Below are 144,179 nucleotides of genomic sequence, written 5' to 3'. Positions count from 1 at the left end.
AAAGCTACCCAAGAGAGGACACTTTGATCTAATCTCACCACATCCATCTTAAACAGGAAAACCTTGCAAGTGTGAAATTTTGAAAGTTGTTCCTGTAAATCTTCCTCACTCCCAACAGTCACATGCAAAATCCTATGATACATCCACATTTTAACTTTGATCATGAAAAATGAAAAGCAAAATTGAAAAAAAATAATTAGTGCATCATTTCACATGCAGGAAATTTGTGGAACTAACCACTGTGTGCAGATGGGCATATGAGCCCTAATACGTCAAGTCATTTAAGGAGCCATCTATGAAAACAGCTCTGATGGCCCCATCAGAACATCTGCAGCCTTAAAGTAATTCAGGTGCTTGTTTGCGTTTTGGCACTAAGCACTGAAGAATTTTTCAGATAAAATTGAGGCCCAGACATTCCTATGCATCTGTGCCAAAGCAAAAATTTTTTTCTTGAAAACAAAATTTCTGGTAAAAACAGCATTTTGGCAGTGTGGAAAAAGATAGGGGAAGAGCCAACTGATTTAATGTCTCTTTCCCCATTATTATCAGTCTTTTAAATCTCAGGTTGGAATTTCCAATGCCAGCAATTCAGAAGGAACTGTTTGTTCAGATCACTATCCTTTTAACAAGATGGTTTGAATCAGAGTGTGAAAATGGGCCAATCCCTTTTTCCTTATCATGAGCTTGATTGTTTCATTATTTTCTTAAATTTGTTTATCTTCAGAACATCGAGAAATCCACTGGATATAGAAATGTGTGAGGAAGTGTTCCAAGAGATTGAATTATAAGAATAACTGTCACACAATTGAGATGTGTCAAAAGGAAAGATTAATCTTTTCCATGCGATCATGTTGTGCATCTAAAAAATGTGATTTAATTATGACCCAAATTCTGCTAATCTTACACACATTGAATTGTCCTTTATTTTGGAAATGATATCTCATCTGTAACTCTTGTTTCTTACCTTATACATACAAGTGTCCTATTCCAGAGCTGCTGAATGGAGCATGCATTAGAGGTATTATTGATTCTGAATACATATAAAATAAAGGGTTTGCACTTCAATAATGAAATGTCACACTCAAGAAAATAAATTAATGTTTTGCAAGTGATGTCAATGGGGTCAAAACGTCAGTCTTGTCAGTAGTTCATACAACAAAATGTGCACAGCAAATACAATTGCAAACTAGATTGCATTTGAATTATTGATTAAGCAGAACATATTTTAAGACCAAGTGGCAGGTGCATGAGAAATGTAAAGTGAAATGTGGACATATTTGCAGAGAAAATTGAAAAGGCCAAGATGTTCAAGTTGTGATAGAAACACCAGAAATTAAATTGAACATATTAACTTACCAGCAGGAAGTTCTCATTATTTCTTTTGTTTCAGTTTCTACCTGTAGGGCTGCTTGACATTCCACTTATTTTCAACACAGTTTCTTCATTGCTTTTCAGCAGTGAAGTTGAATTAGATAAAACAGGTTTGTTGGAGGATGTTTCCCCAATTCTTAATTTGACAGGAATAGCAGCAATGCCTTTGGCAGTCATCTTTATTTCTGTTGTTGTAGCAGACCTAATGTTCCCAAGAGCTTCAGACATCTGTTCTTCCCTGCTCTTTCTTTAGCATTGCCGTTGGGCACAATGAAACTTATAAGTCCTTTATTGTGCAGCTCTTAGTGTTTCAGTGTCCTTTTCTCTTATAGACAAGACTTGGATCGAGAACCCTGGCTAACAGAGGTGAACAACTAAGGAGATGTCTTCTCTTCCTCTAACTTCTCCTTTGCTTGAAAACCCAAACTTTCTGATTGCCACTTAGCTCAAATCAATCTAACAATTTGCTTAGTTAACACTGTACTTGATCTTAAATTGTAGACTAATTTAACAATTTAGTTCAAAATCTAGCAACTGATGGTTAGTTAATAATCTAATAAATTGAGGCAGATCCTTGGCTCCTGAATTCAGCTTCCTTTTCTGTCAGAACTGATTATATTTGGCATGCTGTTTTTGCCATGCATCTCTGTAGAAGTCACAGGCAACAACACTGGCATCTGTAAAACAGTTTTATCCTTCCTCTTGCTGTTTTCTTGCTGCAGGATTTAGGATGTGTTTTTCTAGGAATGTATGTTGAACTGGCCTGGCATGATGGGGAGCAAACTACCCTAAAGGCAGGATTTCACTTGAGTACTAATACCTGTGATACTTCTGCTTGTTGGGTACCCATCCACCCACCCACCCACCTTGTTCTTTAAGGGAAAGCCTTTCCAGTGAGGGCCTGGGGCAGGGAGCCAGGCTACAATCCCTGATGCTATGCTGGGGTCAGCAAGTTTCTTCATTCCTCCTCTCCCAGGAATGAGAAGTGGCAGTGGGAAATGGCGACTGGGACTAATCCTGCAGAGCCACCAGCTCTGTCACTGCTGAGACACCTTTAGGGAGGAGGAGGAAGAGGAAAAGGGAAGAGAAGAGGAGGTGAAACTGCCAAAATCAGCAAGGGAGAGGAGAGAGGAAGGGGGATGGTCACTGGTGATTTTCTTTGCTTTTTAATTATGCTCTGCCATCTCATCAGGGTTGGAGTCACACTCCTAAACCTTGCGTCGTGCACCTTTCCCCAGCTCCAGGTATTTTGTCGGTGTCCAGCTATTGCAAAAGAAACTGTAGATATGAACAGTGGTTGCTTAAGTTTTCTTTAGCTTCCTCAGGGGATTTGCCACACCTGTTGGAGCAAAAGCTCTGAGCAGGACCGTGCTGGTTTCCTATTTGGTGAGCACAAGTATGTTACCATCCATGCCAAAATGAGCTGCAGCACATCGTGGCACAGAATTCTTTGTGTAGGCACTCAACACCATAAGCCCATAAGCAAACAGAGCCATCCATAAGTGTCCACTATTCTCATGTGCTTGTGAACAAGGCCTTGGGAGACAGCCAGCATAGGGTTGAAGAATAACACAAGCTGTAGGTGTGATGCTGGATGTCAAATTTAATCCAGCATACTCAGGTACTCCAAGGTGGTGCTTGAGAAGAGGAGGCTTTGGGGGTTTCCACAATTCCCCACTCTCAATAGAGAACAAAAGTTAAGACTCATTTTTGAAACAATACATAGATACCCTCTTTTATTAGGTGTAATAAGCATAATGAAAATATTTATGATAAGTTTTTTCTCCTGAATGGATAGTATTACACAAATAATTGCAAGTCATTTTATACAATTTGTTCTCAACTGTATTTCACTTTGTTTTTCTTCCAGCTGGGAAACATTTTTTAAAATTTTTAAACCTTAGTGTCTAATTATTCCTTGTTGCATACACTCTTCCCATTGTTTATACTCTCCCCATCTCTCACTCTTATTGGTCAAAGTTAGAAGACACGCCATAAAAGTGAATGGAGTTAACTGCTCAAAAAAACACACAACCAACCAACCAACCAACCAACCAACCAACCAAAAACCTTCAAGTAACACAGGTGAAGCCCTGTGCCTTTATTAATTTTAGGTACCAAGAACTTCTAACTAAAAAATTTTCCACCTCTAATTGGTTCAAACAAAAAACACTTGGCAGGGCTTTTCATGGTACATGTAGTTACAAAATTGCAGATTTGTTACAAACCAATAAACCACAGCAGTTCAGGATTTAGATGAGACTGGGTTTCCACATCACATATCCAATTTTTTTCCACTTAAGAGAATAAATGGAATGTTATAAATTTAGGTTTAACAAGGCAGAAACCAGCAGAGTCTTGAGTTTACTTCGTTGCCTGCAGTTTATTGAGGCTAGAGGCACTGTGGAATATAGGATTCTGGAAGATGTTTTATGATGTGATTTTCTCTATGAGAGCTTTAGTATGAGATGGTAATGGGGATTTATGCATTTTACAGTTACATATGACAGTACACATTTTCCACTTTTAAAATACTTCAGAACAAAAAGGGGCCTTTTAGCAACTGTACAGTACTTACACTCACACTGCTCCAGCTCAGCTCCTGAGGTGCAGGTAAATCATATCTGACCTTTCTATACTGGATAAAAAAGCTGGACCAGTATAACAGAGCATTTTAAACTCATAGATTTTGATACAGCAGAAAAAAAATCTCAGGACACCCGAGAAGAAAGCCACACCAGAAGCTTTATCAAACCAGGTCTGCAGGTTGCAGGGTTAGCTTGAAATCTACTCTGCCTCTGCCCAGTCTGTACTGGAACCAGCAATGGCACACCAGGATTCTTAAGGCTTTACTGGTGTTCCTTGCTTACTCTTGAAATATTTAGAAATAAATACATTCCACATGAATGAGGAAAAGTCAAGATGCTAGCTCTGGTAGGAAGCTTTAATCCCTTCTTCACTCTCTCCTTATGGCTTAAGTGAATGAATGAAAAATAGAAGCAAAGCTATGAAGTGCTGGCTGACTAATTTCTACTTAGGCGGTCAGCAGGTAAATGTATTTGACTTTTTGAAAATTGTGCAAAATCTTCTGGTTAAAGATGACACATACAAAATGGCTTTTTTTTAGTTGCTTTCCTTCAGGAAGATGATATGAGTTGTTTTGTTTATTGCTAGTTTAGTGAGTTTTTCTGAATTTAATTACAATTGTGAGTGTATTTAAAATGCAATGGAATCCTCATAAACCCCATTCATGGGACTCAATGAGGAAAATCAAGGGGTTTTAATGTTTGTGCTTTATCTAACCAACGCACATCAGATATGAAGGTCCAAAATAGAGAAGATAACTTTATTGCAGATGCCAGTGCCAAAGTTTCCAGCCTTTTCTACTAACATCTGCTGACAATATTCTGAAAAACATAACTAGTCTGTCAGGTATCTCTGGAATATGAACACTTTTTTCCTGGTGCTTATGGGGAAGAGTAAAAATATGTAGGCTTGACATTACCCAAGATCTGATCTTCATAATTAGGAAGGCAGCAGAAGAAGAATCCCAAGCATATTTCCATAATGGCAGTGGTCCATCCAAAGCCATAGGCCCAGCTGAACATATTGATTCCTGTCATTTCAATTTCAGATGAGAACTTTACTGGATAAATGACCAGGCCCATGATGGAGAACACAGCTGAAGAAACAGGAGAAAACAAAAGAAGTTTACTACCCAGCACCACTGCCTTCCTCCATAATCCCTGTAGCTAAACCCATACATGTTTTGGAGGATCTGAAAATCAACCCAGTGCCATGACAGACTTTGATTTTTCAGAGCTCAATTGCACACAGGCAAAGACTCAAGTATAGAATCAGCTGAGGAAGATATCAGGTCTAGTATGGATATGCCTGCACAAGCTAAGCTTGCACGTGCTGCCTTACCAGCCACGAAGAGCAAGCCTCCGATCCCGCGGATGAAGTTGAACCGAAGCGTGTCAATGGCAAATGCTATGATGGCCAGTGCAAAGCAGATGACTAGGAGCAGAAAGCCAACCAGGTATGTGGCAGCAGCAGCTCTTCCCCAGGCTGAAATCAGACAGAGATACATTAGAAAGGAACAAAAACAAAAACAAAGGCTGGTTTTCTCTGCCTGATAATTAAAGATTAATTTAAAAACCTGTGAAAAGAGGATCATCTCCCAAGAAAGAAAGCATGGGACCTTTCTCTCCTCTTATAGGTGAACATTTCAGTTCCACAAGAAATCATGCACTAAGTGCAAAATGCCTCAAAATTCCAGCTTTGTCTTCTCATGTAGAATGAAATGGGGGTTTGGGTGTGAGCTTACTGTTTAGTTTTAACAATTAAGAATTAAGATAGAAGTGGCTTTAATGATGTAAAAGCGGGTACTGTTCTTCAATAACAAATATTACCTCAGCAGATGCCACAAAACCAGCTTCCTTTTTACACAGACAAGGAGAATTAAACTGTCCCTGGAACTAATACAAATCTTCCTTTGAAGCAAAGTGTTTATAAAAGCACTACTGCTTCACATAAAGGTATGGAAATATCCCATAAATGTCAAAATTCAGTGATTTCTGTATTTCAGCTTTAGTTTAGCTCTATGTCCTAAATGGAGCTAATGATTTGGAATCTGTTTTGTAGGGAAATTGGATCTCTGATTTTGGTCCAAATTTAGAACCATTTCAATTCAAAAAGATTATTCCAGATATTAATTCTTTCATTTTCAAATTACAAAATTTTATGTTATAACATGTTAAAGCAAAGCATATTGTATTGACATAACAACTGGGAAAATAATATTTATTTAATATTTCAAGACTTGAGGAGCAACTGATGCTCAAAGACATCAAAGTGTCTCTTCTGGATGTAAAAAAGCCACTTTGACACATTTTAAGTTGTGTAGTAAATTAAGTAAGTAAATTAAGTTGAAGTCTGCTAGGCATCTACAGACTTCATCCCCCCATCCAGCCACTGTGCCTTTGTCAAGGGTTGGCTTCTAACCAAATATATGCAACTGCAGTGCCAAAAAATTATCACTGCCCAAACAACCCTGACAATAATTACAATTCAACTTAAATGCAGTGCATGCTGCTCAGTAAAAGCTCCCTCTGAAATTGTGCAAGTAACCTATCAATTTTTTTTGCTTTAAGCATGGAAGTAATGAAATGCAAAGTGTCCTGCCTTTCCCTGGATCAGAATCAGGTAAGCATGAAAGCAACTGTCCTGTCCCTAGTGAGTGACAACTTGGTGTTCAACCTGTCTTTCCCCAGGGCCCACACCACCACTACTATTAGGCAAGAAAAATGGATCAAGATTTTCCAGCTATCCTCTTCTACCCCTCACTTCATCAAAACTAATTTCCCTTCTGTTTGCTTTTCAACATTCTCCCTGCTTTATGATTCCTGCTCCATTCTATCTATCACACTGTATCTTCAGTTTTAAGCCACATTCATTCTCTTTTTTTATTCTGCAAAGTTTCTGTCTGCTTACAGGGCTTTTCAACTGGATTGTTTTCCCATAAACAGTAAGCTGCTTGAGGAGGCTGAAAGGGACAGCAAAAGTGTTCTTACATCTCATTTTCTAGCCCAGTGTTTTAGGTCTATCTCTTCTCTCTAGGAGTTTACAGGGGGCTCAGAGGTAGAGTTTGCAGTGTGGAGACACAGCAAGAAGGGACAGCACCTCAGAGTATCAGAAGAAACAGTCAAGAAGAGGAATTTCTTATACTGCTCAATATACACCACTGAAGAAGTCCCTATTCCCAGTATCTCTGTTTAGCCCTTTAAAACAGCAAGAAAAGCAGCCATCAGAGAAGTTTGTCAGCCATGGTGACCTCACTGCTCTTGGATACAAGAGTTCTGGATACATCTGGCGAAAGAGTGAAATGACAAGAACATCTAGAGGTGGTTTTTTCTTAGGTGCACAACTGCTCGTTGTTAGATACAAAACTCCCAGGCTAAGGAGCAGAGTCAGAGCAGAGCTGCCTGCCCAGCAAGTTCAGAGACACCAGGAGTCCTGGGGATCCCACCACCCCCGCTGCCAAATCTCAGCCTTGCTTCCAAGAGCAGCTGATGATGGAGCACCAAGCCCTGGGGTGGGAGCAGCACCTGGGCTGGGGGCTCGGGGAGCCATGCCTGGCACCTTGCCCGTGCCAGCACTCCCTCCTGTGCCAGCTCACACAGGTGTTTTTCCTGAAGTGGTGTTCCAAATGCTGGGACTGCATGGATGCGGATTGGGAGCACGCCCAGCCTGCCAGGCACTGGCTATGGGCAAGAAGAGACATGCTTGCTGCAGGATGCTTGCACCATTTGGAGGCATTGCTCAATCACCTAACTGCCAATTTTGTGTCTCTCAGTTCTACAAAAGAGAAAAAAATGCCCTCAGTGTTTGAAGAAAAACAATAAACAGCTCCAAGGCAGTAGAGCTGTATAGAAGAGTGAGTCTTTACAGGGCTTTTTTGAAGAAAAATATTCTGACTTCATCTGTCCTTTACAAAAAGCAGCAGCTTTCAGCAGTGCAAGACCACAGTGTGTAAACAACTTTCTAGAGTAAAAGGTAACAAAGGCTTTGTGCAATAATAATTGCAACTGTTTCTATATTTGAGGTGCTTATTTTATCTTGTGCCAGCCAGGAGTACTAGAGTAGCTTAGCTCTTTGTGAATACAACTATGATAGAATTCCTTAAAAATGTTAGAATTCGAAGAATTAAATTGATCAAAAAAAACACTGACAAGCAAGTGGCTAATTTGGTTCCAAACATTTTCTTATCTTCCAATGTTGTGGGGGTTTTTGTCTTTAACATTTAGTAAAAATATGAATAAATTATTTTATCTGCAAAGCTTTGAACCCCAGGCCAAAGAATCCTCACAAGTACAACATCAATTCAGTGTATTCTTGACTGTAAAATGAGGGCAGTTAAAAACTGAAAGGGGTCAGTCCACCTGTCACCAAATCAAAAATTGAAGTAGATGGAGCAGCAGGTTAAAGGATATCAAACTGGGTTTATAAAAATAATCGGGAGTTTTTGAGATCTGTTTTCTCAGGCCCAAAAGTGGTGGTGGTATTTTGGCTGTTTGAGAGTTAAAATGTGCTTTATAAAAAAAGAAAAGAAACATGTTTTTACAAAAGTGTCCTTGAATACCAGCAGCATCCTGTAATGCTTTGGTGCCAGTCCCATTTCTCCCTTTTTCAGCCCCTCCATCAGCTGAAAGAGCACCAGTGAACACTATGGAAGGGCTTGTGGGCAGCTACACACCAGCCACTCTTCAAAACTCCTTCTAACTGACAATTTTCTGAGCAATTTGATCTTAAACAGGACACTGCTATCCCAAACAGGCAAGAGGATCCCATGTTTTCACACCTGTCTCAAGCAGAGCGAGGACAGTGCTTCTGATAACAGTTTTGTAAGTCAACCAGCAATGATTTGTGAGAGTCTGGGCTATCTAAAATGACTACAGCAATATGTGACTACTCGAAAATGAAAATCAGTGCCTGACTTCTATAACTCCCTGCTGTGTGAGGAGACCCCTGAGCTAATTTAGAGACTAGAAAGAGCTCTCCATGCTAGGACAGAGCTCATATCTTATGAGCTAAACTATTGCCTGAGACAGAATTCAATAGTAACACAGATTTATTACTCTGCTATTAAAGCTAATTCAGTTTGGAGGCAGCATGACTACTTCCTATATTGCACCATATAAACACATTCTGATTATCCTATATCTGGCTGCAGCCATAGGGAAGCTGGTGGACATAACTAGACATCCAGGACTAAGAATATCTCCAGTTTCCTGCCTTCCTGATTTTACTCCTCACACATTTTACAGTTTATGAAAGTGGAAACACTGTCTGTACTTCACACAAAAAGAAACAAACTTTCTTGTTCAGAAGTAAGTTCAGCCAAAACTTTGAACCACCAAACCTAGTATTTCCTTAGCTTGACATCTTTCATGCTTCAAATGGTGCCTTCAAAAAAAGAGCTGCTGTGTCTTGAAAATAGCATATGATCTCTATTTCCTCCATGACAAATACAAATGTCCACGTTCCTGGTGCATGTGTTTCAAAACATGGGAACATATTCACTAAAACCTTCTCATGTTTTTCCTTGATCTGGTACTCCCACACCACATAAACTGCTTAGTCTTTCCTTAGTTGACATTTTCTGAAAGCTTCCCCAGAGAGTTCAGAAGTACTGCTTCTTGTATAATCAATAAGAACATACTTCTCCAAATTTTCCTCTTGGCTTGAAGCTAAATACACAACTATCATTGGAAAGAAAAACAAAAATATTTATTGCCAGCTCAAAGACACCAACAATTATCTAGAGGCTCTTGCTGACTGATCATTTTCACACTGCAGTGAATTGTACAGTGATTTGAGGAAGGGTAGCTTTAATTCACAAGAACCAGGGAGGGATGAAAGAAAATGCAACAGACTAATATTTTGCTCTGTTATCCTCCATACCACCTAGGGAAAGAAACATAAACCCTGCAGTTTTAGCTGCAGAAAGAGATTCTTAGGAGAACCGAAATCTGCAGTGGTAGCAATTCATCTCTGTGTTGTACGTAATGAGAATGTTTTTAGGCTGAGCTTGCAGAGCTCAACCTGTTTAACATCTCCCTGATTAAAGGGAAAGAGTATTATTTTGGAAACAAAGCTGAACTCACTGGAGTTTCTCAACCTGGCGTTCTTTGTCAGGGTGTGGCGAACACTGCAGAGCACATGTTCACTTTGAAAAGGAACTGCTTTGGCCAGGTTTTATCCATTTCCCTTTGGTTTGCTCTCCTCAAGAGAGTTTCTGTGTGAAAGTGCACACGTTTGCAGCAGAACTCGTGTTCCCTTAGCATGACTCTTAAGGTGGTCCATCAGACCCATCAGCCCACATCTCTACCAGCCGAGGGGTTACAAGCTGCTGGTCATGCACCCCACTGTCACCAGGACTCTGGATTTCCTGTGTTACCTCTGCAGCATTACACAGTGCAAAACCCTGTCCTCTGGAAATACTGACTCTGCAACATGCCAACCATGGGGAATTTCTGTGCTCTTTCTGGAAACAAATGCACACTGCAATCTCTGTAATTGTTTGCTGACCACGTGAGCTGGCATTGAAATACCAGTATACACGTTTGCATACAGGCAACATAAATCAGAAACTATCAAAAGCAGCTTCTTATGAATGAACTGCATGCACAGACTGAAAGCCATTGACTGAAAATATTTCAAAGTTTGTACAAATGAGAAAAAATCACATATTAGTCATGGATAATTTATGAACAGAATAAAACAAGGAAAATAATATCAAAGGTATGATTGGATATGTACTGTTTTCTGAGTTTCTTCATTGCATCCGGATCATTCTCAAAAGAACCTCATTCTCTGTATGTCTTTCATATGAGTAGTCAATACTGGAGGTTTCTCTTTGGATTTTTTTGTGTGAATTTATATCTTTTGCAGCGGAATACAGAATTTTTAGTCTTTCTATATGGCATCTTCCTTGATAACTGTGTTATTTTACCCCTAGCATTACTTTTTTAGAGTTCACTGGCTGTTAATATTGATTTCTTGTTTAATAACAGAGTATTATCTCATAAAAGTAATTTTTGTGTGAGCCAGAACCAGCTTTTAGCTTGCCACTATTTAGAAGACAAGAATGGAAGCAGAGAATGACCTATTTGGGTTCACACTAGGATAAAGTCATTGCCAGAGCTTTTCAATGATTAGTAACACGTCCCATATAAATGAGAAAGGATTAGGATTTAAGGACAATTACCCCATAATAATGATTTTAAATTACAACTTTAAGGAAAATAGGCTCTATGAGTAGTTTTCTATCAATAAAACTCTGCATATATTAGAAGAAGGCAGTGTTTTGTCCATAGCTGCATGCTAAAGTGATAGATCAGTGTGGCTTGGTGGGCTTCAACTCCTTTAAAAGAAAAACATATTAATTCCTCCCCACTGACTTCACCCACAAACAAACATAGGCAAAACCTTTATGTAATCTGCAACCCTCCTTTCTTACTGAGGCAAGCAATTAAACTTAGAAGCTATTCTGACTTGAATTTGAGGGGAGGAGCAGTTACGTCTTGAGGGAGTGGTTCAAATTCATCTCATCATAAGCTCAGGCATGTACAAGCTTGATTTAGAAGCTGGCTTCTGCAAATCTTGGATTAATGAGGGCTGCTCCCCGATGCTTACTTAATGCTGGGAAGGCAGAAGGGGGAGAGGGTGTAGAGCCATCATCAAAGGGAGCACCAAGGGAGTAAGTTAGCTATTAAATATAATGCACACACAGTGCCTCAAAATTAAAGGTTTGCTCATGAGAGAGTCAGGGAGTACCCCTATCTCACATTATCTTCAGAAGCAGTTGCACACACTGAGAAAATCTCAGGATTAAAGCTCAACTTCATACACTTTAATGCTATAAAATTTTTTCCTTCTATTTTTTTCCTATTTATTTTAAATTAAAGGAGGATTACTTATACTTGGATGTGGACGTTTGGGAGGGTCAGGTAAATAAAACAGGTAAAGTATTGATTAATCAGTTCATTTACATAAGCTCAGTTAATAAGAATAGCAAGATGTACCAGCTCCCTAATTACCCCTGAGTGGGTTGAAATACTTAATGTGAATTAAACAGCATCAATTTCCATCATAACACAAGCTATGAACTAGGACTTTTAATCAAAACAGTAGAGTGGAACCTTTTCAAAAAAGTTCTTTTCATGTTTTATATTCCCAGAGCCTTTTGGGACTGATGAACACTGAATTTACATGTTATTTTCATGTGCGCCAAGAATTGTTGTCACTCTTGATCTGCAGTTTTCATGCTGTGAGCAAACTTTGTTCTTAAACCTTGATGAAAATCACCTTTTGCACAAGGGAATTTCCCACTAACAGACAGCAGCTGTGAACCTGGATCTGGTTTTCTGGTAGAAGCAAAATTTTGCTATTTGCAAAATAAAACCCCCATCATATAAGCAGAAGTTGTGCTTTGTGCTCATAAAAATACATTGAATTTATTTACTCTTCTTGTTAATGAAACAGCTTTTACAATGCATCTTGAAATCTGAAATCAAGAAATTGTCCCTTGCTGCTTACTGCTGATGAGGTTGTTAAATGAACTGCACAGAGACTTCCTATTTTTTGGGGCCTGATTTGGGCACAGCATGCATATGTCAGCACAGTAGGTGACATTAGATGTATTCAATTTCAGATTAGTAATTCAGCAGGACTGAAGTGAAGGGCAATTTAGTACTAGTAGAAGGAAGCCAGATACCTCTGGAACACAGAGTAGTGTCAGCACTTCACAAGCTACTTTAAGTTCCTGGGAATTTCTGAGCAATGAGTTGTTTTGTAGTGGTACTTAACAAAGAAGAAATATGGCATTATAATGCTCGCTGAGTCAGTATGTTTGAGGTGTCTCAGAACAGCACAAGCTGCCAGTGAGAAGTGATACAGAAATATGAAAGAATGTTCTGAGAGTTTTGTTTCTTTTGCTGTGTAACACCTTCCCACTTAAATAATCTGTCTAAACATACAGTGGAATTTGAAATGCATCTTGCAGCCCTTATCACTCTTCAGACTATGGAGATGTTATTATATGTTACTTGTATATATACAATATGGAAATGTTATAGCCATGCTGAATCAGATTACCTCAATAAACTAGAGGAACAGATGAGGTGAAGAGGATTGAGAGTTTGGCCACAAGTTTCCACATTCTGTCAGCAGAGATGCCTCCTGTGTAAGTGAAAGGAATCCTCTCTCCAATACTTCAGGACCTGAAAATGCAAAGTGTTGAGGATCTTCTCAAAATCCTCAGCACCAGCAGTTCATGTCTCCTGCTGAGCAGATGAGAATGTTCCACATGACTGCTATTTTTCCACATAATCTAACCATAATTATTAAGGGAAGGCTGGATAATAAACAGTGGGATTACATGTACAATTGCTCTCTGGAGATTTAATTGCTCAAGAGCATTGCTATTATTTAGAAAAGAATCTGATTAAATACATCTGCCACTGAAACTATGTAAGTACAAACTCTTAAAGTAAAAGGGAAAGCACACTAGCAATTCCAGATAAGGAACAAAAATTGCCATGGTAATTAAATGCTCTGGCCTTGATTCTTTTCTCTTATATCTGTTTAGAAACAATGGAGTGCCTCCTACAAGCTGGGGAAAATCAAATTTTTTCTTTCCTTCTTGCATCATTCCTTACAAACACTGTTGTGATGTTTTCATTAGCTATATGTTTGAGATGTATTTTTTTCTCATTCTAAGCCTTGAATAATTATTGAGTATTCTACATTATTCAGTAACTAATCTTGTAATCTCATTTCTCACTGGTTAGTCCCAGGTAACATTACACTTTAAGGAGAATGATGTCTTAGGAAATTATATGCTTCTCTACACACTGTCATTAAAACTACAGACAATCACTTTATATAAACATAACCATTTTATGCTACAGTACAGCAGGAATAGCAGCAGCCTTTCGTTTTCAGTTCGCCCTGTGTCAGAGGTTTGCCTTTAATCCAGGCCATGCACAGAGCAGAGCTGGGCTCCACCTTGGGCTCTCCCACGGGCTTCCTTGAACTTGTCAGAAACCTCCCCAGCCTCTTCCCCAGCTGGAAAGACACTTCTGCAAATCTACTTGGATTTTACCAAATTCTGAAAGCTGTTAAGTGCAGAACCTTGACTTCAGGAAAAATCTGCAGTAAAGTCCCGGTGACTTGAGCTGGTCCCTTCTTCAAAAGCACAGTTACTTGTTCACTTCATTTCTATTTTGATGTACAGACACCCTCAGATGCCAGAGAGCCACTGGAACATCTTGTTTGTGCTCCATCTGCTGCATCCCATCCTGTCCCTCTGGAAATACCCCTGTGTCATCATGCTCAGGGTGCTTGCTTTATCTCGGGGCAAGTAAAGGCTTCCCCATGCTGGAATTTGGTGCTTGCTGTCAGATGTGATGGGAATGTGGGGAAAGGAAAAAGAGTTTTACATAGGGAGTGTGGCAATGGCAAAATTTGGTCTGTCCTGTGCCCCAGTGTGATGAGTCACTGCTCTGATGGAGAAGGTAATTTTCCACAGGTAGAGTTTTGTGGACAGCAGTGCAAGGCCAGTGGTAGGTGTAGTACCCAGAGAGGGATTTTGGAAACTGGTCCCAACCACACCATGTAACCTTGATGTATCCTTACTTGGGGTTTTTTAGTAAGTGATTTCCATTTTGTTCTTCCTCCAGGATCATAAATGGTGTTTCACTGTAGCAAAAGTTTCCCCAGAAACAAAAACCCTGGAACAGGTAGAACAGGGGGGAAAAATCTACTCATCAACGGGGATGCAGAATATTTATTTTCTCAAAAGGATATTATTTTTGCAACATTTCCTTCTTTTACTTATCTTGTAGCCATACTTACTTGCTGTCATATTTGAAGTAGTTTTTTGTTCATTATAATCATACTATACTAGCCTTCTTATCTTGTAGTGTTGCATTCATATTCATAGGCCAAAATAAAACAGGATACCTAGAACCTAGTTGCCCATTATTTGCCTGGAAGACAACCTGCACAAAGGTGTCCTTTTGAGATAGCAAAATCATTCATCCCTCCACTAATCTCCACAGCCACAAGCCTCTCCACACAGCCCAGGAAAAAGCTATGATAGAATATTACAGTGTGAAAATAACTGAAGATGTGAGTTTCACTTGCCATATGGAAATGACTTTTCCTGATTTTTTCCCCCCAAGATCTCTCTTTGCACTATGCAAATGAGATGATCTCTTCAACATACATTTAGAGCTTTAAAAATTCAGTTGTTTTGATGGCAGAAGCTGCAAATGGAAGAACTGCAAATCTAGGTGGAAGATAAGACAGGACCAGTGTAGTCACTAGTTTTTCACCCTTTGTGCACCACATTCAGACTAATAAAATCAGTTATTTCCCCCCACATTATTCATGTTTATTATGTATTTACCTACACATGCTTAAACATCTTCAAAGCCTGCAGTGGAATAAATTACATACTGAAGAAGTGTCTCAGGTCTGCAAGACACACCTTGTTCAAGACAGGTAATATAGCCAAAGAACAAGAAAAACAAAGGAGTGCTGTGCCAGCGTCATGATGGGGTTTAACCTGTGCATTTTCTTTGTAAGCTCAGCCATGTCTCACAGAGATACATTCGATATTGTTCATTATCTATCAAAAAAGTTTTAATCTCTTTTTGTATGTGTTCAAGCATGTCATGAGATCTAGCCCTTTGTTTCTTCAAGTGCAAGAACAATGAGAAGCAAGAGCAGTGAATCTCACAGTCCCGCATCCCAAATTTCATACATTTTGAGTATGTTCCCTAATGCACTGGATACTTTCTCCTAGAAAGTTCTATTTATTTGAGATAAATATGCTTGAAAAGCAACAGTCTTTGACAAAGTCTACATGAGTGTCATATGTTTAAAGTAGATGATCTGAAGTCTTGGAGAAGATAACAGAGTGTATAAACTCTTCATATTCTCACTTTCCACAGAGCTCATAAACTTTGCAAAAGACCACAGGTGAGCAGATGCTTTCACAGAAGATAAGTGCACCAGTGGAGCTACTCCACCCCCTTTTCAAAGAAAAAAAAAAAGGAAAAAGAAAAATAATATCAAAACCTCCAAACTCCACTGATGCAGTCAATTAAGTATTCAATCTTCTTCCTTTCCAATGTAATCAACCTCAGTGAGTTGGGTTTCTGCTTTCCAACTGTATAAACATATCTTAAGTCAAACAGCCGAGATTCAAGGGGAATTATAAACAATGCACGTGCAGAATTTGATTTGAATTTGCACATTATAATTAACAACTTGCAAGGATGTTGCAATTATATCTAATTATGATAGGATAAAGATGACTGTAGTGGATTAAGATAACTACACTGTCCAAGTCATGTTGACAATATTTGCTGGCAGCTGCTGGGATACACATATGTAGTATGTCTATCAGTGAAACCACCCCTGCAGGAGGGCCAAATTTCAGAACCTTCCCAGCCAGCACGAGATTAGACAGGGAAGCTGAGAGTAAAGGTCAAAAGAAACAAGATGGAAACTGTGAAACAGAGGGGGGAGAAGAGATCTCAGGGAGTCTGTAAAACATTTCTGTCCTTTACGCTTACATCACATCTTTGTCTCTGTGCTCAGGAAGGCGTGTAATTACACTTTGTTTAACCAGTTGTTTAACCAGCACTGTGTTTAGCTTGGCACAGAGTTAAACATCCCACAGAACATGATGCTGAATGCTTGTTTTCCACGACCTTTCTGGAGCACAGTAGGTAAATGTAATCTCAGAATTACTAAAACTCTCTGTTTCATCACTAAGGCAGGTACAATCAGGCTCAACACAGGACCTGGATGCTCACAAGTGAGATGCTCTCATGGGCTGGTCTTTTGGGTGGAGTCCAAGAGTAGCATCATCTGCCTCTGCCCTGCATGAGAAAAGGTGGGAGTCACAAAAGAAAAATCCCAATCCCACATCACTGAGCAAGGAAAAATGGAGAACAGGATTGGATCTGAGAGCATCCCACCTCCAGAGAAAAGGGGTCTGAGTGAAAGGTCTAGAAAGGATCAGGGCAGTGACATGAGTTTGCAGCCACAGCAGTCAGGTCTACAGTCCTCTCCTGGGTCTTCTGGGATAATTCACCCCCCTCCATGAAGGGGAAGATCTGCATTGTAATGGCATAACCTGGCAAAGGCAGAAACCTGGCAGCATAGCCCACTCTTACCTGGCCTTTGCATACCTTATTTACATACAGCCTTCACATATTCTCCCACTGGCTAGGTGACTCCATTGTGCCAGACATACCCAGGAAATTTTATCCAGGAGGATTCTGAGGATTTGCTTAGGCTTCCTGGGTATTTAATCACCTTGAAGAGTTCAAATGATAGATGCACACCTATTGAGGGCATAATGCAGGCATGCAGCTCACGAACTGCCTTTCTAATGCTTTCAGAAGTATCAGTGGACTCCCCAATGTCACTGCTGGATAATGCTCTCCATGTGAGTACCAAGTCCACAATGTTTGTGTTAAAAGTGCTGGACTTATTGTGGATGTGATTCATGATAACCTCAGACATTGCAGTACAGTCCACACAGAGGATGGCCTCTCTGGTTTGTCTGCACATGCTGTCAAGTTTCCAGGGAAACTGTGCATACAGCTGCAGAATTTAAAGAATGAGGCAGGATAAGGAAGGAAGTGAAATGCCAAACACCTATGTAGGTCCCAGAAGTAAGGAGAAATTTCTCTTGTATTATCAAGAGAAGCAAGGTGAAACATGTGGGTGTTTTCTGTCCAGTTAAAGCTGGCTTTCATGGCATTCTCCAGGACCTAACCTGGAGATCATGAGGAGGGCTGGCTTTTCAGGAAACTTAGGAGGAAACTCAGGACTGAGAAGCCCTCTACTAAGCACCATGTTCTTTCTCCTTCTCTCAAGTGCCATGTAGCAGAGGCCAATTTGCTGGCATGATTTACGTCCAGCCACAGAGCTGGTGCTGGAGCCCTGAGAGCAGGACTGGATGTGATGCTCAGTGGAGCTGGTCATGCCTGGAGCCCTACATTCACAGAACCTGCTGCAATTAACTCATTACAGCTGAATTTTGTGCATAGAAGGTAGAGTTTCATGACATACAATAAACCTTCAGGAACAATTTTGAAGTGCTGTAACAAATGATCCCTAAGATTGCTTCAGCAAGTGCTTTTACTCCTATTTTTAACAAGAAGAGCTGAGATTCTGAGCCCTAGAGAAAAGGTTCTTCCTTGTAATTTGAATGAGCATAAATTGTAAGAACTCTTAAACATCCTTTCCAGCTCAAGCTAACAGCCCTTCATTCAGAGTTACTTGTTTCAAACCATGGCCAATAGCAAATACACATAAAATAAAAAAGAAATCAGAAATATAAATAAACAGAAAAATAAAAAATAAGCAGAGCAGAGTGACCCTTCTCTTGGGCTATTCTCCCACACTTGTGGTTTATGTCTTTTTGAGGTGAAGATTGCACCTGGGTCAACACTTTTAATAGCATACTTCACCAAAACTTAGTGAAGAACAAGAAATCCTTTCAACTTGTAAAGCTTTCTTTCATAATCACAAGGAGACTCTTTCACACGACCCACCTACCGGAGCAGTTTCAGGGCAGCATTCTGCAGCCTGACACTCCCTGGGAATATCTTGCTACCATCTTACATTTTTACCTCCCTTTTTCTGGCACTCAGACCTGCTTGTCACACTGATGCCAGGCTTACCCACACAACATTTGGATGTTTGGTCACTGGTAGCTGCTAAGTTTTGAAAAGTAGTGATTAGTGAGAAGATGTTACCAGCTTTTCTGAGAGAGGGAGAAAATCCCATGTTATTTTCTGCACCAGTACAACACCATGCATGGGTTTTCATGTATTGTGTAATCGTCTAGGTTCTATTCTGCACAGGGATGTGAGGGCATTTTATTTCTTCACCCGGTTAGTCAAAAGCCTTGGTGTATTTAGTGGCAGTCGCTATTGCCCGTGGCCTCATACAGAGGTGCCAAGTGTTGAGTGATGCAGTCAGGACACCTCTGAGAAGGTGTCCTGAGGGATGTGACCCTCATGAAGATGTCCTGGGCATGTGACCCTGGGAAGGTGTCCCGAGGGATGTGACCCTCATGAAGATGTCCTGGGGGATGTGACTCTCGGGTGTCCTGAGGGATGTGACCCTCGGGAAGGTGTCCTGAGGGATGTGACCCTGGGAAGGTGTCCTGAGGGATGTGACCCTGGGAAGGTGTCCCGGGGGATGTGTCCCCCGCTCCCGAGCCTGCTCCCCCCAGCCCTAGGCGCTTACCGTAGCCCATGAGGGACTCGCAGCTCCATTCCCCGCCCTGGTCCAGCCTCCGGCAGTTCTGCCACAGCGACGCTTGCTGCACGTAGGGCAAGGTCTGCGACTCCAGCCAGCCCCTGCCCGCCAGGGCGATGATCCCGAAGATGACTCCGATGCCCAGGAGCAGGGGCAGGATCCACCTGCAGCGGGTGTAGTCGAGGCCGTACTTCACCATGGCTCGGGGCAGCGCTCGCAGGACAGGCCTCTGGGCTGGGACGGAGCGATGGAGCCTCTGCAGCTCCCCGAAAGGCCGTGCCGGACCCGCGAACGCCTGGGCAGTGTTGGAGAAAAGCTTTTCAGCCGGGACAGACACAGCAGGGAGGGAGGGAGGGATGGAGGGAGGGAGGGAGGGAAGGAGCTCCACCTAGATTGGGATGAGTAAGAGCTGCGCTGAGCAATAACCAGTTGAGCTGGGAAGAAGCTTCGAGGCTGGGTTTATCTGTGAGATCTTCTCTGCCCTGCTGACTAGGTAACAAATCGGGAGATGTTTACCCTCAGCATTTAACACTTTCCTCCCTGGCATCCCCACCAGCAGCTGTGCCTACACCTTCCTATCCTCCAAGGGATTTGCATTATGGCAGGAGAAAGCAGAGACGAGAGGGAACTGTTTGCATGACATGCTGGATGCTTCTGCAACTTGCCATCTGGAGGCTGTAAGCTGCCTTTCTAGGACTCCACTTAAAAACAAAATCATTCCTTATTTTTCACAATTCAAGAAACTTCCATAACTGTTTTAAAGCTAAGGCAATGAAGAATGTCACTGTCCGCTCTTCCCCGTCTGGAGCACAGGTACAGAGGAGAAGAAAAATGCAGTATGATCTGGATACAGCCTTGTTGGGAGAAAAAACCCGAGTTCTGCTTTGACTGAGCCTCACAAGCACTCCCTGAGTGTGGATCTGGCTGTACAGGCACTGCCTGGGGCCTGTCAGAGCCTGTCTGTAAAGAGTGCAAGGCAGAGACAAGCCATCACCTCTCCATGCCCGGGAGGACACCCAGCCCAGTGCAGGCAGAGTTTGCTGTGCTCCCTGCACTCTCCCTTTGAGCTGACACGTGCTACAACCTGGTATTTTGGTAGGGACCAATTGCATTTACATCTGGAAGCAGCTGCAGCCCTTGATCAGAGCCGGTTTGTGTGAAACACAGTTAAGCCCAGAGGATGCAAAGTATCCTTTGCTCCCATGGTGGATTTTGTCAGGTGGGGCTGCATCCAAGTACTGACCTCACTTACTCAAAGAAATTTGTTTTTGTATTGCAGCTCTCATGGTGCAATTTGACAGCTATGAACTGTTTGTGATCTGCAAACTCCACAGCATTTTTCTGAATTAATATTCATAAATCAGTGATGGCTTAAATCAAAGAAATTAATAATTTACATTGCACTGATGCGCTGTGCCTGAAGAGGCATTGAGCTCACAGAGAACCAAACAGGACCATCCACAGCAATGAACTGCAGTGCAGTGAATAAGTAGAAACTCCACAAAAAATTTGATTTGAAGAAGTAGACACCATGCTTTATCTCTCATCAGATACCTTATTTGCCTGCCGGTAGATTAGCAGTGGTGTGGCTGTGTTATCTCTCATTCTGGCCAGCTGAAGCATCCTGCCAGCAGCTGCCCTGTGACACACACAGTCCAATATTGCTGTGGCTGTGAGAGGTCCTTCAGGGATATCCAACAGGCCTCTGTGGGAGCAGGACGCATTTCTACTGTTTTGGCCATTGAATTTGAACATTGCTGAAAACTACAGCCAACTGTGAAGACACCTCAACTGCCATTTTGAGTTGGAAATAAGGGACAACCTCACTTTCTTTTTTCTTTTCTTTTTTTTTTTTTTTTTTTTTTTTTTTTTTTTTTTTTTTTTTTTTTGTAAGGTGAGCTTTACAAAATAATCATTTTGTTAGAATAGAATGTATCTTCCATTGTAGTCCCCATTTGTGGCATTCACAAATTCAGTTATCATTAACCTAATGTTTAAAATATCATTTACCTGTTCTAAAACACTGCAATATGTGATTTTTTTATGCATGATTTAAAGAAATATTTACATAAAAGACAGTATCATTTGAAGCCCAACCTTAGCATGCTATGCTGTTAGCTGCAAGTTGTCCAAATCTGTATATGCATGTTCTTCCTGTTACCACAGCTGAGGCAGAAGTGGACACAATAGAATCCAAAAGTTTGAGAGAACACAGGTTTGGATATGAAATGGATTTTAAAAGATAGCTTCAGAAATACTCATGAATGTGGCAGTAGAGGGTAGACAAGCCTTCACTCAGCTGTCTGTATCTAGTCTCTTGCCAAGTTTCAACCTTTCACGAAATTACAGCTTTATAGGGATGTAGGCAAATCAAATTAAAGCAATTTTGTACCTGAAATCTAGTAGGAAGACAGGTACCATCATGCATTTGAGAGCCAATGTCTGTTGAGGACTAAAATGGTCCTCTCTGAATTTAGAATGCTCAGCTCAGTTTCAGGTATGTGCTTACTGAAGGATTTGTCATCAGTTTCTACTACAGCTCATTTGTGGATGAATGCATACTGTCACAAATGTTAGCATTTGCAAGTGATACCACAGAGAACATTATCATGTTGTGAAAGAAAGGTGAGTAGCATTCAGTCATCACAAATGTTTCTGCGTCTTTCCCACCTTTGTCATCCCTAAGTAACTTAGACCTACAAGCAGTCTTCACATTCAGTAAAAGGGTAATTTGAGGTATCTTGAGAAGCAGGGAGTGAGATACATCCAAAGGTAACAAAATGATGTCTCATGTAATTCTGGTACTCCTATGGCAAACAGGGAAAAATGATTGGGAAGTTTAAATGAAGTGATGACTTACCTTCACCGTGCTTTGTCTTTTACAATGTATGAGCTGGGTGTTTACATGAAAGCAAATGCTCATTCTCCTCCAATATCTGTGGATAGACCCTCCTGGCTAACACCAGCATCATCTGTTGAAAATGAAGATGTATTATCAATGTTAAAATTGTTAGACTGTGGTGCACTTTCTGCATCTAAAAATATTGCTAATGAATCTTTATTATTACTTGAGGTAAACAAGTATGCGGGAGGATATTGATAAAACAAACAACTCAACAGCATTAGAGTTAGAAATGAAAATATGCCCTTTTCAGCCAAGACACAAATGGTTTTCTTAAGGGGGGAAGAAGCTAACAAATCACTGGCAGCATGTTTTCATTCACCTTTAGTCTCTGGCTAGTCAGCTAAGCTGTATAACTGACTGGATTGTCATAAGCTGACCAGCTGTGGTGCATGTTCATTATTTTTGCAGCAAGCACATCTTCATTCTCTGATATTCACACTGCTTATAAACAAGAAGTCCCCAGAGTGTGGATTTTAAAAGCTTTTCTAAGATTGTTTTATGATCTGCTGTCTTGTGTGCTACCTTACATCTAACAAGTCACTCTGAGCATAAATTTAGTAACAGTTACTACTATGTTTATTGATCTATTTACAACCATAAGTCCTTGTCTTTTGCTGGTAATGCCAATCTACTGTTTCCCTTTGCAAAGGGCAGCACTGCAGTTATTGTTACAACCACAGCCCAAGCAGTGATGCAGCTCAGTCAGCCAAATTGTACCTTGTGGTCACTCCCTGTACCGTGCATCCCTTGGGCAGTAAGGCAATACTGTTCTCATGTGACTAATATTTCATCCACAGCAAGCATATGTTAGAAAAAGACCTTCAGACACCATTGTAGAAATCATGACATAGAAATACATACTGAACAAGACCTGACTTTACCTCTTTGCAAAATAAAAACACCTTCCTACAAAAATGCACAGAGTTGAGATCTTGTAGTTTTGCTCACACCAACCATTTCTGAGGAACTCTCCTGTGGTGGCCAAGCACTGTGACTTCTCAATGGTGGGTGCTCAGTCCTGCCACAGTGCATTTGGGAAAGCTTTCCTCTCTCTGTCCCATATAGCACAGGAAAGCTCTGCAGATGTTGGATGCTTCCTCTGCAGACTGCTAGTCTTTAAGGAAAATTCTCAAAGGGTTTTGTTAAGGGTTTTAGCAAGAATCATCCAGGACCAGCTTGCTGCCAGGCCTCCAAAACCTCCCCCACATGCAGCACTGTCTGGCTCTTGCCAGTAAACTTGGCTTGCCTTGACAAGACCAAGGCTTAGACTTAAAAGCCTTCCTCTCCTTACCAAGGCTACATGTGCAAACCAGCAAGTTTTAACACCCATGGGGCAGCATCCAGGATTGTCATTTATGTAAGAAATTCAAGACTGTATTGGGAAAACAGAAATAAGGAAAACACAAGATTAGGAAAGTACAAAGACTCTGTGTGCCTGAGCATGGATTTAACTGTCAGCTAGTTTTTGCTTAAGGACTTAATAAGCTCTAAGGTTTCCTACAGAGGCTAGGAGTTTAATCAGTTCAGCCAACTCCCACTTCAGCAAAAGGCTGAAATCAAGGATGTCTTGTAAACCAGCTACTCAGTTAGGAGTGAGATGGCCTCTGGATACTTGTAACCATTGTGAGTGTCTGGGTTTTTTTTCCTTGCATGGCTCTCAGGAGCGCAAACTCTCTGGTGAGCATGCAGAAATCTTAAAACGAAAGAATCACAGCATGTTGTGTACAGGGATTTTATGAACCTGTGGGCAAGCAGTTAGAGTGGAACAGCACAGTCCTGCTCTACATATGGGATAATTTTGCTTAAGCTACTTGCTTTGGGCTCCAGAACTTCTTTGTGGCATAGGTAAACTAACGAAATACTTGTCCTGTTGTAGTGGATCATAACAGTAACTCCTTGTAAAGCATAAAGCTCAGTTGCCTTAGGAGAGTAATAAAATCAGCTTCACTTAGGTAATTCCCAGGTGCCACAGCCTTGCTACTTACAGTCCTCTGTCAAAGAAATGGCTTTTATCTGCTCTGCCTGATGGGTCAGTTGGGAATAGCTACTTGTGTAAACACTCAGATATTTACAGATATGACATGCACACTAAGCATGTCTTATGGGGCTTCAGCCAGAAATTTTCACTTAGAGATTCTCCAGCCAAAAGAAGGATTTTGCTGAAAGTAATGTGTTACATGGAAATGATGGCTTCAGTTTTAAATGTTTGATGTGAAATTGGTTTGACAAGAGGCTAAAATTAAAACAAGTCTCCTAGCAACATTTTCAACTTATTGTCTTATTACCAAATGCCAATTATGATTTTCCCAAGTTTTGTTTTGCAAGTTGTTTTGTCCTCCTATTTCAAGTCAGAAGTTAATTTTCATGTATAACAATTTGCCTAAATTATTTTTTTCATTATAAGTTCAGCTTATTTCCTGTTGTAAGGGATTGCTAACACAAAGAGAGCTTAAAAATAGGCTATTTCCTGAAAAGGGATTGTAATGGTTGCAGGTCAGCTCCTGCCCCAATCATATGGCTCCATGCATATTCAGGACCATCAAACCAGCCTACTTCAACCCGTGATTATTTCCCAGGGCAGCACATTGTAGGACAGGACTTGCCTGGCTTTTATGTTCAGTTTCATCTGAGTGCTCACTCCAAACCTTTCTGGGCCCTCTCAAACTCAGTGAACACTGATTTCCAATGTATCACCTTGAGTCTTAGAAAACTTTGATGCTTATAAAATATTCCATATTCACAAAGAACTCTGTGAAAATTAACATGTGTTGTCTCTATTCTCATGAATAAATAAAAAGCAGCAGCCATACCAACTCTTCTCATGTTATTCAATCCTGCAAAGATGAACCTGTGAGGAATATAATTAATTTCTATTTATTAATTATATTATATAATGCATAGCTTTTATCACAAATTATTGTTTATCTTGTTTATAGCCGTAATATTTATATTATAAAGCCCCAGGCATGTCTGTATGTGTTCTTCTACAGTTTTTATTATAAAAACAGCCTTATTAAATTAATACATTCAAAAGTCCTAATGGAAAAATCCTTTGGATTATTTTAACAATTCTCAAGTAATTTAAATGTAATTTTACATAGGCATAATTTGAGGGCATTGGATTTTTGCCTGGAATTTCTAGATATCAAGCTTCATAGCTGGTGCAGCTTTGCCCACACCTTAGGACATCAGGAAATCCTAGACAAAAGGCTGCTTACTGTACCAGTGCAGACCTACATCATGGAGTCATTGGAATTATCTCATAAATACACAGCACACATGCAGGAGATGGGATCTACACATACAAACTGCTGCACCTGTGCAGTAACACTGGCTTTTACCGGGTTCTGTGAACCCACTGCACATGGATTTTGCTACTCCTGTACCGATGCCCATTTACAGGAATCAAATTTAGAAACTCAGCATCCCTATTTTTGACAAATGCATTCTCTAGATTTGATTGAACTTCATTCCAGTTGTGAGTATCATCTCCCAAGTCCATTTAAAAACCTGTGCAACTTCACCTACTGGCAGAGAGTAACCTGTTTTCTCAGGGTGCTGTTCCATATTGCCAGTAACCCCCACTGCTCTGAGTTGCGGAACCAGTACCTCAACTCTCAGATGTTGTGCATGTCCTGAAGCATTTTGGTTTCCATAGATATGTGTGCTTGGTTCGTCATTAGTTAGTAAGTGCTCAATGATCTCAGCAACTCTCTTTGTGTGTGTGTGTGTGTGTGTGCAACATTTTCTCTTAGCACACGGCTTTTGTTTCTGGAGTGCTTATCACCATAACAATCCTCCCCCCTCCCGAATGATCTGTTACTATGCTCCGTTGATTTATGTATGTATTCTACATCCAAAAGCCCTTGTATGCAGGATGTAAAGGTCAGGTGAATAATCTTTTAGAGTTCTATCTTGTCAATGAATTGTCTAAAAAATTAGTCACTTATTACGTCAACTGAAAATACTAAAACCCAGTGGGGTGTGGCAGCTGTTTCCCATATTCATGAGATTTAAGCATTAATCATCCCATTCAGGTCAATTAGTCTTCCCAAGCACTCAGTCATGCACATTTTTGATTGCTCATAACTCCTCCTGAGACAAAGGCCAAGTGTGCTCAGATTTTCTTGAACTGCTCTCTCTTCTCACGAGCTGGAGTAGAAGAAGCAACCCTGCAGCCTGAAGCTCACTGGAGATATTCAGGTGATTTTAGTGAGCACAGATTTAGGTTGCAGCTTAATACAGACTTGTAATACAAATTTTCTTCCCGTCGAAAGAAGGGCATTATAGAAATCCTGCAATTATCTTGAAAGCATTTAGGAAAATATAAAAGGAACTAAAATATTTTTCTATTTGTTTATTTAAAATTAGAAGTAATTAAAAAGGGGGAGACGTGGAACCAAAACCCAAAAAGAAACACATGCAAGGCACTGGAATCCAGGGTAATAAATTAATTTTAAAATTAAGACATTTAGGGTAGAGCACAGATTAAAAAAAAAAAAAAATAGACAGGAGAATGAACCTGTCTTTCCAGAAATCAGAAGCCACAGGCTTGTGTAAGACAGCAGTGACTGATTTGCTGTCTTTAATAACACCACTAGGACAGGGCTATAATATGGGCCATGCATAAACTGAGGTCAGAAGTGGGAAGCTTTCTAATCATGGGAGAAGTGCATCCTTCCCCTGAAAACAGCAGGCAAGTACATCATCTTTTTTTCACTATTTAAATGTCTTGAGCATTGGAGGAAAGGCACTTGCAACAGTTTTGATAAAGAGCAGACTTCCCACATTCAAGACCTCCTGTAGACTGTTGTGTATTTAAAATGTTTAGAGTTCCCTCTTAAGCTGTGATGCACTTAAGAGGTTTTGGCTTAGAAAAGAACATTCTATGCCTGGCACTTCAATGAAAGTGCACAGACATGTTTTGCAGTGTATACTGAAGCTTATTTGACTGGAAAATGAAGTTGCTGCCTCCTAGACATGAAGCTTTTAACTTCATTTTATTAACCTGACACTTTATGAATATTGATATTCAAGCTAAGAGAAGAAAAGAATGGCTTATTTGTTTGATTTTACAAAATTAATCCATGAACCACAAACACCACCAGGTTTCTACAACCGTCAGTTAAAACATTTTTAATTAAGCCACCACATTTGAAACGAGTGTCACTTACATTAATATCATTTGAAAGTCATTAATAACTATTTGCAATAGCTTTCTCTGGAACATCTTAGTTGTGTAACATGCGGGTTATGCTTCTACCCCTCCCAGTACATTCAGAGGCAAGTTTATTTTACATTAGTGCTCTTTTGACAAGTTATGCCAATGCTCATAAAAAAGCATACAAAAGATTAAATTATGCTAAACCTGATTACCATATTACCATACCATCCTCCCTGTCATTAGAAAGGTGTCCATTTTCTTACACATTTTTCTCCTTTTCAGCTTGTGCTTTTTGTGTTGTGCAAGGATTTTCATGACTTGAGATTCTTTGCTGTATTCACTGAATTCACTAGAAGTAGGTACCATCATTACTTATGATAAAGTAAGTCTACACAGTATTCCCCACCAGCCAGTACAGTACAGAAAAGGGGAAAAATTTAAAAGGACACATTTGTCACAGAACTCTCTTATTCAGCAAGAATCATAAATACAGTAGATTGTATATGTCACAACTGAGCTCATAACATTTCTGAAGTCTGCAGACATTTATGCTCTGTGAAGTTATAAAATACAGGCCTAGAAGGGACCTTCAGGAATCACCTGGCCTCTCTAAAACATGATCACATGTAATACATAGCATTATCAAATTGAAAAAGGTGTTACAAAATGGAAAGCTATACAATATATAATACAAGAAATATAGGGTATTGCAAAAGATTAGTTGCAAATTACTTTAGCTTTACAGTCTGCTGGTTAATGTTTTCTGAGTTCTATTTAGTACATGTGCATGAATACACATACCCACACACTTACCCTCTCCTAAGTACCAGGTTCATGAGAGTAAGAAATAACACAGAGAAACATGCAGCATTTGCTTTCCACCCCACCTGTATCCTCCCTCCTCAGTCTGTCTTTGCTAAAGCTACTTCTCCCATAACTGGAAGAGGAGTTTGAAGAATGAACTTCTTCCTACTTTCCCAGCTGAACAAAGCCCTGACAAAGATTATAGACCACAATTAGATCTGCTGTAAGGTGCTGCAGGTCCATGACAGACATGCCTATGCCTTGCTGGAATATTTACTTGGAATTGCTGGCTGCAGAAACACAAATGAGGAGCCATTTCTATGCCTTTCTATTTCTACCTGTTACCCCTACTCATTCACAAAGCAGCACCAAGTTCACTAAACTCCGAGGTACCTACAGTGTTAGAAACTTTTGGAGGTTTTTAAACACCTTATGCTGTTCCCCTCCAAAGCACACTGATTATTAAAACACTGCAACTTTACAAAGGTAGAGAAATAGAATAGTTTATGTTTCTGCTCAAAGATAATTTCTAAATCAGCATCCCTCATATACCATGTAAAAATGAATGTAGTTTAACATCTGAATCCATGACAACATGTATGTGATTCCATCACAAGTCTGCCACAAATGCACCAATGTTACATTAGCCACTGTTAATGTTATACACACCAGCTCGGTGCTTTGGTAGAGACCCTGTCCAACAGCACCAATTGGCAGAAAATAAATTTTAATTTTATTTCCCCCTTAATTCAAATAGCTAAAAGTCAACAACAGTCCAGTAACAGGAATGGGAAAAGATTTTTAGGCAGCAGGTGACTGTGATAGCATCACAGAAGTTTCTTCTTTGGGACTGACTTTGACAGAAGAAAAAGCATTCCTTGGAAGACTGTGTTTTTTCCTAGCTCCATTTAAAGCAATTTTGTCAGAGGTGAAAAAAACCAACCCACCTCACAGGACCCAATAACAGGTTGTTTAAAATCTGTCTTTTTCCTTTCTACACTTGAAACAGTATCATCGATATTCATAAGAAAATATTTGAATAAAATAAGGATGACTCAATTAATTGGGAGGGGAAGGAGCAAGTAAACCACCCAAACTGAATTGACATGAGAATATGTAAATAATACTTTAGGTAAAAGTTATTTGTTTTAAGATGCCAATGTTTTTCCTAATTTATTGACATGCACACTGGCAAAATAAGGTGAGTTTTTCAGCCTCCCATAATGACACCAAATGTGCATCAGAGGTGCTCCTCTGTTTTGGCAGTTGACTGTACTTGGACTTAATCTTTCAATTTAAGTATGGTGCTCTCTCTGGGGAGGAGTAGTAATAGGTAGGCTTGATGTTTCCCAGGACTTCATCTTCCCAGTTGGGGAGGCAGCAGAAGAAGAAAGCACAACCTATTACAACAACAGTGCTGGCCCAGCCAAAGCCATAGGCCCAGCTGAACATGTTATCTCCAGTCAGTGGAATGTCTTCTGTGAATTTCACTGGGTAAATGACCAAGCCAATGATCTGGAATGCAGCTAGAGAGAGAAAAGAAAGAAAACCAGGAGTAAGTCACAGTGAACATATTACGGTTCCCATTAAGAAAAGGTACGTGGAGATAAGTGCATACTTTAGATATGTAAGGATTAACTTCAGACCTGCAATCAAATGTGCATTGTTACAGAGGTATGTGACTTCTGTTCCAGGCACATCCCCACACCTATGTGGCTGGGGCATCTCAGCTGCCACTGCCAGGCTGCTAAGGCACACACCTGCATGCTGTGACCAGCCCTGTCCCACAGCCAGCACCAGGAACCCTGCCGAGCCTGTTACCTCCAGAGCCCTGTTCCTCCTCCTCCCATTAGAAACGTGGGAAGCACCCAGTCCTCTCAGCTCTTAAGTCTTAGCAGGTGACATGCAGGGTCAAAGGTGTTGGGTGGCCCCACATAGTGCTTTTGGGAAAGTGAGAACTGACAAAAGCCACTGGAGCTTCCCTACCCATTATGCTTTCAGAGTGCAACCCAACCTTCCCTTGCTCCTCATGAAAATGAGTCATAAACCAGACAAAGACAGCTAATTTTGTAAGGGAGGCACCATCTAGCATGTTTTTCTGCTGATGCCTGTTTCACATCTAAAATAACTTTGTGCCTAGCCTTACCAACAACAAAGAGCAGTCCTCCAATTCCTCGCACAAAGTTGAAGCGGAGGATCTCGATCGAGAACGCGATGACTGCAAGGGCGAAACAGATGACCAGGATCACAAAGCCAACAAGGTATGTGGCAGCTGCTGCTCTCCCCCACCCTTGAAAAAGAAAAAAGAAAGGTATCACACACAGCAGCACCCTCCTTTAGGTCATTGCAGCTCCTCGGTTTTTAATTTTTTTACTGAAACTCTTCACTGTAAGAAGCATATCCTTATGTCAAAGCAATACTGAATGCCTGCAAAAGCACACAGCTGCAGAGTAGGGGGGCAGGACTCCCTGCCAGCTAACTTGTCTTGCTGAAAAGGGGGATAGAGTACAGCACAGAAGAGAGATAATACCTTCAAACTCCGTGTCTGTAAGACACTCACAGACATCTGAGCAGATAAGGCACACAACTGCTGATAGTGCCCTCTGTCATTAGAGCTCCTGTTCGATATGCAAGTTTACAAAGCCATTTCCATGCAAAGGGAAGTGTGAAAGCAGACAAGAGTGTACCACCACAGGGGATAACTTCTGGGAAATAACAGTGCTATCTGCATAAAACTTCTTTTTGTTTATGGCAAGAATGGAGAATGTGGAACAAAATAAGCACGACCAAAAAGAAATAAACCTTCTATAGGTGAAAAGATGACAAAAAGAAAGTTTTTGAAAATAAGTATCTATTCACAGCTAAAATGTAGCAGGTGGGGAAGAAACAACAAAATCTGAGGTAGAAGTTGATGAGTCCCCTTTGAATCATGACTTTGACATCTGCTGGAACAGGGTGTATCAAGCTACTTAGTATCGAGCTACTGCATGCTGGAGAGGCTCAGGCATGAAGCAAGAGGCTGTATTCCAACAGAGCAGGGACAGCATCCAGCACTCACCCGCCACAGCCCAGGGCCACAGCAACAATGGCAGGAAAACCTCCTAGAAAAACAGCCAGCCATTCTACTTTGGCAGCAACACCGCCTTGTGAAAAGGCCCTCACACACCTTGTCCTCCTCAGAAACCAAATAATTTAGGTGAGCCCAGTGCAAACAACTACAAGCAAAGGTGTTCCGGCCCTGGAGGCAGGATACCTGCCCACAAGGGCTAAACCATACTGGCTAGTGCTTTGTTTTCCAGCCAGCTGTCATCACAGTTCAATTCCCACATCTACACATTGTGGGTTTCTACTTTCACACACCTAGACAGAGGTAGGGCTGGGTCCTGAGTTCCCTCTAATGTAGCAATAAAGAGGCCAGTGAGATCTAGGTCACAACATTTTAAAAAAAAATTCTCTTTCATCATAGATGCTCATTCCAACACAGTTGAAGTGCCTTTGGAGATATCCTGCTTTCAATGTAGTCTCCATTCTTTTTCTGCAATTTGCTATCTGAAAGCAAAGCATTGTTTTACAACTATTTTAATTAGCTTTGTTTGAACTTGTTTCTTTCTTCTCTAATCCAACAGCAAAAATAAAATACAGCAGATATCCATCAGACAAATCTCTGACAAAACTCCCAACCACCACTACTGCCACCTGAAGACAATAAAACTGACACAGAAAAGATAAGGAAAAATTTTTCTTTCCCTTCTCCCTTCCTGGAGCTACCCAAGACAGTAAAAACTTCTCAAATTTCTTCTTCAGCTGGCTATTCATGTCTCATACCCCTTCCCCGAGGGAATGCTGAGGGGAAGAAGTGGGGAGGAGACGGGTGAGTGTCTGGAGATTACAGCTACATCAGTGGTTTGTTAAAATCTTTTCATACAAAATATTCTCTGTCATACCTAAGGCAGGTATTGAGTATTGTCTCCACAATAGGTTTTATTTCGTGATAACTAATATGAAGGGATATGTAACCATTACACACAGCCAGCCCAGAAAACCCATTCAGACTAGATGATTTAGGCAAAGTTTTAATCAATATTTCCCCATTAAAAAAAAAAAAAAAAAAAAAAAAAAGTACAAGAAGAAGGAATTCTTAGTTACCATAGCATATTCCCTTTCAGATGCATTATTTATGCTGACAAGGTGTAGGAAGACAAATCTGGCATCTGTTTGATAAAATTTAGGTTGTAAACTCAAATACATCTGCCCATTAGACACCTTGAGGTTTAGTGCAATACAAACACAACTGGAGGAGTACAAGACAGAATGCTCACAGTGCTCTCTTTGCCATTTTCATATCATCTGTACTGTCTTTACAAGCATAATAAGCTTTCGGATGCAGGTCAGCCCTAGCTCTGCTCATAGTGATTTATTTTCTTGTCTCTGGCAATAAGAAAATGACAACACTTATAGCTGCAGGAGATATCTTGTCAGGAAGATTAATATCAAGCTCAGCTTTGCTTCAGGTCTTCAGAAACAAGGCAGCAGCAGGTACCATCATTATGAAACTCTGAGTTTTGTGCTCCTGTGTGACAGAGCTCAGTGCTGGTGACCCAGTACCTTCCACTCTTTCTTCAGCTGGATTATCTTTTCCAACAGCACTTAGCAGCAGGTTAATGTTGACAAGACTTGATAAGACTGAGTCACAGTTGCTGCCCACAGCACTAGATGGGTGTGCTCTGGGCTGGACCAGTGTAGTCAGCCACAGAACTATCAGCCAGACATTTGATCCCCTGTGGGAATCACAGGAAGAGCAGCAAAAGCGTCTGGATTTATGGTTTATTTTTGAAATTTCTCTTACATTGTGTGTATATATAAGTCTTTTCATAAGTGACTGATGGGAGAGATTGGGGTGGGAGGGTGCACCTTGCCTGAGCACAGGGTGCAGCCCTGGGATGTTCCTTATCCACATGACCTGATGTCACCCTCACTGACAGGGAGTTTTCAGCAGAGGGGCTGCTGCAGAGCTAAAACTGAAATTGTTGTTTCTTCATGTTCTCCTCATTCCCACACATATCAAGTCAGGCTTTCCCAGCTTCTTTCCTCCTAAAGGCTTCTGAGAGCTGATCAACCCCCACAGCACCCAGCTCTCCTTTCTTTCTGAAAGATCCTCCCTCCACAGCTCCCAGCTTCCAGGAGGGGAGAGGTACAGGTTTATCCTCTCACTGTTTGCTGCCATAAGAGCTGGAGAGACCTGCTCACAGTCAGAAAATAACAAAAAATGCTCAAGAGTACCTTGTAATCATAAGGTATTTAGCCAGAACTTAGGCTTTCCCATAAAAATAGTAAATTCTCAGATCCATTTATTTGGCAGAGAGAGTATTTCTTGTGCAAAATAAACGTAAGTATGATGTGTGTTTGTGAAATCAACCAAGAACACCACAGTCATTTGAAGCTGCATAAATAAGAAGGCAGACTAATAGGAGAGCAGAAAAGCAGAGAAATATTTGGGGGTATTAGTGTTTCCAGATCAGCTTGGTCTCAAAGAACAGTCAAGTTCTTTTCATCTAATCAGCAGAAAAGTATTTATCAATTATGGTGGTGTTGAAAGAACATTTTAAAAACAACTGTTCAGAAGCTGAAGGTCTATAATTATTAGGAAGGATTAAGAGTTTTATTACATAGCATTACATTACACGAATGATTACTATGGAAAGGAACTAAGCTGCAAATGTTATCATGCAAATAACTAGGAGGGGTCACGATTACTTAAGTTTAATGATGAGCACCAGTAGTATGATGAAATTAAAAGAAAGCAAGCAATAGTGCCTTAGTGTTAAGTGTATTTCCTGATTTCATTTGTCCATGCCTCAACCTCACCAGGGAGGAGGTGGAATCTCCATAGGCTGAGATATTTAAATCTAGATTTCCCTTTAGAAATCAATAAAAGAGGTGTGAAAATAGTCCAGCAGGAAGATGAACTGCTGCAGGATTTGAAGTAGCAAGACTGTCGTTCATTCTCATTGTTCATTCACTACCAGAAGCCGCAGCTAATTTGTTAGCTCATGAGTAAATGGAAGTTTTTATCATGACCTCCAGAGACTGGGCACATTTTTGCAATGTAGCTGTAATATTCTTGTGTATATAAATGACAGCAGCAATCCTTGTTTGGCTTCAAGAGCCCATTACACAAAACATTCAAAATATCTCCCTTTTTTGATGCAATAAAGAGTAGTGAACTGCGAGCAAAAGAGCAGCTTCAGCACTACTTTCTTGCTCAGATAATCTGCAAACTTCCATGGTAGCATGGCTGGTGAGAGGAAGCTATGTGCATACCCACCACGAGCACAGAGGAGCCCAGAACTGAAGGTTTGCTGGGAGGGCAGGTTGGAAATAACTACTGGGAATCACAATCTGTTTTGGCTTTAGGGGTGCAGGAAAAGCAATTGCTAAACTACCAAATTAGCAAATACAAGCCTTCTAGTACCAAGTTGGCTTCAGTTGGGAGCTGAGGAGAGACATAGTCCTACACATCTCCAACTTTCAGTCTCTGGATTGTCAGCAGAAGAAGTGTGCCTGCTCAGGAGCCAGCAAAGTGCACTGGCAGAGACACTAGCCTCACATTTCACTGGGATCTTTTACCAGGAAGTTGCCGTGAGTGTTTTCTGGGTGTAGGCAGGGACACCAACTGCTACACCTTTGCCATTAGCATTTCCCGAGTGCCTGCACTTGCCTAACACCATAAACGATGTTAGTTTGTCTTGAATGCATCCTGGCATTTGTAAATCAGACAAAAGCATGCCTGAAAAGAGCCGCAGTGAAAAGGTAAGCATACACCTAGCATTCCTCCTTTATTTACCTGGCCCCTCAGTGAAGCCTGCACATGCACTCAGTTTCACCAATCATCTGTGTTATCAGTCTGTGCCTCTAGGGACATAGGTACAGTGGCACAGCTGCAGTGAAACATGATCCACAAAGGCTGGGCTCCTACTTCTAGGTTCCACCTTCTTTTATTCCTTCCCCGCCCCCCCCACCCCCCCTCCCCCTTTTTTTTTTTTTTTTTTCATTTTTGGCACTTACTAAGGATCCAGAAGAATGCTTCCCTTTTTTTTTGTTGTCTGGTATGTACTTAAGTGAATACCAACTGGCTGTTATGAATATAAGAAAGAGTTAACCTAATGGGGTTACCTTTACTGCACATGTACACACCCATCTTTTACAGTGTTAATTCAAAGCAAAGTCACTGGGACCAATCATTCAGAACCAGGAGGGCACAGCCACCCATAAATATTGCTCCTAAACTCACAATCTCATCACTATAAAGACAATCATCCTTTCCAAGTTACACAGTGCAAATAATCTTTGTCATAGCTGATGGCTTGCTGATATGTTTTAAACACACAGTCAACAGTTAAATCCTGCAATGGTCTAGACTTAGTCATCTTGAGTCACATTCTAGTGCACTACAGCACTTTTGCATTGCAACATTTTGATAATACACAGATGCTGCCAGCCGGGGCACTTCCCAGACACAAACCAGTACAGAACTCTAAACAAAATCCCTTCCCTGCCTCTCTACCACATGACATCCTACTCTTCTTTTTCCCTTTCACCTCTTCTCTCTCATGTGGTATTTGCAAATGCGCATTAAGGAGCTATGCAGTTTAGGAGATGCTCCTATATGCAAAACTTTGTTTGTCTTTTGCAGCCCCTTTCCCCGCATTTAAAATAAGTGACTCGCCCGCTTTTTTCTTCCTCTTCCTCCTATACATGCCACAGCTCAATTAAGAATTTGTCTAATGGAACATTCTGTTAATGGAGATCCACTCCAAAATCTTCATTTCGTCAGGAGAGGTGCACAGCAATTATCATATGCAAAACACAAGTTATGCATCTCAATTAGTTAACCTTTATTTTCCTGCAGCAGTGCTGTAAATGCCTGCTAGGCGTTTTTTCCTTTGCAAATGCCCTCACCTATTTTGACAGTAATTACATTAGCATAGAAGAAAAGAAAAAAAAAAAAAAACAAAAACAAATCAAACCAGAACTCATGTATTACATCCTGTCTCTAGATGTAAATACTATCTGAGTAGATAGTGGCATTGATGTTACAAAAATTTGAGAACAGGAAAATTCATATAAATAAGCCAAGGATTTAAACAAGCTTTGGTTTAAATAAGCCAAAGCTTAAAGAAGTGTAGTCAAGGATACTGTTCTTCTGTTTGAGCCTGTTAACTAGAGAAACCGCAGAAAATTACTTTTGTCCCACAATGCTGAGAGCTGACGCAAAGCACACACCCATCAGTACTCAGGGACGTGTGAAGCAGTGTCACTATAGAAGAAAAAAATTCCAGCAGCTGTACTGTATTAGCACTTTTTCCCTGTGCAATGCAAATTTCAGCAACTTTGCACTAGCTTTTCTTCTCTGTCTAATGGAAGAGATGGATATTTTCATCTCCCTAGCCAGATTTCTTCCACCTGCAGTGAAGCCCGAAGCGATCACCCGGCTGAGAAACAAAGCCACTTCTCCTACAGTATATTCAGGATTTAGCTTGTGCACGAGTGTTGCAATGAAAAGCTTCTGGAAGTGAATCTGCCGTGCTCGGGCGGCAAGGGATCTGCGCAGGGAAACAGTCCCAGCTCTCCCAGCTGAAACACACCCTTCCAGCCCCCCAGTCCCTAAAGAGCCCTCATCCAGGATCTTAAGGCGGGTCTGCTTATTTGTCCAAAAATATTTTGTTTGAGGGAAAAGCAGATGTAATCAGACCCACGTGTTCTAGCAATAAAATAAAAAGTCCCCCAGAAGACCTAGAAACTGAGAGTGTGCAGTAAGAATGTTACAGTGGAGATGCCAGATACAGAAGCAGCTAAGCAAGTTAAAACAGAGGCGCACTTATCCCTGATTTCAGGCCCCAGTGCAACAGAGAGGTACAAACGAAAGAGCACTTTTTTCTGCCTGCGAACCCACATCAGACCATTTTAAACCGCAGATCAGGAGGCATTTTAATAGCTGCACTCCCTTGGCCAGGAGGGTTAAATTAAGGTGCTCTCTTCCCCCAAGGGTCGGAGAAATACCATTTTACTCCTGTCCAGGCGTGGTTCTGCCGAGGACACCCTGCATGGAGGTTTCCACTCGCCGTCCGAGCGGGGAAGCCAGCGGCACAGGGAGGAGCTGCCCGGTGCCAGGTAAGGCTGCGGCACTGCGGCTCAGCAGAGTCCAGGGGAAGCAGACAGACCTGGAGCCAGTTGCTATCTTACTTGTGATGTAAAATAACCTCAGAAAAATCCAAAATATAAACACCCCGGCTTCTCAGTGTTGTACTGATAGAAAAAGATCGCTCGGGAGCAGCCCGGTCCTGTGTTTCGGTGCTGGTTTAAGCCCCGAAACAGCATGGATACTGGTTCTGGAGGGGAACTCCATTCCAGAGAGCAGCTTTAGGGGAGTTAGGGAGGTCAGTACCTTGGCACCCACTGCCCCGGGTCCCTCGGAGGGACTTCTCAGCTCTCACTCACCGTAGTCCATGAGGGACTCGCAGCTCCAGTTGAGATCCTCCTCGCCCCGCGTGCAGCTCTCCCACAGCGACGCTTGCTGCACGTAGGGCTCCGACTCGGACTCCAGCCAGCCGCGGCCCGCCAGGGCGATGATGCCCATGATGATGGCCAGGCCCAGCAGCAGGGGCAGGAGCCACCGGCACCTCCAGCAGGCGAGGCCGCACACCACCATCGTGCCGGGCCGGCGGCGCGCCCAGCGAGCCCGGGCGTCGCGGCTGCGGAGCGGCGGGGGCGCTCGGCGGGACGGGGCACTGCGAGCGTGCCGGGCCGAGCGGCGTTTTAAGGCGCCGCCGAGGAGGGAGTCCCACCCACATTCCTGTGACTAAGCCTGCCGCCGCCGGCGGCCCCGACCGGTGCGGCCGGCGGAGAGCGCGGAGGGAGCGGGCCCGGCCCGCTTGGCCCGGCCCGGCTCGGCTCGGCTCGGCCCGGCCGGCCCCCGCCAGGGCTCACCCTCGCCCTTCTCCCCTCGCTGTCCGCCACCCTCCCGCACCCGCTCCCTCTCCGCCGTCAGACAGACACCGCAAAAACGCAACCGCGGCCAAAAAGCTTGAGGCTGTCGGGGTTCCTCGAGCCCTGCCTTCCTCGTGGGGGCTGGACATCATCATCCTCCTCTCTGATCACTGGGTAGACCGACCAGCATTGCCCAACACTGTCAGTACTGGTGGTGTCAGCCACTTCAGGCACCAATAGCTTGCACAAAGCTGCTTTTGCAGTTGACAGAAAGACACTAAAGAAAGGTGTCATATGAGGATGGGAATATGACATTATTAACAAGGAAACCATCACTTGTTTCACATCACACTCAGCATTAAACAAATGTATGTTTCCTAATGGCCATCTAATGAGTGTCTCATTGCAATTGTGCTCTGGCTTCCAAGCAGGCTGTTCTGGGCACTGGACAAAGCCCAGCAGTAGTACTCAGGTCACATCCACCCCGAACCTTTTCCATTCCATGCCCGGAAGCGCACACCAAGATGCCAGATGACCAAAACAAATTCTTCCCCATCACCTGGCATGAATAGGCACCCAAAATTTTTGTCATGGGACAAGCACTTCTCCACAATAAGATCTCTGCATATCCCATTGTGTCACCCCATTGCCCAGCACCAAAGCAAACTCACTGTCTGAGCAGACACGTGCCCATGACAAGACTAGAGGAGGGTGTGTCTTGGGCACAGAACTAACACATGTTTGAGTCTTGGAGCAGCTTCTAGGCTTCACCAAAGAGGATATTAGGAAGACAAATTTCTGAGATCTGAAGGACTGAAAATAATAGCGGGTGAGGTGGATTACATGTGCTTCATGGAGAATGGGAGCATATGAGTTCTTACTGGACTGCATGAAATGGATTTTGTCACAGCTATGTCACATATAATCAATCTGTGCCCAATGCAAATTCCTCAAAAGATATTCATGGGAGGTGTCCTGTGAGGAGGGATGGTCAACCTCATCTGAGCACTGATTGCTGGCAAATATTAGGGAATGGATGTGGTGCTAAAATCAGAACAATATTGAAGTCACAAAAAGCTCAGGCAGGATACTTCAAATCATGTGGAGTTTCACCACTTCTGTCAACATGCTTTTGATGTTCATTCCCACTGTTCAGATTTTATTCCAAATTCATAATAAAGTAGAGCTGTAAATAAAATTTGCCAGAACTACTTGAAAGCCTATGTCATCAGCACACAGGTTTTGCATAGCAGAGAAGTAATAGCAGAACTGGGCACTATGATCCTCTCTTTCTGTGACTACAACAGAACTTCATTTGTGCAGTGCTGAGCAGTGATTTTCCAGCAGTCTCACTATCAGCACTCAAGTCACCTCAGATGCAGAAAGTATTTTCTTCAGCACAGAGATTTAGAGATGTTGGAAGAGAAGTGGGAGTAAATTTCACCCATCTTTCAAGAGAAAGAGTAGAAACGCACCACTCAGGAAAGTGCTGTCTTCGTTATAAGGTGAAAAGTAAGAGAGTTCCCCCAGTTCAGACAGGAGTACAGAGCTGGCTCCAATTTTTAGTAACTGCATTATTTGGTTTCCCAAGGCTGTCCTACACCTGGAGTGCCTCAGTGCCCAGATGCTGGAATAGTGTGATGACAAGTTCTGAGGGCAGCCTCCAAGCCCACCTCTGACATTAGTGGCTTGTGTTGCCTATGGCCTGTCCTCCTTCTCCCAGTGACACCATGAAGACCAAAATGTATCTTCTCTTTTCTTTTTAAATTTGTGGCTTTTTTAACAACTAGGAAATCCAGGTGAATTTAAAAAATAATACACTGTTCTATATGAGTGAGGGCCTATAACACAGTCTATGAAGCTGTCTGCCTTCAGACTCAATGATACTTGGATTTATTAGCAAAGAGATCTAGTTTACTAGTAAACCAGTGCCTCCTGCAGCAAAACAGGCAGCTCCAGCAACATATGCAGCTTTTCTCACCTCTGGGCTCTATAACCCACATCTTCCAGAGACCAGATGGTAGGAGTCAGCTCTGTGGGGCTGCAGTGATACACACATGAAAAACAAATAGTGCTTTGATTATGAGGAAAAGATGCCCTAATACATAACAAAACAAACAGGACGTTTGCTTTCCTAAACACCAAACCTGCCTGAATGAAGCTGGGCATTCTGGATCAAGCTGCACTGCCAAACATACATTATCTTCAGGTGTGAACACAGCTACGTGTTCTGTAGTTATGAAAATAAAAACACTTTCCCCAGTTTTATCTTTGGCCATGTTAAAAAGAATCATAAGCTTCTTTCACCACCACTACCCTTACCTTTATTTGTTTATTATGCAAATAATATATTAATTTCATAATCTCTGTGGCCCCATAGAAATATTTTTTTCTCTGGAGTGTAACAAGGGATATGCCTCTCTCGCAGGCAGTGCACTACATCGAGTAAATCATTTACTGGTGCTGGCAATCATTCACCCCAGCTATCAGAGAAAACCAAGCAGCACTGAGAGAAGGTCAGGGATCAGCTCCAGCCCAGACAGGTATGGCTGGGCTCTCATGGGCTTTGAAATACGCCAGCAGGAATCTGCAGGCTGGTTGCCAGGAGAGCATTTGGGGTGAGGGGAGGGGAGTGGGACGCATAGTGGGTAGCACCATGCCAAGGGCATCCTTCTGCCCTGCAGAGTCCCCTCAGGGATGAGGTACCTTTCCTTTATCCATTTTACCTGGCTGGTTTTTCCAGCCTGTTTACCTCTCAGATTAAAAAAAAAAATAAATAAAAAAAAATTGTCCACAGAGAGTGTCTGTTGTAAATACAATTCTTTTGTAGTTCATGGGTGTTGTCCTTCAGCAGCGTCTTATGCTCACTTTCCTCCATGTTCAAGTGCCCCAATTCTACTTAATCTCTCTTCAGGCATCACAGCCACCTAATTAACATCACCTAAACAGGGTAGTCATTCAAACCATAAAATAGGGCAGGCATGGCATGTACTCCGTATAACCCACAACAACCACTCCATCAGTGTTTCCAGATCTAGCTTCAATTTCCTCACGTGTGCTCAAAAGCTGCCATTATGTGAATTCATAAGAAATCCATTTTTCTGACCAGTTCTTGTCAGAAGCCCTTAATTGAACTCAATTTACATTGCAGACTCCTCTGGACTGGCATAGATGAATTAAGCTGGCTCTCTGCAATTGATGTGCTGTGGAGCCTACTTCAAAAGCCTTTTGGAAATACTAAGGCAACAGTTTGGCCTGCAGAGGTGTGACTAACCCTTTCTCATTCCTGCAAGGGACAACTTGTGTGACTCCATCAGCCTGAGATGACCTAAAATCTTTGAAATAAAAGGGTAATAAATAATTCTCCTTCTGTGCATGTGTTGCCTATGGCTGCCATACAGTCATAAATGTGCACCTGTGCTTGCTAACCCCAGTTTTCTACACTTAGGTTGTGCAAAGGTCTCTCTTTTGTCCTGAAGTTGTGCTGGGTGAAATTCCACTTCTAGTAAAGGAAATGGCAGAATCCCAGGTGGCAGGATTTTATCCCAAAGCTCTCTAAAGGCCTCAGGCTCACTTAGATACACTTAGATCTTAAATAATGAGGGTCTTCAGACAACTAAGTTCTATGACTTGTTGCTGCAACTTTTCCTCCTTTGCCTTATTCTCCCATTTGCATTTCCAAAATTCAAGAAAAGAAAGCATCAAATAAAGAACTGTGTAATCCTTGACCTCCTTATTGATTTCGATTTTGTTCATAAGCCCTTTTCCAAGAATACAAACTGGTCATCCTCATGTGTGATGTTACATAATCCTAGCGATTGCCTGACTAACACTGGAACTATTCCTGTAGGAATAGGAGCTTGGTGCAGTGTGTGAACAATTTCTCCTAAAGTTGTTATTACTTGAACAACCCCTCCAAGAAAACCCAAGGTACAGTGTGTACTTATGCTTTAGGGGCCAAACAGTTTCACTGGTTTTTAACTTTGATTTCTTTTAAGATAAACTTTGGTTTATTCAAGAACGGGAAAGATTTATTAATTCTAGCAGAGCAGTATGCTTGTGTTTATTCTGACTATTTATTCACATCTGATCAATCAAAAGAAGATGTGTCATGGAAAATATCACAGTTGTGCAATATCAGATGCAAAGTTGGAAGTCTTTTTTCACTTAAACTCCCCTTGAGACCTGAGCTTCCTCCTGCGCTGGCACAGTTTTATTTAAACACGGCGCCGCGGGAGTCGGGGACAGCGGGGCGGGGCCGGGGCCTCTGCCACCAGGGGGCAGGAGACACCTGGGGAAACTGGGATAGGGAATGGGATCCTGGGGCAGAGACACCTGGGGAAACTGGGATAGGGAATGGGATCCTGGGGCAGACACCTGGGGAAACTGGGACAGGGAATGGGATCCCGGGGCAGAGACACCTGGGGAAACTGGGATAGGGAATGGGATCCTGGGGCAGAGACACCTGGGGAAACTGGGATAGGGAATGGGATCCTGGGGCAGAGACACCTGGGGAAACTGGGACAGGGAATGGGATCCCGGGGCAGAGACACCTGGGGAAACTGGGACAGGGAATGGGATCCTGGGGCAGAGACACCTGCGGAAACTGGGACAGGGAATGGGATCCTGGGGCAGAGACACCTGGGGAAACTGGGATAGGGATGCAATACAGGAGACAGCCTCCTGCCAAAATCCCTTGCCCACAGACAGGCTTATTGTGTCCTGGGACCCTCCTCCTGGAGTCTCCTGAGCAGCTTGGCCACGCTCAGCAGAGTCTTTCAGCCATCCTTATTTCTGCTCCTCTGAAGACAGGTGGGCAAGAAGGCAAATGGCATCCTGGCTGCATCAGGAATAATGTGGCCAGAAGGACCAGGGCAGGGACTGTCCCCTTGTACTTAGTGCTGGTGAGGCCACACCTCAAATCCTGTGTTGATTTCTGGGACCCTCATTACAAGAAGGACACTGAGGTGCTGGAGTGACTTCAGAGAAGGGCAGTGATGTTGGTGAAGGGTCTGGAGCACAAGTCCTATGAGGAGCAGCTGAGGGAGCTGGGATTGTTTAGTCTGGAGAAAAGGAGGCTCAGGGATTACCTTATTACTCTTCAAAAGTTCCTGTAAGAAGAGTGTAGCCAGGTGGGGTCAGCCTCTTCTCCCAGGTATCAAGTGACCAGACAAGAGGATAAGCCCTCAAGTTGCATCAGAGGAGGTTTAGATTGGATATTAGGAAAAAATTCTTAATGGGAAGGGTTGTCAATCATTAGAAAACGATGCCCAGGAAAGTGGTTGGGTCACCAACCCTGGAGGTATTTAAAAGAAATGTAGATATGGCACTTGGGGAAATGGTTTATTGGTGGATTTGGCAGTGTTGGGTTAATGGCTGGACTTAATGTTCATACACCTCTTTTCCATTCTAAATTATTCTATGACTTTCTGGAATTTAGGTGCTCATGTCCCTTGAAACTGCAGGCCAAGGACCTAAAGTGGAATTCCTCTCACTCAGATGTTTTAGACTGGAGAGAAGTGTCTGATTGTCTCACCACTGATGATGGAGGATCACCCAGGCTATTGAGTTAACTTCCATCCAGACACCTGCACCACAGGTGTGTGCAAGGAACAGCCCAGCCCCTGTATGCCTTCCAGTGGGAGTGTAGCACTGCCTTCCATCCATGGGCTTGAGTTCATTTCAGGGAACAGAAGCCCCTGTACTGCTGTCCATTCTTAGCACTGAGATTACGTATATGTATATGTATATGTATATGTATATGTATATGTATATGTATATGTATATGTATATGTATATGTGTATTTAACTCAATATTTCCAAGATTTCTTTATTCCAAAATCTCATGGAAAAACTGGTGTGATAGATAGAGAGTTTTTCTTTCTGTCAATATGTGCATTTGCTTGCATCAATCTGTATTTCTTGTCTCCATTCTTCTCTGTAAAAGCCACATGCATCTCAGAGCTGCCCACACAGCATTGTAGAATCACTGCTTTTGTGCTTTCCAGCCTCAGCATGGTTAGCTCTTATGAAACAGCATCTTGGTTCCCAGGAGTGACATCAGGAGCTTTTGGGATAAACGTAATCATCACCTGCACATCCAGAAGAAGATAGAGTATGTTTGATTGCACAGCTCTGCATTAAAATCTCTGTTTAGCTTTTGTAAATGACTCACCCAATAGCTCAGTTCACTGAGGCCTGATTTCTGAGAGACAGTCTGGTCTTTAAGTGCACACTCAGATGAGGGATCACAGCTCCAAATTAGCAGGACATGTGGACATGCTGCTGGATTAACACAGCATGCATGAACGTCAATACTTTGAGTCATTATTTTCAGGGGTGCTGCTTCTGACGCAATCTCTCCCAAGCCTTGTTCCACCAAGAGCTGCTTCTCTGTTTCTCCCTGGCAATGACCCACTTTATTCTATTATGAAGAAAAGCAATAGTTTAAATAATTATAATTCAGAGTTTTCTCTCCCATTGTGCTGGACAGGGATTTCTATTTTTCCTGCTGCAGAAAACTCACCTTCTTCACACCAGTTTGATCACATTTGTGGGGTTTAGCTTCCCCTTGCAGAAACCATGCTGTACCTCTAATTTTAAAAGCATCTCTTGCTTGAGCTCCTTGCTGTGACAGACAGAGTTGAGTGCAGGAAGATGAAATTGTGCAGGATTGTGCAGAACATGATGTTGCCTAAAAATATGGGAGAAGAAGTAATTTTAAATTTTAAAACTACACACAGAGTTAACACATACATGACCAAGAGTAAGTATTGAGAGCAGTAAGAAAGAAATGGGAGACAAAAGAGAGAGAACAGGGGGAGAGAAAGAGAGAACTGCTTGGGGGGGAGAAGTTTCTATTTTGGGGAGGGCTGCAGGGAAATGTTTTAGCTCATGAAATGTGGCAGTATCTACCTGTTTCCCTCAAGTGTTGGCGAGCTTTTTTTGTATATACTTTTGTGCTTTGTAGTAGCAAACACTGAGGCACAAGCACTGGATCCATGTAGAAGAGTGGAGATGAGGGATTTAGTTTAAATGCTGTCATTGATAAAAGCAAGCACTGAAGATAATGTGCTTGCACAGAAAGAGAGGAATGGTAGGCAGGGGAAAAATACCCTCATCTTTTTGCTCCTCTCTCTCTCGTTTACACATCATACAATAGATAGCAATTACATTGAAATATAGTCTGTGGTATAGTGTGATCAGTTGCAAAAGTGAGACCACAAGAGACTTTAATTGATCACTTAATAACAGATGGGGTAATAAAACCTGGGACAATAAGGAATATTTGCAGAACAAATGAAAGATCAATTCCCCTTCTGTTGTAGAAGCAAGAAAACAGACAAGTGTTAAAGAACAATCTAAAAGGCAAAATGATGAGGAAAAGAACATATGGCAAAGATGGAAACTGCTAAATACACACAGAGGAAAATGTATGTTTTTTAACTCTCTTTACAGCATGCCTGTTTCTAGTCTTTGCATGCTTTTTTTTGCTACCATTTGTGAAGAAATAATTCCTTGGATATCAGTAGTACAAAGCATGATGAAACTAGGTACAAAATATAGGTTCAGTAAAAGTTTAAAGCACAATAGGCAGAGGAAAAATAAAAGGAGTCTTTATTGCAGGTGAACAAAAATTTTTTTTCCCCACACATATTATTGTAAAGGAGATTATGCCATGTTTAAATAGTGAATGTCATTAGAACTGGGACAGAAATCAGCTCTGTGTAGTGACAGACACTACTTTTTAGTGTAGTATCTAAACAGCAATACCCAGTGTATCCTGTATTCCATTCTCCTGGGAATAGTAGCACATAAAACATGGGAAGCATTGATAAACTACCCAAATACTGGAATCTCTTACAACTACTCAGAGTCTGTTTGTACAGTCTGATGAATGCCAGGAGGAGGCCAGCATGTGAAATTCGGTGCAGAAATTCAGCCTCAGAGGGCAGCTCCAAGGACAGCCAGAGCTTACTTGCTCTCTGTGGGACATGCAGGGCTGCATGTGGTTGGCACTTCAGCAGCCCCAAATGGTCTGGGTGAAACAGATGTGAGGAGCAGAGGTACCCAGATCAGTGCTTGCTGCCATCCCCAGCTTGGCACATTCAGAGCATCCTGGTTGTGTGCAGTCCTGCACATGCAGCAGTGACCACTCCAGGGACACTCTGTAAGAAGTTCATTCCAGACTCAGCACTGAGCAGCCTGCCTCCCACTGTCAGCAGGAGGCTGCCGTTAAACCTGTCTGGAACTGCAGATTTCAGGAAGAACACCAGGCCTTCTTGTTCCTTCAGCCTGTGCCCAGCTCTTTGCTGGGAAGGTCCTCACTCTAGGACAGTCCTATATTTAAAAGAAAGACCTGCCAGCTAGCTGCCAGTTGCAGGGGTGACAAGGCTGTGGCTCCTAATGGGCACTGCCCACTCACACTGTGGGATATGCAGCAGAGATGTATAAACCCTCTCTGGACCCATAGCGTTGTGCAACACTCTGCAAGGTCAAAAGTTCAGCAGAACAGAAGTGAGGTCAAAAATCTTGGATTTAGAAGTAACACCTTTTATTTTTATGTTTCTATGTTTGTTCTAAACAAGCATTTCTTTTGCCTTGTGCTAGATTTCCTTTTTCTCGTGTTAGTGTGGAAAAGAAGAAAATGGAGACATTGCTATCTGTCCCTACAGCTCCATTTGAATACATCACAGTGAATATTAGACTACATCACAGTGAATATTATCATTCATGGTAATATGAGACTGACAACATGGAGAGAACAGCAACACTGATGCTTATCACCTGGGCTACACTGCAGAAGAGTATGAGCTGTATTCTCAGCAGAGCTTTTTCTGGGTTATGACTCATGCAGAGCCCTGTTTTTCTGCTGCTCTCCCACCTACTGAGACAAACAAGAGAGCTGCAGCAAATAAATAAATAAATAAATAAATAAATAAATAAATAAATAAATAAATAAATAAATAACCAGGTATTATTATCAACCAGAATTTAATAAAGAAATGTAATATACTGGTGCACATCCTGCATGCAGGCACACCAGGATCCCGAATCCAACATCACACTTGTGCAATGACCTGTGCCTTGCCCTCTCCCACTCTGAAGCTTCAGTTGAAGCTCTCTTATTTCAGGCCTTTTTCTCATTTGCAGTAATTTACCTGTAAGAGCAGGCCAGCAAAGAAGAGAGGTTTTTGAGGACTCTACAGCCAAGGAAGAGTAGGTGGAGAGCTCGGAAGGAAGAGATGAAAAGGCCACAGGACATAAGCAGTAGAGTAATGCAGAAGCAAGTCTGGGCAGTGGGTGAGAGTTTGCTGACAGCAGCTTTATCACCCTGTTAAAGACCTTTCCAATGATGTAGGTAGGGATTGTGATTGTAAGGGTTTCAGTTTTCTCTCTTTTAAGGATGGTTATGTTCCTGTGCCAGATAGAAGTTACAAGAGTGAACCAGCATCTATCCAAGTTTTGTTTAGAGCCCTCTTCTTCATACCCACCACAGTAAAGTTGAGCCTGAGATGTTTCAGAAGCTGAACTTGGGGTACCAGCAATCTTTTAACATCTAGTGACCTTTGATGAAGTGAATTAACATAGGAGGCATCTGCATACCTGGATGGGAGGGAACATGTGCTTTATGAGCCTGCTTTGTGTATGTTACATTTCATCTTTTTGCTGGCTTAAAGAAGGGACAAAATCTTGATATAATTGTAGACTCTTGACTACTTGGAGTAGGAACTGTCTTTATAAGGTTCACCAAAATAAAGGACATCAGCATTTGTTTCAGATAGCTGTGCACAACCAGACTTGAAAAAGTAATAATAATATAAGTGCTCAAGTATGACACATTTGGATAAAATCAAGATGCACAGCCAAGTAAATTAGTTAATCTTCTACAAAGCTGCTTTTATTTGGAACCCTTTAAAGAGATGCAATAAATTAATTCTTTTGGCTGAACTGCTATAAGCACCTTAAAACATGGCAACAGTTTTCTATTTTCTTGAGTGTTAGGTTTTGGGGATCATTTTTTTGAAATACTTAGCAGTTTCCTCCCATCCAGTCATTTTGTGTTATTTTCTTTTTTTTTTTTCTTTTTTTTTTTTTTTTTTTTTTTTTTGTGGGAGGAAGTTTTTTTGGTGTGCTAATACTGCAACAGTGAAGCTCTTCCCTCAGGCTGGTTTTATTTTGTGGACATTAGAAACATTTGGGATCAGATTACATACTGGCAAGTAGGACAATGGCATTGCTGTAATGAGCTGGAGGCTAATTTATAGGCTTTGCAGATGTGAATGCATTACCATGCAAATCATGAGCAGCTCCTGCCTATAAATAAAATAACGTACCTTGCCAAGGATGGCTGTCCCAAAAATATAATGAGTATTATAAATTATAAGCAGGTGTCAGATTTCCACTTCCTTTGTATTCTAGTTTGTGCTTCTCTAAGGAAGCATTTAAAGATAAAATGTACAATACCGTGTATGGCACAGGCAGTTACAATCTTTGCTGCCCAGTGCCATTATCACCTTTTGCCAACTGCCACTCCTTCATTTGTTAGAAAAACAGCTAGTCAGACTTGTCAGCAGCTTTGAATAGTATGCTGCTACGTGCTAGTCCTCTGAAAAGGAAGGATGAACTGTGATGAATGCACTGAGCACGGTGAATGCAGTAAACTGTGGCTCAGAAGTTTGCTGCTCACAGCTCTTCCTCCGACCTGGCGTGTGGCCTTTGGCAAATCTTTTAAGCAGTCCATTTCATAATTTCTTTAGCTAAGAAATAAGCAACATTAAAGTCTGTTTTACCTGTGTTTCCCATTCAAATATTGTTTTGGGTAAATCCTGTCTTTGCTGTCTATCTGGGCAAGGTTGTCTGGGTTGGCACACACTGGGCACACCTGGCAGCAGAAATAACAGCAGAAATAACTTCTGGAGTTACTGCTTCAGAAGATATTTAGGAATTATCTCAAATCAAATGGGTGCAAAAATCTAAAGTGTTGTTTTGGTTTTTTTTTTTAATTTGAAGAGAACTTAATGAGACTGCACTTAACCATGTGACTTGCTTAATCATGTCATGAACTCATGCAGGACTGATGTCTATGATTTTGCCAGCTTCCTGCCACTCCCTACTTCCTCAAAACACCTTAAAAAAAAAACCAGCAAAACAGAAGCATTTCTACGAGTTTCACTGGTAATTACTGCCTTGTGGAGGAAAGAATCCCAAAGTAATTGCCTTCCTCCCCTAAAGGAGAAGTTCCACAATGAACTTAGAGAGAACCTCAGAACTGTTAATTTTTGCTCCTAGTAGAGCTACTTGATCCTTCTTAAAATCATATTTTTGAGGTTGATTTCAATGAGAGAAAAATCTTTTTCAAAGTGGAATAGGCCTGCTGGAGACAAAGATCACTGACAGCTTTGTTTATTTTATGGACATATTACACCAACCTAAGCCTTTGCCATCTGCTCTGCCACCAATTGTAAAATGGAAAAATCCCACACCAACCAAACAAAAAGAACAAATTGCAAGAACATCAAGGAGATAAAAGAGATTTAACTGCCTGTATATGCTCCACCAACAAAGCAGCTTGTACTGAATATGTTCCTTCTTATGATTCCAACACAAATCATGAGGAAAATAGCTCACACACAGCACAGTAACTTTTCTGCTGAGCTGGAATTTTCTTGAACTAGACCTGACTCCACTACATTTTTCAAATGTATTTGTATGAAATTATGTGAACTTTATATAGTGCCCTTAATAACTTTTTATATTGCTGGTATCTCAAGCAGTAAGATATAATGGGGTGTGCTCACAGCCTTGCAAATACTACAGTGGTTAACTGCAATTTACAGCAAGAGCCTTTTAAAGAAGCAAGGAAAGAAGGAAAAGAATACAGGAATTGCTGCTGCCCCCCTCATAAAGTTGAGTGTATGTACAAACCTGAAGCATTTAATAGCTGCATGGAATATGTAAGGTATGTTAACTTGTGTATTGGGAAGGGTCATGGTAGCTACAAGATTTGCTTCCAGTTCTGAAGGTTTTCCCTTCAGAACTACCTACTATAGTGCTGGTAGGAAGATGTGTCTTCATTCCATGGCAAATAACAGTAAATTAGCTTAAAATATCTTGCACAAGGCTGAATGGAAACAAATGGAACTTCAGCATTTAATTTTTTAAAAATTATTTCTATTTCATATACATTGTACTTACAAACCATGGCTAAAGCAACATGACTAAATCCTCTTATTCAGATATAAAGAAATTATTCAAAGTAGACCTTTGGTATTTAAGAAAATAGTGTTTTCAACTTCCACAAAAGTAAAAAAAAGGCACAGTAAATGAAATGAACTATTTTCGCATTACTAATTACATGTAACTACATAAAATCAATATTGTATCTGTAATACATACATCATTTATTAAGTTGGCTGGCATTATAGGTGGCACTGCCTCAAGGTTACCTGGCAACTGCCACAGCACAATCTCATTCTCACTCACTTTATCAAATACTAACTAGGGCTGAAATCTTCCATCTGGATACGGGCAGGGGTGATTGCTTTGCATTTCAATCAGGTTAGTTTCACCATTTCTAGACAAAAGACAGCAGATAATATTTTGCCAATTTTAATACAATCCTATAACCTTTATTTGAGATGATGTCCCTGTTTGTTGTCACGAAGAATTAAAACAAAATGTAAGATTGGCTTATGTATCTGGGTTATGCTTTTTGCTGCATGTCAAAAACTTGTCCAAATGCGTACAAATTTCAGCAGATCAGCTTACACATGTTCAGTAAGGTTTTATCAGTTTAAGTTTTATCAGATCTTACAAATTAAATATGAGAGAGCACATTGCAAAAGTAAAGGGCTTTGGTAGAAAAGCTGCTCTCTCTTCATATCAGCAAGACCCAAAATCACACAGTTCTGCTGGTTGCAATTGTTTCAATAAAACATGAGGGAAAAGAGTTGCACAGGACCAATCATGTACTAATGAAATCAGTGAGACTTACAGGATACAGAAAGCAAGAAAACTGGTAGGCATATTTAAGCTCAAACCATCAAAATCCATTTGTATTTTAAAAATAGTCTTTGTTCTTTAAAGGACCATAATTTTAATAATCTCAAAACATTTTTAATCTTTCTTTCTTTTTTTTTTTCTTCTTGTCCTATAATACACTGAAGATACCGAGCAGTCCAGTTTGACTGCTAGAAACCAGATGAACCTGTAGCCTTGGTTAGTAGATCTGTTTTCCCCCAAGGTCTTTCATTTATAGACTGAATATATTTTGTCTGGAAGCTACTGAAATGTAAAAACATAACTCTGGAATGCCATTCCTTGAAATATCTTTTTCAAAATACATGTTGGGAAACACTGTATTTCTGCTTGATTTTTCATTTAATGCAAGAGAAGTTTTCAAAAATTATACATGTGGATAATGGTGCTCTCCCTCAGGTCCACAAGGCTGGGTGCTTGTGATTATTGCTGTAATAAGAGCTTTTGTGTGGTTCAATATCACTTAGCATTGGATTTTCAGATCATGACTTAGAGGCAATTACTGCCTACTCCCAGCAAGGTGGAAGCTGAATGCTCTATTCCCTCTGATTATATCTCTAGAAAGTGCATGCCAATAACAATCTTAGCATTGATTTCATGTTGATTAATACTAATAGTGAAATATAAAAGGACATCACTCAACATACAAGTTCATCAGTCAGTTCATAGAAAACTGGTCTCTTGAAGAACATTCCAAGAAAACTTCCCAGCGTGTGACTATACCACAGGTCTACTTACAGGCCAGCTTTACTGCTAAGGTGCAATTTAAGTGTCAAATTCAGAAAACTGGTCCTGTGTCCAGTCAGATGACAGAGGGAGATGTGTAAGTAATTGTTAGTCTTTTCCAATCTAATTGATTCCGCGATTCTGTGATATTTTTGAGATGAAAACTAGTGTCTGCATGGATAAGAGCAAAAGAGGTGTAAATGATCCTTACACACTTTGGAAGAGCTTTTGGAAACTGGGACTTAACTTCCCTTGAAAGAAGTTCCCACTTATAATTATGAGGAAAAGGGATAATAAATAGGAACTAAACTATGATCTGAAATTAACTATCTCTTAATTCAGAACATTTTATTTTAGGATCTTTTAAGTTGGTCTTTAAAGCTGGGAAAAATAAGAACCATTGACTAACAGAGTCAAACTATATCTCAGAGCTTTTGGGAGCAGCATGGAGAAGGAGGTTTTTTTATGTGTTTATATTGGGTATTATATGACTGCATAAAAAGAAGGGTCTGAATTGAATTTTGCTACTATTGCATTGTAAACCGGAGAGCATTGCCCTGAAACCAGGGAATTAATTTCAGATTGTTCTATCTGTGGCAGAACAGAATCTACATATTAACACTATTAAAGATTTATTTAACCTGTCCCTTTGTGTTTTTCTTTACTTTGCACCATATTTAAATTCAGGGATTTGTCAGGGAATGGTACCTTAAAATTTATAACAGTGGTGAGAAAATCTATTTATCTATTTAAAGAAGAGCATAGTAGGTTGAAAACTTGTATAATATCTGGCTTTTCTAGGAGAATTTCTAGTACTTCAACTCATGTATCTATATGCTTAACACTAAACAGGCAGTGCAAATCACAATCCATTTCCTGGCCAATAGAGATGTATTCAGTTAGACCTTGCTGACCTTTCTTGACTTTGTAACACAAGCCTCTGACAGCTGCATATGCAATGATGTCCTTGTTTCCTCATTATAAGGAAAGGCCACAACAGATTTCAAAGCAGGTTATGGACACAAATATGTATAATGCATTTGTAACTTGCAGTGACCTACATTTCATACAGCTATGTGACAAGTTACCAGCTCAGTCACTTTTCAGAGACAGCTTCAGAGAGTTTGGGTTTGTCCATTTTGCATATCCCAAATATATGATGGCCAAATGATACAATCCTTTTGTATTCAGCTTAAGTGCACTTTTAAGCTTTCTTTCTACAGATTAATACTTGGGCAATCCTCTGGATTAGGGGAGAAAAGTGGGACACAAGGAGTCCTCTGAAGTTTCGTTTTCTGGCTGACTTGAAAATCTTGAAATATTAAGGTTAACTCCACAGTTACTTGTAATTCTCTTGCCTCTTGAAGCCTTTTCAGTGGAGTCTGATGTAAATGAGAGCTTTTATAGTTCAAATTTTCACACCGCCTTTTCCCATGTACTCACTTTTCTTCACAGAACTCTTGTATTTCAGGGTGGAAAAGAGCTAGAATTAATATAGAGAAGTGCAGCCAGAATGGCCAAAGATCATTTAAGGAGAAAAATTAAATAGAATAGTCCACTGTCAACTGGAATAAAAACAGCTGAGGGAGAACCTGTTCAATGCATAAAGAATCATGAATGATGAGGAGAAAATGCGGGATGCTTATGCAGTGCTTCTCAAGGCACAAAAGGTAGGAGCTTCAAAGACCTAAGCAAAAAGAAGATAAAACTGGTTAAAAAAGAATTTTCTTTTGTTTGCACACAACTTGGTTGTGAAACTCACTGCCAGAAGGTGGTTGTGCAGGTCAAAAGCATAAAAATGTTTCAAAAGGAATTCGGTACATTCCCAGAAGAAAAATCTGTCAGGTATTATTTATGAAGATAAAACCACTGTCTCAGGAAGTGCCCAGTCTGCAATTTAACAGAAACTGGGAGAGTTTAGCATAGTGAAGGGCACTGTATTTTTTTTGCTCTTTCTTTAAGAATGACCAGCTAACTTCTGTCACAAATACAACCACTAGGTAAAAACGACCTTGATGTGGCCCAGAATAACTGTTCTGTGTTCCTGATGCCTTCTTCAACTGCCTTGGCAACTCTGCAGGGATGAAAAGATTATAGCAAATTGAAGACAGTTATGGTGATTTTGTTTTTTGTCTGTATTTGCAGAAAATATATCTTCAATGAAGTCAGAAAGTCTTGTCTCATATTTCTACCCTGGCATGGATCTGAAGATTTTACATCTGTTTCAACTGTTCTTCACAGAATAAATGCTGTGAGGCTGAACTGAAAAGACATTTCTGAATATATGCTGGCTTTATTTACAGCTGCAGCTCCAGAGGCTTTTTCTCCAATAATTCTGTAATCCTGCATGGAACAGCACTGGTGCTTAATGTGCTTTGCCATGCTCAGAAAGGTCTTACTTTGAAGATGCAGAAAGCAGCAGCAGCTCAGGAAGGACTTCACTGAGGCCTCAGCTCTAGCCTCTGGTAACTCACTGTGTAATCAGGCAAACAGTGACAGATGCCACCCCACCATCAGTGGTGTGCTTACAGTATAGACAACCAAAACTGAAATCCTGACAAGGGTCTTGCTTGTCTTAGTCTTAATGCCCCCTGAGAGAGAGAAGAAAGGGTACCTCCATCTGCTATGAGGTGTCACAAAGGTAATGATGAGCCCATGGTCCAGCTACAGCTCCATTCACTTCAAATTTTTTCAGCAGTTTAACCTTCATGAGGGAGTCACATGTACAGATTTTTCCTGAGCAAAACAGAGCCCAAGCTTCTGACTGTTGGTCAGTCCAGTTATAGGGGTGCTTCTGGGAAGAGTAAGTTTGAAAAATCTGGCTAGGCATAATTTTTGAACCATGGAACCAAGTGGTTTTCCTGTCATTAGAAGGAATTTCTTAGCATTTTGTAATTAAATTTGTAACAAGTTCTCAGGGACACAGCCCATTTCTTTGGTCCACACTTTCCAGCATCTGCGATATACAATGAGATCATAACCAAGAATATTGCTAAAATGGCCAAAGCACAGGTAATACGAGTGATAATGACTAATATGGGAAAAGATATGTGATTATCTTGCAGTCTAACATGCCTTTGTCTCACACTTTTCCACTGTACTTTTTAATTCTTTCTTATGTCCCCAAAGACTAGAATTACAGGGCAGATGTGTGCATGGACAGTATGGCTTATGCTACCAGAACAGATTAAGAATAGGACCACATTGACCTCCTTGGCTACTAGAAGGCACAGAGACATAGTAGCATGGAGATCTTTGAAGTCAAGCAAATGCTGCTTACTGGCCTGGACAGAGAATTGAACTAACACAGCCCTATTACTCCAGGTATCCTGAGTAGTTTGGCTTACACACTTCTTGGCTGTACTCAGAGCTGTGAATGTATCCTGGGATATAATCAGTATTGACATAATGTAAAAGATCAGTACTGGCACTGCCAGGTGAGAGGTACAAAAGCACACTGCACATCTGCCACTGCATCTCAGTGATATACGACCAGTGCATCGTGCACATACGAGATCTGCACAGGAGCCTTCTGACTTCCAGTTGGACCACACTTCAGCTGTGCAGGGGATTCAGAGCACAGACTTCTAAGCAGCCTCTACTGCTGCAGAAGGCTGCTTTGAAGGACAAAGCAAGGAGCATTTATGAGCTGTAAGGATGACCACAGGAAGCTTAATTTTCTCTTCACAGCAGAAGAGAGCAGCCTTCATCACCATCATCCCTACTCTGTAGCTGGACTTTCAGATATTGTGACATTTTAGGACACTTGCCTTGAAACGGCATCCAGAGCACACGATTAAATATGCTTAAGCAAAATTTATTGATGGAGTGACTTCCAGCAGGACAGGACTACCCTGTATTTATGTGAGTATATAGATAACAGACTCAAGGACTGATGGACTCCTGTCCATATGGAAATGGAGAGCCTCAAGTGACAAGTTTCAGCAAGCTGACTCATGGTGTTCTGACATACACGCTCGGGAAGAGTCATCACGGCTTACTTGTTTCTCCTTCTGCATAATCTTACTGGCAGGCCTTAAGATGCTCTAAGGAACCTGAACATGGCCTTTGTTTATCACAAGCTGATGACATTACTACTGAGATAAAGTGTTTAGCAACACAGAATACATTTTGCTTGAACACGTTGGACAGCAAGTGAAACACAAAAGAATACAAATCTTGGTTCGGCAACACTGAGCATCTAGGAAAAACACTGTATCTCTGGTGAAGATGCCAGCTGCAAAGGCCTTCCCGTAGAGACTACAGAGAAATTAATCAGTAAGTTCGTGATGCATATAGCTAGAAATAATCTGAAATTAAAAATTAATTCAGTTTCATCAGTGGTTTCATGAAAATAAGCAATTAATAATTTACTACTTATAGATACAAATTTATTTTTTTAGTGTTCTGGAGGTCTAAATGAACTCCAGTATGTAATTTCTACATTGAAAATACCTATATCACCATCAGAGTTCTTTTTGTTGTTTCTCCCCCAGGAAAAACAAAAACAAAGTCTCAGAAAGCCAGAAACTGACCCTCATGCTCGTTTTCCCTAAGTACAACACAGAACACAAGAGGATGCACATGGGTGGGAAACAATTCATCATCACTTCAACTTGAGCCTTGACTAATTGCACGATAATGCCCTGGCAATCCCAGCCACTATCAGCAGATTTTTCATTCTAAGAAAGGTGGCAGAGCACAGTCAGAGATAAGAAACTTTGGGAAACTATTTTCAGTTTTTTAAATGTTGGTTTGTTGCCTGAAATTGGAAGATAAATAATATTTCTGTTAAAGGGTGGGGTTTTTCGTTAGGGTTTTTTTGTTGTTGTTGTTGTTGTATGTTGGTTGTTGTTGTTGGGCTTTTTGTTTGTTTGGTTGTTTTTTTAAATTCTTAGTATTGTAGCAATAGGCTACACCTCTTCACCTCCAGGAACAATCTATGCACCTCTAGACCTTTCTGGCATTATTCTAAATCCTTTTCTTTTCTGACAAGACTTTCACATTCTGGCCTTAAAAAGCAACTATGGATTATGCATTCATTATACGCCTGAACACAGGATGAGCCCTTGTAAGTATTTGGATAAGGGACAGCCTTTGAAAGCCCAGTATCCTATGGGAAATGCTATGGCTGATTCACCAGGTGCCAATATCCTGCCTGGTAATTCACTATTGGTACTCTTCCAATTAGCAGTAGGAGACATAACCGCTAATACTGCCAGCTGCTACCTGAAATGCCTTTCTTATCTGCTGTCTTTTCCTTTTCATTGTCTGCTTGTCTTCTTGTCTCTTTTAAGAGAGATTCCGCAAGAGGACGAGGATGTTGTAACACTCAATTAAGCGATGCAGTCACAAAAAGGGCAAGTAGCCTATCAACTAGAGATAAGGCAGGGAAACAGCAAACCGAAGAAGGTAGGAGGTTTGGTGGGTAGGAAGCGTTCCGGGTGCGAGGAGGAAGGTCTGAGCTAGTGGAGTGGCTGCTCTTTCTCCCGGAGGCTGGCTTGGTGGGGACATTAATGTGAGCGTGCCTGTGAAGGCACAGACAGGTAGCTGAAGTCGTGACCTTCTGCACTTGCCAGCTAAGGAGAAAAGCACAGATCTCACAGCCCCTCATGGGACCCCTCTGGTTTAGGGTATGCCCAGCGCCGGTGCGCTGGCCTGGCTCCCAGCGTGCGGCCCGCTGCGGGACAGGGGGGCTGCGCTGCGGCAGCGCCGCCGGGAGCGGACGGAGCGCCGGGCACGGGAACCAGCCCCGCGGGCCCGGGCTGCGCCCAGTGACAGCAGCAGCGGCCCGGCCGGAGCCGCGGGGCCCAGCGCACATCCAGCGCCGCCTCCCGCTGCCCGGGGCGGGCAGGCCGGGCTGTCCTCAGCAGCAGCGGCCGGAGCCGCGGGTCCCAGCGCGCACCCAGCGCCGCCTCCCGCCGCCCGGGGCGGGCAGGCCGGGCTGCCGGCGCCCCCCGCCTGCCGGTCGCCATGGCGACCCGCCCGCCCGCCTCCCGCGGGGCTGCTGCCGCCGCAGGCTCCGGCTCCGCTCCGCCAGCCCCAGCGCCGGGAAAGGGTCCCTGCGCCGCCGCGGGCAGGGCCAGGCCCGCCCCAGCCCCGCTGCGCCAGCGGGGCCTGCCCGCGGTGGGAGCGGAGGAGGAGGAGGAGGAGGAGGAGGGACTCCGCAGCGGCAACAACTGACGTGTCCCCGCCATGGAGCTCGGCGTGATTCATCAGCGGCAGCGGGGCGGCAGCGGGGTGCCGCGCTCCGCTCCCGCGTAGGCACTGCCGCGGCGGGGACACCCCGGCACCGCTCTGCCCTCCTCCTCTTCCTCGCCGCCTCTCCGCTTCCCCCGCGGCTAGGCGAGGATCCCGGGGGAGGCAACATGGAAGAAATCCTGCGAAAGCTGCAGAAGGAGGCGTCGGGGAGCAAGCACAAGGCCATCAAAGAGAGCTGCACCTGGGCCATCGGTAAGGGGCGCCGAGCGGAGCGGGGCAGGAGCCGCGATGGATGGAGAGGTTTTGTAACGGAGGGGGCAGGGACACCTCAACAAACTTGTTCTGAGCCCGCCGCTGAGCTCCAGCGGCTGGGGAGGGAGCGGAGCACCCGAGCCATGTAAAGTGCCCGGGAGCTCCGCGCTGCTGGAGGGGCCGCGGCACCTGCTGCCGGTCCCGGGGAGCATCCGCGCCCCCGCCTTCCCCGCCTTCCCCGCCGCCTGGGTCCGCAGCCTGGCTCTGGCGAGGCAGATACACGGAGATCAGTAGCTGTCAGTTTCCGTGTATGTTTCGGAGGTGCTGTCTTTGCCTTTAAAGGCCCCCTCCCTCACTTAAATCGTCGTAAAAAAAAACATGCAGTACAGATTTTACGCTGGTTTAGGATAGGTAATCTTTTTTAAAAGCTAGAAGTTTTGTTTTATTGGATTACATGAGCTCTTTTATCCTTGCAATATAATGATCAGTATAACGAGTTAATCTTACAAGCTTAAGTACATTTCAGTATCCACCCATTTTCAGAGATTGTTTATGGCTTGAAATGTTTTTTGACACTAACAACCTAGAACACTGATCATCAAGACCTTTAACTTAAATCAGCATAAGTGGGATACTTTCAATTGCTTTAAATTTTTGTTTTTCATTCGTGCATAGCTACAACATTCTGTGGTAGATCAGACCTGTTGCTGTCTCATTACTGGCCTTTCATGTTGATGTTGCATGGATTGCTTCATTAACTGGGTGTTAGTCTTGCACAGCAGCCATGCAAGTATCCTCTATGTTGTTCCAGTTTTAGTGGATGTGCTGCCGATAAGTGAAAGGGAGAAGATGGTACTCGATGCCTTCTCATTGGGCTTGCAATGTCCTGACAGATTTATGCAAAGTTTTGGCAGCTCAGAGCAGCAGTGGTTGTTGTTCTGTCAGGTGTAAGTTTTGGGATCATTGGCTTGGAGACTGTAGCCAGGTGTATTAACTGTGGTTGAACTCAGAAGTTTCTTTTAAAAGCCCTGTTGTTTCCTCTGATTATACAGAAACCTTGGATTCTCCTGATGCTGCTATCAAGATACCTCCATATCAGCTAAGGTAAGAACATTGAACTTGAGTTCTACAGAGCTTGTGAGCATTTGTAAAATTGAAACAAAAATTTTGAATTAAATGTGAGATAGAGGAGCGGGCTGCATCTATGTGATTTTTAGAGTTTGTAGATATGCATATCTAGGCTGGTAGTAGTAGGTAGTTTTCTGATGAGCCCTTGGCCTTTGGCCCTTAATGAAATGTAAGGAAATGTGTTAGAATGGGCATGAGTATGTATAGAGGTGACATAGGTTAGAAAGGAGGATTCGCTAATGGTCTAAAGAGTTTCCCTGCTAAATTCCATCTTTCTGTGTAAGCAATGATGCTTCTTAGTTCTAAGTGTGTTTGTGTTCTTTTAAATCTAAATCAGGATTTGTTACTGAAAATAAATATTCTAGAAACTGAAAAGTTGTATCATCATATAGCTAGAACACTGACTAGAAATTAAAATTCTATGCCTACCTCTTCTTTTAGCCTGCTAGATTGTCTTGAATGAGCCTTCTTTCCATTTCCATTTGTTACACATATAAAATGGGAGAGGTGGCATGGCCCTAATTTGTCTAGTTATTTAAAATCTCGTTTTGGAAATTATCACTGTTATGGAGTAGGTAAATAGGCAAAATTATTCACTGTCCTGTCTGACAGAACTATTAGGAATCATCACAAGAAACTAGCAAGTACACTGTTTAAAACAGAAGCATGTTCTTTCACACAGCTTAACTATTAAGACTGAAATGCTTAGGCTTGCCTTATTAGGAATGTAATGGATGCTGAAAGGTTGTATGCATGCAAAAACCACCTCAGCAAATCCATGGAAGAAATTGATTGAAATCTATCAGATGCACAGGGACCATTCTTACTCAGAAGTACTTTAATCAGAGGTGATCAAGTTCATAAAGGAGTACGTTGGAATGTTGCTGTATGTTTGGTCTGTCCTGTGGTCCTCTTAGATATCCACTGTGAGCTGCTGACAGAGGGGACATTTTTTTTTTCTGCAGTATTACTCTCCTGGGGGTGTTTTTATCATCTCATTTTTCCTTGCTGCTCCTTTCATATATGCTTTGCAAGGAAAGTTAGGGATTGAAGAGCTTGTTATTCCAGAGCAGTCACCAAACAAGGAAAGAATAGTTCTTTTGCCACTCTAAAATCCTGTCAGCTGCAGCCCACAAGAGGCCTCAAATCAAATGGGGGATGGATGTAGCACAGGTCTGACATGACCAGTGCCAGACACAATGCATTTCCAGCACAGGATGGAAACAGCTGGATGACTAATTCTCAATAGCTCCATTAGAATTATGTTTCCTTGACACTGGCTGGAGAAAACTTGGCTCTTCACCTTCCCATTTATCAGACTCTATCTTTAATATGGTGTGTGGTCTCTGCCTTGAGGTGCTATTGTCATTTCCTATGAATTAGTTAGCTAGCTATACCACATTTCTTCCTTTTTCACTTGCCTGCTACCTCTTTACAGAGAGGCCTTTTTCTCTTCTTCCCCCAGTGTTCTTAATGATGTATTTGTTTAGTTGGGGTGCTTTTTCCACTGTAAATCCAAATATTTTGAAATAAAGCTAATACCTTTTCAGGTGTAGCTATGATTAAATAAGCTCTTAATGTTGGACTTGTCAGTAGCAATGCACTCATTATTACTGGGTGTTTTGGAAAACGAAAGGAACACAAGAGGATTTGGACAAAAGCTTTTGTTGTGGAGTCCTTGGTAAGGCTCAGCCACACAGCATTAGATAGTGTGGGAGATGTTGCTAAACTTACACTTCACTCTCTGATAACAAGCTACTTGCCAGGCTTCAGATCAGCACACTGGTCCACGTCTTGGGCTGGAGTTTGCCTGCACGACATGTGAATTGGATAAAAGTTCATTGCTTGGTATTTGTTAAGAAGCAGCACTGTGATGGCTCAGTTCCTGGAAAAGAATAGCCTTGAAAGTAGAGCAGTGGCTGTGACCAGACATACATCTAGGATACAGGATGGAGATGTCCTGGCCATGCCTCTTTTCTGCTTTCATCTTACATCGGGTGCAGGTTGTATCAGCTGCTGTAACACAGATCAGCCTCTGGCTGCTCATCCAGCTGGAACTTAATCTTTACTTCACACTTAGGTTCTTTCTTTCTAGAACTGAAGAATAAGGGCTACTCACAAGAATGAGAATGTGTAAGCTGTGTACTCCTTCTTTACTTATAAAACTAAAAGCCATTTTTGACACCCCAGTTCTAGATGAGTAGAGGTTCTTTGTAAAGTTGTCTTTTGTAAAACTGTGGTCCTAGTGTGAGAATTGTGAGGACAAGGTATCTCTGCTTTTCCTCAGACTATGACAATTTGAGTTCCAGGGGGTTTTGGCATGTATTATATCACCTGTGTACTTACCTCCACTGTAATATTGGGGTAGATGACTTCTGTGTTCTCTCTTGTTCCTGCCCCATCCATAGTTTCATCTTGTGTTGGGCTTTTGTTACTGAACATGAGGCAGACCACAATACAGTTCCCTGATGTCCATGCAATTAACTGGGGGCTTCAGCTGTAGCATTTGCATGGGAGCTGTTTCCAGCAGTTGTCTGGTAGCAGTTTAGATAGCACATGCCTGCTATGTTTGGGGGAACCTTTTGTCCCGAGGGAGTCCCAGTGACTGACCATCCAGGCTGGAATGTAATTCTTTAATTAGTTTGATAGAGATCAGTTTGGTATATCTTCAGGGAGCTAGATGAGACTATTTTGTTCAACTTCCTTTGATGTTAATTGGACTCATGAATCCAAATCCCCGTTAATGACCTTGCATATTGGTTCTAGTGAGGGGCATTAATTTAATGTCTCACTTCCAAAAGAAATACAAATCTCCAACAAATACAGAGTTTCCCACTGAGTCTTGTCAGCTCTGCCTTGAGATAGAAATATGTCTGTGATTATTCAGTGATTTTAACTGAATCAGAGTAATAGGCAAGGGTGTGAGATAGTAACAAAGATTAAAGTGGATCAGGTGGAAGTGGCCTTAAGTCAGTTCAAGGCTTTGGTGTAGATGTTCCATGAAATCTTGAGAAGGGATAGCCACATAACCCGTTGGTAACTGGTCTCTTGTTATCTGTCTAGTAGGATGATATTTGTCTCTGAATATGAGTTGTGAAGGTTGGATATACACTAAGTGCTTAAGGAGGCTGGGTGGCTAACTTATAAATAATGAATTAGATAAGAGAAATTGATGTGCTTGTGTTTTAATTGGTGAATTGATCACATAGAAAATAGCTTAAGAGTCCTTAATGTTGTCCACCAGCAAACAGTTGTTTGCTACTCAGCTGGGCTATATTCACTTCAGTATTTTCAGGATGGCAAATTCTCCCCTAAGGCCAGGACTATACACTGAACGAGGCTCTCTTCTTGGCTTGCTGTGATTTTAAAGGCTGAAATATGAGCTATAAAAGGTAACTGAACAGACACAAGAAAATGAGCTTTGAAAAAGAATGTTTGATTGGAGCAGTTTAATACTCAAGAGGATTATCTACATATCAGAGAATAAAATAAGAGGCTAGATAGCAGTTGCCAGTCACATACTGCTTTGAAAAAGCTTGGGATTGCCAGAGTTTCTTGGAATGCATTATGTCATTAAGTCATGCCTTATAGCTATGTAAAACTCAGTGGCTTGCTATCAGCACAGACTTTGCTGGAAAGAAGGGGTTGGTTGGGACTTCTGAAGGGGCTTTCTTTTTGGAAGAAATGTCAATTGGGTTTGTGTGGCCAGGTTTTGGTAGTAGGAGTGACTTCTGTGAGAAGCTGCCAGAAGCTTCCCCCATGTCCAGCAGAGCCAATGCCAGCTGGCTTCAAGACAGAAGTGCCCCTGGCCAACTCTGGGCCAGCCAGAAGTGGTGGCAACCCCTCTGTGATTAAAAGTTTAGGAAGAAGAAAAAGGGTTGTTTGGCAAATGTAGTTGCTTTTAGAGAAGAGTGTGGTGAGAATATGTGAGAGGAGCGACAATGCAGACACCAAGGCCAGTGAAGAAGGAGAAGGAGGTGATGTTCCAGGTACCTGAGCTCAGATTCCCCTTCAGCTCGTGGTGCAGCCCGTGGAGAAGCAGCTGTGCCTCTGCAGCCCATGGAGATCCATAGTGGAGCAGACATCCACCTGCAGCCCATGGAGGAGACTCACACTGGAGCAGGTGGATGCCTGGGGCGAGGCTGTGAGCCTGTGGGAGGCCTGTGTCGGAGCAGGTTTCCTGGTAGGACTTGCGTCCTTGTGGAGGACTGATGTTGAAGCAGGCCATGACTCCTTTCCCTAAGCAGTGGCAGGAGCAGCGTGTGATGAACTGACCACAACCCACATTCCCTGCCTCCCTGTGTCACTGGGCAGGAGGAGGGAGGGCGGGGGGAAGGTGTTTAGCTCTTATTTTAGTTCTCATTATCCTGCTCTGGTTTTGGTAATAATAAATTGAATTAGTATCTCTAATTTGAGTCAGTTTTTCCTGTGGCAATATCTGGAGAGTGATCTCTCTCTATCCAGATCTCAAACCTTGAACCCTTCATTATATTTTCTCTCCCCTGTCCAGTTGTGGAGGGGAGTGACAGAGTGGCTTTGGTGGGAGCCTGGCATCCAGTCAGGGTCAACACACTAAATTCCCTCTTATATTTGGCCTTTTAAAAGTGATCAGTATTTCTGGAGATTACAGTTGGAAAGTCAGAAGTCAGTGAGGAGCAGGGTTCTGTGTAATAACCAGTTCATGTCCAGTTCTGTCTCTTCCTCCTTGTGTTCCAGTACTAATCATGTTGGTGCTAGCTTTTGAGGGCAATTTGTGAACTTCTTCTATACTTGTGGACATTTGGGGAGCGGGACATTTGGGGATGAAAGTGATCTTACTCATTTTACCTTACACGTGATTAACAAATAATAAAAGCAGTAATTGTGGTGTGATCATCACAAACTAAAAATGCTGTAGAGACTTTCAATCCTCTTAGTTTGCAGGTCCACTTACATAGTCTTGAGTCTTGGGATGCACTTTACCATCTTTATTGTGAAGAAATGTTTGTGATTTCATCATTTTTGTCTTCTCCCATCTCTTAATTTTGTTTATGTTTTCTGTTAGTTTCTTTGTACTGGGAGAGAGTGGCTAGGAAAGCTGATGCATACATAGCAGATCCCCTGAACAGAAGTAAGGAGTGGGGAGGGAGGAATCATTGTCTCTAAGGCTTTTTTCTGGGAGATGGTTTTAGCAGCTCTCTCTGTTTTACTCTTTCTCTTTTGTAAAAACAATTTGTTTCCTGCTCTTGCTGCCACAACCACCTGGCATTAGGTGCTCCTGTGCTTTCTTCCTGGATGTGACAGCTGGATGTGACTCATGCTGCTCAACCATTACATGGTCACTATCTGCCATTCAGTGAGTGAATTATGAGTTCCCTGTCAGGCAGCTGGCAAGAAGAGATTTGAGTGCCAGTGTGGATTACTGACCTGCATCTCCCATGTTGGCAGTTTACAGCCTGGATCCAGACTTTTGGGGGCACTTATGTAGTCCATTTGGTATTTTGGATGATGTATATGCACTGGTCTTGATTTAAAATTTTGCATTCTCATTTCTAATGTTGAGGAGTAGATGAGGGAAGGAAATGAGTGTTTAGAAGGGCAATGTGCCACTAATACAGTATTTGGATCAATATGCATGTTTAATCTAGGATATGTAAGTGGCCCTATTTCTTGTCTAATGGGCAGGTATTTTTATCTCAGCAAAACTTTGCATCTGTTCTGGGACCCCAAAAGACAGAAGTGTTGGAGAGGAAAGGGAAGGGGATATGTAGGGTCAGCCTCAGGAGTCCTTGAAAACGTGTTAGCTGGAGTTGTGACTTTTGAATGTATGGAGCAAAGTTTAGCATTGTTATGAATAAAAGATACATGGTTTCTGTTACTTTTACTTGTGAGTTTGAGTGAGGTTTTTTCTTTGCTTTTAGTGGTGTTTTTTTAAAGAGCAGTGCTTGCTCTTTCTGAAGCTAACTTTCTGCCTTTCCTGATGTTCTTTGTATTAGTGAGCCATAATAATCACCACTGCCTTGGGTCTTTGTTCTTTTTATAGACTTTTCCAAAATTCATTCTACTTTTGTGACAAAAGCCCACAGTGAAGTAGTCTTGGCTGGGCTGAAGTTAATTTTCTTCATGGGAGCTGGTAGAATGGCAGATGAGGAGATGAGTGGGGCTGAGGATGAGAGCAGCCAGGGCTTTAACTGTTTGTCTAACTTCTAACAACAAATGCAACTGAAATACTGACCTAAGGGTCTAAGGATGATAATGGGACAGAAGTGCGTGTGTTTGTTTTAAACATTTGATCATTTTCAGTGGTTGAAGAAGAAAAGAAAATGGGAACATCATGAGGCTTTTGGTAATTGTCAGTTAAGAGAATGAAATATGGTTGGGGGCGGGAAGAGGAGTGGCACTGAAACTGAGAGGGCTGTTTTCCTGCTAAATGGTGCTTTGCTCTGGTCTCTGTGTGATGCTGTGCAAGTCATGACTTTTCTTTGTTTTGAAAATGAAGGGGTGAGTGGGAATAATGACAGTCTTTTCTCATATTTCCTTTATTTACATTCCATGAAAAGTAACAAAGCTGCAGGAAATTCACTACCTTTCATTTCCTTGAATGTTTGTTTGGTTAAGAAACTGAATATGCTGAAGTGTAGTGAGTATAAAATTACGTAATGCATTGCAAACATGAGGATATTTTTAGCAACCATCCCTTAGGTCTATGGAGATTTAGCACTGAACTGCTGTGAAAGTTGAATGGTATTGCAGATTACAGCACTGACCTTCAAAGTGTAACTAGTAATGACCAGAAATATACTTCATTCTCCCATTTCTTCATCTGATTTCTGTAACTCACAGCTGCGGTGGAGAAAATAAGGTAATTTGTAGGATGTCTGTGTGATAGTCCCTCTGTGTCTCTTTTTCCATTCTCTCAGCCCTACCTTCTCTCAGCATTGTAAGACTTCTCCCTCATGGAAGTTTAACTCTCATAAAACACTTGATTTGTTATTTTGTGCTTAAAATCTAAAACAAAAATGCTTTCACTAGACAAATCTTTAGCTTCACTTCCAGACGTACCAAATATAGGGAAGAGAGATTTCATGGAATAGCTTTCAGAACTGTAGGCTGAGCAAGTCCAGCTTGTCACCTCATCTTCATGCTCTAGTTCAAATCATAATCAACAAAATCACCTAAAGGCTACAGATTGCTTTGTGATTAAGACCTGGTGAGGTTTACATGTGTCACCAAGGTCCTTAAGAGCAGGGCTTATAAGTGACTATGATACCTTGTGCATAAAGGGCAAATATCTGTGGGGGTGGGTGTTCTAGGGAGAGCAATGATAACATATCAGAGAGAGATTACACTAGGGCTTTGGAGGCTGGAAGCATCTGATTATTATTTTGGCCTTGTCCACCTTATATTAATATTGTGTAGAATCTTTTGCTGTCTCTCTTCCTCTCCTCTTGAAGTAAGGTACGCCTTGTGCTTTTGGGTTTTTTTGTTCTGTTTTGTTTTCATCTTGACAACAAGTTCTTATCTAGGAACTTTGTGTTTCTGTTAAAATCAAGATGTTATTAGCTAGTGTAGCAAGGAGGCAAATGACCTCAGAAGTGCTCTCCAGCTGAGTGACTGTGCTGAGCTACTTAATTACGATTGTATGAATTCTGTGGTCTTGGCTGCACTGGGTTGGCTGGAAGATTAAATTGCTCACGTTTGCCTTTCCCATGAGTAGAGCTGTGCTGCTTCTGTAGTGCCAAATTCATTTATCTGAGAAAGGATGTAAATAAAAAAGATTATAAATACCATTATGTCACTTCTTTAATACCAAGCAGTTTTAAATTGTGATCTCATTCAAGATTCCAGGTTGAAAAAAGAATTATTAAAGTTCTAGCTAGCAGACTGTGTGAAATTACATTTAGGCATTGTTCTGCACTTTTTTTCCCCTGTGTCATTAAACATCCTCTGATAAGCAGCTCATATTTCCCTGCAAAGGCAGTCTTATTTAACTGTTGGATGAAGACTTTGTGTCTGGGTTTGAAAAGCAAAAGGATGGAAGGGAAGAGGGAATACATGAAAAAAAGAGGAAGGAAAAATTAAATACTGAGTTGGATGGAACTCTGAGAGAGAGCTGATATCAGCAGCTGAGGTGAGAAAATTGGATATGGAAAGAAAAGGAGCATTAACCTTAAGTCAAAGGAGAGCAAGCCTTTCCATTGTAACTAGATAAAAGCAAAGAGTTTTGTGCTCTGTAGGAAGGGAAAGAATTAGATTTAAAAAAAAATAAGATGCAAGTGGTGAGAAAAAAAGTGAAAAGTCCTTCAGCCAGAAACTGCAATTGCTTTAGTTATTAGTAAAGGTTGAAACTCACCTGATATATGCAAATATATGAGGCAAATCTTATGATATGGGAAACATGCCCACAAGTGTGTCTATGCTTGTGAGTAGCTGGAGTAAAATCCTGTCCCTGTTGATGCAAGCCAGCATTTAGATCTACATAGTTTGGCAACAGTCTCCCAACTGTTTTTTTCTAGGACCTGTAAATTGCAGCACTGAGTGCTTGTTCATTCTTATGTAGCATGGTAGCACCAAAGTTCTCTAATCATCATGCCTATTTTATGGCACAGTGCCATAAAGATAATTTGTTGGTTTATTTTTTCTTGAAAAGGAGGATTCTAGCTGGAAGGCTTCAGATTTTATCTTTTATCTTATTGCTCTACTATGTCTCTAAGTACTATTGGCAAACTTGTACGTAGAGGTGCAAATTTTAGTGCTGGAGGGGTCTATTGTAATCATCTGGTTTGACTTCCTGCATTGTGGAGGTGGGAGAATGTGCCCTGTATTTATATACCATGGATTCCAAACCTCTTTCCAACCTGAGCTTGACTGTAATTCTCTTTGTAAGTGGGATGATCATATTTCTGCACTAATAATTTCTCTAGAATGTGAGCAAGAACTTAAAGCTTCCTTCTTCTTGAGGAGCTGTTATTTGAAAAATGATGCATTTATTCCGTGTTCCTTGTCCAGGTTTTAAATACTTCCATTACACCTAAACTTGTTGGTGGAATCTTTTATAAATGTTCAAGTACAGGAAAAAAATTTATGTTTCTATTTTTATGTGTACACGTGTTCATGTATACAACACTAGAATTTGTTTTATGTAAATTAAATCATTCCTTTTTGTGCAAGAACAGTGTTTGCTTCTGTTTGGTTTACTTAAGGGTAGCAGCTGTGGGTACTTGCAGAATTCTGAGAATTCATCTCTACCAATTATTTTCTCATCATGGGCCAACTCTTCTGCTTGAATAAGTGATGCTAATAATACTACACTATGCTACTCTGTTCTTTTTAAGCAGCCAAAACAGAGAAAATATTTTCAATCATTGGTTACTCTGACTAAAAAATGTCGGACTTTCGCCATGACTGTTATTCTGTCTAATAAACAGTGTATCAGAACATGGCAACAGTGGTGAATCAAATTCTTATCTGTTCTTTGACGGGGCTGTGAATTATTCTGTGGAATGCAAACTGCATGCTGATAAGGCCTTGAGGTTCTAAATTTTGCTTCTCCTATGTAATTTTCAGCAGGAAGATAATGTAGAGACCTGTCTTATTTTTAATCTTTAATTTTCAGAAATGGGATTAAAAATAATGTGATTATCACCATTTGCATGGAGCATTTTTCATGCCCCATTCCCTAAGTCAGGGAGGGGAAGGTAGACTGTGAGACTGTGTTTCAGGCACCAACAACAAGGAGTTAAGATTAGGCAATTTCTTCATTACAGTTTGTATCCTGAGAGTGAATTAGTGAGCCATTATTCGTTTCTCACTAAAGGCTTTTTTGTCATTACAATGAGAATAGAAAGATTTTTATGATCTCTCTACTTGCAATAGTAATTTGTCTTGCTCTGACCTTTCTAGCAGTCTGTTTTGACTGACCTGCTATAGCATCCCCTATTCCAGACCTGCAGGGAGACAGATATGTTGTTAGGTTGACGAGCCACAGAAAGCTTGGACAACTGGAAAGGTCATTGTAACCTAGTGTGCTGAATATAAAGGCTGTGTGTGTTCTCATCACTCATTCTACAGTTAGCAAAGCTGACAGCCATGGAGTGGGGTTGCTCAAGGGGGACAACCTGTGCTCTGGGAGGTACTGGCCCTGCATTATGCACTCTGTCGCTGAGCTGTTTTGCTTGCCCTGGCAGGTGGCTTACTCTCTTCCAAGTCAAGGGTGTTCCCTTCCTTTCATTCTCCCTCTGTGTTGTAATTGATGTGTTTCAATCAGAGTTAGGTTGGTATTTGTGCCTCAAACTGTATGTGTAGATATGGCCACAACAGCATATAACAGTATAGATGCGTGTGAAACTACTTTCTGTACATTGCGTAAAGGGAGACTATTCTTAAACATGTTTTGAAGTATACTGTTGTGCATCAGCTTATTCTGAGAACTTCACTTGTGTAAAATGTCTTGCATGTGTAGTACTGCAAAACCTGCTGGAATTGTCACTGAACCATACAGAACTGCAGACAGTGTAGTAAGCAATGAAATCCTGTGATGGGAGACTGCTCCAAACAGAGTGGAATTATGAAAGGGCTGCAAGGTATGAGAGGAAACCTCATTCTCTTACTTCACTGCACTGAAATCAGTTGAGGTAATTCCAATTTGCATTCCCTATTTTGCAGCCTTATTGAATTGAATTCTTAAGGCGTTAGAAGGAGCTGTGTTAATTTACATCATTCTCCTGTTCTGCTTGAGGATTATCTGTTATGTCCTTCATGTTCTCATGCTATCAGATGATGCATTTAAATGGCAGGTTGAGCTGAAGTGTGAAAGGTGCTCAAGCTAATCAAACATTGTAAGATATCTCTGCAGGTGTTTCATAGCTGTAGCATGGAAATGCTAAAGGCTTAATTGACTGAGTGTGTAACAAGAACAGGAAATGACATAATGGCAATTCATTTTCTCCAAGAATACAGTGGGAATACAGTCTGCAGCAACCTTAATTAGATTTTCAGTTAAACATTTTTAGCAAGGATGGGAAGTTCAGCTAATTGAATCTGTTCTAATTTCCATCCTCCTGTTTGTCATTTTTTGCTCTTCTTTTTGGGACATGTATCAAAGCTCTCATTGTTCTGAGCTCATTGCAGTATGTGATGACAGATGGCAGGCAACATGCTGATGTGCGGGGTAGCTACACATAAGCCATAGGAGCTCCCACCTGTCTTCATTGTCATGAAACTGAACTGGATCCACTCCAGTGGCTTATGACTTTCTCCATTTTCCCCCTTCTCCCAGTCTTCATCCACTTTAATGTGAGAATAAATTCATTTTATATTAATAATGCCCAAAATGTTTATATGCAGTTGCAAAAATCTGTAGAAAGTCTAAAAATTTTTGGTGTTCTGTCCTGAAGAGATGCAGGTCCAAATAACCATCAGTTTCTGGTATCCTTCAGTTAGTTCTATACACTGTAGTGATTTTTTTTCCTTCTTTTTTTCCTGTCTGTGTCTGGCTGATGGAGTACCAGTTAATGCACAGGTTACTTGTTTTGGCACCTGTTGATCTGCTCATTACAAATGCGAGTTCACCTCACTTTAACAGAGAAGTATAACAAAGTCACAGTGTAAAAGTATTTAAAGGTGCTTTCCAGATTAGAGATGTGTGAAGTGTTGAAGAAATATGCCAGCTTTCTTTAGAGGGTAAAAGTGCTTCACAGAATTGTGAAATTCTCTTTGGTTGCTGTATGTAAGCATGATCTTCCTGAAAGTGATACAAGCCATCTGATATATTGCTTGAATACCAATTTTAGTTGCATTTTTCCCCTCTCACTTTTTAAAACATTTTTCCTAGGGAGAAGTGTCTCCTTCCTCTTCAACTGGCTCTGGAATCGAAGAGCATGAAGCTGGCCCAACAGGCTCTAGCAGGGATGCAGGTATGACTTTAGAGTGGGAATGTGTTGGCAGGCAGTGGATGTCAAAAAAATCTAGGCTTTTCTTTTGAAAAATACTACAGAAAAATCGTCTGTCCTCGGGTGAACCTAACAATAATGGTCATGTTTCTGTTCAGAAGTTAGGATGCAAGTAAAGACTGGTGATTTTGTAGAAGCTAAAAATATTTTGCAGATAGGTGGGAGGTCCTGGATTTTAACATTGAAATGTAGATGTGTTCTTCGTTGTGGACCCTGTGCTACTTCCAGAAAAATGTGCCACTGCTAAGCATCTTAGAAATTAGGCTGAAATTTGCTGTTTTCTTTGATTAGAAAAGAGGAGAGCAGTGCTTGGAAGATGGAGAGGTTAACAGAGGATCTGGTGGCTGTGTTCTTTTTGTGTGAGCATTTTTTTGGGTTTTTTGTACACTGAAAACTGTAGAAACAACATCTGATTTGGAAGTCTATGAAATTGCAAGAGAAATCAACAGTGCAGCACAAGCACTGTTCCTGGATTCGACAGTATAAAAACTAAAATAGTTTACTGTTCTTTTAATTGGACAAATGAGTACAAGTCAGTAAATACTTATCAGTAGGGGATGCTGGTTGTGGAAAAGGCTGGGGCAAAAAATCCATTTTCCAAAAATAATTTTTTCCCTTGGAGGGCCAGAATGAAGTTATTCTGGGATGTAAGCGGATCGTTCAAATTGACTTAATCCAGCATATGAGGTGTCAGACACTTGGTTAGAGAGTTCCCCATATTGGGGCACGGTGTGGTTCTAGAAGGGAAGGGCTGCTAAGATAGCAAAGGGACTGGAGCATCTCCCCTATGAGGAAGGGCTGACAGCTGGGACTGTTTAGACTGGAAAAGAGGTGCCTCCAGGGCTGGAGATACCACAGCCTCTCTGGACAACCTGTGCTTGATCACCCTTACAGTTAATTTTTTCCTGATATTCAGAGGAAACCTTCTGTATTTCAGTTTGTGCCCAGAGCTTCTTGTCCTGCCACTGGGCATCACTAGAGAGTTCTTGCCTGTTCTCTTTGCAAACACTCTTCACATATTTATATGTGGTGGTGAGATCCTCCCTGAGCCTTCTCTTCTCCAGTCTAAACAGTCCCAGCTCTTAGCCTTGCCCCATAAGAGAGATGCTCCTGTCCCTTTGTCATCTTAGCAGACCTTCCATGGACTCTCTTCAACAGTTCCATATCTCCCATCCTGAACTAAACATTCTTTTTTATATAGAAACCCCCATTATTCTCATTGCAGATTGAGTTAAATCTCCTCAGGCTGTTCAGTGCTAAAACACTTGATATTCTGGTATGTGGGAAATGCTTTAAAACATTGTGAGTTAAACCGTAGCTGGCAGTTCAGCTTTGCCCACTCACTCCTTCCCTCTCAGAGGTATGGAAGAGAGAATCAAAAGGGTAAAAGTGAGGAAAACTGTGGGCTAAGACAAAGTTTAATAGCAAAATCAAAGCTGCATATGCAACTAAAAGAATATCTGAAATTATTCACCACTTCCCATGGAGCAGCAAGTGTTCAGCCATCTCTAGGAAAACAGGGCTCCATCATGTATAACAGTTATGTTGGAAGACAAATGGCTTAACTCTGGATGTCTGTGTACCCTCCACTTCTTCCTTCTTTGCCCAGCTGTTGTTGCTGAGCACAGTGTCATATAGTTTGGAATATCCCATTGGTCACATTAGGGTCTGCTGTCTCAGCTGTGTCCCCTGCCAAACTCTTCTGCACCCCCAGCCTGCTTGCTGGAGAACCAGTCTGAGAAACAGGCAGCCTTGATGCTGCCTAAGCTCTGATCAGCAATAGCAAAATGTGGGGGTGTGTTATCAGTACTGTTTTGGTCACATATCCAAAACACAGCACTCTTTGAGCTCCTATGAAGAAAATTACCACTATCCCAGCCAAAACCAGTACAAGCATAGAAAATAAGAAGTAGGAGTGAACGGATGAAATGTGCTGCAAGGTTGAAGCTGAGGAGGAGCATCAGTACAAAAGTGATGCAGAATGTAGAGAGGGAAGTGGGCTGCTCAAAGTCTCTGCTAGGACAGAGCATGATTGTGTTCCTGGGATCTAAGACTAGCTAGTTTTGTTTTGTTGTGGGGTCTTCTGAGAAGATAGGAGCTGGGAAAAGACTTGTGTGGTTACACCTCTTGCAGGATGCCTGCCACTAATAAGGTACACACATGAAGATGGTTACAGACTATGTGGAAGAGGATTTCTAGTAGACCTACAAGGAAATAGTTGACAATGTCAGGAGATAGTATCTGAGATACTGGGCAAAGTAAACCTGATCAGTCTAAAGTATTCAGTCTGAAGTTCAGTCAGTCTGTATTGAATTCAGTTCAACCAGCCCAATGTCAGGACAAGGAATTTTGGTATCACTACAGCTTGGGTTGGTTTCTATGTGTGCTTGTGTTAGTCACTTGTTAACTTCACTTTTCATCTGAGGACTTGATTGTATCCATTAATGGTCAACTTCTGTATGACACAAAACGCGTCTTTCCAGGGATCAGAAGTGCCACCTCGGCAGCGTTTGTGCTTTGTACACTATTGGAGTAATTGGGACAGTAGGTGATTGTCTCCTGTTGGGCAGGAGATCTGATAGCACTAGTTTAATGCCAGGATACTAGCCTGAGTGTTTTTTGTTGTTGTTTTTTTTTTTTTTAATTTAATTTAATTAAATTTATAAAAAAATTTTTGTTGTTGTTTTGACAGTCTGGGTGGTGGGGGGGGGGGGCTGCAAAGGTTCCAGTCTCTCAGCTTCTTAAATACTGAGAGGTTTTGCTGAGGACATTATTTGAAGTGATTTATCAGTTACTCATGTCTGCTTTCTTCTAGGCACTGGGGAAGTGGGATGGGCAAAGATGATACTGGAATGGCAGCTGATATGACACAGATCTCCCAGTTTTGCTGTTTGTCTTATATTTTATATTATTGGATTAAAATTTTATACACAAAGCCTAACTAAGCACCCTTGTGCCAAGTGCTGATAGGTTTAGGTGCAGTACTTTGCAGAGGTGTTTTTTGTCTCAACATGTGCATTGCCATTTTCTCTCTGCAGAAGCTGCTGTCTGATGAGAGGTTTGTATCCGTGGAAACAGACTCAGATGAGAAACAGTTGCTTAATCAGATGCTGAATGCTGTCAAAGTGACTCCTTCGCTCAACGAAGACCTGCAAGTTGAAGTGATGAAGGTTAGTGTTTCACACACGTAGGTGCTTGCAACAGAGGCTGCATGACTGAATGCTGGAGCTAGCAAAAAAATTAGCTGTTGCCTTGAAAACCTTCATTTTAGGACAGTATTTGATTCTCTTTTCCTGCTGGCAGATGTCAGTTGTTTTCACTTCTTATTTTGTGTTTCCTTGGATTAAATAGGAGAGAATTTACATTAAGCCTCAGAATACTGGTGGTTCCAGTTTTAGAAAACTTAACCAGGACAATCAATTTCCTCCATGGGAGGGCACAGCTAAACAACTTGTAGATCTTGAAGTTTGTTATTGGGCTTTAGTGCTCATGAGGTGGGCTGTGCACACTTGCAATTTTGTATCATGTGTGCATAGGTGCTGTTTGGTAGTTGTATTTTCTCTTTGTAAAATGCTAATAATGAGACATGATTTGTTTAGGCATCAAAACGTCCCTGGACCAGGACATAAGGGAAATTATTGTTTTGTGTGCTCTGTCAGAACTTGCATTTCTAGGAATAGCCTGGCATTCTCCTGTATGCATGCTAGGAAGCTCAGCTGCCAGGAGGTACTGTTTTGGCAGGGAGGCAATACCAAAATTCCTTGCCCTGTGATCGTGCTGATTGTATGACTTAGAAGTCACTTTTCTATATCAGTATTGGCAATACTTGCATTATTTGTACAAAGCAAGGTGATGTGGAGTTTTCAGATGTTTGGGTGTAAACTTCCTGCTGCAGGGTTTGTTGTGCTATAGCTGATCATTGGCTGAAACCATTTTGGAACAAACCTGGTGGTCCTTTTGCATGCTCATTATACCTGAAAGTGATTGATATATTTGGCTCTATTCCTTGACTGTCCTTTATTTCTAAGTGCATAGATTAATTATTTTGTTTCTTGTATGTGACATCTTGGGTCTAGTGAATAGTTATCCACTCTGAAGCTGCTCTGTAGGAGCTGTACTCCTTAGCACTGGAGGTGGAATATGCACACGGTGTCAGAACATGCAGAGGGGTGAACCTAGCAACAAAAGAAGGGAGTGGTATTTGTGTGGACTGTTACCTGTTTTATGGCAGCAGGCTTCTGCCTCAGGCTCAGCCCTGATCTGCATTCCTAACCCAGCACGCCTCCTTCCTGCCTATTTTGTTCCCACAGAGGGAAAGGGGCTTTCTGTTTTTCAGTACTTGCAGTGCTGAACCAACAGGTCCCTCTTGGAATGCAGTCATTTTTTGCAAGTTACTTTTTTTACATTCCTGAGTGTTTTAGATTCAGAATCTGCATGCACAGTTTCTTTGAAAGCGTTAATGTACATCTGCGAGGCAAAGCCCCCACACTGAGAAGAATGTGAACACTGTATTTTGCTACAGTTCTGAGTAAATATCTTCTCAAATTGTCTTGACATGTGAGAAGCAAAAATAATCTCAAAACATCAAACCACAGAAAACCCAACCCAAAACCTTGTATTTATGTATGCTTTTTTTTTTTTTTTTTTTTTTTTTTTTTTTTTTTTTTATTAGAAAAACAAGTTCAGTTCCAGTTTAAGTGCAAACGAGAGAAGAAAGTGTCTTAATTTCACTGAGTGAAATTTTGATGTGCAACTCCCTTTCTGAGCAAAATGTGTGTATGGTAAAAATCAGGCTGCAACTCCAACTTTACATGCTGAGAACAAAGCAAAATTCTATTTTGATTTAAGTATTTCAAGAGACCAGAGGGCCAAAACATGTTGTAATCAAGCAGACATCTCTTCAGATTGTAACCTGAAGGTTACAGGTGCCATTGCAACTCTTGAAAATGTTGTTAGCTAACCCAGGCCTGATGAGTGGCTAGAGCCTTTGGTGGGGAAGGAGGGAGGTTTCTAACAGCTGGTCTCAGCAATGTATTTATGTCCCTGGAGCTGCTAAAATGTGTCCTCAAGACAGCTTATGGTTGTACATTAGACTATGTTATTCCATCTGGAGGAGGTAAAATATGTCTTTATCTAGTGCAGATAGATATTAGACACTCCTGAGTGTGAGTAGGCTTTTCTGAAACTGTGTCAGGTGTGGTGCCAGCCTGGTTCTTTGTGACTCTCTACACAGTTGCACCAGTCTTGCAGGTATTAAGAATGCAACCATTAAAGATTACACAAAATCTTTTAGTCATGCAAAATCAGGGTGAAAGTAGACATGCAGGAGTACAGAATTCACTGTCCGTTGCTGGTGTGTAAGCTCCTAAATCACTCAAATGTGTTTTTTTTTTTTTTTTTTTTTTTTTAAATCCTATCCAAAATATCTCCAGCTGTTCCCAGTAAGAGTATACTAGAAATTCACACTTCACATACTAAAAACAAACAAACAAACAAAAAAAAAAAAGTCTTGGATATTTATGGTAATGGTTTATTGTGACCCACCTGTATTATAGATGGAAGTGTGAAGGGATCTGATTAGCTGAGGAGAGCATTCTGTAAAGATGCTTTTTACATTCAGATGACTGCATGTTGGAATTGGCAGTGAAAGGAAGAACACAGGAAAGAAGTGCACTGGCAGTTAGTGGCCTTTTGTAGCATGTCGAGTATTGTGAAGAGCCATCCTTAGACAGGACTGGTAGCTGTAATGAGTAGCTGTAATGGTTGCTGTAAAAGAATGGAGAGGAGTGCTAGCTGGATCTCTTCTGAATCATACAGTACCTTGCTGATGATTTTGTTATACATCAATAACTTCAGTTTCAAATGGAATAATTAAATATTTATGCTTTCATATTTTCTTTAGAATGTTCATATAGGAAGGAAGAGATATCTTGATGTCTAATCAAATGTAATGGTTTATTGGTGAGATACCACAGTGACTCACTGCTCTACTTCTACAGATGCAGAGAAAAAATCAGGGGCACAGTAATTTAGCACTTTCCTTGGATGAACACGATCATGCAGTGGGGCTGGCTCAGAAGTGGGAAGAATTTTGTTGTGTGATGTAATGCCATGTTATAATTGAATGAAATGCAAGGGTGTATCTCACATTGAGGGATGGGAACATTTTGTTGAGGTTATGCACTAGACTAACAAGCTATAGACAGTCTGCAGCAGAAAGGGGACATGTTCTAGACTGAAGATTAATACTCGCTTTTGAGTTCAGTTGTGGAGTCAGGGGATCCTGATTTTTTTCCCCCCCGGCTTGATATTTTTAAGTTCTGGCTTCAGATGTTTTTAAAATGGATCAAGTACTTCTGCTTTGTGCAATTAGACCTTTGCTTGGAGGAATACATGTAGTATTGACAAAAGCACTGTCAAATATTGTCAGATCAGCAGTGGAAAAGGAAACTGGGAATCTAATCTCTAGCTGAACCTCTGGATTGCAGTCCCTTCAAACCTCAGCAATTCTGTGATTTACTTTCTCTCTTTGAGTTTTTAGTAATTTTTCATTACTAGTCCCAACCCTAAAACACTATCCCTCCAAAGGGATCCTGGAAGAACTAGAATTAGGCTTTGAATGTAACTGTGGCACCCAAGCAGCTGAAACCAAACATTGAGGAGGTTGGAAGTATGGAAGACATCCTGAATAGCAAAGACACTTGGATTTTTTTTCTTGTTTTTTTCTTTTTCCTTCATTCTCATGCATGTTATAGTCACTTTCATTTATAAGTTGACCACCTTCTTAATAATGCAGTAATTCTGTCTAACTGTGATAACATTCTCAGATAACAACAAAAAATATTTTATGAAGAATTGCAGATTACTAGATGAGTTCTTACATAGAAACAAGTCCTCCAGGTAAACCATATCCACTGTAATATAATGGCCACTGAAGTAAGAAAGTTGCTCTTAGAACAAAGATGTGATCAGGTAAAATTTCCCTTCCTACTGCATCCCTTTGTTTTCTTCATTGACAAAGACAGCCTTGTCATAAAGTTCAGTGCATTTCAGCTCAGTCTGTGTCCAGATTTCCCAGGAAATTTAGAGCTTGAAGGACAGAAATTTTCAAGCAAGAAAGAGAATAATGATCCCCTGTGAAAGAAACTCAGTTTTTGGATTTGATGTTTTTCCAAATACTGGTGCTTTATTTCACTGTTCTAATCAATGGTGATATGCTGGATATGTTATGAATATATACTGTGTTTTTGTCAGTGAAAATTCCAAGCTTTGTTTCTTATTATATCTGAGAAAACTTTGCACAGTTGAGTTGCAGGTGCCTTGCTTGTGGAGGTTTTTGAATAAACTTTTGGATAAACTGCTTTGAAACCAAAAAATAAACTTCCAAAGTGGCTTTAGAGGGAAGACTCTTCCAGTTCCCATTGTTTACCTATTATTTATGGCAAACAGCAGTTTCATTTAGGAAAGATTTGTTTATTCCTAGTGACTCCAATTGCATTTGTTTGTGGATTAGGTGTATTTCTTGGTGATGGGCAAATTTTTTATGATTTTTCTTCTGTAGGCTTTCAGTGAGGACTCAGCCAGAAGTCTTTTTCATCTGTAAATGAGGTTTAATGAGCCCTTGCTAAATCTGCTGTGTCAAGGCAATCTTTTCTCTTTGTCTTTTCACTGATCCATTAACACAGCATTTGGGAGCTCTCCAGTAATAATAGTAGACAGCTCTTTTTGTGATTTCAGTTTTCCTTTTGGATATATTTGGAACTGAAATCTGACTTAAGAGTTCTGTGGTCAAACTTAGTTTGTGTAAGGACAGACTGTCTGTAGGTTGGGTATTAGCAACTGTTCTTTCCAAGATTGCTACCATAATGCTTTAAACGTGCAAAGTGATTCTTTGAGTGCTAAGAGTCATCTCTTAGTTTTTATTAATTTATATTCTGTAGTAACTAATTAAATTGATAGTTATTGTGTCAAATTAGTCACTTGAGAAGGTCACTCTTGAAAGTCCACAGGGAGTTAGAGAAAGTTTAATGACTTTTTTTTTTTTGGTCTTAGTTTTTGTAACAATTATAGTTGACCTGTTTTAGGGTCTGTACAACCATGTTATTACAGGCTCAGGGAGGTAGTTGTGATCTGGTGCAAATATTGAATGAAGCTGGACTGTGCTTGACCAACCAAGCAAAACTTATGGCTAATTATTTCAGAAAACTTGTCAGGAGCGTTGTTGCTGCTGAGCAGGTCTTTGGCCCTCCAAGACAGAAAACAGCTTATGTATTTGAAAAGTGACTCCAAAGTGTTTGATCCAAAATGTTGGCTTAACACAACTGTATAATCCCTGTCTCTGTGAATGATTATTTTTCCACGTACAAAGTACCATGTACAAGCTCTGGTGCATTCATAATGCTGAGCAGCATTTATGGATTTACTAATTCATAGCAGACACACTCTCCTCTCTCTCCATAATTGCGCTGGGGTTATGCTTAGTAGAATATAATTTACAACTGTTCTGTTTTGTCTTGAAGTGTAGAATCAAATGGAGGACTAAAAGAACTTGGATTTAAAGGTATATTTGAACTATGTTATTCCCTGCCTCTTTGAAGCACAGAAAATGTCATAGTTTTAAATAGAAATAAAGACTGTGATTTCAGTGCCTATTAAAAAGAAGAATTCATGGGTGCAACAGTAAAAATACAGCTCAGTGGTGATGGAGAGAAGATACTTGCTGTTTATCTATGCATTTTAATTAATACAGAATTTGGGAACAGAGACTGTTTTTTCCTCTGAGTATATTTTATGTGTTGTATTGTTGCAAACATTTTCAATATCCCTTGCAATATAAATTGCAGTCCAGTCATCTTCTGAGCAGAGATAGACTATGCTTTGGATAAGGTAAAAATAAAAACAATTACTCAACTTCAGTTGCATGTTTTAATTCAGAACTGGATTAAAATGTATATTAAGAAGAAAAAAAATTTAAATGCTGAAAATTTGTAGAAAAAAGTTTTGCCTGAATGTGCATTAGTTCTTGTAATAGTGGTGCCTGGTATGAGTTCTCATAAGCAACAATTCACTTTTTTCCAATCCATAATTCAGAGGTGTGTTAGCATCTGCTCTGTTAAAGAGAGGATTCTGTAAATACTTGCACAGTCTTTAAAGACTTGCACATCTATTTGCAGTATCATGCAAATAAGGTTTTTTTTCTAAGATCAGTCCTGCTGAGAAATGCTATATAGAGTTCTTAGTGCTTAGCCTTTTCATAAGTTAAATTTTTGTAATGTAGGCCAGCCAAAAAATCCAGACCCTCTTGGGTTTGCTTGTCTCATTTTACCTCTTTCTTGTTATTTTTAAAAGTCATTTTATTAATGTGCTTAGTTATAAGTAACCAGGTTAATTCCAGTGGATTGAATGACCTACCTTGTGTGCTTCAAGATAAGCTTATCCTTTCCTGAGTTAATTAGAACTATAGTAAATGCCTGGTACTGTGATTAAAGAGCTCCTCTGGTTCTTAAGTGCCTGGTGATTGTAGCCAAAACCAGTCTTGAATTAAATAGCAGAGCTTTCTCCTTAAGGATTCCAAAAAGAATGACAGTGGTAATGGCCTGAGTGTGACCAAATGAATGCTGGATGATAACTGTCTAAACCAGTCAGTAGTGAATGCAGTATCTCTATAATGAAACATCTTTCCAAGATCCATGGCTATTCCTTACTTTCTGTGCTTGAATTCTATCCCTGAACAACCTCAGTGGGTTTGGTCAGATGTGTAATTCCAAAAATCTAAGCAGATGGTTGGTCAGCTTAAAAGATCTGCAGAATAGAAAAGTAGGCTTAGTTTCTTGCCTGAAGAAATTCTAGTGCAAAAATTATAGCCATCTCAGAGCTGTGTGGTTATGAAGGTGTTTTCAGATAGAGAACATGCTCATTCTGTCACACTGAAACTGTCACATTTGGTGTGGCATAATCATAATCATTGGCATCAGCCAAAAAATAGCAAGTCTTTAGCTCTATAAAGTGCTATTTACCACCCATCCAATGTAGAAGTACAGGTTCTTACAAGCTTTTTTGGTCTGACATGCATACCAAGAACCTGGAGTTCACTTAGCCAATAAGAAAATGAATTGCAAAGACCTTATATGATCAGAACCCCAAATATGGAAACCCTTTAACTTTCATTTATGGCCTTTCAGCCTTTTGCCTGCTGCCAGACATTAATGGTCACTGATGGTGACAGTGTCAAGTTTTGCCATTCAAAGTGGCCACATAACAGTGGCATGAAAGGGTCACTTGCCATAACTTTTTGCATGCAATTATACCCATCCTGCAGCTGTGCCACAGCTTAGATACACCCAGTTTGGACCTCCTCTGCTTGTGAGCATCCCATGATTAGGGCCACTGCTACCACAGCTGATAGCACCATCTGGTCCTGGGGGCAGCTGAGTAGAGAATTTGTGTCCCAATAAGCTGTTCTGACACTACCAACCAGCTCTTTGGATCATCTAGCGTGGAGCTACTCACATCTCTTGTAAGAGAGGAAAAAGATACACAAACTGTATGTGACATGGTGGTTGGTGATGCAACCACAAAACCAGTTTAGTTGGATTTTAAGTATCATTTTCCTGGATGCAGGTCAGGTTTTGGTCTGGGATAGGGTAAAATCCTCTGGCAGGCCAGACAGCCTGTGGGCTACCACTTCTTAGGCTGTCTTCAGGCTAACTTCTTACCAATTATTAGTGATTTGAAACAGCAATTTAAAATCAGCTGTTTTAAAGTACATTGCCACTCACACAGAACATTTTCCTGTTACAGTTTTGCATTATCTGAGAGCAAGGGAGTTATCTTCCCTGCCCAAAAAAATCTCTTGTTGTCAAGAATAACTGTCAGAATTTTCCACCCAGGGGAGACACCAATTCTTTTTTTCCTTGACAGCTCTGGCTCTACTTATATCCATGTGTTGACATCCTTTTGAATCATTTTGGAAATTGATGCATGAAACTTCATTTTGATTTGAAAACTCTTTAAACTCTTTGTTGGTGTTTTCCAGTTTGGTATTTGCCCTTTTTCACTTTCATTTTACTCAGTTTTATATATTATAATTTGTAACGTAATGCAGTATACATAAATAGGATGTAACCTGTAAAGGGGAAAATGTCATCCTAGTACTGCTATTCAGCCTTTTTCTTTCCCTGCCTTTAATTAAAGTTCTAAAGATAAAACCTTCTGTCAGAGTGTTGACAAAAACTGTTAAATATCTATTAAGCTTTGAATAATTTCTTTCCCTTCTACAACTCTACTACATAAGCAGAAGTTTCACTTGGTTTCATACACCATAAATAGTGTTCAGCAGCAGTTCTGTTTTAATCCAGTGAACTAAATGGGCATTGTCTTCTCGGAGCACTCAGCGTGTCATTACTGATGATGTGTGAGGTTCTCCTGTACCAGATACAGTCCTTATGTCTGAAGCTCTGGGGCATTCATAATGCTGAGCAGCATTTGTGTGTTTACTAATTCATAGCAGACACACTCTCCTTTCTCTCCATAATTAAAATCTGTTGTTTGGTACAGTGGCACATGGTGACACAGTGTACATGACTTCATTAATGCTCTTTGTTCCTCTCGCCCTTGTTTTCCTTCAAGGCCAAAGAGTGCGACATGAGCAGGTTACCAGTAATTCTGACAAATAGGAGTACACCTCCTGTCCAAAGTATTTTGCAGACATACTGGATGACTTTAAATGTGAAGCTACTGAATGAGGCAAAGGGCTGTCCTTCCTGTCAGGGTTTTCCTCCAAGGGGCAGGATATGAGAATCATCCGACACACATTGCATCCAAGTTTACAAACCTGCAAGTGAAGTAAGTCAGGAAAGGCTTTTTCACAAATCCCACAGAAGGATTAGAGGTGGTTGCAAAATAGTTTTCTTTGTCAATTGTAAAGTTTTGAACCTTTTCTCTCTTCTGTGGAGATACTGCTTGCTTTCTTACACACTGTTTATTTCATGTGCCTCCACCATAAGCTCTTCAATATGAGATTTGCTTTGTATTACAGACACATACTAAGCACTTAAGGAACTTGGCTAGCAATGCTAGGCAGCCTTACAATCCAAAAGCGTTCCCTCTTTTTTCCTCTTCAAGAGGTCACAAGAGTGGTTGACAAGGACTTTAAAGTTCATCTAGTTCCAATGCCCCTGCCATGGACAGGGACACCTTCCACTAGACCAGGTTGTTCAAAGCTCCATCCAACCTGGCCTTGAATCCTCTCTCTTAAAGTGTGGAATCACACAGAATCAAAGAATGGGTAAGGTTGTAAGGGACCACAGTGGTCATCTGGTCCAATCTCCCTGCTCAAGCAGTGTCACCCTAGAGCATATGGCACAGGACGGATAGGCATCATGATGTCACTTTAATTACATTGCACTTCAAATCCTGTACATTTTGTTTCAATTGACCTTCATTGTGGCATCAGAAGCAGGGTTTTTTGGTTTTATTTCTACTTATTGTGAAAACTACCATGTGCATGCTCTTATACTACATTTGGGATTGTATCCTGGGACTCCAGGGACTAGGAATTATATTTCTTGTTCCATGACAGTCAGAGCTTCAAGAGAAATTAAAATAAATGCTTTCATTATGAATAAACAGTTTATGGAAATGTGATTTCATTGGGCATTTGCAAGATAGTGTGAGTTAAAACATCCTGGAAGTTGTGTGGCTTAAACTATCTCTACAGTCCTATAAGTTCCTTCTTTAAAAAAAAGGAAAAAAAAAGTGTTTTAGAGTCAATACCAATCAGTAAAAGCTGATTTTCAATTTTGTCTTTTGCTGGAATTGCTTTCTAGTTATTAGGAGCTGCTTTGTAGTTTTTTTTTTTGCCTTCCATACCAGTAGCTGCAAAAAACAGCGTGTTATTGCCCAAGAAAGGCTCTATCTTTCTTTTCTTTAATTTTTTAAAATACAGATTGTTAGAATTAGTGTCATGAGTAGTTAGGCAGTCTATGGGGATATCCTGTCTGGAGACTCAGTGTTTTCAGTGGATCTGAATGATTAAGTTTGGTTTTGTTTGGTTGATTTTAGTCACATTTTTCATCCAGTAATTTAAAAGAGGAGCCTGCTGTCTTCCTGTTTGTTCCACATAAATGGGAAAACATGCAAGTTAAGTGTTTGGATTTCTGCCAAGACTGTAAATGAGCCCTGCAGCAGCACTGATGGAAATCATAGCTGAGGGCAGTCTTGTGTATTGGTCAGAGACGGTGGTTCAGAGCTTACAAATGATTTATGAGGGAAAGCAGTAGCAGTGGAGCAAGCCAAGAATATACTGGCTGGTAACTTTGCTTCTGTCATTTGATTGCTTCAGATCGTATGCCCTTTCTCTAGCTAGGGGATTCTGAGGTCTTATTTTTTATAAAGAGTAGCAGTCAAAACTTAGCAGTCTTTTTGCTGAAGTTCTCTTTTGCTTCATAGCAAAGTTTTGATCATCACTTCCTTACTGAGCTTGATCTCTGATGTTTCTGTCATTCAGATGTTACATGCAGGTTTTTGAAATTTGTGGCAGAAAGGAATATATATGTGTGTGTGTGTGTGTATATATATATATGTACTAACTTTTCACAGTTCAGTGCTATGAAAGGTGGATTTTTTTTTTTTTTTATAAAGGAGGGAAGAAAGAGATTTTGAAGAGCAAAGGCTTAAAAGAATTCCTGAACTGGTGTGTCCATCCATGAATTGTAGTGTATTGGCATCCAGGTTTTGATCTGTGGAAAGCATTAGATAGTAACACATCCTACAAAGTCAAGATGGGACAACAGAGCAGAAAATCACATGAAGTAAATAAGGTTTTACAAGCAGGGAAAATAAGGACACACAAACCACTGAATAGGATTAGTCATGGATGTCCATCGCAGTTCTTAATGTGATAAGAACAGATTTGTCAGTGGGAGGTAACAGTTGTCTGTCTCTGGATTTAGGAATTGTGTTCTACACCTGTGTTTTACACAGCAGTGTCTGGAGGGTAGAAATCAGTTTTTCCTTAAGTACTGAATATACATTTTTAGCCAGCTGCTGAGCTCTCACAGCTGTTAGAAATGTCAATAAAATTTCAGGGTAATTAATGGTTGAGAAAGTGAGGCCCCACAGCTGACCATGAGGCTGGCCAGTAGTTAAGAATCCAGTTAGTACTAAACAAAATTGTTTGGCTTCAAAGTTCAAAATTTTGCACATATGGACTGAACAGCAGATGGAAATAACAGGCCTTATAACTTATGTATTTATTAGCCAAATGAGATTATTGAGAGTTTTTTAAATTGACTATTTACTTTTCTGTTGTTCTATAGAATTTGCTCTAGGGACAGGAAAAGAGGTACCACAGTTCCTTTTCACTGGCACTTGTGCATGTAACAGTAAATGTTGTGAATTGCAGAGAAATTTGTGGAGTTCCTATCAAGAAATACAAAGTACAGCATTATTAATTGTTTGTGGTTAGAATTAGATTACTTTCTCTGCCAAGTTCTCTGTAGCTTGTACCTCTCCTTGTAATATTGAGGTGGGCTGTATAACACTCCTAAGAAAATCCATTTTGTCCATTTCAAAGAAAAGAGAAACCATGAAGAAGGAACTTGGCTCAGAAACTTTGCTTTGCTCCAAAGATAAATGCTAAATATCTAAAAAAGAGTTTCTAGTGCAGGACTACTGTAATTCGTAAGAGTAGCATGCCCTTTTTTGTTATCACTACCTCTAGTAATTATCTACATTATTCAGCTTCTGTTCATGAAGGACCGAGAGTAAAGTCAAGGTAACATATACAGATAACTGTAAAATTGCAGTTACACAGTGCTTTACTTGGAGCACTTTTTGTAGTAAAATCATCTTCTGTAAGAACAGGATCAAGCTCCTTATTGGTGTTTTATTTCCAAAACAAAAGTGTAAACAAACAAACAAAAAACCCTACAACCCTGGAGTAAGGTGTGACATCCTGTAGTGAAATACAAGTTTTCTGCTAAGAAAATAATTTGTAAAGGTGCAGTGCATTTCAGTGTATAGAAACTTTACAGTTTGACTCTCAAAATGCAAAACAGTTTATTTATGTCCTCCTTCAGGAAAATGTCACAATCACCTGTGGATAGACTCTTCTGTACTTTGCTTCTAGTTAACAGCCAATAATGTTGACTTATCTGAGGCCCCAAACTTCCTTGCAAAGCAGAGAACAGTAGTTCTGTGTAGGGCTGAGAAGTTGTAGGGACCAATACATTGGTTTTAATGTGATTGATGTTTGCTGGTACACTTATCCCAAGAAACTCACTGTTTCAGACCAAGCCAAACATAAATTCTGGTACTGAAGGTATTTTTGCTTTGAAGGAGAGAGAACAGTAGCTGAGACTCTGTCTTCTGTGAGGCAGAAGAGATTGGAAAGGAAGACAGGAGGGAGGGAGGACAACTCCAGATGCAAAAGGCATCACACCACATTGCCTCACTCACCCATTTACCCTAGTGGTTCACATCACATTCTCACTCCCCTTCTCTTCAAAGTAAGATGTTGAATTATTCCTCCTGCTGAATTCAGGACAGAACAAGCCTCCCTTCATGAACTGGGGCTTATGGATTGTTTTTTAGCTACTCATTACCAAGTGATTATAATACACTTACTAAAAATAAACTGTGCTGGGAAATCCTCAGGCAGTAATTAATGGCTTGTTTATATATCTGTGCCACTTAAGTAATAACGTGATTGTATGCATTTTTCCTTCCTCTTTCGTTATATTGATAGAAATGAATGGAAGGGTGGATTATAAATCATGCAAAGCTTGTGGTTAAAATATGAATAGGGGTCTGAGGCCAGAGTTGATCACTGGGTTGTCTTCCTTTTGGTGGCCATGTGTAGGAGACAGCAATAAGTAATCCTCTGTAGTGCCTCTGGGGCCAACAGATGCAGCTTCTCATGAGGATCTCCTCTCTCCCAGTAACACATGGTGCTAAGAAGCTTCTGGTGCTATTCCCAAAATTGGAAGGAGTTGTGGATAGAAGCACATGGGTGAAAAAGTGAGTCAATAATTGATGAAACCTAATTTTTTTCATTTCCTGTCTTTTGATGCAAGGTCTTGCTCTGTATAACATATACCTCCACCTTTGAACTGAATGGGAGTTCAGTGTTGAAGATTGCCGAGGTAAGTGCCTCTGTTTTACCACAGCTTGTGTCACTTAACCTATCCCCACTACCTAGAGTATGTCTTCCATATGTAACCTGAAACTGAGCCAGTCTAATACACGTCTGCCATCTTTAGGACTGGTATTACCTTATGTCTAGTGTGAAGAAATAGTTGCAAGTTGGGGCAGGTTTGGGCTTGCATGGGAAGGCAGTCTTGCACATATACTACTACTCAAATTTACTTTATTTTGCTTTTTGCAATAGAAAAAATTTCTTGAGTTCTTCATAAACCAGCACGGTGCTGATTTCTTACTGGCTGCAACTCTAACACTAATGAAGTTTCCTCAAGAGAAGTGTATAAGCCATACTGTGCCAGGTTAGGACAAATGCCTCAATATTCCTTGTGTGTATCTCTTTCCAGACACATCCAAGAAAAACACTATAATGCCTCTAGATCCATTGTTAATCACTCTACTCCCTTTATTCCATTAGATTTTAGTCTGAATTAGATTGTAAAAAAACTTTGGTTGTAGAAAAACATACCTGCAGGCATATTAAGTGGGCCTTTGTAGATGGGTGATATTTTTAGTACAGTGTGTTGCAAGCCATGGGATGTTTGTTCAGCTTAGAGAAAATGCACAGGAACACTTAATCCTCCTGTGTAGAATTTATTATAAAATTACATTGTTAACATGGTATGGGCAGAGCTAGTGTTCATGGAGGAATGTAAATGTTACTTACATGTCCTACACTCTCAAGTGTCTGTAGACATTTAGAGACATTTTCCTTCTCAGTTTTTGGTAATACCATATAAAAATAGCTTACTTTAGCTGCAAGTTACAGTATTTTCTGAGTTTAAGAATAAAACTGACCTTGCCTTATCTTATTGGAATTTGAGAAAGGTGTTGTAGGGATAACAGGGAACCAAAGAAAATTACTTCCATTTTGTAAAAGCAAAAAGAGCTTTAAAAGGCAAGTAAACAACATAAATAGTTCTTGTATATAACATATACCAGGTTTTTAAAAAAGATAGTAATCTTTCTAGATTAGCATAGCTTAGATTTTCATTTCTCTTGTGCTAGGTGAGACCATAAGGTGTGGTTATTTTTGGAGGTCTTTGTAAGCCCCATCTGTAGATGCTGCAGCAGGGATGAGCTGAATTGCACTTAAAGCAAGCCCCAGTTTTTTAATTTCTACTAAACCCTCTTTATGTCAGTGTCACACACTGAAAAAAAATACAGATAATTTCTCCTACTGCAGTTTTTCTCACATTTCTCACAGATTTCATAATACTCAAGGCAAAAGCTGATGAATTCAGCTTAGTGCATCTCTTTGCTGTCAGTAAAGAGCTTGAGATTAAACAAAGTGCTTGCTTGCAAAAGCATTTAATGACTCTGAACCCTTCAGCTTTCAGTCTTTAAAAGCATTACCTGATACTGGGTGGAAATGGTCAATCAGTCGTAGTCTGTGTACTATAAACTGTAGAAATAATGAGAAATAATATTTTCTCTGTACCTTCTCTTTAAACAACAGGATTCTTATTCATCAAAAGCATTCTGAAAATTGACAGTTGTCTTTCACAGACTGATGTGAAACTGATGGTTTTGGTAGTTACACTTCACTTTTATTCTCAGAAGGCCAACCTGGTTGTTAAAATGCTTTGCTAGTATACTGATACAAATGAGGACAATGCAAGTTCTTTTATGGCGAACAAGACTCTAATGCATGATAAGATGTGCCAGCAAAGCAAGCAAAACTCATTTCCTTCAATGAATTGGAACAAGCAGTAATGCAGCATGTGCTTGCTTCTATTTGGAGTGTTTGGGGGTACAGTTATTTTCTTCACACTTCTTGAGAAAATGCTGCCTCAGGTTTTTCTAAATAGCCTAGGTCTTTCTAAATAGCAAATGTTACCAGGTGCATACATGCTTCCCCCAGTTCCTCCTGCCCAGGCTTTAGGTAAGGCAAAGACTTTAACAGGTGGCATCACTATGCCTTTGTATCTGAGTTTTCCAGTGTATAAGCAGTAAGAAACAGAAAATCGTTTCTTAGTTCAGCATTTGCTTAACTTCTGACTTGCTCTAAGGGGAAGGTGGAAGAGAGGAGCCCACGTTCCAGTGCCCATGCTGTTTATTTGTTTTAAAGTCAGTCCCTTAGTTTTCCTAGCCTGCACACTGTAGCAAGTAGAGCCACTGCAGGATTTGAAAGGTGCTGCTTTCATTACTGGTGCAACTCCCTGAGGACTGTCTCTGGCAAACAAAGCTCCACTCTGGCCATTTTGCACTGCCTGATCGTTTGCAGTTCATGTGTACAAAACAGTGGCACTTGAAATCTTTCTGAACCATATCAGCTTCAAATTAAGGAAGCATCCAACATGAAGAATACTATAATTTGTGCCCTAAGTATTAACAGCATTGAAAATAGATTAGTAGTATGAAAAACAGATTAAATCTTGCCCTGTGCACCTTTCCATGCTTGCCTAGACACCTGCAAGAAAATTTAGTTGATGCTGTTGCTTGTTTTTATGTGTGTTTGTTCCTCCTGTGTGCCTTCTAGAGGTTTGTTTTGTGTAACTGTTGTGTTTCATTAGCTAACCATTCTGTGTTTTGCTCTTAGTTGTGTTTTGCATGCCATAGAGCTGGAAGTCCCCGAGTGCATGAAATGATCAAAATGTCCATTGCACAGCTCTTTGGAGCCCTGAGCTCTCGCATTTTTACTGCTGCTTCTTCATCAGTGGCTTTTCAAAAGGTACCTTGCCCAGCCATTTAGAACACAGGCCTTCTGTAAGATTGCAGCTGTAGTGGACAGTATTGTTTGCTTATTAGTTTCATGAGTAGGGGAGAGAAGCAGGAGATATCAACCATGCTCTTTCCAGAAAGTCAGCCTACCTCTAAGAATGGTATTTCATTAATTAATTTAGTTATTCTAGAAAAAGGCTTACAGCTCAAAAAGAATGATCTCAACAGCACTGGAATGGTCTGGCCTCTGTGAAGGGCTTTATGTAGTTAACAGGCTTTTAGGGTTATTTTGTCCACTGGGGTTCAAGTGGTAGCTTAATGATGGGCAGATTGGTCCAGGCCAACTTGTAAAAACATCTTCATCACTGACCTATTGACAGCTTGGCTTCATTTCAATAGGCATTAGAAATAATCAAGAGTCTTGTTTGTGTGCCTATGTCAATACCGATCAGACTATGTAATCAGATCACTTTAATTTTTCCCCTCTTAAAAACTCATCCTCATTAGGGAGCTATAAAAATGATTTTACATCATATAATATCTTTCTCATTCAAAAATGTACACCAGGTGCATTTATGTATACTCCTTATGCACATAATTTATACTGCATATTTATATTTTTAATAATTGATAATTTTAATAATTTTTCACAGCTAGTTTAATTTATAATTAACAGTTCTTACTTGTTATATATCTAAACAATGGCAGAATAAAACCGCTAAAACTGAAAAGTATGAAAGTATGTGAACAGTCATTTACTTTTTTTTAAATTTGGTTGCTTGGATTTTAGGGATTCTTGCAGTCATTGTGAATGATAAAGCTTAGTATAGGACAAAGGACCAAAACTGCTTCTTTAAGACGACTGTGTTGTACAGTTCTGTCACAAACCTGCTCAGCTCCATCAAGACTTTTGTCTGCTTAGTAGTTACTGGGCAGTGTGCTTACACTGCTTGCTCCAGTTGCAGCAGGTCTTACAGAGACCCAGCACCTCCCACAGATTACCTGATGTAGGATGGAAACTGCACTTTGCAGTGTGCTGTCCCCAGGATCCCAGCTGTGTAACACTTTGGCAGCCTTTTGTGCAACTCCACCTGGGGCAAAAGTCAAGCATGACTCTGGGCACAGCATATTGTCAGAAAGCTGCCAGCAGCTGGGCATGGAGTTAGGAGCTGGATGATCCATCAGTGTTCTTCTGTTGCTACCTTGGCTCCCATGGGATCTCTGAGCAGAGGAGCGCTTTGCTGGATTGCCAGTTATTAAAAGGCAATTGTTTGTTATTTATGGTAAAGTGCTATTGTATTTTCTGTGTTAAGAAAGGCTTTAAAGGCTTTCAGATGTGTCACAGTATGTAATAATTATCACAGAATAAGTGGAAAATACAGAAGCAACCAGCTTGAAGAATTGGAGGGTATTTACATTGCTGACATAAATTTACAGAGAGTTACAAATAACAATATCAAGAGATGAACGATCAAAGCAGCATTCAATGAGTTCTGTACAAAGTGAGACAAATGCCAAAATCACTTGGGTTTGACAGGAGACTATGCCAGTTTAGCCCTACCATTCCTGCAGCTGTGAGACTGATGAATTGCAGGCTGCTTCTAGATGCTACTTACTTGATTTTCCAACCAAGACTGCTAAAAACTTCTAATGTGCTAATAAAGCAATAAGAAATAGTAAGGAAGGCTGACTATCTGCATGCGAGAGACCTTGGTATCCTCCTGAGATGTGTTCCTGATAAGTGGGAGTTGATCTCTTTGTGCTGCTGTCTTGTTTCCTCATCAGGTTTGCATTGAGACATATGTATCTAGCTGTCACCAGCGGAGCATTAACACCGCTGTGCGGGCAACCCTCAGCCAAATGTTGAGTGACTTGACTTTACAGTTACGACAAAAGCAGGAGAACATGGTGAGCCTTCTGGCGTCAACAAATGGTTCCATGTCCATGGCTGCATCGTGTTTTGTTCATCTGAATGCCTTGTGGCTTTTATTTGACACTTCCTCAATTAATCCTGTTAGAAAGCTTTTTTGGGCTCTGACTATGCCTGTCTCAGAGCTCTCATATTGTCAACTCTAGTTGGCTGGTTTGGTTTTTTTTTCCTTCCATTAAACAAAAAAGACTTTGTTCTGATGTCAGGCTGCCTCAGCCTTTTCCATTCTTTTATTTTGTTTGCTTGGTTTTTTTTTTAAGGTTTATTGAAATCCTTCTGCCAAAACTTTTTGCATGACATATTTATGTAAATTTAAATATTTATGTAATGAAAACAGATTCTCAACTAAGGAAAGTGTAATTGAGGTTTTTCTCCTATTTTTTATAGAAGATAATTTTAAGTTATTGATTTTTTTTTTCCTTGTTGGCAAAAATAAATATAATTTTATTTATTTTATTATTAAAATCCATGAGAGCTGTTTGACTGAAATTCCAGCACATTTTCAACTGTAAATGTTCTGGGTACATGTGGAGTTCCATTGGCTTCTTACATTTGCTTGTACTGTTTTGTATAATACCATATTGTCAAAGAAGTACTATTTGTAAAAATTGGTTTCTATTTATTAGGAAATTTCAAGGACTGTAGTTGTACAGATTGTTTTCCTTATATCTGTTTTGGGTTAAGATGATCACTTCTTTTTCAGATTAGTAGACTAGATTGCTTTTATCCTGCTGAGAAACTACAAAAAGAATTAATCAGTTTAAGTAAACTTGTCTTCTGTTGGTGCTAAGTAGGTTAATTTTACTAGCCAAAGCATTTACCAAAAAAAAAAACCCTACAAACAAACAGAAGCATTTTGGGTCTGCAAATTCAATTTTGTTAGTTCTTTTCTTAGCTGAGGAGTAGGTAAAAGCATCTGAGAACTGCATTTAGTTCCTGGCAGTTTGTTATTGATGCTTGTGAGAATTTGGCTTGACCCTGTTGTGCACAATAGGAAGAATCCTATACCGCAGCTGAACCAAGCGATGTAAGAGGTCATTTCCATTTCCTGACTGCCATTAATTCTGTTGGTACTGTAACATTAACATTGTCAATGTTATAAACTCTCTAATGCTCAATTTATTTTGGTTTCTAAGTAGTTTATGGAGTCTCAACTATGCTTTTCTCTCACTTCTTTTAAATGCAATTTACATGCCTAATTATTACTGAGTTGTTTTAGGTGTAGGTAATCCCTTAAGGATTAAAAAAGCTTTCACCTAAATGAGACACAAATTTCTTAAATTTAAATGACTGTTAAAACAAATCTTAAGGAATTTAAAAAAATGTTTTGCAAAAGGTTCACTTAAAAACCCTAATACAAAACCCAAAACAGATAGAGGACAGGAATTTAAGAAAGTTCTGCTGTTAAAGTATTGCTTCTGTAACATTCCTCTGCCCATTGCACCAATTACACCACCTTTGTTTTTCCTCAACAGATAGTTGAAAACCCTGACACCTTGCAGAAATTCAAGAGTCAAGGTATTTGTAATACTTCTTTAGTGACTCCTTCCAATCCAGCTTTTTTATTCTTAGCTTTCCTTTTATCATCACAGTGCTGTTTGATGTCATGGGAGTTGCACCCACAGGATTTCATAACTTCTCTGTAGTTTGGTGCTCTCTTGGTTACCTGTGGTAAAAACTGAGACAGCCGTTTCAGCTCCTGATATTTCCAGTTCGTCTTCATTTGGACCATGACAACATTGCACTCAACATAGCAATAAATTATTGTTTCAAGGTGCTAACTTCTGTAATTTAGGAGTTTCACTGGTCTGGAAAAAAATTCAGTAAGTCTTTAGTTCCTGAAATGAAATAGATTCCCAGAGTAGGATGTGGAATCTGAAAACGACTGTTACTGTATTTCAGGCCAAAGACATTGTTTATATAATGACTACTTTCCAGGTGATTATTTTACAGGAGTTTTTCTGTTCCCATTGTGGCTTAACTTTCAATCTTCTAGGAGGAAAAAGTAGTCCCTGGTTCTGACCTTCACACAGGATTTCTTAGAAGAACTTGTCTGAATAGACAGTAAAATCTTTGAAGAGCACAAGCATTCTTTTATAAGATCAAAACTTGGTCAGACATCAGAAAATGTGTAAGAGAGAGAAACTGCAGGGAGAGATACAGAAATCAGCTGCCATGTAGAAATACTGGAGCCAGTCTTTTTTATTATTTAATTGTATACTTATTTTATTATCTGAATTTGATTTCAGCTAACCTTCTGTAAATGCATGTAAGCAATTAGTGCTCCCTCCGGATTTAATACTGCTGCTTTTGCATTTTGTGGCAATCACTTTCCAATCTAGGACTTTTCCTACTGCATCTTGTCTATGAATTTTGGTAGTCCTGCTCCTTGTTTAGAAGCTCTGACCAGCTCTGAAAGCCCATGCAGTTAAATGATGTTGTAATCCAGCTGCTCACATGTAATGCCTCTGATCTTTGTCCTTTTTGGAGGTACTTCAGCTGAGTCTCTTTGTGATGATGTTGTATCTGTCCTCACTGTGCTCTGTGAGAAGCTCCAGGCTGTCATAAAGTGAGTTATTTAAGTTTATAATTTCAATCTATTACCTGGAGGTTGAGAGTTTCACTGATGCCTGTGATGGTACTGTTGTAGTTCTGGAATTATGGAGCAAAATTAAGTGTTTACTACAGTATTGTTCATGATGCATTAATTTAATCCTTGCTTGAAATGAGGAGCTAATTTACCTTCCTTGTGCACTGTTCAGCTTTAAAGAGTTTCCAGTAAATCTAATCTGTAGATAATGTCCATACATCAAAATACTAACCCAAGGAGAAGTTCTTTTTTCTGGCTGGAAGAACCATCATAGAGAATAACAATTACAAGAGCCATGGAAAGACCTAACAGATACCATATTCAGAATGAATAAACCTGTCCTTCTTAGGTAGCATTTATCCAATTGAAGAACATTATCTAATTGAACTATCAAAGAATTCCTCCAATTTAGGAATATCATACACTCTACCTCCTTGAAAATGCATGATCTTATCTTTTAAAACGGGTTTTTATGGACAGTGTGTTATGTGCTGTGCAGATTTCAGAAACTACCAGAGGCAAAGATAGCACAGATATCTATGTGCAGTTCTTCTGCAGACTTTCTTCCCATGAGTGCCTCTAATAACAGCAGGATTTCAGAGGAGTGCCTTAGCATTATTTAATCAGTGTTGGCATCTGGGAAAATAAAATCAAGTGTGCAGGGATGCCCTGTGCATGCCCATGCAAGTGTCAACTGCAAGGTGATGATTATCTGCATTAAGACACAGTGTAAGAAAAGCTGTTGGGAAAGAAGGCTTCTGTGCCTGGAATGCATGTATCTTTCCAGACAGGTGTGGACCATTGTGAGGAAAAACCTTTAAAATATTTAAGAAGCCAGCAGTTTTTAACCCTCCATAGCACAGAGTTAGAAATCTAGCCTTGAGCCTCAGGTTTCAGTGTTTTCTGCATGGCATGTGAAGCAGGTATTGTTGTACTTGGATGCAAATTCATATATGTGAACAAAAGAAACTCAGGCAGTGACAGAAAAACAGATAGTTCTCAGTCCTTAATTTCAATTCAGATAAATCCACTCTTTATGCTTCCTTGATGTACAATCATTTATCAGGAAGTGCATTCCTCCAGCTCTCATCTCTGACCAAAAGAGAGTTATTAAATCCCGGTTTTCTTAGGAGTGAAAACCATACTGTGGGTGCACTTGCCATGGAGTGCTCCTTTCCTAAGGCAGACCTCAGCCTTGCATGTCCCCTGGATCCTGCAGTTAACATTAAGAGTAGGCACAGGCACAGTGCATGTCACAAGTGTATCAGTTCTAGGTGTCCACAGGTTCTTTCATATTCTTTCTGATGAGTTTATGGTTCTGACAGAGTAACTGGTAAGGCCCTGAAAGGTAGCCCTGTTATTGTGTGACTTTCTGCCTATAGGCATTGACTTTTGACCATTGGCCATCACCAAGAAAAAAAAAGAACAAACCAGAAGAGAGTAGCCTAAACATGCTTCAGATTGCCTGAAGAAACTATCCAATAATTCAAAATCTTCTGTTGTCTTTTTTCCTGTGTTTAAGGCTTCCTTCATAAGATATTAGATTGAATTTGAGTAATTATTTGGGTTTTATTCTTACTCTTTCTTCACTTATTTTTTTTAAATAGTAGATCACTGCATGTGGTCAGTACAAAATAAATGGGGTGATGCAGGTGATCACACCTTTGTAAATTGGTAGAAAGAAGCAAAATAAATCGCTGCTGCAAATTATGGCATCATTCTAAAGTGAACTAATGTGGTTATTTTAGAAAATTAAGTAATCTTTGTTTTAATATTATGTGAATGGCATCTTTTCTTTGCCAGTGACAATCGTCAGCTGCAGCTTCTTTACTTGGAGTGTATCCTCTCCATGCTAAACAGCTCCTCCCCAAGCATGCACCAGCACAAAGGATTCACTGATCTCATATGGTGAGTATATCTGAAGCTAATGCAAATACTCAGTTTGTAAATATTAAAGGACCTGCTCCCCCCAGCCTTGCAAAAAAGCCTGTAAAAAGTCTCCAGGTGTGAGCAGAGCTGGCTGTTAACCTACTATCAGTTCTTCCTGTGCCTGGTATAAAATTGGTTATGCTTTCTGCAGTAGTTTGGATTTGTGTGTGGCATTAAACACAGAGATGCTCTGCTTATAGGAGGGTACTGTTGGGATTCTTAGTGTTCTGATACAGTAATACAGGAAGATAAGCAAAATCAATATCAAATGTGTGCTGGTCACCAGAAATGCTTATTGTGACCTGCATTGTTGTCTAAGGTTTGAGGCTAAATAGTCTTAATGGTGCTTCTATTTTATCAAGAATTTCTTCTTTGTAATACACTTCACCAGGAAGGCTTGATATCTTTGGTGTTCATATCTACCTCTAAATTGTTTGATACCATCACCAGCACCTGAAATAATCCTTCTTTCCTTATGATGGAAATAATGGGGTTTTTATAGCCTATGGATAATTGAGTCATAGTAATAAAGCAAGAATGTAACTAATATGCAGTTCTTTGCAGCCTGTGCCCATCTTCTGACCTTGTCAAGTGATTGTATTAAGGAAAGATATATGTGACTTTTAACGGCAAATGTGTTTCTTGTGCTTTTACCCTGTGATTGGAAGTGTTTGACTTGGGCCCAGTTCTAAGGATGGAACATGTAGAGGCACCCACAACTCCCCCTGCTGTCCCAGGAACATCTGTGGCTGCAAGACTGGGAGGTTGACTGGTAACACTAGGCAGGGTTTCACAAGGACCTGGTGCTTGGAGATCTAACATACGAGACGAACTCCTTCTCTCATGGCAGATTCACTTCAGAAGTTTCTGCCTTTGAATTTCACACAACTCTTTGTTTATGCCTATGTGACAGACTGTGGGGCCATCCTATGTGCAAGGTCACTGAAATGATTTCAGTTGAAAGAAAACACTTCCTGTTCTATTTTCAATTTACATCCTTTTGACAATCCAGTTTATGCTGCAAGTCTACGGGTGTTTGTATGTGTAACTGTGCACCGTGAGGGCAAGCCACCAGGGGTGGGACTTCTTAACCTGCACTGCTGCCAAGGAATGAACATGCATGCTTCAGCTACCTGCTTGAGTGGGGGAAAATACCCCAGAACACTAGGAAGATAAGAAACAGTTTAAACTGCAAACATAATTTTGAACATTTTGTGCACACTAATACATTACCTGTCTGAGGCTGTGATCTAAACTGGTAGTTGTCATTTTTCTTTAAGGAGCTGTTGCCTACGTGCACACAGCTTTCACTCTGACAGGCACTTTGTAGTCAATTCCCAAAGAAGATAAAGAAGGGAGCAGACAGAGAAGATTTAGCTCTGTGTGCTGACAGCATTCTCCATAGTTTGATATAGAAACACTTTGATAGGATTAAGATATGTGGGGAATAAATTGTTGCTGCAACCCATGATTATGCATGCTTTGAGACAGGCATGTTTCTTAAGCAGTGAATTGTTGTGTTTTGAAATGCACTTGATTGGAGGAATAAATGGAGTAAGCATATTCAGAGTCATTATCTGATGTCCTATTAGAAGCTAGTTTTCTTTCTGTGACTTGGGGAAGCTGAGCTGTTTCAGAAATCTTACTAAGCAAACCAGTGAAAATTCTGGACTGCATAAAACCTTGAGAAAAAATAAAATGTAGTTACCTATGAGGATGTATTTTTTGAATTGTTACTTGTAATTGGGGGTTTGCTGTAGGTACTTGCTTGAACCTCTGAGACGTGGGTGAAAACCAGATTTGGGATTCATTCTCAAGCAGCACTTGGCTTCTTAAATTAAGGTCTTGCAGACTGAAGTAAAATGTCAAGTGCATGAGAGCAAAGCTGAAATAGCAGCTAATGGAGCAAAGTGCTGAGCTGGCTTTGGTTTCACAGAAGAGTAATCAGCTGGTGTTGAATCACTTAAAATGAGTGTTAGACAGTTGAAGGAAGGATGGGTACTTATTGGATAGTGGCGTATGAGTAGTATAGTGCACACTTTGAGTTATTGTTGAGGGATTTCATTGTGTTCTCAAAAGACAGCCAAACAGAGGCTCACAACTAAGGATGCTTAATAAAATAATGCATGCACAGTTCAGTGATGGAACATTCAGCCTTCTAGTTAACATAGATCAGTTCTTGTTTAGTCAGGTTTTTTAAATCTCCCAAGGTGAACTGAAAAAGAGTCACTGAGCAGTGGAAGCCTAGAATTTCTACCTTTTTCTAGGCTGCAGCCAGTGAAAGAGGCAGGCATGCTATCCTGTAAAGGGACAGCACTGTGCAGCAACATGAACTTGCAAAATCAGTACCATGTTTCTACAGCACACAGAGGTATTTCCATATGGACTACCATGCTGATGCTTGGGAGATGAAAAAAGCCTGGCATAATTTGTTTTTCTATCTAACCACTGCTGTTTGACTGATCATTAAAACAAGAGTGTGTTTCTCATTTAACCATGGGCTATTTTCAATCTGTTCTTGTAAGAGTATTTTTTTTTCCAGTTACCATCTGCTGCTTTTCTCGTTTCCAGGAAGCAACTGTGTCCAGCCCTAATAGTAATCCTGGGAAATCCAATCCATGATAAAACTATCACCTCTGCCCACAGCAGCATCTGCCTTGAGACTGATTCCCCTTCTTCAGGGATCTCTGACCATGGCCGGGGTTCAGGTTGTTCTTCCACAGCCCCTGCCCTTAGTGGGCCCGTTGCACGGACCATATATTATATTGCAGCAGAACTGGTTCGACTGGTGGGGTCGGTGGAATCCATGAAGCCTGTGCTGCAGTCTCTGTATCACCGGATATTGCTTTACCCACCACCTCAACATCGAGTAGAAGCCATCAAAATTATGAAAGAGGTAGGGTGATCACATGTGCTAATCCAGGCAAATAAAACAAAATGTTTATTTAACAGTGAGCATTGCTGATATGTGCATACCAATGCATTTCAACCTTCCCACCTAGGGATGTTGAAATTGTCCTTTCTGAACACAGCTGGTACATCAGCACCACTCTGACAAATAGTTTGATGCAGTTGTACTAGCTGTATTTGTCTCCATAATGCAAGCTACTGTGGCAACTCTGCTGGTGCTCATGCTGTGGTGCTGCATGGAGCAGATCCTATCACTGAGTCACAACTGCTCTTTTGGGTGAGATAGAGCATAACGATCCAGTTTGCAACTTCTTTGGCATCCTTCCCCAGACACATCCTCACAGTGTGGTTTCCAGGCATTAAGGTGAATATATGCTTTGATTACATGCCAGGTTTTTGAAAGTTTCTTGGAATTTTTTCTTTTTTTTTTTTTTTTTTTTTTTTTTTTTTTTTTTTTTTTTATGATAGATGCAAGAAAGCTGTCAATGGCTTAAGAAGCCATTTCAAGACTAGTCCATTCTGGCCTCTTGCCCAGTGCCTCTGAGAGCAGTAGGAGACTTCTTTGAGCATTAGCTGAAATCATGGACTTTTCCATTCCACATGGGCACCTTTCTTCTCATGTTATGGAACACAAGGAAATTTATGTAATTTGTAGGAACAGTGGTATCTCCTAGAGAATTTCTTATCTAACTTGTGCATATCTAGGCTGTTCTATTTCTGAAAAATCTCAACACCACAAGCCACCCATTTGGTTCCTGTCTAAACTAGGAGTCATACTGTCATTGTCTTTCTCTAATTTGAAATGATAGCAAGATGATAACTGAAGTTTTAGGAAAAGCTTAGTCTAATGTTGTTTTGTGCAGGACATACCTGTTGCTTCTTTGGGCTGATTAATACATGCTTGTTTGTATTTCCTGGTGGCACAAGGTGCCACCCTAGCAGGTTGAGTCTAAAGGAATCACTTTGCCTATCTTTGCATGATTCCATAATTTTGTGATGAGGTGGTTGAGGACAGAGGCTTCCTTTGGTATAACTATAATAAAAAAATACTTATGTAGGCATAAAATTTGTCTTATGTGCAGTATCAGATGAAAAAAATAAGTCAAAAATGTAAAGCACTGGATGACATTCTAAATGTGATTCTTGCTAAATATTCTCCTTTACTTGCTTTTCTGCCTCTAAAAAGAGGAAAGGTAGTTTTAATAAGTTGAACATCACTGTGCTGTTTTCCATTGCTGTGAGAAATTACAGTAGTGCTACCTTGGGTTCCAGGGCTTGATAGAATTATGACTTATTTATTGTATTTAAATAATGCTTAGATAATATTCTACTTACTGCTGTTTCCTTTCCTTTCAGATACTTGGCAGTCCTCGGCAGCTTTGTGATTTGGCAGGGCCCTGCTTTTCTGAGTCAGAATCCAAGAAGAGGTCTATTTCTAAAAGAAAGTCCCATCTGGATCTTCTCAAGCTGTACGCTTTGTTTCCTCCTTTAGCTTCTTCTGTCTTAAACCTGTGCACACAGAACACTTAAGCAGTTCAGGAGCATACCCAGTATGAGCCAGGGTATCTGCCTGGACAAATAAGTTCTTGCTTGGTTTGTCATCAGTCTGGCCTGTCTGTAAAGACCTACATAACCACCTTGTTGAGTTTGCCCAAATTCCCAAATACACCAAATATGTTGATTTACAGATTAAAATTTTTGGGTATGGGTCCTTAAACTTGCAGTAAAATAAATGTGTTCCTTTAGAGGTATAATTTCAAGATAAAGTCTAAAGAGGTCATAGAAAATTTAAACATTGTCATATTCAGCAAGAAGGGTTCTCAGTTCTCATAAAGATCATATCTTGTAGATAAGATCATTTTCAGGACACAGATGGCCTTTAAATTTAGTTCAGCTGGGTGTTGAGATTTTTTTTTTTTTTAGTTTAAGTGCTTGTCTGTAAGAGAGAACATACTGTGCATGCTGGTATAAATGCATGGCAACTTCCCCTTATTGGCACTCCCGTTACAGAATGGCCATGTTTGCATGGGAGACTTAATAATATGTTCTTACACTAATTGTCTTTCTCAAGAATAGTCTTACAGGATAAGTTCACTTCTATTTTTCCTGGTTATGTAAAGATGGTGTTGAATGACGGGGATATGCTCACCATACCTGTTGCATCACTTAAATAAACTCTGTGTTGATTGTAGTATCATGGATGGGATGACGGAAGCGTGCATCAAAGGTGGTATTGAAGCGTGTTATGCTTCAGTGTCCTGTGTCTTTGCCCTGCTTGGAGCGTTAGATGAGCTGAGCCAAGGGAGGGGTCTCAGTGAAGAGCAGGTCCAGCTGCTGCTCCAGCGCTTAGAAGAATTGAAGGATGGGACCGAGACAAGCAGGGACTCCATGGAGATCAATGATGCTGACTTCAGGTGGCAGAGACGCATCCTGTCCTCAGAAAACCCTGCCTGGGAATCAGGAAATGAGAAGAGTCCTGATATTAGCATCAGTGTTACCACAGACACTGGGCAGACTACTTTGGAAGGGGATGTGGGACAAACAACTCCAGAGGACAATACAGAAAATCAAAAAAACTCCCTGCCATCTCCAGCTGGACATGAAAGCAAAGAGATTCATTACAGAGAACCAGAGTCAGAAACCATTGACCAGCCAGATGTTGTTCAAAGAAGCCACACCATAGTCTATCCAGATATAACTAACTTTTTATCGGTTGACTGCAAGACCCGATCCTATGGATCCAGATACAGTGAGAGTAACTTCAGTGTAGATGAGCAGGACCTTTCTAGGACTGAGTTTGATTCGTGTGATCAGTATTCCATGGCAGCAGAAAAGGATTCGGGCAGGTCAGATGTGTCAGACATCGGCTCTGACAATTGTTCCCTGGCCGATGAGGAGCAGACGCCGCGGGATTGCCCAGGCCACAGGTCCTTACGCACTGCTGCTCTCTCTCTGAAATTGCTCAAGAGCCAAGAAGCAGACCAGCACAGTGCACGGCTCTTTATCCAGTCACTTGAAGCGCTTCTTCCCAGGCTTATAGCTCTTCCCAGCATAGAAGAAGTGGATGGAGCACTGCAGAGCTTCTCTTCAACATTCTGCTCAGGTTTGCAAGCAAATATTTACTGTCTAACCAGCATGCACACTCTGACAGCACTGTACGCAGATTCCCTTGTAGGATTTCATCTTCAGAGAACATACCCAGCATGAGGAGGTTTGGGCTTTACATCATACATTCCTCCACAGGAACACACTTCACTTAGGGCATAGCAAATTGAATATGCAGGCACTGATTCAAAGGGAGGCAAATCCATTGACTCTTAACAGGCTCTGAATTATGTTCTGAATCAATAAAGAAATGGAATTTGCTGTAGCAAGATACCTCTTTGCAGGTGTGTGAAGATCTGTTGAGAAGTGTGCACACGTTGTCATTAAAAAGAGGTCAGGATTGCCCCTTAGCATGAGAAGGGTGTGGGAAGTACCAACAACTGTTCATAATGAGATATAAGTCGCAGTACATCACTGCACTGTTTTTAGTAATGCCAGCCTCACAAAGAAGATAGTAACAATTCCACAGCAGTAAGCTCTAGAAAGGATAAGGAAAGAGGAGAGTTTGTCTTCACTCTTCTGTTTTTCTTAATGCTGCTATCTAATATGACAGGAAATTCAAAGCCCGGGCCAAGTGAAAAACTAAAATCTTGCCTTCTAAGAGATTAAATATCTTCAGTTCTTTCATGATTACAGCATTTGGGATCTTGACCTGTCAAACAAAAAAAGGCATGCAAAGGCTATTTTGTCCTGTTGGTAGCATATTTAAAATGTGTGTAAGTATATATTTTAGAAGGGTTTTGCTTTTCTGACAGTGGCCAAAATGAAAATATTTGTTGAAATATGTCTCTGTTTCTTTAAGCTACTTTACTGCAATTGCCTTTCCTATTGTTCATCTCCTAATCATTGCTTCATTCATTTGTGCTCTCTCACACACATTAAATTCATACAGAGTAAGAAGGGGCAACTTTTCCCATCATCATACGGTATAATTTGGGTATGAAGCTGTGTGAATAAGATGATATTCCTGATATCCTGTTTAAATGCTACCCAAATAAACCCTAACTCAGGAAGATGATAAATGGTATTCTTAAGAAACATTGGCCATTTTATATCACAGAAAGGAAATACCTTAAAAGAGACATTAGTTAATATTAACTATTTTCCTAACTGAGGGACTCAAAAGCACCCTTTCTGTCACAGAAGCTTTTTTTTTTTTTTTGTGACAGAAAAAAAAGCTGTCACTTTTTTCTTGAAAAAAGGTGATCTTGAGGTTATGCTGAAAGACCAGTGCTACTAGACCCCTAGCTCAAACCATTGTGCAACTGTTCCCTTGTGCATGAATGAGAATGCCACTTCTTTTCCCATTTGTCTGTAATCTTTATAAAGTGCTTTAAAGCTTTGGAAGACGTGGACCTCGGAGAATTCTAGATTTTAAGGCTAAACATAGCTTTTCTTGACATTCAGTATGAGTAATACAGTGAGAAAAATGGAAGAATATAACTCAATTTCTGCATTAAATACATTATTTGTGGTTTGCATATCTTAAAAAGATACCTAGTCTTGGGCTTAGATTGTTGAGAGAGACCTTTCACTTTTCAAAGAAAGCCACCCCTGTGGCTAAAAGACACCATTCAGTAAGGAATCCTGGAAAAGTGGAGCGGCAAGTCACTGTATTAAGACAGCCTGGAAGAGATATCCTGGAGTTTTCATGGCTGTTGCAGGGTTGTATTTTTTCACTTTTGTAAGATCTGGACGGCTCCTGTTTCAGTTGGACACCTAGAATGAGACTCAGTCCAACTGAAACAGTCCTTTAACTTGTACCTCAGATCTTAAGCAAATGTCCATCAGTCCTCCTGGGGTGAGAACTTGTGCTCCTGTGTAGGTGAGAGAGCCATGAGTTTGAAGACCTTTAGAGAGAGAGAGAGAGACGTGTGAAAGTTGAAGCAAATGTCAGTGGCAAGAACTCCCCCTGGGGAGGTTCTGAGACACCAGTTTGATCTGGTATAAGCAACGTGTAGGTCCTTACTTTAGGAGTCCTTCATTAGCACCAGCTGCTTAAGGCACAAGTTAGGTGATGAAGTTAGAGTGATTGATCCCATTCATTGTATATACAACATTTATTCATGTATAATTCTTGAAGAATACATTGTGAAATTTGGGAGTCGGTTAGAGATTCGAGTTGAGAAAAGACATAGACGCAGTTCTGAGACCAGTCAGTAAGAAGTATTTTTGTGTTTCTGGGAGACCTTATTTAACTGCTTTAATTTTTCAATTTTTCCTACACATTGGAAGAATAATACAATTTAGTACTTTTTCCTACAAGCATTGCAAAATTAGGATGTTCTCATAGCATTGAAAGGCAATGAATGGAGGTAGGAATTTAAGGCAGTGCTGAGATAAGCATGGAAAAGGTGAAGTCAGAGTTATAGTGAAATTAAAATTTGCAAGTAAGTTGGTTAACTCTGAAGTTAGGAGTAAGTTAGCTGATCTTCCATTTTTATTCCACGCTTGTTAGAGGGAAGGTTTTTATGCTGGTAAGTATCATCTTCTGTTTCTGTGATCTCAGCATCTCGCAAATGCAGTTGTTTGTTTTCCCATATTTTAGAGGAAGTTAAGGAACATATTTTTTCCCAACACTTTTTTTGATGCTCAAATACATGCTCTCAATGGAGTATCCACTTTTCTGTGCACTTCTACACCTTCCTTCTTAATTGTAATCTTTTATAGGAGGTTGCACATTTTTAAAACATTTTTATGCAAAATAAATTGGGCTTTTTGTTTGATTATTTTTTTTATTTTTTCACTTTTGCATACATCTCTGCCTTGAGCTTTTTATTATTCTAGCAGGCTCTAGTCCCTGAGGTACATATTTAAGAGAGATAAGACAAAAAGCCAGTGGGAGATGAGATATCTACATCAATATCATGATCCTCCATCTGACAGTGTTAAGGTGCATCTTTGTTTTCAGTGATGAAGAAATCACTAGAACTGCTCACAGGCTACTTTCAAGCACATGGTGCAGTTTTGGTACTAGGTAAAGGTTCTCTGTTAACATTCACCATGAGAAATCTACCCTAAGCAATGCCAGCCTGTGTGGGTGTGGTTTGTGGCCAACCCTATCACCCTTCTTCCACAAAGGTTGCTCCCTTGAACAGATACTCATTTTTCCGACCCACCCTGGAACAGTTACTCTCTTTCTAAATCCACCCTCAAACAGTTACTCACCTTATCCACGCCCCCAAAGTGACGACAGTGGAAAGTCCGAGAAGGCAGCAGCACAGAGCTTTCAAACCCTCACGAGGCAAGAAAAACATTTGCTTCTTTTCTGTGTGTGGATTTTTTTTTTTTAATGTTAATGGTTTGTTGTATTTTGTCTAAAAAGAGGTATGAGTTTTATGGTGGGAGGAATATATTGGCAGTAAACCACTGCAGCAGTTAACAAATGACACAGCTTTGCTTCATCACGTAACTAACCTTGGAAGCTGGTTTTTGTTCCATTTCAGACATTCCTTTAGGATAAAACTGATTTCTTAATCTTCCCTAATTGACATTATATGAAAGGATTTCACAGTTAATGTGAAAACCATGAAACGTTGTGAGTCGTGAGTTGCCTATTTCTGGAGTTGTTTCATGGTTCAAACTGCAGAACATGGGGGTTCATGCTCATGATTGATGTTTTTCTACCAGTAGGTCAGCTATTTGTCATCTATGGAAAGAAGGGATTGTGCTACTGAGCATGGTCGTAGGCTTCATACAAATAGTGTTTTCAGGACTAGTGAGTACTTTACAGGTGGTTTCTGGGTCTGACAGAAGTGCAAGTGCTGAGCTATTTAGAAAGTAGGCCTTGTGTGAAATAAATAGGGCTTGGAGTTGTAACTTCCAGCCAGCTTGTCCCCAGATATTTGTCCACATACCTCTACGCCATGGACAGAATGATGATTACAGACTGTCTTGCAAGGTGTGGAGTGCTCCAGTCCCCATCCAGCAACTGACTTTGCCAGAACAGGTTTACTGGGATTAAAAAACTGTTAACCTCATTAGCATCATTTGGTGCAGTGTGTTCTCAGTTGAGTACACAGGGTCTGGGTCTGCTCCTTTCCACCTCACTTTTCCAGTTAGCATTGCGGATGTATCCTGCCCTTTATATGTGACAGTCATCCCAATGAATGCTGGTGCTCCTTGTTTATTTCAAATTTAGCATGTTGCTTTGCTGGACTGTGACTGGAGTGTTCAATTTGACTTGCATTCTAGATGAACTACTTATTTTTCTATTCCCTATTCTAGTATGTTTAGTAGAGTAATTTCTACTGATGATTCATTAACTATTCTAGCAATCTGTTGCTGCCAAAATGCTAGGGATATTTGCTGATATTTTTTCCAGGAAAAATCTGTGTAAAATATGAGAGCTCACATGGTGTTTTTGTTAGGTATGATGCACTCACCAGGATTTGAGGGAAATTTCAACTTCCAGACTCTGATGAATGCAGACAGTCTCTACGTGGTATCACATTACACTTTGCTGCTCAACCTAAAATTGGCAAACTCAGATTACTACAGGAAGAAGCCTGCCCAAGCCCCTGTGTTGTTGGTGAGTTGGGGAATATGGGATAATTGTTTTTAAAAAATGAAAATTTATTTTGCTTCCTTTCACATAAACCAACCCACACATAATTCCTTCAGGCTGCTTACTAAGTGGAGAAATAGTAATTGCAAATCAAGCGTTCTCCAAGCTGCTTATGAATCTTGCATGATAAATGTCGTGCATCTGAATTGCACTGTGATTTGGTGGGAAGGAGTGCTGCTAACTGATTGTCATTAAGGTTACAGTCATTTTGATGGCTAAATCATGTGATATAGCAAGTATTGTCTCTTGATAATGTGCATGAACATACTTTCCTTCATCTTGCAACTGGTTTTTTTTGCCTAATACTCAATTTGAATTTCTGTAGATGAAGACATGAGAAGTTAAAGTGAAAAATAAGTAGATCTTAGTAATGTGAAATTATGATTTTTGTTAAACTTGGAATTCCTCAGCTTCTTGAGCTTTTTAAAAATAGTTTTGAAAACTGTGAGCTATAAAGCATGAATCCATATTTTTCAATTTAGTTGCCCAAGAGACATTGTTTCAGAGTTTTCTGAAAAACCAAAAAAAAAAAGGATATATGGAAAAAATAAAAAAGGTGTCAAAATGTATAATTATTGCTGAACTTCTAGTGTAAGAGAATTTATAGTCTAGATCATCTGAAAGCAAATGGAGTTTAACATCATCCTTAGTTCTGGTGTGTTCTGCGACAGATCAAATGCAGATCTGTGACTCAGGATATCCTCTAAAAGATGCAGTGTGCACAACAGGCCTGAGCATGACCAAAGTCAAGCTCCAAGTCATTCTTAGAGATCATTCTGATAAATAATTGGAGACCAGTTCATCTGTGATGACTGTTCAAGGCAGAAAGGCCCAGTTGTTTGGCACGCCACGTTAGGTGCCGCAACTTCTTTTAATTGGATTTGAGATCCTACTCCTAGCTTGTGAAAATAGCGAGAGATCAGCGTGTTCCATTGTCACTGTGCAAGAACGGTCATTCTGATTTGCATCTTTCATTAACTGCAGTAGGAGAAGGGTGAGCTGTTCATGTTCATGTCATTCTCCACTGCAGTGACAGACACAGAAGGATCTGGACAGGCTGGGTTGATGGGGCATGGCCAATTGTGTGAGGTTCAATGAGGTAAAGTGTCAGATCCAGCTCTTGGGTCACAAGAACCCTGTGTGGCAATGCAGGCTGGGGCAGAGTGGCTGGAAAGCTGCCTGGGAGAAAAAGACCTGAGAGTGCTGATGAGCCAACTGAACAATGTATGCTCAGATGGCCAAGAAGGCTAATGGCATCCTGGGCCTGTATCAGCAATAGTGTGGCCAGCAGGACCAGGGCAGGGATTGTCCCTCTACTGATGAGGCTGCACCTCAAATCCTTTGTTCAATCTTGGAATTCCAGTACAAGAAGGACATTGAGGTTCTGGAGAGACTCCAGAGGAGGGCAATAAAGCTGGTCAAGGGTCTAGACCCAAGTCCTATGAGGAGTGGCTAAGGGACCTGGCATTGTTTAGCCTGGAGGAAAAGAGGCTTGGGGAAGAACTTCTCATTGTCTACAACTCCCTGAAAGGAGGATGAGGGTAGGCCTCTTCTCCCAGGTAATAAGTGACAAAACCAGAGGAAATTATCCCAAGTTGTGCCAGGGGAGGTTTAGATTAGATAATAGGAAATTTCTTTTCATGGAAAGGGTTGTAAGGAAAAGAAACAGACTGCCCATGGAAGCATTCAGAGAACATGGATATGGCACTTCAGGACATGGTTTAATGGTGAACGTAATGATAGAGTTGTGCTGACAGTTGGACTTCATCTTAAAGATATTTTCCAACCTTAACAATTCTAAGATTGCAATCCTCCATTCATTCTTTTCATAACTTAATTTCTACTTCTGCCATCCCTTACTCAGAAGTAGATCTGTGGGCTGATGCTGTAGAGCTTACACTGTTGTCTTACATTTGGCTTTTATGATTCTCTACAGAAGGAGTTCATGAAGCAGGTCCAGTCCAGTGGAGTGTTGATGGTATTTTCCCAGGCATGGGTTGAAGAACTGTACCACCAGGTACTAGAAAGGAACATGCTAGGGGAAGCTGGATACTGGGGAAGCCCTGAGGAACACAGCCTTCCACTTATCAGCATGCTGACAGGTCAGTACCATATTATGGTGGCAAGGCTAACTTCCAAACGTGTCTAAAACAAGCTACAATAACATGCTGCTTTATTGTGTTACATACAGAACAGCATGTCATCATGCAATATGTGGTGTCTTGAGGAATTATCAGTAGAGAAGGAACCAGACCTAGCTGTGGCAGGTACTTAAGTGTTTGTTTTGGGTCATCAAAGTGGTCTTGAAGCATAAGATAAAAAAAAAAAATCAGAACTGTCCCTGGGAGACATGGAGAGTAGTTTTGTTCACTGAACCAAAACATTCCTTAATTCTGTCAGCTTCATTTCTGGTAGAGTTGATACTTGTTAATGATAAACAGTAAGGCTGCTGTTTTCTTGATGCCATAGCAAAGCCATTTCAGTGTGCCTGCAGTGCAGTACAAATATAAATAGTGGCATCTGATCCTGGAAGCCTTCCACAGATTGGACTCCCCTTGGTTCAGACTTGAGCTATGCCAGGGATATGCCAAATGGCACTAGAGAGATGCTGAAAACCTGGAGCACAAGTGCTTAAAAGCAATCCTTAGCTTCATTTGAGGGGATGAAAATCAAATTGTATCAGCTGAAAGACAGCAGGATGGCTATGATACTGTATTGATATAAAATGCACTGTCTGCTTTAATGTGTATGTAATTAAAATAGTGTATGCAGGGACAACACTTGCTTCAGCTGAGCCATTAAGTGGTGATCAAAGGGCACTGCTTTGAAAGCTTTTTGCTGATTGTATTGAGCTCAGTGTTACTTTTAGCTGCTGAGCTGGGAAGATGAAAGAAACACTTGGAAAAAACAATACCTGGATGTGAAGATGGGACTTGTTAGAAAGAAAATCAACCTGGTGTCCCTAACATTAAACTCTCTGTGAGAAACTGGCCTTTTGTTGTGTTAGATAAAGAGTTGTATTTCTTTTGTTGAGGTTGAGCATTCATAGATCTACTAAAAATCGCATTTAGGGCATAGGATCCCAATGCATCTTGAGGACTCAGGCTGAGGCCTGGAAACACGTAAATACAGGATTTAGCAAGATTTGAAATATTGTACTAAGAAATGCAGAGACTTAAGTGTGTGGTAAGTTCTGAATACCTTGAAATCTCTACTGGAAGTTCTGTTCACTGTGTAACTTGAAGAGGGGGAGAGCAGATTTTGGGAGTGGGATGTCTCTCTTGTTCAACAAAACATTGGTTAAACTGGGCAAAGCCTAAGATGCCACAGCTCACGTTTATACCAAGGCTTTAGAAGGTTGCCAGAAGGAGTAACAAAAAGCACACCTGAGAAGGCAGGAATATGAGTACTTAGCTGAACACAGAACCAGTAAGACATGCTTTCCTTATACCCTCTGTGTATGGAATAGTAATCTGATGTTTTTTAATGTTCTGGCAGACATTGACGGCTTGGGCAGCAGTGCAATTGGTGGCCAATTGATGGCATCTGCTTCAGCTCAATCTCCTCTTTCCCAAAACCGGAAGACAGATGATTCTGTTGTTGCAGGTACTAAGACTGTATTATAAGTACAAGTGTGCCTAGCAGTGGCTTGCAATGTGCCAAAAGCATATGCAGATAAATTGTGTAGAATAACAATTTAAAAAGAAAGTGTATCTGTACATCGTACATGTGAAGTGGTAGTTCAGTGTGCAGAGAACAGATGTGACTTGGCTTTTTACCACTAATGATAAAGCTTCTGTTGTGTCATTTTCTAGTAGTAATAGTATTAATGTTTTTCCACTCTAGGAATTGCTTTTGCCCGATACATTTTAATTGGCTGTTGGAAGAACTTGATTGACACTTTGTCCACCCCACTGACTGGCCGCATGGCAGGCAGCTCCAAGGGGCTGGCCTTCATCTTGGGAGCAGAAGGAGCCAAAGAGCAGAACCAGAAGGAGAAGGACTCCATCTGCGTGAGCCTGGATGGACTGAGGAGGGCAGCCCGGCTGAGCTGTGCTCTAGGTAATGCTGCGTGGGGGAAGTCATGGCAGACTCATAAAATAGGATGGTAACTTTCCTTGAAGGAGTTTGGGAGAAGGAAATGAAGCATCCTGCCCCAGTTTTGCATAGGAATGTGGATGGTGGGAATACACATAGAGTGCCCTACAGCATAAGCATATCTTGCCAACTTTCTTTGACCCTACCTCTTGTTGAGGTTGTATGGATTGGAGAAGAAATGTTGGTGATACAATAACTCCTGTTGTTGCTTTACAGGAGTTGCTGCTAACTGTGCATCTGCTCTTGCCCAAATGTCTGCGGCCTCCTGTGTCCAAGAAGAGAAAGAGGAAAAAGAAATCCAAGAACCCAGTGATGCTATAGCTCAAGGTAACTACATGATTTAATTATCTACCTCATCTTATATTGCCTGCAAAGCTGCAACCAGAAAGCACTTTTCCACACACAGTGGCATTTCCCTTTGTTGTTCTGCTGTGCACCACTTGCTTGTAGGCACATGGGATGTGTGTCTTCAGTACATGTCCTGCTGTCCTGGGTTCTTAACATTATGTCCCACTAATTATATTCTATATGAAACTGAAGTCAGTGGAGCAATGCGTAAGCCAACACCTTATGCACATTCAACCTGTGCTTTTTAAACCTTGTGATACTAGTACAACCAGAGAGCATCAGAGAAACAGCTTATTTGGGGATTTTTGTGTGTTGGGTGGTAATGTAAGCTGAGTTTGCATCTCTCTCCCTGTCTGGTTTATATATCCTTGATTATCTTTTGTCATCATCATCATTATTACATATTTAAAACTGTTTCTGAATCATTCTAAATTAAAATGCAATAAAAAATTGTGCCTTTTTAGCATATAAAAGGTTCTGCATCTCTATTCCACCACTTCAAACTCAGTGGAAGTCGAAGTCAATTGTTGTCTCCAGTGGCTATTTGAAGAAGTACACAAAATTCTCTGGTTATGTCTGATTTTTAATGGCAAGAAGTCAATAATAAAACACAGTGTTGCACAAATGACCCTGTTTGGTACTTAAATTTGGTGTCTTGGTAGAGAAAACAAAACTGAAAAAGCCTGAGCTTACACAAGCTTTTGGCTACTCTGCTGTATATGACTGAAGTGAATTAGCCAGACTATGCTGAAGCAGAGAGAAGGCAGCAGCAGTGGCCAGAGGCCAACAGATCTGTTCTGTGAAAGCTTGCAAAGCTTCAAAACTTGTTTCCATTCCAATGCAGCATGAAAGCAAAGTTTTTCAGGGATTTAAAAAAAAAATAAATAGATACAAATGATTGTAGCTCACATCAAGATTAGTTTTGCTTTGACAAGAGCTCTTTGGTGAAACTTTTTGTATGGAAATACAAATTTTGTATGTGAAATCCACAAATGCTATTTTTTTTCCGTAGAAAAGGAGATTTTGGTAAAAAAAAAAATCCAGTCGGCCATCTCTGAAGAGAAATATCACTGGCAATCTGCAACTGTTCTGTGGGCAGCAGGATGTGAATTTGGAGGTGGAGGGTGTCAATCTAGCAGTGATTTTTTTCATGAATATAGGATCATTAAAAAAGGATTTTACCTTATGTTTATTAGGAAGAAATAGGTTTCTCTGATTTGTTTGGGTTTTTTTTGTCTAAAATTCATGTTCTTTTATAGATTTCAGATTGCAATCCTTTGCTGTTACCCTGTATATAAACTAGTGTTTGTTTAAAAGCTGAAGAAACTAATTTTATTTAATATTTTTTTTATGCTGCAGTGAAACAGAAAGTGGAGCAGAAACTGGAGCAGATGGGAAAAGTGCAGGGAGTCTGCCTGCACACTGCTCATGTTTTGTGTATGGATGCAGTCCTTAATGTGGGTCTGGAGATGGGAAGCCATAATCAGGACTGTTGGCCTCATGTATTCAGGTACTCACCAGCTTTCCCAAAATAGCCAGAATTCATGCCATGTTGCCTGAAAGTAAGGGACTGAAAAAAGTGCTTTGCAGACTCTGTGAATGTTCTGTATAAACAGTGTCAGAGTGAATTAACTGCCAGTATCTCTAAAAGAGAAAATGGGGCTGTTTTCCACCAGTACTTGGGAACAAAAATCAATGCTTAGGAGCTTCAAAGTTACCAGAAGACTGTGGCAGACTCAGGAGCCTAAATGGGCTTTTCAGGCACCTCCACAAAACTGTTTGCTGTCTAGGCACATGGGAGGCCACAGGGTCCAAGAAGAAAGGTTATCTATGCTTAGCTTGAGAGTTAGAAATCATCTGTTTGTGGTTTGAGGACAATGTCCTGTGATTAGTGCAGGGAGGAGTTGCTTTGGGGTGTTTATTAATTTTTCACTGCTCCTGTGTGTTCTCAGGGTGTGTGAGTACATCAGCACGCTGGAGCACACGCACTTCAGTGATGGTGCTGCCCAGCCCTCCCTCACCATCACCCAGTCACAGCAAGCACCCGGGGGGCTGCACCCAGACTCCGAACCTGGGGAGGCTCCTCAGGCACTGACCCCCGAGCAAGAGACCACCCTCAGCAGCCACCCTGTCATTCAGCCGGTTTCTATCCAGGATCTCATCAAGGACAGCAGTAAGGGCAGAGCCTTTGACTTCCGTGGAGGCAGTCTGCTGTGCGGTACCAGTGCTGCCAAGGCTGTTCTCACGCTCTCCACGCAGGCTGACAGGTAAAGCACTGCTGTCAGGAGCCAGAATCCTTGTTCCCAAAGCAGTACCAAAATGGCCCTTTTTGTGCTACAGTGGGTCTAATCTTTGTTTGTTGCAGCCACTTGCTTCAGTTGAATTTCATAGGAGAGCTGCATGTTTGTCACAACCAGCAGTTTCTAAAAGGCCTGGGGTTTTTTCATCTCTGCGAGTACTGAACTGAGTATGTCTGTGCCAAGCAAATCAAATGCATCCTGAGAGTGGTGGATTTATTTCTTGCATGTAAATTGATATGTTGTATTTAGTTAAGAAAAGTAAAGGGGTGTCTTGTTCTGACAGGAAGGGACTGATTGACAAGACCGGTGTCACTCAGAAAGGAGCTGCTTCTCTCAGGGCTGTGTAGACAGTTCATCAGGCTCTTCCAGTGTGTCCAGAGGAGAAAGGGAACCAAGTATGGTCACAGAATGGCTGCCTTAAATGTTCTTTCATCATGGTCTGTCAACTGATATTATTTCTGCTGTTTTTTAAGCAGCCCAGGCTACAGTTGAAAAATTCCTGGGTTTGCATCCTTGCAATTATTTTTTTGATCCAAATTAAATTCTTCGTCTTGCTCTCTGCCCACAGGAAGGCATTATGTGTAGATTCAGAGCCAAAAGTAATGCATAAAGTGCTTGTAGAAATTTGACTCTGGGCATAAAAATACCTTTTATTTAGGAAGCTTATAATATAGTTTGGTTCTGAGGATTGGAGAACAGCAATACTGTAATTTTAATGATGCTGGTTTCATTTCTTTTATTTAAGGGCATATGTTTATTAGGACTTAATCCATTGTTTCTTAGGACTATAGAAAGTTCTGCATGAAAAGCAAGAACAGAAAATAATATTTTTGTCAATCTTGGCTTCACCATGTGAAATTGCACTGTAATCTCTGTGAAGCTCCCCTCCAGTCCACACTTACTGGTTTATGTGTACAGATTCTAACTGTTAAATCCTAGGAGCCCATTGCAGCTGGAAATAACAACTCTTGCTTGTATTTGTCATTGTTTAACCAAAACATAGTCCCATATCAGCCACTGTTAAAAAATTTATTAACTCTACCCCAGCCAAAGCCAGCAAAATATTCCAAAATGGCAATTCAGGTATTGTAACATTAGGTTTAAGACTTGAATTAATTTATTTTTCAAGTTAGGGTCGGTAACTTCAGATGGACCTAACTGGTGTAACTCTAAAGTCAGTGAAGCTATGATGATCTGTGTTGTGAGGACTGGGCATGTTTCAGCTGGATTTTTCATTACTGATACATGAATGGCTTATAGCATTAAGGTAACTTGAAAAAGTGACTTTTCTGTTTTAGCATTATAGTTGAATCTTGAAAGGGTTCTGGTTGATCCCATAGCAACCTACTTTCCACCTCCAATTAATAAAGCTTCTGGATCAAAGTCTTGCAGAAGCACTGTGTAAATGAAAGAGCCCTCAATAACCCAATGTGTTCATGAAAGGAAATGCATAGAATCCACAGACAGATAGGAGTTTTCCTCTTACATCCACATTTAAGTCTGCATCTCATGAATTTTTCAGTTAGATTCTGTTCTTTACCTACAGGCTTTTTGAAGATGCTGCTGACAAGTTAAACTTGACGGCATTGGCAGGCTTCCTTTACCAGCTCAAGAAGGCTTCTCAGGCCCAGCTTTTCCATTCAGTCACAGATACAGTTGATTACTCATTAGCAATGCCAGGTAAATCACTGGAAGATCATGTACAGAATGTTTATATACAATTGTACTGCTTACAGGACTTACTTTGTATTCCTGCAATTTTTTTTTCCAATTGAAATGTCAAGGTATAAATAAAACACAGTATATAGTGGAATAAAATCTTATTAGAATAGTGGGAACAATTTTTTGTCTTTATAAATGATTGAGCACTTTTTCAGGGACCATATCCACGCCTGCATTGAAACACTTCACAAGACATTCATTTGATTCTTGGACTTCAGAGGTGCTAGTTGCCTGCCAATATATAATCACAGCTCTGTTTTTGAACCCAGGCCAGTATGGAAACTTGGGTCAATCTAGACTTAAGACAGTGGATTTAGGTTTGACATTTGACAGTAGGGTAACCTCAGAAGTGTTCAGGGAATGGGCGGTAGAGAACAAAGCACACAAATGAAGAATGTTGAACAAAGCAGTGGGATTTGTCCTGCTTGATTTTCCCCAACAGTAGAGCATGTACCTCACAGTACAAAGCCTGTAAATTGTTGTTTCCATCACTGTCTCAAATAGAGCAGAAGAATTGGACACACAGGAAGATAACTTCACTTAAATTTATACTGTGCCTGTAGAAACTACATTAGTCATACAGGTTTTGTTCTGTCCGGTGGAAGACACAGTTTATATCTTTTAGAATTGGTTTCCTCTCTCCCTGATGGCTACTTGTTATTTTCTCAGTATGACACAAGTTTTTGGTTTTTTTGTTCTTACTTGTCTCCAGACCTCAACATTCATAACTCTGGTTTTAATAAATAGACTTCCTCTTTTCATGTTATGTAGTGGTCAATCAACAGTAGTTTTAATACTGAAATTAAAATTAGGATAGAGGAATCAAGTGCTATTTCTTATTTTAAAAGTGATATGTCCCTTGAATACATCTTTTGTTAGAGATAAAAGATGTATTTGAAATGAGACTGTGAACTGCCTTTCCAAATATTGTAAGAGCAATGGAAGATTAATCCCTTTCAACAGGAAAAAATAAGTATTAGTGACTGGGGAACAGAAAAGCATTTTCTCAGATTCTGTTCTTTGTATCCTTTGCTTAATAAGAAATACAAAATTAAATACCCAAGCTAAATAATTTGCAGTTTATAGTCTTTCCTGTAGATGTCACCAAAACCTTTCATAACTACTGTTTTGGGTCTTAATATCAATTATTTAACTCCTTGCTTAACTTTTCTGCACAACTTTTCCAAGCCTTTGTCTTTCATAGGTTCACCAAAAAAATGATAACTTACAATATGCTTAGTAACCTTTAAACTTGGGTCCATATCCTGTCCTTTAACCTACACAGGCATTGACTGTGTTTTACATCAGTTTTGGGGCTTTTTTTTTTCTATTTTCTTACCCCCACTAAAGTTTATCTATAATCAATCACTTAATCAATAATTTATAATTCCACTTAGGAGTGGAGAAGTAGCTGATGCTTAGCTTCCATTTATTCTTTTGCTTTCTTGTAGGTGAAGTAAAATCTACACAGGACAGGAGAAGTGCACTTCACTTATTCCGACTTGGTGATGCCATGCTCAGAATTGTAAGGAGTAAATCCCGCCCATTGCTCCACCTCATGCGCTGCTGGAGCCTGGTGGCACCTCACCTTGTAGAGGTAGGAATGGGGACAAAAATGGGAATGTGTGGATGAAGCAACAAAGCTGGAAAAGATGGAGAAGGCTTGATAGCTCTTAAAATGTATAAAAACCTTCAACATTGTTAAATCTGCTCTGTGTTGTATTCACTGTGTCATATACTACGATACTTCCACCAAGGAGTGTGCTTGTAAGTGACTGAAGTGGGCAGAGACAGGGTGTTGGACTTCTGCAATATGATGCAAATTGTATCTGGTGAAAAAATTGGAACCACCCCAAGGGGGTCTGAGTGATTCCTCCATCTGCCTATATTTCTAGTCAAGGTCTGCATCCTTGTAATTCTTGCCCTAAAAGGATGCGGGGATAAAGCCAGCTCAGCTGCTACCTTTTGAAGGGAAAAATGATCACACAGTCCAAACTAAAGACAGCATTTCATCCAAGTTCTGTTCTGTGGGTTTTAATTTTTTTTTATTTTTTTTTTTAACTCTGTGTGTTTTTAATTGTTAGCAAACTTTCATACATCTGTGGACCTCCAGGCAATTGAGAGTCCCAGTCATCTTTCCATGGCAGTAGTCTCCTGTTTTCATTACAGTGGGGTCCTTGGTCACATCAGTGGTGAAGCTGTTTTGAAGGTTTCAGAACACATAGTGCTTACCTCCCTTGAAAGTGTCTGACTAAAAGCAAACTTTTTGCTTGGATGCAGTCTAATACTTCTTTACTTGCAGGCTGCCTGTCATAAGGAGAGACATGTGTCTCAGAAGGCTGTCTCCTTCATCCATGACATCCTCACCGAAGTGCTGATGGACTGGAACGAGCCTTCTCACTTTCACTTCAACGAGGCACTTTTCCGCCCCTTCGAGCGCATCATGCAGCTGGAGCTGTGTGATGAGGACGTCCAAGACCAGGCAAGTCAGCTCTGATCAACGTCTGTGGCTGGTCTCCGTGCCCATAAGAATGGTTTCCAGAGTGCATTTGGTCCACCTGAGGGTGTTTCCCAAATTCCCTTTGAATGCTGCCTCTTAATCATCTTCAAGGGATTGGGAGTGCTCTGCCTACCTAATCCAGCATAGCACAGAGACAGTAGACTTGACTTTAAAGAAATTAAATAAAATTTTTCTACTATCTAAGAAAAATTAAAGAATCAGGTATTCTAGACTGTCATAGTGAGGCCTAGGAATGTGTTTAAGCGCATTCCTTCTGAAGATCCATCTGTATTCAGTTCTGATTTTTGGTTCTTTTTCTTTTAACCTCTCCTACACTGGCTGTAGGTGATCACCTCTATAGGAGAGTTGGTGGAAATGTGTTCTACCCAGATCCAGTCAGGATGGAGACCCCTGTTCAGTGCTCTGGAGACAGTGCACAGCAGCAGCAAGTCAGAGGTCAAAGAGTACCTTGTAGGAGAATACTCTATGGGTAAGGACTTCCTGCACTGTTTCATGTGTGCTTTTGATTCCCTGGGGGACACAGTAACTAACTCAATAGATTTAAATGCTCAAACTGAACAGTGGCACTACAACACTCCAGAACTGTACCAAAGTATCTGACTTATTAGTTGGCATAGGAAGGAAAGCAGACATACTGTTCTGACCTTTTGTCCTCTGCATTCTACCGAATTATTAGAATGAGAAGAAATGCTTCAAACCCACTTGAATAATTCTGAGCAAGACAGCAGTGCAAGTGTACTGAGCCTGGCTGAGCCTGTCACTGTCCTGATGAAAAAAGTCCAAGCAGCATGTCTCTTGTGGACTGTCTTCCCTATTGTATGAAACTTATTGCTTTTAATTTCCTTAATAAGGGTAACTTAATATGATAATCTAGGCAGGTGTTTGTCCAGATTTGATCACAAGGCTTTCAGATTCCTAGTGGTACTACAGATCACATTTCTGTAAGAATGTGCATCACTCCCAGAGATGTTTGCTTGTATGGAGATGTATTAATAGGGGAAAACCCTTTTTTTTCTGTTCTTTTGCCCTATTAGAAGATATGTTTAAATGTGACAAGTCACATGTAAGAGATGTGGTTTTCCTCCTAAACTTTGTCATTGGGATCTGTTATTGTTGATGGCTGAATGCTGTTGTACACAGCTTTTGAAGACTGATAATCTACTTTGGAAAAGCAAGGCTGTTTTGTTACTCTATAGTCTGAATAGCTTCTGCATGATTGATGTCATCTTGGCAGTTACCAAAAACTAAACCAGAAACTAAACAGAAACCTGCACCAAACAGAAGTATCAGCTCCTGAGTTCAAGAGCTCAAACCTGCTTTTACCATTTAAGCAGGCATAAACTGGTATTTGTCATAGACTGAGCAAAGAAGGGAATCTCTATCACTTCCTATGAAAAGCTACACGAGTTGCCCCAGGAGCAAGAGGACGTTTTACTTTTAAGATCATTTCTGTATCTGCCCAGAATAGAAAATATTCTACAGATTCAGTTAAATTGTTGAAAAATGATTGGAAAATTATTTTTAAGGGGGTATGAGGAAGAGTTCTCATCTTGTCATCTCCACAGGGAAACGGCAGGCTCCGGTCTTTGATGTCTTTGAAGCATTTCTAAACACAGACAACATCCAGGTCTTTGCCAACGCTGCCACCAGTTATATTATGTGCCTTATGAAGTTTGTCAAAGGACTGGGTAAATATTTTCCTATTAAGTTATGATATGTCAAGCTTGATCCCGCAGAAGAGGATAATTTGATTATGTAATACATTGCATAGTAGGAAAGAGAGGGGCAATGAAGATGTTGAGTCCAGAATGCTTTAAAAAAATAAAATAAAATCAAGACCAAGGGAATATTTCTGTAACATTTTTAATACTATCAGTTCTTCAAGTTTTTATAGCAGCAAAGATTCATCTCACTATTAAGTGTCTACTTCTTAATTTGATCTTAGTTTACATCAGGACTTGCTTATGTTCATGCAAATAATAAAACAAAAAACCTCCAAAGCTAGAATATTGCAGAAATGGCCTGGCATTGTGCAGAGACAGCATGGTTTGTTTGCAACAGAGCAGGGCATGTTTTAGACTGTGGGCAGCAGAGAGCAGGCATACCATGTCAGGGTGACCCTGCAGAGTCATAGTCATGCTTCACTAGCCTTCAGAACAAAGGCAAATGCTGCTGGGTCGTTCTGCCCCGTGCTGGTGATCCATGGCTTGCCTTGATCATTAGAGTGTAACACTTTTCATTGAACTGTGATAATGTTGATGGGGTTTTGGAGATGTAAATTATAGAACTTCTAAGTAGAGATAAATGGGGCTTTTGTTTTCTATATGAATATTAATTCACAGAAGTTTCTAGGTCTGTAAGCAACTCCTTTTGATTTAAATGAAGCACCTAGCTGCAGGAAATCTACTCTTTAATGTTACTGTTATCTCATTGAGCTGCTTCACCACTGCTATCAATGGGGGAAGAATTCACCATATGATGTAATTGTAATTGTAGTTATTACTACACAAGAGAAATAAAGTTACATGTCCACTACCATTAGAGGGAACTCATGTTTCTTCTGGAGAGCCTTAAAGCCTGTCTAATATTTCTTTACGTTTCTTGCTTTCTTGAGGTAATTTTCACCCCATTGTGGCCACATATAAAAGAGCAAGGTCTTTTTTTCTATTAAAATGGGAAACACCAGCAAATACAATGCCATACTATGTGTATTTTTTTTTGTACAACTAAAGGATTCAAACTTCACTGGCTGACTTGGCTGATAGCAGAAGGAAGTGTAGTATACAAAATATAAAATTATGTATTTAAGCAGTAAATAAATTAATGGGAGGAACTTGTGGTAGAAGATTTTTCCAGGGCAGTGGGGTGCAAATGAATACAAAAAAAATAGTATAGTAGTTGAGTAAAGAATGAATATGAGCAAGTAATTCCTACACCCATGGAAGAAAGTGAAATGAAGTCAGTATGACAGATAATGTAATGTATGATTATTAGAACTCCCAAAAGCTCTACTAAAGAGATATTAAATAGGCATATGTTTATTAAAGCATTTATTCATATTAAAATTTGTGTACAGACTATGACCAGTATTACTATATTGTTTGTGTGGGAGTCACCTGGTTGTCATTTAAGAAGATCAAACAAAGGATGTTTTCTAGATTCTGTTCAGAGAAAAGAAAACTAATGCTCTATTTATTTCTTTGCATCTTTTCATCCTTCCCAATGCTGCCTTTCCTGTCCCAGGGGAAGTAGATTGTAAGGAGATGGGTGACTGTGTGCCAGGATCAGGATCTGCATCTACAGACTTGTGCCTTCCCGCACTTGATTACCTCAGGAGATGTTCTCAGGTATGATGAACAATCCTATACAGGCACTAGCCTGGCCTGGGAAACAATTCTAACCTGCAGGCTTTGCATCAGTCATTGGATGATTTGCACGAACCCAACAGAGTCTGTGGTGACACCCTGATGGTAATACCCTGCTCTGCCAAATGGACAGTGGTAATCTGAGGAAATGTCATACCTTCCAGGCCAGTTAGCAGAGGGAAAACTGAGGAGATAAAAACACTCACACCCAGGGAGCATGTGAGAAAATGTGAATGTTCAAAACCTCATAGAAACATAATTCAAAGCTAAATCCATTCTTATTTAAGCAGGTACCATAAACAGTGTTGGAATGAAAGGAAAGAAAAAATCAAAACAAAACAAGAAGTTGAGAATTCTTATATTTTCTTATACTCTCTGAAATGCAGAAGCAGCTTATTTGTACCATGCAAACATATCTGAAGCTCAGGACAAATCTCTAATAATTAGAATGCTGGCATGTTTCCTGTAATCTCCTTGCACCATCATATATTATTATCCAGGGTTATCTGGACAATTTTTGTCTGATTTTATAATGCTGTTTGTATTTCTGTAGCACCCGGTCTTTTTGTTGCACCCAGGCCATGTTTTTCTGGGTACAGTACAAAAGCATAACAAAGGATACTATCATTGCTGAAAGTACTTAATATCTAAAATCAGAGATAATGGGTGGATTCAGTATGCAGACTGAGAAAAGAAGTGAAGAATAAGGCAACTCAGAACAATAGACAGTAGACATACCAAACTCAACTTGCTATCTTGTTCATCTAAAAAAAAAATAGTCAATATCTGTGTATATATCTGATGTATATTCTATCTATATACTATTGGTACCACATTGCTATTCCTCATCCTTAGAAACTCCAGTTCACATGGAAGGAGAAGCAGCCATTTATATCTTGTTATACCTTTTAACTTGCCAGTAAAAGAAGAACAGAATGACTAAAAAAAATTTGCAAGTACAATATTTACTCTTATAAAGACTGGATACTACTGGATTGGTAGTATCCCTGCAATGGTAGAGCTAACAGAGCTTCGTAGGTCTTGGATGCTGTCAGTGAGTTGTAACAGTTTGCCCTTCACAAGTGAGAAGAGAGCAAGACAGCACACTCCCATCTCAGAAATGTGTTATTTAAATTGCTGCTCTCCCTCTCTTTACCCACAACTTTTACTTGTCAGTGAACCAAAGACTTCTGGCCTCTAATTGTGTTTGCATGCATTTTATTTTACATACTTGTGTTGTATGTGATGGCTTTTACAAACTTTCCCATGGATTTTTATCTTCTCTATTTTTTCTCTCTCTCCTCTTCTCCACCCTCCCAAGTTGTTAGCCAAAATCTATAAAATGCCCCTGAAACCCATCTTCCTCAGTGGCCGGCTGGTTAACTTGCCCCGAAGAGCACAGGAACAGTCAGCCAGCAGTGAGGATGGGATTGAGTGCATCCTTTCTGACTTTGATGATGACACTGGTAAGTGCATTAAAAGTAGTAAATACAGGACTAATCAATTGCTTCTTCTGTGTGTTGCTGCAAATTTTGCCAATTGCTGGAAGCAAAAAGGAGGGAAAACTTCATAGTTTATTGTTTCCTTAATGTCTACACACACACACATGCACACACAGAGCTTGGAAGTTCAGCTCCTGTCACCTTCTTTATGTAAATGATGCAGTTCATCTGTAGGAAAAATACATCCCCTCTCATAGGGCAAGATAACAGTATTTTGATTAACCATTATTTTGATTATCCTGATATTCATAATACAACCGTTGTATATTGCTGAGAGCTAACACAAAAATGCTTTCTAGACCACAGCTGAAGTAAAGGAGTGAAAGTCTTTTAAAGTTGGTATTGGCAAGCCTGTCTTTAACAGAAAAAAAATACCAGTATTGAGTTAGTCTAGAAAGATAAAGAATACTTGTTTAAATGTTTCCAAACTTAGGTCCTGTGGTCTGTTGAAATAAACAGTGAATTTCTGAAGTCAATAAAAAGCACTATGACCTCTAGAAAAAACAAGCAGCATTTGTCTCCTGATTATTTGTGTGGTTTATATGGGTTGTGGATTAATCAGGTGTTGGATGAGCTAAAGTGTGCAGAGCCAAGCAGTAGAGGAGTGCAGGCTTATGGTTTCTGGGCTCAAGAGACCTTCATAGCAGTACAGTCACTTTTGAATATGTGAACTACTGAGCTGTTCCAACCAGGCTGCTTCTGTGAAGAGTCAACTGCAGCCTGGCAGAAAGCAGGCTGACTCCAATGCATTTCATTCATGTGCCTCACCAGACTGGCCCTTGGTACCTACTTTTATCTGACTCTTCTACCACATGGTTTGTCCTGTTCCTGCTACCCTGGCTAAAGGAGAGAAAAGCTGCTCTCTGAAATCAGAAAGTCACAAGTCCTAGTTTTTCACAAAACAACCTTTTACTACTTTCTGTGCTTGGTTTGGCTTGGTTTTGGTTTTTCTCTCTCAGGCTATTTTAGGATATTCACCTGGGATGTAGGAGACCCAAGTCACTGAAGCCTCTGCTTTGAATGACTTGGAACTTGATCTAGGGTCTCCCCACCTCAGTTGCTTACTGTTCTGAAGTGACTCTGCCTGTCAATATCTTGCTGTAAACAGAAAGATCACCCTTGCAACAAATAAACCTTCTATTGGTTCTTGTCAGAGCTAAGCCCTGAGGCTGTCACCCAGCTTGTTATTTACATGACAATGGTGTTAGAACATTGCTAGGCAAACTGACTTTACAAAAACATGGCACTAGTGCTCAAAGTCAGTAGCAGCATGAGCAAAATGTTTTAACCTGCTTTGCCATATTTGCAGTATATCTTCATACTGTATTTGATTTCATGCTGGACTCTTTAAGAGGTGTTTTAGAGGTACTCATTTCTCCAAGATTAGAAAATGCCCATATTTTGTTCTGAGTCATGTGTACTGTTTCCTTATCCAGAAGTATCATTAAAGTCTAACTGACTTTGAACAGTGTCACCATATATACCTCCCTCTGAAAGTGGTGTGAATAAATAAATCCTGTACCTAGTTACGAAGTAATGATTTCACTGATCTTTCCTTGTTTCTCAGGAAGATTCTTGCAGTCAGCAAGCTCAGTGAATCTTAAGCAAAGTTCCCTCTTTTATTGCTTTTAGAACATAATTAGCCAGCAAGTATCATTAAGATACAGACTACATCAGCATAGCTACAACTGGCAGAGAACATGAACTTATTAGTGAACCAAAGTAAAATCCATTTTAGCCTAATAAACCCATAGCCTTTTAAGATGACTTAACTCGAGAGTGTAATGTGTGAGATCCTTCTAGTTGTTCATGTTATCATGGGGAACTAGCAAATACTTGAGAGATCTGTGAAAAATTAAAGGGCAGCAATTCCTAACCATCTTCAAAATTGTATTGGATACTAGTTGTATCCCGTAATCTTTTAGGGGATACCTGTTCGCCAGTGTGGACAAGAGCTCACCTGTATCTTATCTGCTGTTCTGGCAGTTGTCCAACTCTGTGACCTCTTCAACATCTAAACATGACATGTGAGGCAGCCTGATCATACCTCATGAGACATTTTTACTGTCCAGCTCTGAATACCAAATAAAGCCAGTTAAATTATGGCTAGTCTCCTTAGGAACCTTACTTTAAAGTATAACCTAAAGGAGTGCAATCAATTCTGGGCAGCATTTGCAATGGTAATGAGATGAGGTTTTATTTATATATATTTTTGTGGGATGTTTTACACAAGGTTAAAGAGACTGAGCTAGTAGGAGTAGTAAAGTATGACCAGACCAAGATGTATATTGATGAGGAAGGATGGGACAAAACACAAACTTAATAAAAAGGGAGGGAAAAGGAAACCATCATTTCAAAAATAGCTATTGCCCACAATCATTAAATGACAGCAGTAAACATGCAAGAACCACGATCTTTAAGTTACTTAATTTATTAATTTCCATCATTTCTGAGGGCAAGTTTCGCCTGTGTCAAGCAGTATCTTACTCATGGTTTTTAATCTTTCTTTCTTTATCTGTAGGCCTTATCAATGTCTGGATTATTCTGCTGGAAGAATTAACAACTGCCATATCCAACTGTCCCCGTCAGCACCAGCCTCCTACTTTGGATCTTCTCTTTGAGTTGCTGAGGGATGTTGCCAAGACACCTGGTAATGAAAGGGCTTGATAAAATGTGAGCTAGTGGAGTCCTAACCAAACCTTTTAGACTCCTAAGCCATTGTGTTAAAGCTGCACAGAGACATTCTCTACTAGAAAGGGATTTTCTCAGATCTGATAAGTTGCTCCAGTTAGTCCATCATTCTGTTGACAAAAGGCATCTTGTAAGAGTATATTGTACATATACTTAAATTCATTGCACAATAAAAAGGTGTGGTATTCTATCAATGTCCTAGCCACAGAAAATGTTTGCTTCATGTCTAGGAAATGGAAAAAGTAAATTACATAATCCTGCAGATCTGCTGGAAAAGACTGCAGATAAACAGTTGCTAAATGTACCTCATAACTACATCCAAAAGGCTTTACCACTCTCATCCCACAAAAAAGTTTCAGAACCTCTTTCCTTCAGGCTTCAGCTTGGAGCAAGTTAGCAAATTTACTGAGCGTGTAGGCTTTGTAAGCAAGTATATACAACCATTATTGTGTTTATTTTAAGGACCAGGATTTGGCATTTATGCAGTTGTACATCTTCTTCTTCCCACGATGTCTCTTTGGCTCCATCGCAGCCATGGTGACCATTCTTACTGGGATGTGGCATCTTCTAATTTCAAGCATGCCATTGGCCTTTCCAGTGAACTTGTAGTGGAGCACATTCAGAATTTCATACACTCAGGTATGTCATTGTAGTGTCACATCTACTGTCATCAGTGACATGTCACTGCATAGCTATTTGGGAAGGTGGTTTCATTGCTTTTTTGGTTGCTCAGGCATAAAATTGGAGGAGGGTTTAAAAAATTCTGATTGGCTTTTTTTTTCTTTATAGGGTTTAAAATTATGGGGAAAAATTGTAAGACACTTAGGGAAGTTATTTAGACCAGGCTCCTTCTCAGAGCAGGACTATCTTCAAAATTAAAATATCATCAGCTTTACTATACTTCCCAAAAGAGCATACAAAGACTTTGATCATAAGGAACTAGAATATCAGAAACAGAATCTAAGATAATCTCTCTTGTACCACTTCAGTCCAGAAATTTTATATTAACCTTATTTCGGCTTGATGCGATGCATGTTTCAATAGCTGCATAAAAAGTATTTTTTTTGCAAATTCTCTGTACAGCAGTAAGTGTAGCAAGACTGTTTATTTCTAATTATAATGAAAAGGCAATGGTGTTAAAGCTAGTCTGTGTTTTTTCCTTACAGATATTGGTTATGAAAATATGATCAATACTATGTTGAAAGATCTTTTCAAGTTGCTGGTAGCCTGTGTAGCAGAACCAACAGAAATTATTTCCAGAGTTGGCTGCTCCTGTATCAGGTAACCCAATCTGTTCACTCAGCATATTCAAAAAAGATGTCTATGTCTTTGAAGAACTTGTGGACTGATAAGTTGGCTAACATCTCAAAAGAAGTCTACAATACATCTTAACCCTTTTTAGTGGAATAATGAATTTCAAACTTATTAACCTTTTCTTGCTGTTTTCAGTGTGCTTCAGAACCTGTGATTTGAGTCATTACTATGTGTAGGTTTCTCTGAAAAAGCACTTGCACATTACTTATATATAGTTAGTCAATAATTGATCCTTAAGAAGAAGGGTTTTCTCCTGGCATTCACAGATCTTTAGCACCTTTCACAGTCTTCAGGTTAATACAGTCATAATCAAAAAAAGCACTGTATTATACAGTTACACAGTGTGTGGTTCTTGTGGAAAGATGTCTACTTAAAGAGGAAATGCAAAGGAGAAAAATAAGTCAAAACTATAGTGTAATTACAAAAAGAGGTCAGGGTAACAACTGAGGAGATTGCATAACATTAGCTACCTACTGAGTAAGCCTTTTATTCTGTTTTCATAGAATCATGGAATGGTTTGGGTTGGAAGGGACCTTAAAGATCATTTACTTTCAACTCCCCTGCCATGGGTAGAGACACTTTCCACTAGACCAAGTTGCTAAAGCCCCATCCAGCTTGGCCTTGGACACTTCCAGAGATGGGAATTTTCAATCTTCTCCCTTTATAAGTAAGAATTGTCTAGTTCCTTCTTGAACATGGTAACATTTTCCTGTGTCCTTGCAGGTATGTGTTGGTGACAGCAGGACCTGTTTTTACTGAAGAGATGTGGAGACTTGCATGTTGTGCCTTGCAGGATGCATTCTCTGCCACTCTGGAGCCAGTAAAGGTAAAACTGCTGTTTTGCTGTCAGCCAAAATTTAATCACACAGTGGATGCACTAACTTTTGACAAGTCATTAATTTGTCAATTCACAATTAAACATGTCAGATCAACAGTGGAGATTGAAATCAGTGTTTTTAAACATATGCAGACAACACTAGTAGCTTACAGTTCAGACTTATTTTAATGTGCCTTGCCAGTATGAAATCAGAAGAGTTCAATAGGTGAAAATTTCCCTTTTGATCCATTTCTTCCTCTGGATTTACAAAAACTAGGTAGAAGACAATGTTGCTTTGTTGTAGCTGCATGCTCCATATAGACTAGTTTTAAATTCATTTTCTGTTTTGTAAACAAAAAATCCTGTGAAGTCTTTGCAGACCAGCATCCATAAGAACCTGCTTTACATTGGATATATTAACTGTTAGGTGGCAGGTGACCAGCTAGTGGGAATGGGAAAGGTCACTGAATCTTGTATTTCACACAAACAGGCTGGACATGGCCACAGTAATTTGCTTAACACACAGTGAAATTCTGATGTTGTCTCTCTCTATAGAACCTGTTGGGCTATTTCCACAGTGGTGCTGAAAGCTTTAGTGGAGATGCCTGTGAAGTGAAGGTGGCAGCCCCCTCCCTCTCGCCAAGTGCTGAAGCTGAGTACTGGAGAATCAGAGCAATGGCACAACAGGTACTGACAGATGTTTCTGGGAAAATCAGAAACATTTTAAACTTTGAGCTTTTCTTAAGGAAGGTGTATTTTTCCACCATTTTCCTCACAAACTCTACAGGCAAAGACTTCCTCATCACCAGCCTAACATCAATTGTCTAGTAGTGGTCTTCAGAAAAATTAACAGAAATGAAAAGAAACCCAAAACAAAACCAAAAAACCCAAAGAAAACAAAAAACAAAACACACAAACCCTCATATTCCTAAAATAGGAATTTGGAATGCCTAGGGTAGAAAAAATGCATGGGTATCTAAAAAGGACTGACAATGAGCCTACTGTGTAATATAATTCTTAAAATTGCCAGGTTAGCAGACATCAGAGTTGTTTCTGACAGAGAAAGGGAAGTAGTAGTGTCATTGTGAATCCTCATCAAGAATGTTACATAGGTTTCTGAACACTGTGTTAGAGAATGATAAATTCAAAGGACAAAAATTGCACTAGAACAGAGATTGTGATATGAAAATAAGAAAACAAGATTTGATTAACCTATCAAAGCATTTTTCTCTATAAATACCTAGGTATAGATTGAGAAGAAGAAGAAAAAGGTTACTGGAAACTAGAGGATAATGCTGACATTTAACAAATGATTCACTAACTCCTAATCAGAATCAGCAGAGCAAATACGGAAACAACCTTCTTAGGGTCCTTTTGACTACAATGAAGGTTATTCATTCTATGAAAGTGGTTGTATGAAACAAGCTCTTTGAAATACAGCAGACTGAACTTAATGACCTGCAGGTTTACCATGAAACTGTAAATACCATATGACAGTTTCAGCATGGGAAAACAGATAGATTGAAACAATCAGCAGATGTTTGGTGTCAATTTCTGACTTGATAAATCATACTCTGATGCTGCTTGAAAATCTGAGACACACAGACCAGGATTGGTGATCACAAATAATGTGGTAGTGACAGACATTGTTCGAATAGAAAAATGTGTTTTAAATTAAGTTTTAAAGATGCAGAGCTCAAGAAAGCAGGGAATGTAACATTAATACTTTTCTTGTAGACACTATCATGGCACTCCCTGAGTCCTCCTCAGTGAGGATTTGCCACAACTGTGAAGATACAAAACAAAGCTACAGCAATTGAGAGTTGTTTCCCTGTTTCCCACTGAAATGATTTTGGTTGGGATGGAATTAACTTTCTTCCTAGTAGTTGGTACAGTGCTGTGGTTTCAATTAGTGTGGGAATAATGTTGATAACACACTGATGTTCTAGTTGTTGCTGAATAGTGCTCACATTAAGTTAAGGACCATTCAGTTTTCCATCCTCTGCCAGTGAAGAGGTGAATGAGAAGCCTGGTGGGCAGCATGGCCAGGACAGCTGATGGAGACTGGCTAGAGGGATATCCCATACCACAGAGTATTGTGTTCAGTATGTAAATGAGGGCAGTTGTTTTGCACGGGCTGCTTGGGAATGGGCTGGGCATCAGTCATTGAGTGATGAGCAACTGTACTGTGCAAGTTTTATTTCTCTTTTGGTTTTTTGTCTCCCTTTTTGTGGTGGTGGTTGATATTGCTATATTTTATTTAAATTATTAAACCATTTTTGTATCAACCCATGGGGTTTATCTTTTTTCCCTGATTCCCCTCCCCATCCTTGAGAGGGATGGAGTGTGGAGTGTGGTAAATTCGTGGCTGCTTGGTACTTAGTTGCTGTCTGTGCTTAAACCACAGCACACCCCCAAAGATTGCACATTAGGTGTCTGTTGTATCTTCATGGCTGAGAAAAATTCTTCTGCCAACCAACCTTTCTGGGTGAAACTGTCTTACTGTGCAGACAGGTCCTTGTCTCCAGTGTATGTGATCCTTTCGGACAGAAGCATACAGACAGCAGAAAGCTTGGTTTGGCATTTGGTATTATGCCTTATACAGGTTTAAAGAAAAATATGTCTGTCCTTTGCCCTGCACCCCACTGGATGTCTGGAGGTAGCCCATTGCTGTTTTACCAAAGCAGCATACTCCAGGAAAGGTCTGCCTGTGGGGATACCTTGCATTCTCTCTGTCACTGTAAAATAATTCAGTATGTCAGATACCTCACACTGCAGGGAATCCTATTCCCACCCCCCTTCCCCCCCAGACCCACTGCAAGTGCTAAACTGATTGCTTTATGTAACTCATTGTTTTCTAGGTCTTCATGCTGGAGACTCAGTGCTCCCCAAAAACCCCTAGCAACAAGGAAGGGTTTGAACACGCCCAGTCGTGTGTGCTCATCATTGACCTGCCACCAGATAAGAAACCAAATGGGCATAACCAGAGAAGGTAAAATATCTTCCAACAAAGACACTGTATCACTAAAAGTAAGATAAAAGTATTGCTGGACAAGAAGAGATGTGAATTGAGCCTGGTAAAATATACCTCTCCATAGGGCTCATCAACAAAAATGAATACACTGATTAAATTAGGTTTTGTGACACTGTTGTGTTTTTAGTGATACCTAGCATATGTAATGTCTGCTTCACTAAGAGTCTTTTAAATTGGCTATTACTTGTTTAAGAAGGTAGAAAAAGGTAATGGATAAAGTGGGGCATTATAAACTGAAGAGATCCCATCCAAAACTGCAAAGCAGTCAGCATTGAGCTAGGGAACATTGGTTTTGCTTGGCACGTTATTTTTGTGGAAGTCTTTTTGTTACATTTCCACCTGAGAAATTCATCTATTTGCACTACAGTCTGATCCTGTGAAAGAATATTTTCTTTTGCTTGCACTTGGTTGTTTAAACAACTGCTGTACCATCATTTGGGCCAAGAATCAGAATTCTGCATTCAGGGTTTGTATTTGTATTGCAAGGTGTGTAATGGCTTGAAATTGTCTTTTACAAGATGCCAAACATGGTTTTATGCCATTCAAATCTAAACTATTGCTTTCCATAAGGAGCCAGAATATGATGGTCCTTCTTTGGATGGACAGGAAGAAAGACCATGCAAGATATCTCTATTCTTGCACTGCTGCACAGAAGTTTTCCCCCAAGAGCAGGTGCTTGGTTGCCTCACCATCAGAGGACAGGGCCCTGCACAGAGACAAAGCAAGCTTGAGATTACGTTAAACCATTACTTTTTAGGGGAAAATACCTACTTTTTCCAAAGGCTAGCAGGTCATTCTTCTTGTTGCTATGGATGCAAAGCAAAAGACTAGAATATTCACCTCTCACAGCATATAAGGCCAAGCAAACTAACAGGCTGTGTTTGTTAGGGTAGCAAAGGGTCTTGCTTGTCTTTAAACAAATAAATAAAGCTTGCAATTAATACAAACTCTGAATGCTCTCACACTGTGCTTTGTCCAACCAACTGCTAAAGGTGTATATGCCCATAGCTAAGTGTTATCCCAGCAATGCTCATTTTTTCATCAAAATACAGCTCACAAGTTGACTGTGCCACTGTTTTCATATTATTTGCTACAGCAGTGCAGTAATATGGCAATCATGCATGATAGTAAATGTGGCCTTTCCAAAGTTTTACTTTAACCTTAGCAGGGTTTCACTTCTCCCTTTTGGTTTTGTTTCCTTAATGCTGCATCGTTTCACAGGAAGCTGGGGTAAGGGAGCTTTTCTTCTTCCTAAAACATAATCATATATTTCAGTTTGAAACTTTGGGCAGAATAAGAAAATACTATCCTTAACCAGCTTTGGTACTGTGTTTTCACCTGTAGTTCTCTACCAGTTTCTTTTGGGATTGAGCAGTACTTTACACTGTCCTTGTAAATTGCTTTTTTGGCAATTACAAGAAAGCAGATCTCCTTCATTCCTGACCCTGCTTTTGGAACAGGATTAGTTGCTTATCACTGCAAGCTCTCATTTAACTTCATACATGCTCTTAAGAGCTTTTCTGAGTCAGAGCCTCTAATGATTTTTGCAGCAGAAAACTACTTCCCCATAAAGAGCTCAACTGTATGTGCTAAGCATCAACATTTTGTCACTGTCAAATAATTAAAGTACTAAATTTTACTGATGTATCACCACTGTTAGTTGTGTCATGGTAGGCAAACTAACATGGGGAATGTAACCAAAGAATAGTTTTGCCTGAACTTTTTTTTAAATGTTGTATTCTCAAAATTGGATTTTGATAGAATTTCTTAAAAACAATATTAATATTGGGCTTTTTGTCTTGGTATTCCCAAACACTTTTGAAAGTTGTTTAATGAAAGTAGAATAATTTTTGCAACAAAAAATGTCAAAAGTCTACAACTGAGCTTCTCATGTTACAGGAAGATTTGCTTTGACTTAGACCTAAAACTTGTATTGCAAGCAAACTGAAAAATCTCTTCCTTACTTGATAGCTGTGCTAATTAAAACTTGATCCATCACATCAAATCAAGTATTATCATGCCCATCAGCTCCATTTAAAACACTGTCCTGTAATCATACATAAAGACCTTTTAAAAAGACCTTAAGATAAGTTTAATGGTCTATAATTTGAAGTCTATGAGATACCAAACAACAATCCTGTCTTTCCTCCAAGCCTTGCTTGCCTGTAAGCCTCTCAGTGTTATTTCCTGCTGAAAGACCTGAAAACTTTGGTCAGAGGCATTTCCCATTCCTATGTCCCCTGTGCAAATGAAAAATCAGTGAGGGCTAAACAAGCATCTCTCTAACAGGAGCACAGCTAAGAATCACAGCTAAGAATATGTGAGGAACAGGGTTAGGAATAGATACTTCCATGCTAGGCTCTCAGTGTTCAAGTTGAAGTCTTAAGAGCAAGCAGTGAAATGTGCCTTCAGCTTCTTTGCATGCTGCATTGCACTGCTGATGTTTCTATACATGTTTCTTTATTGTTTGGATAGTTCTTCATGGCTTATTTTTAAGAAGAACTCCTGGGCATTACTGGAAATGGAAACTAAGTAGTAAACTAGTTTTGGTCTCAGTTTGTCATGGCAAGACAAATGTTGTCCGACATGGTGGTGGAGTAATAATTTGTGTGTCAATAAATTCTTCAGTTATAGCAGGCTGAAATATCTGAGTGTGCTTTTATTCCTAGTGCAAGCACAATGCACCATTTTAATATTCTATGATTTTTTTTTTCCTTCCCATGCTTGGTTTACCAAGCATTCCTTTCAGGACGATAGTAGTGAGCTTGCTGTCCCACCAAGTACTGCTCCAGAATTTATATGACATCTTACTGGAAGAATTTGTGAAAGGCCCTTCTAATTTGGAGGAGAAAATGGCAATACAAGTACCAGAAAACAAGTTGGCTGGTTTTCTCAGGTACATCTCCATGCAAAACCTGGCTGTCATCTTTGACTTACTCCTGGACTCCTACAGAACAGCCAGAGAGTTTGACACCAGACCTGGGCTGAAGTGTTTGTTGAAAAAAGTGTCTGGCATTAGTGGAGCTGCCAACTTATATCGCCAGTCAGCAATGAGCTTCAACATTTACTTCCATGCCTTGGTTTGTGCAATCCTGACAAACCAGGAGAACATCACTGCAGAGCAAGTGAAAAAGATCCTCTTTGAAGATGATGAGAGAAGCACGGACTCATCCCAGCAGTGTTCTTCAGAAGATGAAGACATTTTTGAAGAAACTGCCCAGGTCAGTCCCCCAAGAGGGAAGGAGAAGAGGCAGTGGAGGGCACGAATCCCATCCTTGAGCGTCCAGCCTGTCAGCAATGCAGACTGGGGATGGCTGATCAAGAGGCTTCACAAGCTCTGCATGGAGCTGTGCAACAACTACATCCAAATGCACCTGGACCTGGAGAATAATGTAGAGGAGCCTCCAGTGTTCAAAGGTGACTCTTTCTTCATTTTACCATCTTTTCACTCAGAGACCTCCACCCCTTCAACTGGAGGGCTGTCTGGAAAGGACACACCATCAGAAGATGACCGAAGTCAAATCAGGGACCAGCTGGGAGACAGCTTGACACCTCGAGGAGGGAGTGGAGAAATATTGCTGCTACCCCCACCTCTGAGTCCTAAACCAGAGAAAAAAGAGCAAACCAAGAAAAAAGAATGGTGGGAAAGTGCTGGCAACAAAATCTACACCATAGCTACTGACAAAACCATCTCCAAGTTTATGACAGAATACAAGAAGAGAAAGCAGCAACAGGCCATGACATCCTTCACCAAAGAGGTCAAAGTGGAAAAGAAAGGAGAACTCCTGGGTTCAAGAGGGCCAGACTCGCCTGTACTTCAGCGGCCACAACATCTTCTAGATCAAGGTCAAATGAGGCATTCATTCAGTGCTGGTCCAGAGATCCTGAGACAAGAGAAGAGACCCCGTTCAGGGTCCACAGTCAGCTCCCTGAATATATCTATTAGGGATGCAGAGGCCCAGATACAGGTAGGACATTATTGTAGAAGACTAATAATAATAGCAATAAATAAAAAGATACCTTGTAACATTTTTTATGTTATTATAATCTTTTTTTAAAATATTGTTATTATATAATGAAGTCCTCATGATGATGACTGAATCTTTCAGGAGCTGGAATTAATAAAAACCTGATTCTGTCCTACTAAAAGAAAGTCTTCAGGGAAGTGCCATCAGGAATATACTAGTTCAGCATTCAGTAGTGCCAAAGCTGCCCTTAATCCTGAGAACTGATGACCTACAGCAAACTCATTGCCTATTGCTATGGGCTGTAGCCCACTGAAGGCTTTTGTAAATGCCATGCAGCTTGTCACATTGGTTTAGTACTTAAGAATGGGGTTTTTTTTTTATTCTAGAGAAAAATGATGCGTTCTTTTGCTAAACAGAAGCTTGCTGTTTGCATATCCAAATGAACAAATCAGTGAAAGCATCAAACTTGACAGATTTTGTCCACTGTGGGACAGAAAAAAAGAAAGGGTGAGCGTGATACCTGCAATACAAAGTCAAATAATGACTTAGTACTGAATGTGATTTAGGAAGACACATTTAAACAAACATTTAAATGAATATACTGGCATTACTCAGTCTGCTTCATGAGGCTGCAACCACCAGATACCTTATTTTCTGCCTCAATCGCTGAGCTCACCTATTTAGAAAGGTCTTCTAAAGAGTGTTTTTTAAATCCAATTTCTTTGTAGGCATGGACCAACATGGTGCTGACAGTTCTCAACCAGATTCAGGCTCTGCCGGACCAAACTTTCACAGCCCTGCAGCCAGCAGTGTTTCCCTGTATCAGCCAGCTGACCTGCCACGTGACAGATATCCGTGTCCGCCAGGCCGTGCGGGAATGGCTGGGAAGAGTGGGCCGAGTTTATGATATCATCATTTAAACCAAGCTCTGCTCTGTTGCAAAGGGCAGAAGACATTCAAGGTATACAGCAAAGAAGTACTTGGGGTTCATTAATTGCCTATTTGTTGGTGATAAGTTAAGAAACAACGAGCATGTCAATTTATATTGTCTATTCACCTGTGTGTTCCTCACTCACACTAGCAAAGGAGGCAAAGCACGAGTCTGTTCAGAGGATCTAGCATGGCCCCAGAACCCAGAACCTGTCTGTAAGTCAGGCTCCTACCAGAAGAGGTGGTACAATTCATGGCCTTCATTCTAATTCAAATTTACAGCAGTGGGAGCCACCAGAAGCTGCAGCAGAATTTCCACACTTGAAATTAGCTGTGAGTGTAGCTGTCGTGTGGATGTCAAACCAGGTCAGTAAGCCTATTTAACTTAGAAAATAAATAAATAAATACAAGTTAGTGAAAAGGTAGGACTAGTGAGAAGGTGACATTTTTTAGGGTAACATCTTCCCTTCAAAAATCGGTATGTGAGAGGATAGCCAACTAAAGATTATTGTAGTAACTAAATGTGTCACTCACTAGAGAAAGTGGAAGTTTATTTTGCTCCAAGAAGAGCCTTTGAAGTCACACTTGGAGTAGCTAAAGAATCCCAGGTCTAAAACCAAGCACAGACTATTGATCCTTTCATTGCTCTTGTGGAGTATTGCTCGAAGGGAAATGGCACTGTCAAACTGCCCTCTCTGCAACACCACCCTGGCTGCCTCTTCACCTATGCCTACAGCTGAGCATTTTGCCACTTCTAATTCCCTCTAAGGGCAAAAGGGAAGTTTGTTTTGCTCTTTCCTGTGAAGCTGTGGGGAAGACACACCACAGCAAATACCAGCATGTGCCAGTATCCAGCATTCAACAAAACAGAGTAAAGTGTTCCAGTTTAAGCACCACTGCAGCTATTATTCTACTGGTAATTTATGTTTGCTTATGCAGAGCTGCTGTAGCCAGGAACACCCTTATCACCTTGGTTAAATGTAGCCTATCGTTCCACTTGGAGCTGAAGCAAGATGGAAAATTGGTATGATGGTATGAAAGGGAGGTATATTTCCTGTTTCTCTCTCATTTCTTGTCTGCTGCTGTAAATAGAAAAAGACAGATCCTCATGGAGGTACACCTACCCCCCTCCATGCATCACTTCTATTGGGATTGTTGCAATTTTCTGTTATTAGTAAGAGGGAGGAGAAGGGGGAGGATTGACTATTGTGTTGTCAAATATGTGATGCTTTTCACACTATACAAAGCAAAGGGTTACCTTGCTGCACCAGTCATGTCACAGCCCTTGGGACATTTCATCTCGTACTCCCATGCTATATCACTTGTTGATAACTTGTAGAAAATGAGTTGATTTTAATTTTGGGTGACCCCTTAATGCTGTTCTCCCAAGACTTTTAAAATGTGCATGCCGACTAAATATACAGCTTCAGTCCCTGCTCCAAAGCATCCTAAAAATGTCATCTCTTTATATAAGGCCTGAATTTTGCCCAACTAACTGCTTTTACTATCTTAAACCTGGAAGAAACAGAGGGAGCCAAGAAGCTCCACTGAACAGCCATCTCCCAAGCTGCTTTGTTTACAGAGTCTGACACTGTCCTCCTGCCTTCTCCCTCCATTGCCTTCTTCCCATTTGTCACCTGCTGGTCTTGTGCAGGGAGTATTTGTCCCCTGACTTTCTGTAGTGCCAGTCATGGCTGTTTTCCTTTCTTTAAAAAGTTCCCTTTGCTAAATTGTTTAAAGGATATAAAAATTCTGTAAAAACAATTCTTTTCTACCACCTCAACTGACTTTATGAATTACTAATTTAACAATGTTATCAATTGTCAATTTTTCCCCAACAGTTTTAAACTTCCTCAGGGACAGATTAAATTAGGTTTTGGTATCTGGGAGAGTAGAAGCATAGTTTGTTTTCTGTTGCCATGTCTTTCTTATACATCTTTAGGTAGAGTAAAAGTGTGGTTACATTTTTTATTAAAGTTTTACTTGGCATCTATCTATACAGAACTGCTTTTAAAGCAGTACAATAATTAGGCAACAACAGAAATCAGAATAATAAAACACATTCAAAGCAGTCAACTCGGATGGCTTTGATTATAAATGTATTGAATAGATGCAGATCCTGGCTGTACTGATCTAAAATTAAAGCAAATCCCTAAATTATGTAAGGGAAATAAAATTGATAGCAATACTAGTAAAAACACTCAGGACTACAGAAAAGGTCTTAGATTCTAGAAAACACCATGGTTTTATTGTGGCTGTAATACAAAATCCTTCTGTAAATCAGAAAAAAATGCTTAAGGAGTGACAATACCATTACCACCACCTCCCTCAAGCCTATGAACACAGTGTAACCTAGTGTTACCTGGTTAGCCATCTTGACCTAAAATGTAATTTCATTCTAACTATTTACACTACAAATGCCACATTGGAAAACAAGGACAAGTACATTTGCTATGTTGCTGTTGGCCTGTTTTGAACTTTGTCCTTCAAATTGTGCACTAATTGCCCATTGTCACCCTCAGTGCCTCTGCTCATTAATACCCCTCCCTAAAAGGTCATAAGTAACTTTGAGTAATTCCAGAAATGTAATTTAGAAGGAGGGAAGACGGAATATTTGAAGCAGCAGACTTTCAGAGCAAAGTTCAGCTTTCTTTTCCTTGTGTGTACAAAATGCTAACCAGGTGAGGGGAGTGGCCCATGGCCACTTCAGTAAGCACAACCATGGGATGTAGAAGCTGAAGCATTCTTATGCACCTTCAAAACATAAACAAATTTTTAAAAATTAGTTGGTTCATCAGATTCTCAGCATTTTTTTCTGCTAGTTTAGCTATATACATCAGTAAGCCCCAAAGAAGTAGAATAATGAATGTGTGAAGTCACCATTTCATAGGTCCTGTGTGGCCTGTTTCATGGCTCGTGCCTGCCAGCACGATACCTTCAGACCTCATAAAGCAAGCTTTTAGCCCAAAGGAGAAGTCTGCCAGAGTAGTCCCAGGAACAGGGGACTGGCATCAACCTGTCCTAAGCTTCAGAAGGTGAATTCCCAGCACTGCACACCCCAGTCATGTCCAGGTACATGTCCATGCTACAGTGGCTTTTCTGCTTTCTACTTATGAGTGGGGAAGCACTTCAGTCAGTAGCAGTAGTAGTCCTTGTGTCCACATGTGTATTCACACGTGTATCCTGTTCAAATCCTTGCTGTTAGCTCTACAGCCTTATGCTTGGCAGAATATTGGCAGCTTTACTGTTGAACAAAACATTTGAATCTTGAGCAAACCAGTCTCTGCATTGCAGTCTGAGCTTGCTCTTTGCCTTGGTTAATGACCACATTCTTCTCTTTCCTTGCCTTTACTTTTTTTGTCACATAAATTTCATAGGAGTTGGGTTTGATTTTTTTTTAACTGGCCAGTTGTTTTTAAAAATAATTGCCCAGTAAATTTTACTCAACTAAAATGCTTTAAAAAAGAAGATGTGGGAGCTTGACATCCTTCTCAGGTACCAGAGCTGCACCTCTACTGCCTTTGCACTAATTTACACTGCCCTCCTCAGGGCTACTGTAGTCAGCAGAGACAACATCTCATTTTAAAATCTGGTAGGCAGTTTCTAACAGAGAAAGTTGCTGCTGCCCAGCATCAACTATCTTTAAGCACATGAAACAGCTCATCGCTGTGCAAATATTTAAAGCTGAGAAAAGCAGAGCACTCATCAGGAAAGTAATCCTTTTCCTACAGAACAGGAGCAGGGTTTGACCCCAGCTTACATGGTCTCAGGTCATCACATATGTTTGCACTTCATTCTGCACTGTGAACATATGCAGTCATATGAGATGATTGACGTGTGTATGTACAGACACCTGTAGCTCCAATCACTGCCATGTTCTGGGCATTCAGCACATTTTCAGAGAGCTATACACATTAGTAATATTCTTATCTGCTGTGCTATGTTTTTGTGTTATACCAGCAATGGTTAACACAGTTGTTCTGGTACCTTTTCTGAGCATTCAGCAGCCACTGAATTACCACCACTTTCTCTTGGTTAACATGCCTTCATGTCTTTATGATGTTAAAACACAGATTTAATGTTCCTAGGGATAAACACTCGTTTGAGAATAACTGACTTTAATTTACCATATAGAAATAATTATTAGACAAAGATTTACACAGACCTGGGCAATACTTTCCTTGTACCACTCCCAGCACAGGCAACACAGCTTTTGCCTCATCACAGATGAAAAGTTTATGTTCTCTGCACTGTGGCTTGCTCATGTCGAGGCCAAGCACAGTTTACACCTGTGACTTGTAAGGTGTTTTCCCTTTAACTCTGAGCTTCAAGTTTTGTTTAAAACTTGAACCTTTATGTAAAATTCATTGACAAATCCTCACTCACCAAAGACAAAATCCCCACCTCTAAGTACCATGTGCAATCTTCACCTGTACTTCATATAGCAGCACCTCAGTGTTGGTATCAAGCACAGCACTGGCATGAAACTGAGTAACAAACAAGTTAGAAAGCAGAGTCCAGCTCCATATGTTGCCTGCACTTTGTACCTTTCTTCACGGCTTGGGCACACACTCAAAGTACTGAAGCTGTCAAAATCAATGGAAGTTAAGTAGCTAGGGATCTTTAATACTCAGGATTCAGTCCTTGAATCCTTCAACCCCTACATATGGGTTCACAAGTTCTCAGGAAAGGGGGAGTCCTGTAAACTTCTTTGTGTCACCCTCTCTGCTGCTGCCCTCCATACACCTCCTGCTTGAAAAATCCTGTGGAACCAGCACACACTCCCACGCAACCCCATACTGCAAAACTAGAACCCTCACTTTTGCACAGATCCAGCAAGCCAAAGTGACTTATTTTTAACCCAGCTTATCTGTATAGAAGCCTCTTGAGAAATTGTGCATGTGGTTTGGCTATTGTCACCATCAGCAATCCATTCTAGAAATGCCATTTCTCAGTGCTAAATTGTTTTTAATTCACAAAAAGAGTAAAGTGCTTCCTCCTCCCCTTTTATACTAAGATATGTCTAAGGTGTCTAAGCAGGCTATTTACTCAGTACTCCAGTCATAGTAATTTATGGGAAAACCTGTGTATAGGGCTCATTGTGGTATAGTACATGAAATAGGCCTTTTTCAGTGCTGATCATTCCACAAGTGTTAAAGAAGTGAGATGATACCATCAATTTACCAAAAGAAGTTTCACTTCTTTTAGTATGAAGGACCAATTCACCATTGCACAGAAGCACAAATGTTGGATTTTATGCAATGTAGATAAAAGCATGTGGCAGCTAGTGTTCCCTCTTCACTGAGCCTCCCTAATTTGAGTGGAGCTTCTATAGGGAAATCACCAAAGGGTCTTTAGCAGCCCTCACCAGCAACATGCCTGGGACTCCAGAAGTTGTACAACTGCAAGGAAGAAATCATTTCCACTAATTCCCCTCAGAACACATAGTTTATATGTGACACTAACTAATGTGATACTAAACAAACAGTTCTGGCCAAACATGCAGTGCTGGCTTTTTTAAAATAAAATACGAAAACACACATGGGTGGCCTAAGTGTGCATTAGTCTTTTCACTTAGTACTCAGAAATCTCCAAGCTGAAAACTAAAAGCAGAGGGAAGAAGAAATGCCCTAATTCTGTGGATATTAGTGGAGCTACGCTGTATGATCCTGGATTAATGCAATAATGAGCTTGCCTGTGGAACCAGATCCCTCAAATTCCAATTTTTGGCAAAATCACAAGTTGAGGTTTGCATAATCTACACTGCCACATTGAATCAGGGAGCTGAGTTTATGGAACACATTTTTGGTTAAGAAACATGGCAACAGGATCTATTAAATCTTTTTACTCCAACATCCCACTTTTCAAAAGATAGCTTATGTACTTGAATAAATTTTGTCTGACTCCCATGGAGCATCAGGGCCCTGTTCCCTGTCCTTGCCTTTGGTCCATCTGGGCTGTGATGAAGTGTCACACTTCCACAAGCAGCAAACTGAAACAAGAGAGCTGAGCTGGCAGACAGGCACAGGCACACAGGCTCAAACAAGGGACAAATATCTCCTCCACAATCAGGCTGTGACTCCTGAGCCCCCCCACTCTGCAGAGGAGGACAGGGCTCAATATCAAAGGGAGAGCAGCCAGGAAGGGCAGAGCATGGTGGTGACAGAGCCCTGTGGCACATGCTGTTTGCTAGAGCAGATGGGAGCAAAAGGTTGAAGGTGTGCAATGACAACAGCAAGAGCCTTCTTTCAGTTCTCCCCACTTTCTATTCTCTGCCTCTTTTCCCCTCCCCCACCCCTTTTGTCATTTTTGTGAGACTGCAGACATACTTCTATGGGCCCTTCAACCAGAACTGAAAGCAAGCCAAAGGGAGTGGACACTCCATTTCGCCAAAGATGTAAGTCTTGTCTGTTTGAAAATTTAAAAAAATATTAAAAATCAAATGTTATTTCCATGATGATGGCTGCCAGAGGAAGCATTTTACCACAAAACATGATTCCCAGGACTTAATCTCTCTAGCTGTATATTCAGGAGGAGCCAATAGTACTTCTTAAGAGAGACTATAAATTACCTTGTCAAACATGTGCTTACATTGGGTTTGCCTTCTGCTGAGTTCAAACCTCTCTGCAATTCCTTGGTCTCATCCATGTTTCCTCCCTCTACCTTTCTGCTCTTCTTTAGAAGAACACTTCCCCATGTCCACCGTGTCCTGTTGTGCCGCTAGCTTTGTATGGTCTTTGGGTGTCCAGTGGTTGGGCAGTCATTGTCAGCTGGCTTGCAAATTGTATTTTGTGTATATTTTATTCTGACTGAATTCTGAAATGGAAATATTTTAAAACAAAAAGTATAAACTATTTATGTTGCTTGTGTTGTAGAATAAAGATGCAAATGCAAAATAAATTATGCTTTGGTTTTGTCTAATGAAAGTTATTGTACAGTTCCTGATGAAGCAGAGGAACAGAGCAGGGAAAGGGCCTGAAATACTTGGTATGTACTAGCAGGGACTGCATTTTTCATGGATGACCTTGGGAATTTAGTCACTCTGAACTGCTGTATCTTTCTGATGGAAACTGAGATCTAAACACTGACTCCTACAGCTCTTCTAGCCAGAGTTTGTGTTTGTGGGGTGGAGAAGGATGAAGCTACTGAGATAGTTAAAGGTTCAAGTAGATGGCGTGCAGAATTTTGAATCATCTAGACAGATGAAGCATTTCTCCCTCCATTTAAATGAGAAGAATACTATTGGCTTTGATTTCATTAGAGATGAGTTGCTCAGACCTCTCATCCACAGCCAGTCTTTTGTTGGGTTTTTAAGCTAGGCATTCCCTGACCACAGACAGTTTAGATAGCACTCATCAGGTGTTCCCAGTAAACAGGTGCATGGATGCTGCAATGTTTCATTCTGCTAAAATGAGAGCTCAGCAAGGGCTCTGAGCAAGGGCTCCCCCTCACCTACATCCCTCTATTGACTAAAATTGAACCAAAGATTCCTCCTGTTGAAGAAAAACCTTTAATTTAATGAAAAAAATAAACACCTTATTTACAGCAGTCACCCCTGCTTCTGTATCAAGTCAAAATTTAGGTGCTGAAGGACAAAGGGTTTGCCAGTGTCCCTGTCAAAAGAATTGTCATGGGCTTCCTGAAAGCAGGAATGTTTCAGTGACAAGACATAGCATCATACAGTAAGCCTTAAGATACACCCCTGTGGTCAGGGATGCTACCCACAGCCCTAAAGCAAGTTTCCCACATGATCTCAAGAGGGAAAATTTAGCCAGCTTTCAACCTGGCCTTACTGGGGTCTCTGGGCATGGGCTCCCATACACTGAGGCAACATAAGGTCTGGCCTTCACTGGTTGTTACATAACAGCCTCATCAGCATGGAGGTTAAGAACAGATTACAAAGCAACCAAATGAGGTTGTGATGCTTTAATAATCTTACACATTTCTGGCAAAAGAGAGTGTGTTAAATCCCAACCACCAGATCTAATTTCATTCCAGGGAACTACCTTCTGCTGCTCCACACATCTCATCTAGATCCCATTAGAAAGATTTTCATTTCCTCCTAAACAGCATTCAGTAATGTGAAACAGCAACAGAGTAAATACAGAAAGCAATGCTCCACTATTCCACTCATTCCTTACATGTACAAATTCCCAGTTGCCTTTCCATCAATGCTGGGGTCAGGCTAGCATGGCTTCTGCTGCCACTAGATTTACCTAGAAGACACTTGGTCTTGTTCTTCTGTTTAGGAGCAGAGTGTTAACACTCACCAAAGAAAACGGCTGTCAACAAATACTTTAAAAAAC

The 144,179-nt window shown here is 40.6% G+C and overlaps 3 protein-coding genes across 4 annotated transcripts; 1 reads left to right on the top strand and 2 right to left on the bottom strand.

Annotated features, from left to right (window-relative positions):
* Positions 1–3,083: 3,083 nt before the first annotated feature.
* LOC130251704 (p53 apoptosis effector related to PMP-22-like) lies at positions 3,084–19,697 on the bottom strand. The gene is made up of 3 exons (XM_056488557.1): positions 19,219–19,697; positions 5,299–5,442; positions 3,084–5,053 (listed from the first exon to the last, which is right to left on the bottom strand). The coding sequence occupies exons 1-3, from the start codon at positions 19,427–19,429 to the stop codon at positions 4,839–4,841; spliced, it is 570 nt and encodes a 189-aa protein (XP_056344532.1). The 5' UTR covers positions 19,430–19,697; the 3' UTR covers positions 3,084–4,838.
* A 7,558-nt stretch (positions 19,698–27,255) lies between these two features.
* PERP (p53 apoptosis effector related to PMP22) lies at positions 27,256–38,052 on the bottom strand. The gene is made up of 3 exons (XM_056487784.1): positions 37,602–38,052; positions 30,250–30,393; positions 27,256–29,629 (listed from the first exon to the last, which is right to left on the bottom strand). Exons 1-3 carry the CDS (start codon positions 37,810–37,812, stop codon positions 29,394–29,396), a joined length of 591 nt encoding a protein of 196 aa, XP_056343759.1. The 5' UTR covers positions 37,813–38,052; the 3' UTR covers positions 27,256–29,393.
* Positions 38,053–57,967: 19,915 nt separating this feature from the next.
* Positions 57,968–140,855, top strand: ARFGEF3 (ARFGEF family member 3). Of its 2 annotated transcripts, XM_056487789.1 has the most exons (35): positions 58,037–58,310; positions 59,363–59,414; positions 71,251–71,332; positions 74,407–74,538; positions 87,445–87,513; positions 90,111–90,242; positions 92,018–92,140; positions 93,638–93,680; positions 94,653–94,731; positions 96,556–96,660; positions 99,253–99,577; positions 100,948–101,060; positions 101,784–102,694; positions 107,067–107,227; positions 109,200–109,365; positions 110,762–110,869; positions 111,110–111,325; positions 111,578–111,688; positions 113,069–113,219; positions 113,662–113,976; positions 115,556–115,689; positions 117,183–117,328; positions 118,034–118,213; positions 118,577–118,721; positions 119,818–119,940; positions 121,496–121,599; positions 122,939–123,083; positions 125,641–125,769; positions 126,273–126,449; positions 126,977–127,091; positions 127,848–127,950; positions 128,497–128,628; positions 130,803–130,933; positions 133,713–134,943; positions 135,672–140,855. In XM_056487789.1, exons 1-35 carry the CDS (start codon positions 58,226–58,228, stop codon positions 135,861–135,863), a joined length of 6,666 nt encoding a protein of 2,221 aa, XP_056343764.1. In that variant the 5' UTR covers positions 58,037–58,225; the 3' UTR covers positions 135,864–140,855. The 2 variants fall into 2 exon arrangements, with proteins under 2 accessions (XP_056343765.1, XP_056343764.1); XM_056487790.1 differs by lacking the exon at positions 90,111–90,242 and having other exon boundaries at positions 57,968–58,310.
* Positions 140,856–144,179: the final 3,324 nt, after the last annotated feature.

This window comes from Oenanthe melanoleuca, chromosome 3, assembly GCF_029582105.1.
Source record: "Oenanthe melanoleuca isolate GR-GAL-2019-014 chromosome 3, OMel1.0, whole genome shotgun sequence".
Classification (NCBI taxonomy): domain Eukaryota; kingdom Metazoa; phylum Chordata; class Aves; order Passeriformes; family Muscicapidae; genus Oenanthe; species Oenanthe melanoleuca.
This window is presented reverse-complemented; position numbering and strand designations above follow the sequence as displayed.

Excerpts from the sequence above, each read along its gene's own strand:
- LOC130251704 (XM_056488557.1), bottom strand. The coding sequence starts at position 19,429 with ATGGTGAAGTACGGCCTCGACTACACCCGCTGCAGGTGGATCCTGCCC. Across the intron at positions 5,443-19,218 it reads CGAGTCCCTCATGGGCTACG|CCTGGGGAAGAGCTGCTGCT; the intron begins GTAAGCGCCTAG and ends GTCTGATTTCAG. Across the intron at positions 5,054-5,298 it reads AGGCTTGCTCTTCGTGGCTG|CTGTGTTCTCCATCATGGGC; the intron begins GTAAGGCAGCAC and ends CTGTTTCTTCAG.
- PERP (XM_056487784.1), bottom strand. The coding sequence starts at position 37,812 with ATGGTGGTGTGCGGCCTCGCCTGCTGGAGGTGCCGGTGGCTCCTGCCC. Across the intron at positions 30,394-37,601 it reads CGAGTCCCTCATGGACTACG|GGTGGGGGAGAGCAGCAGCT; the intron begins GTGAGTGAGAGC and ends TTCTTTTTCAAG. Across the intron at positions 29,630-30,249 it reads AGGACTGCTCTTTGTTGTTG|CTGCATTCCAGATCATTGGC; the intron begins GTAAGGCTAGGC and ends TTCTCTCTCTAG.
- ARFGEF3 (XM_056487789.1), top strand. The coding sequence starts at position 58,226 with ATGGAAGAAATCCTGCGAAAGCTGCAGAAGGAGGCGTCGGGGAGCAAG. Across the intron at positions 59,415-71,250 it reads ATACCTCCATATCAGCTAAG|GGAGAAGTGTCTCCTTCCTC; the intron begins GTAAGAACATTG and ends CATTTTTCCTAG. Across the intron at positions 87,514-90,110 it reads CAGTGTTGAAGATTGCCGAG|TTGTGTTTTGCATGCCATAG; the intron begins GTAAGTGCCTCT and ends TTTTGCTCTTAG.